At 42.3% G+C, this 129,294-nt stretch overlaps 4 protein-coding genes and 3 long non-coding RNA genes across 10 annotated transcripts; 4 read left to right on the top strand and 3 right to left on the bottom strand.

Moving 5' to 3' along the window:
- Nucleotides 1-14,851: 14,851 nt before the first annotated feature.
- Nucleotides 14,852-19,045, bottom strand: LOC133261171 (uncharacterized). The gene is made up of 2 exons (XR_009741032.1): nucleotides 18,890-19,045; nucleotides 14,852-15,069 (listed from the first exon to the last, which is right to left on the bottom strand). It is a non-coding gene; the product is annotated as an uncharacterized LOC133261171 (long non-coding RNA).
- A 13,226-nt stretch (nucleotides 19,046-32,271) lies between these two features.
- On the bottom strand, nucleotides 32,272-41,227 carry CWC15 (CWC15 spliceosome associated protein homolog). 3 transcript variants are annotated; one of them, XM_061440176.1, is made up of 7 exons: nucleotides 41,124-41,227; nucleotides 39,664-39,802; nucleotides 38,946-39,058; nucleotides 38,259-38,347; nucleotides 36,735-36,848; nucleotides 33,765-33,883; nucleotides 32,272-32,733 (listed from the first exon to the last, which is right to left on the bottom strand). In XM_061440176.1, exons 2-7 carry the CDS (start codon nucleotides 39,792-39,794, stop codon nucleotides 32,604-32,606), a joined length of 696 nt encoding a protein of 231 aa, XP_061296160.1. In that variant the 5' UTR covers nucleotides 39,795-39,802; nucleotides 41,124-41,227; the 3' UTR covers nucleotides 32,272-32,603. The 3 variants fall into 3 exon arrangements, with proteins under 3 accessions (XP_061296160.1, XP_061296162.1, XP_061296163.1); XM_061440178.1 differs by having other exon boundaries at nucleotides 40,593-41,219; XM_061440179.1 differs by having other exon boundaries at nucleotides 41,099-41,192.
- Nucleotides 41,228-43,276: 2,049 nt separating this feature from the next.
- LOC133261671 (lysine-specific demethylase 4D-like) lies at nucleotides 43,277-81,357 on the top strand. The gene is made up of 3 exons (XM_061440175.1): nucleotides 43,277-43,364; nucleotides 77,811-77,928; nucleotides 79,358-81,357. Exon 3 carries the CDS (start codon nucleotides 79,653-79,655, stop codon nucleotides 80,934-80,936), a length of 1,284 nt encoding a protein of 427 aa, XP_061296159.1. The 5' UTR covers nucleotides 43,277-43,364; nucleotides 77,811-77,928; nucleotides 79,358-79,652; the 3' UTR covers nucleotides 80,937-81,357.
- Nucleotides 43,279-72,374, top strand: LOC133261670 (lysine-specific demethylase 4D-like). Its single transcript, XM_061440174.1, has 3 exons — nucleotides 43,279-43,364; nucleotides 69,406-71,264; nucleotides 71,981-72,374. The coding sequence occupies exon 2, from the start codon at nucleotides 69,742-69,744 to the stop codon at nucleotides 71,242-71,244; it is 1,503 nt and encodes a 500-aa protein (XP_061296158.1). The 5' UTR covers nucleotides 43,279-43,364; nucleotides 69,406-69,741; the 3' UTR covers nucleotides 71,245-71,264; nucleotides 71,981-72,374.
- On the bottom strand, nucleotides 49,099-58,949 carry LOC133261674 (uncharacterized). 2 transcript variants are annotated; one of them, XR_009741074.1, is made up of 4 exons: nucleotides 57,412-58,947; nucleotides 57,154-57,329; nucleotides 53,492-53,655; nucleotides 49,099-50,723 (listed from the first exon to the last, which is right to left on the bottom strand). It is a non-coding gene; the product is annotated as an uncharacterized LOC133261674 (long non-coding RNA). The 2 variants fall into 2 exon arrangements; XR_009741075.1 differs by lacking the exon at nucleotides 49,099-50,723 and having other exon boundaries at nucleotides 52,858-53,655; nucleotides 57,412-58,949.
- Nucleotides 73,247-74,165, top strand: LOC133261673 (FUN14 domain-containing protein 1-like). Its single transcript, XM_061440180.1, has one exon. It carries the CDS (start codon nucleotides 73,316-73,318, stop codon nucleotides 73,781-73,783), a length of 468 nt encoding a protein of 155 aa, XP_061296164.1. The 5' UTR covers nucleotides 73,247-73,315; the 3' UTR covers nucleotides 73,784-74,165.
- An 8,507-nt stretch (nucleotides 81,358-89,864) lies between the features above and the next one.
- Nucleotides 89,865-95,158, top strand: LOC133261675 (uncharacterized). Its single transcript, XR_009741076.1, has 2 exons — nucleotides 89,865-90,189; nucleotides 94,814-95,158. It is a non-coding gene; the product is annotated as an uncharacterized LOC133261675 (long non-coding RNA).
- The last annotated feature ends 34,136 nt before the right edge of the window (nucleotides 95,159-129,294 follow it).

Raw genomic sequence — 129,294 nt, 5'->3', positions numbered from 1 at the left:
AGTGATGGTCCATGGGATCAGTGCAGAGGGGAGGATGTGAAGACAGGCTGACAGATGAGCAGTGAGGAGAATAAAGGAATAGTGGACAGGGAGATCTGATAAGGTCCAAGAACAGATCCCTGGGTTGTGAAGATCCTGGGGAGAAGGAAATGGCAACCCAACCCAGTATTCTTACCTGGATACTCCCGTGGACAGAGGAGTAGCAGGCTACAGTCCATGGTGTTGCAAAGAGACAGGACTGAGCAACTCACAGTTTCACTTTCAAGAGCAGGTAAGATGTATACAAGAAAGGGAAAGTTCAGGGAGGATGGAGGTTGGGATGAGAACTCACTGTGTGGTTTTAACAGCTAGGGGCTGTCATGTTTCTTTTGTAGAAGAGTTCCAGATAGTGACCAGGTCTAGGTGCAGCCATAGGAAAGGACTAAGGTAGGGTACAGCTCAATGGTGATGAGGCAGAGAAGGGAGCTAGAGGTTGGGTGGCCTGCCCACTGTGTCATGGGGCGTCTCTGGTGATGGCAGGATGAGAGCAATGAAGACCCAGGATCAGTGGTGAAGTCCTCTAGGAGTGTGTGTGTATGTGTATGTATGTGTTTCTGAAGACCATACTATGTCACTTGATGTCAACTGGTATTTCAGAAAACTGAAAAATAGGAAAAGCTCATCTTTGGAGCACTCTGCCATTTTTTATGCAGGCTTGGTTTTGACTACAGTCCTGTATCTATGACCTTTATGCAGGGGTTAGAACTCAGATGTATGTTTTGGGGGGTCAACCTTTAACCCCCTATAGGAGGCTAAGTCAGGAAATCAAGCATGTGTGGATGGGGGAGGGGTGAAAGAGCTTGATGTGAACCCCCGGAGGGGGTTCTGAGATTCTGTAAGAGATCCTTCCACATGCTGGCACTTCTAAGGCTGATGACTGTTTTGAATAGATTGTGAAATCGGGTGAGTAAGGAACTGAGTGAAAGCTGGCAAATAATTGTCTAGAAACATAGTTCAGTTCAGTCGCTCAGCCATGTCTGACTCTTTGCGACCCCATGGACTGCAGCATGCCAGGCCTCCCTGTCCATCACCAACTCCCAGAGTTTACTCAGACTCATGCCCATTGAGTCGGTGATGCCATCCAACCATCTCATCCTGTCCCCTTCTCCTCCCACCTTCAATCTTTCCCAGCATCAGGGTCTTTTCAAATAAGTCAGCTCTTCACATCAGGTGGCCAAAGTATAGGAGTTTCAGCTTCAGCATCAGTCCTTCCAGTGAATATTCAGGACTGATCTCCTTTAGGATGGACTGGTTGGATCTCCTTGCTGTCCAAGGGACTCTCAAGAGTCTTCCCCAACACCACAGTTCAAAAGCATCAATTCTTTGGGGCTTATGTCTACAAACATAAGAGGCCCAGTGTTTGCAGTGGCTAGCTTAGGGGAGGCGCCCGAATGCGGAAACTCGCTTCTAGGAAGGGTGTGAGGGACAGTCGGGTCCTGGCGGCAGCCCGTACACTCAGGTGGATTTCCTTCACTTGCCTGGCCCCAGGCAGGCTACAGGTCTCCCAGCTGTATGAGAGATGGCCGGTAAAGTGCACAGTTCTCTCCCGCTGCTCCCTGGCACCAGCAGTGGCACCTGGGGACCTGTCAGAAATACAGATCCTTAGAAATCTCAGATCCTCTCTGGACCTCCTGAGTCCGACACTTCTGATATGGGGCCCAGAATCCCATGTGTCAACCGGACTTACAGCTTAAACTGAGGCCCACTGCAGAGCGGCACATGGTTAAGAGCTTAGTCTTAGGTATCTTAGGTATACCTTCATGTGAATTTCAGCTCTTTTCCTGTGTGACTTTGGACAAGTTACTTAACCTCTCTGAGCTCCGGTTTTCTCATAGGTGAAATGACAATAGCTACTTTATAAGGGTTCAGGGAACTGAAGAAGGTAGTGTTTGTAAAGAACTTTGTATAGCAAATACCAAAAATAACAATAGCTATTGTTCTTGGGCCAGTAGTGGCCAGTGGTCTTTTCCACACCCTGTACTTTTGGAATAATCGCTCTTCTATCTGTGGCTTCACCTACCAGATGCCTGACTTTCAGCCCAGGGCTGTCAGCTGAGACTTCTTGGCCGACACAGAACCTTTCCATTCGATTCTGCCCCAAATCCAGCTCTACCGATAGTGTCCATAGTATGAAGAGCTATAGACTTGACTTGGCCCAATAAATTAGGTCCCATGAGGAGACTGATGCATATTCCCTGTGGAGCTGCAAGTCAGTGACTCCAGACCGGGGGACCAGCATGAGCAGAACAGGGCTTCCGTGATGGCCCAGCAGTAAAAAAAAAAAAAAAAAAATCTGCCTGAAATCCAGGACACTCAGGAGTTTCGGGTTACATCTCTGGGTTGGGAAGATCCCCAACCCAGAGGAGGGCATGACAACCCAGTCCAGTATTCTTGCCTGGGGAATCCCATGGACAGGGGAGCCTGGCGGGCTATAGTCCATGGGTTCACAGAGAGTCAGACATGACTGAACTGACTGAGCACAAACCCATGAACAGAACAGTGAGGCCAGACCAATGCCTGGGCGATATGACCAGTGACTGCCCGGGGAGTGGCCCTCACTTCCTGCTATGGACTTACTACTGTCTGTTTTTCACAATGTGTTTTCTTTGAGGGATTCCCAAAGTGCTTGAAAAGTCCGTTTTGTTCATGACTCATGTGCACAAAGAGCCCCTGCACAGGTTTTTTTCTCTCATTTGATCATATTCTGACTGCTGTGTGAAATAGGCAGAACAGCGCGTGTTGCTTTTTCATAGATGGGGAGGCTGTGTCCTTGGGGGTGAAGTGACTTGTCCAATCTAGGGTTGCACAGCGAGAGGTGTAATAGCAGAACCACAGCTCACTCTCCTGGGTCTTGGTCTAGTTCTTTTTTGTGTGTGTGTGTGTGTGTGTGTAATAAAGTTTTATTAAAGTATAAAGGAGATAGAGAAAGCTTCTGACATAGGCATCAGAAGGGGGCAGAAAGAGTACCTCTAGTTCTTTTTCAAACAGAACACAGGACTTCCTCAAGTGGACCCAGAAGTTCTCCAAACCAGGTGACCTGAGCTCTAGAAAGAGCATATTTGTGTCTGAATTTCCCTTTTCTCTACTGAAAATTGTCTTTCTTGCTGCTATTTGACCTAGTATCTCTGACCCAGGTCTCAGCGGGGAAGAGAAAGCCCCTTGGGACAAGAAAACAAGAAATTCCTTGCCTGCACCTCAAGTCTGGGTCACCATCTGCTCCCCTGACCCCAGGATCTTTGACTCCCTGGAGAGCTCAGCATGGATCAGTCCAGCTCCAGGAGATGGGGTAAAAATCTGCTACTTGTTTTGCAAGGAGCATCTGACACAAGGGACTGTCTCTGACAGTTTTTGCATGAACTCAATGTCTACTATGGATAAGAATTCTTATTTAATAAACTGAGCTTGTTATTGTTCAGTTGCTAAGTCATATCCAACTCTTTGTGAGCCCACGGACTGCAGCACACCAGGCTTCTCTGTCCTTCACTGTCTCCTGGAGTTTGCTCAAACTCATGTCCATTGAGTCGGTGATGCCATCCAACCATCTCATCCTCCGTTGCTCCCTTCTCCTCCCTCCCTCAAACTTTCCCAGCATCAGGGTCTTTTCCAATGAGTTGTCTCTTCTCAACAGGTGGTCAAAGTATTGGAGCTTCAGCTTCAGCATCAGTCCTTCCAGTGAATAATCAGGGTTGATCTTGCAGTCCAAGGGACTCTCAAGAGTCTTCTCCAGCATCACAGTTTGAAAGCAACAATTCTTCAGCACTCAGCCTTCTTTATGGTCTATCTCTCACATCCATACATGACTCTGAAAAAAATCATACCTTTGACTATGGTTATGGGCTTGCATAAACCTTTTCTCTTTAAAGTAAATAAGGTCATAACCTTTCTAGCCCACCCTCCTCTCTACCTTGATGTGGGGATCTGGCCAGGTGGCGGGGTTGAAGTGCAGGATATGGCCTTTTGGTGACAGAGAGGGACATTTGTCTTTCCCTTGGAACAGCTGTTGGCTTCCAGCAACATGCCAAACCCACATTCAAGGTTATCAGCCTCCCTACAAACCACTGGCCAGCCTCACTGTGGGGAGCAAAGGCAGGAGTTGAAAGTTGCCAATTTCATGTGCAATCTCTTTGACCTCCTACTTCTCCCAAACACACATGCTATTTGCTCCTTGGCTTGAAAAGCCCTGAGAGAGCATGGCTCTGGGTGGTTCCACCGTGGGGGTATGGAGTGGGTTGCTGGTGAGGGGTGGACTGTCGGGACACTTGAGGTTGGGTGTAGGCCTGAATGCCACAGTGTGCCTAGCACGTGACAATCCTGGTTAGCAGGCGGTCCTGTGGCAGAGATGAGGGAGTCTATGCCCAGGCATCACCCCAGCTACAGCCTTGTTGCCGTAGCAACCAGCTGGTACATCTGCTAAGGGAGCCTGGTTTCACACAAGCCCTGGGGGAAGATAGCGTCAGAGCTGGGACCTGGCTCCAGCCTTCTCTGTTTTCTTCCATCTTTGTCCTTTTCTCATTCAGCTTGAGCTCTGCCTGCAATGCGTGAGACATGAGTTTGATCCCTGGGTCAGGAAGGTCCCCTGTAGAAGGGAATGGCACCCCACTCCAGTATTCTTGCCCAGAGAATTCCATGGATAGAGGAACCTGGCGGACTACAATCCATGGGGTCGCAAAGAGTCAGACAGGACTGAGCAACTAACACTTTTGCTTTTTGGGGACTGCAGAACAAGTTACCGTAGTCTGGTGGCTTAAACAAAAATGTATTTCCTCATGGTTTTAGAGGCTGGGAAAAGGAAGATCAAGGTGCTGGCTGACTTAGTTCCCGGTGAGGAGCCCGCTCCCGGCTTGTAGAGGCTTCTCGCTGTGTCCTCACATGGTCTTTCCTTGGTGCTTGCCATTGGGAAGACTGAGAAATTCAGTTCAATTTGGTAGGATACAAAGAGTCAGTCCATAATAGTCCTTGACTGCCCTGCTCCTTCCTGGGTGAGGAGACTTGTCTTCTTTCATCCAAACTTTACAATTACTTGGACTGTACTGAGAACATTTTAGTTAATATTAAAAATGCCAGCTTTAAAAACAGAACCCCATTGTGGACATTAATTCATTTTTGAATGCAGAGCAAAGCCCCCATAATATATATCCAGATAAAAGAGAAAGCATTTCGTCTCAGCTCAGGCAAGCATCCATCCCACGAATGGAAACTGTCTCTCCTGGGATAGGAAGGAAAAAAGGCAAAGAGCCCACTTGGTCAAATTAATTAATAGCATCTGATTTTCACCAACCTTCCTTCTTAACAGCCTGGGCAGTAAGAAGGAGCTTCAAATTAGCCACAACAAAAAGCAACTGGGCAGAAAACTCAAGTCACCAGCAAATCTGTAGGCAAAAGGATTCGCTCTTCTGAGTCTGGGGGCCAATGAAACTGACTTCAGTCCCATGGTGTTAGCAGTGATGTTTACCACCAACGGGATGCTGAGCTTTCCTGGGCTCTGGATCTGTGCCTTCCCTGTCTCACCAGCTGCTCTCTCGGAGCAGGAAAGAGGGAAACCAGAGGCTCCCCGTGGATGTGAAGGCTACCCCCCACCCCCAGCAGGTGTGATGTCCCGCTGCCCCCCCACCCTGAGCCCAGGCCACTGTGCTGACCTCCACCGTCAGCTGGGCTTGGAGATGACTGAGGCAGTCATTCCGTGGGGATTTTACAAGTGTCTGTTATGCAGTAGGGTGGGGCTGGCTTTCACTGAATGCACAGAGCCTGTCCTCAAGGGTTCTCAGACTAAAGCAATAAGTCCACAAGCAATTTAATACAGCAGAAATACATGCAGCAGGAATGGAAGGTAGGGGAGGGCAATCAGGAGGACTTCCAGGAAGAGGAAATACCTGATCGGAATCTTCAGGGAGGGAAAGGCTTTCCAGAAAGAGCAAAGGTGGAAGGGTAAATAACATTATGGTGTGTAACTGTGATGCATCTCATAACTGCAACAAAATGCCTTGGTGAGAGGGACTGAACTCTCTGAGGATCAAGAATCATGGCTAGTTTTCTAAACTCTGTGTGTGTGTGTGTGTGTGCGCACGTGTGCGTGCGTGCTTCATTGCTCAGTCACGTCTGACTCTTTGTGACCCTGTGGACTGTAGCCCACCAGGCTCCTCTGTCCATGGGGATTCTCCAGGCAAGAATACTGGAGTGGGAGTGGGTTGTGACGCCTTCCTCCAGGGGATCTTCCCAACTCAGGGATCAAACCCAGGTCTCCTGTATTGCAGATGGATTCTTTACCATCTGAGCCACCAGGGAAGCCCAATATGATGTTCCACCGAAATACCCTCCCACTGGAAGGCTGTCTGGAGAAACTGTCCCAGCTGACCCAGCACCTATGGTTATTCTGGAGTCTGTGTCCTGGTCAGCTCCTGCCTCCTGGGGGAGACTGACCCTTGGTTTCTGTCTTCCCGCTCCCCTCACCGGCCTGGGCCTCGCAGTCAGGTGGGCTGGCCTGGTATCCGACCCCCACACGGCTTCCACGTGGGACCAGGCCTCCAGGGCCCTGTGCGCTGGCGCCCCCTGCAGGCACACAGGGGTTTAGCAGCAGTCCGCCCCTGTCAACACTCCCACGCGCTCCTGACAAGTTTAGTGGCTTCCCCTGAGCTCAGCCCTAAGGCATGACCAAGCGCCCTGTTCACAGCTTTAGAGAACCACAGCTACAAGGAAGCTGAATGTGTGGTTTCTGCAAGTAGCTCAAGGGATACCACAGGGACGGAGGCAGAGGCCCTGGGCAACCCGTCCCCTCGGCCCGAGCTGCTTGGTCTGCCCTCTTGAACACAACTCCACGTGCTGTTTCGTTGGAAAATCAGGATTACTGTGGAGTCGGAGGGACTTTACAAGTCTCCCTGAAGTGAGCCCGCAGAGTGGCCACGTCCGAGCTGAGGGCTCCTCAAAAGCTTTACAGTCCGCTCCAGCCCGGCCCCTCCAGGCCTTCCCTTCCTCCTGCAGCCCTCAGCCCCTGCACTCCTCATGGTCCCCCAGGGCTTTACTTCACCAGATAACCTCATGGCCTCACTTTCCACGCCCCTCCTCGCCGTTTCCCTGTCTCTCTTTAATACCTCGTTACGTGTGGTCTGGATCAGCCGTTCCCAAGCTTGAACAAGCATCAGAGTCACCGGAGGCCTTGCTCAAATACAGACTGCGGGGTCCACTCCTAGAGTTCGCGATTCCCAAGGTCTGAATCACAGAAGGGCATGAATCCTAAGGGACATCAGTTAAAGGACATCAAAATGGAAAAAGACTCCCTAGAGCTGATCATACTAAGTGAAGTAAGTCAGAGAGTGGAAGACCATATAATATCACTTGCATGTAGAATTTAAAATGTGGCACAAATGACTATACCTACAAAGCACTTGTAGACAGAGAAAAGACGTGGTTGCCAAGGGAGTAGGGGGTGGGCCTGGGGAGGGATGGAGTAGGAGCTTGGGATTAGCAGATGCAGACGATTATACATAGGATGGATAAACAACATGGCCCTACTGTATAGCACAGGGAACTATATTCAATATCCTGTGATAAACCATAATGGAAAAGAATATTAAAAAAGAATGTATATATATATGTACAGCTGAAGCACTTTGCTGTACAAAAATTAATACAACCTTGTAAATCAACTGTCCTTCATTTTTTTTTAATTCTAAAAAAAAAGATTCCAGAGCGAAAGCATTTTTCTAAAAGGTGTATTTCTCAGGTGGATTTGCTAAAGCACTTCCATATTTATAAATGGAAACTCAGTTACTGAGGCAGACTAAGAAATCATTCCAACTTAGTGACATAAAGCAACTGTGCTCACAGAATCTGAGGGTCAGGAATTTAAACAAGGCACAGCAGGAACGGCTGGTCGTTGCTCCTTGATGGCCTCAGCTGGGTGACTCAAGGCTCAGGGCTTAAGTCATTTGAAGGTTTGTTCTCCTACTTGTTGGGTGGTTGATGCCTGTTCGCTTCTGGAAATGAGACCTCTGCTAGGTTGGTCTGGGCTTTTACTCATAGCCTGAGGGCTTGGTTCCCAGGGTGAGCATCCTGGGAGAGAGGAGAGACCCACGTGGAAACCATATTGCTTTTCATGATTCAGTCGTGGAAGTCATACATCCAAGTGTCTGCTGTGGAGCCAGCTACAAAGACCAGCCTGGGTTCCAGGTTCACTTAATACAACTGGCAATATCCTGGAAACTGTGTGGGACTGGAAATACAACTTTGGTAATTTTTGGAAAACACAATCTGTCACAATGAACAGAAGAAGTAGACTCTACACCAAAACTCATCTATAAACATAATTTAATTCTCTCTCGGACATGCCCCAGCTTCTATAGACCATATATTCCAGTTTATTTAGACTGCATAGGAATCAAATCTACAGATTATCTTGAAAAATCAAGATATTTTCCATTATCTTGAAAAATTTCAGCAATATGAGCTGAAATTCTCGCATGTCAACATTTGCCAGAAGAGTATCATCTTTTTATTTATTTATTTTTTTGGCTGTTCTGGGTCTCAGTTTGCAGCCTGTGGGATATTTGATCTTCTTTGCGGCACATGGGATCTTTGGCATGTGGGATCTAATTCCCTGAGCAGGGATGGAACCTGGGTCCCCTGCATTGGGAGCATGGTGTCTTAACCACTGGACCACCAGGGAAGCCCTCAGCTTCTCTTTTTTAAACCTACCATGTAGACCCCACTTTCCCTGTTCACCATTGACCCTGTCACTTGGGTGTTTCCCATGCATTTCAGCTTACGTCATTATGTGCCCATTTCTCACAGATGTTGAGTTTATGATCCTTAATGTAGAGAATGTGGCTGTCCCTAGCCGAACCACCTACGGAAACTACCAGAAGAGATCAGATCTAAAGCAGAGCTAAGATGCTATGAATATAGGTGAAATCATACCATTCAATACCTGCTTGAATTGGTTACCATGTCTACTCGTGTTTGTCCTAAATTTGCCTCCCCAAGAGCTTGTAATAAAAACATTTGTTCTTAGCTCTCATTGTCTCCAATTTTAATAAAGATCTAAAGAAGGGTGTGGGCCTGGGATGGACAAATGGGTTTCAAGACCTCTGTGTGGCCAGAGCTAAAGGAAACTCATTGAAAAAAAGTGAACGTGAAGATCACTTGGTCATGTCCAACTCTTTGCAACCCTGTGGACTGTAGCCTGCCAGGCTCCTCTGTTCTTGGGATTTTCCAGGCAAGAATATTGGAGTGGGTTGCCATGCCCTTCTCCAGGGGATCTTCCTGATCCAGGGATTGAACCTAGGTCTCCCACATTGTGGGCAGATTCTTTATCATCTGAGCCACCAGGGAAGTCCCAAAGGAAACTCATCAGAGTAACCTATCTTAAGTTGTTCTTACCCTGCGATCAGGGATTAGGGAGTCTGTGAACCCCTGAAATTATAATACATGATTATATGTGTATGTGGAAGAAGATCACATATTTAAATAGGTTTTTCACTGAGTTCCTGAGCATAAAATGTGAAGAATCTCTGCGATGTCTGAAGACAGAAGATCAGGGCAGGGGCAAAGGACTTCGCAGACACTTGAGGCTGAGAGTGAGGCTCAGGGAGAGAAAGCAGAGGGAAAATGGGCCCAGAAGTCAGAGCAAACTTGCCTGAAACTGCTCTTGTCAAGGTCACCAATAACTTCTAAATCCAATGATCAGTTCTCAGTATTCCCCTAACTTGACTTATCAGCCAGCTGGCCTGACTGATCATTCCTTTCGCTTGAAATGCTTCCTTTAGTGGTTTTCAGGACAAATTCTCCTAGATGGTTCCTGCCTCATTGGACTGCTCCTTCTTAAGCCTCCGCTGCTGAGTTCTCATCTTCGCCCTGACTTCTAACCGTTGGAAGTTTCTAGAGCTCTTCTTCTATTCTCTATAAACATTTACTTCCTTGGTGACAGTATTCAGTCCCACAGATTTACATAACACCTGCATCATAAAGGTTCTCACATTTCTCTCTATATATACCTCTAAGCCCAACAGTGCTTCAGAATTCCACATTCAAATACAAACCTGCCTACCCTACAACTCCCCTTGGATGACTTAAAAGGGATCTCGGACTTTCCAAAACTGAAGTTTTCTTTCCCCTGCCCTCCCGTTTCCCCATCAACTCCTCCCCTAGGCTCCCCATCTCAATGAAAGGGACCTCCGGGCAAGAGTTGCCAGAAATCCAGAACCTTCTCTTGCCTCATGTGACACCACATGCTTCCCTGCATTTCTGCTGCTTTATTTTTTGTTTCTTTTGTTAACTTTTCATTTTATATTGAAGTATAGTTGATTTACAATGTTGTGCTCATTTCAGGGGTACCACAGAGTGATTCACTTACACATACACACGGATCTATTCTTTTTCAAATTCTTCTCCCAATTACAGAATATTGAGCAGAGTTCCCTGTGCTGTCTTTGTTGTTTATCCATTTTAAATCAGAAGACATACAGATGGCAGAGTAGCATATGAAATGATGTTCGACTAATTATCAGAGAACTGAAAATCACAACTACAGTGAGATATCGCCTCACAGCAGTCAGAATGGCCATCATCAAAAAATTCACAATGAATAAAATTCTGGGGAGAAGGGAACCTTCTGTTGGTGGGAATGTAAACTGGTACAGTCACTACAGAGACTTTATGGAGGTTCCTTAGGAAACCAAAAATAGAGCTACCATATGATCCTGCAACCCCACTCCTGGGCATATACCTGGAGGGAAACAGAGTCCGAAAGGATGCATGCACCTCAGTGTTCACTGCAACACTGTTTACAAAAGCCAAGACACAGGGGCAATCTAAAAGTCCATCTACAGAAGAATGTGGTCCATGTAGATATATATGTACATATATATGCTGGTGGTAAGTCGCTTCAGTCGTGTCTGACTCTCTGCGACCCCATAGACGGTGGCCCACCAGGCTCCCATGTCCCTGGGATTCTCCAGGCAAGAACACTGGAGTGGGTTGCCATTTCCTTCTCCAATGCATGAAAGTGAAAAGTGAAAGTGAAGTCGCTCAGTCGTGTCCGACTCTTCGAGACCCCATGGTCTGCAGCCTACCAGGCTCCTCTGTCCATGGGATTTTCCAGGCAAGAGTACTGGAGTGGGGTGCCATATGTAAATATATATGATAGAATATTACCCAACCACTAAAAAAGAATGAAATAATGCCATTTGCGGCAACATGGATGGATCTAGAGATTGTCATGCTGAGTGAAGTAAGTCAGACAGAGAAAGAGAAGTATCATATGATATTGCTTATGTGCAGAATCTTAAAAAAATGATACAAATGAACTTACTTACAAAACAGAAATAGACACACACACTTAGGGAGTTTGGGGTTTTGTGTGTTTTTTGTTTTGGTCTCCCTATGCAGCTTGCTGCATCTTGGTTCCCCGATCCGGGATCAAACCTGTGCCCTTGGCAGTGGAAGCACAGAGTCCTAACCACTGGATTGCCAAGGAATTCTTTCTCTTACTTTAGAATCAGAATGGCCACTATCAATTTGGGAGCCTAAGTGAGATCACCTGGCTAGTCCCATGTCTTTCGTGGTTATTAAAGGTGGGGTGGAGAAACCAACCTGTAGTTGCCCACCATTCCACAAAATGGACCCCAAATTGGGGCAGTTGAAATGTGACCAGCGACCAGCTCGTCTTACTGGAAATCTCAACCATGGCGGTCTCCCAGAGGAGGCCTGGAGGAACAGAAACCCAAGTGATGTGAGACGATGGGTTGCGTTTATCTTAGGAGAAGCCGAGTGGGGGACATGCGTGAGATGGAGGTTGTGATGGTAGAATGTGAACCAATCAAAAGAGTAACATGGGGGACTTCCCTGGCAGTCCAGTGGTTAAGACTCTGTGCTCCCAATGTGGGGGACGGGGGTTCATTCCCTGGTCAAGGAACTAAAATTCTGCATGCCACAAAGCACAGGCAAAATAATAATAATAATTTTTTTAGAAAAGAGTAACATGGAATTCAGGCTGAACCGGAGACAGGTGACAATTCCCCTGCAGGGTGCAGTCACCATCCTCAACAGGGTGCTGGCGCCTGAGCCAATGACTCTGCTAAGGACCTGGAACAAAAGAAAGGAAAGGGCCTGGATGTGTCTTCCCAGAATCCCAGAAAGGCACTGGGATGAGCACTCATCATAGAACACTTAAAAGGAGCAGGTGACAGGCTTGAAGCTCTCATTGCTGTTATTTCTGCTCCGCTCTATAGCTCTGCCATTTATATTTCTGATACGATTTGAGAGGCAGCTGGTCCCTGTAAAGCGATATCTCCCTGAAAACATATATGGTCTCCCTAAGGATAGGCTACAGCAGACAAAAAGTACAAAGTTCATCATTTTCCTGCTCTTCAGCACATCTCCAGGCCCTGAGGGTCTAGGTCTTGGCATTTACAAACCAGGTGAAGGATCTACTTTTCCAGAATGTTTTTTCTGTGCCCAGGTAGAAGCAGTGTCTCTCTCTTTCTGCTCTTTATCCAGCTGTCTGCTAAAATTCTTTTTAGTAGAAAATTCTTTTCTATCCTTTATTCTAGTTACTTTTGGTGCCTCTAACTTCTCTTCACTTAGAGTTTGGTTTTGTGGAGGGCAAGATCTGTCTGGCTAATCTCTGATTCCCTGGTATTTGTCACCATGCCTGACACCCACAGATACTCAATAATTGCTGGGTAAAAGAAAAGAAAACTTAAGGCAAAGACTACCTTTAATGGTGCTCATGGTAGAAATAGCTCCCATTTCCAGTGCTTATTATGTGGTGAGCTTTAAGCTAACCACTTTATGTCTGATTCCAAAGTCAGATAGATAGATAGCAGCCTACATGGAATGATGTGAAGGGTTCCTGAAAGCCTTCTGCCAGTCTGTTTGAAATGCCTGTGAGGAACTTTCAAATAGGACAAATTGAAAGACAAAACTGTTCATGAGACATAGGCCATGTTAATGTTAATATATTAATTTTGATTGAGAATGTATTCGTTTTTAATTAATGAGTGGTCTTAGTCCATTCGGATTGCTATAACAAAATACCACAGACTAAGTGGCTTATGGAGAAGGCAATGGCACCCCACTCCAGTACCCTTGCCTGGAAAATCCCATGGACGGAGGAGCCTGGTAGGCTGCAGTCCATGGGGTTGCTAAGAGTCGGGCACGACTGAGCGATTTCACTTTCACTTTTCACTTTCATGCATTGGAGAAGGAAATGGCAACCCACTCCAGTGTTCTTGCCTGGAGAATCCCAGGGACAGAGGAGCCTAGTGGGCTGCTGTCTATGGGGTCGCACAGAGTCGGACACGACTGAAGTGACTTAGCAGCAGCAGCAGCAGCAAGTGGCTTATAGATAAGAGGAATTTACTTCTCCCAGTTCTAGAGGCTAAACGCCCCAAGATCAGGGTGCCTGCATGATCAAGTGAGGGCCCTCATCATGGTTGCAGACTTCTGGTTGTGTCCTCACATAACAAAAGGAAATCAACCCTGAATATTCATCAGAAGGACTGATGCTGAAGCTGAAGCTCCAGTACTTTAGCCACCTGATACGAAGAGCCATTGGAAAAGACCCTGATGGTGGGAAAGAGAAGGGGGCAACAGAGGATGACATGGTTGGGTAGCATCACCAATTCAATGGACATGAGTTTGAGCAAACTCCAGGAGACAGTGAAGGACAGGGAAGCTTGGTGTGCTGCAGTCCATGGGGTCACAAAGAGTTGGATATGACTTAGCAACTGAACAACAACCACCTCATGAGCTAATGGCTTCCCAAAGGCCTCTCCTTCTAATACTGTCACTTTGCGGATTAGATTTCAACATAAGAATTTGGGGGGACACGTTTATATACTATTCACATTCATATGCAAATCATATTCTTGGTTGTTAATTAATATTGTTTGAGAACTTATTATTTCCAAAGCTCTGTTTTAAGTGCTTCACAGGTAGCATTTTTCGCAACCCCATGAGACAGGTATTATTCCTGTCATAATTCAGTAAATGAAATTGAGGTAAAAAGTTTAGTCGTTTGTGCTAGTTCCTACAGCTAGTGGGTGATGGGTTCCCAGACTATGGACCCAGGCAATCTGGCGCCAGAACATACACCCCTGACCACTCTCCTGTGACAGTCATTTCCTGGAGAGGACATCAAAGTCCTAAGAAAATGGGACATGATTTCTTAGAGAGGAGTATGCAAAACAGCTGTGTACTGATGTGGAAAAGGAGCTGGAAGGTGTGAAACATGACCACAGCTCTAAGAAACTTCTGAGTTAGCACACTGAGCTCCTGGTGTGAGTCAGCTGGACACTGTGGGTGAGGCGGCCACTCAGCGGTGCAGCTCAGATCTCCTTTCAAGAGAACCCCCTTGGAACAGGGAAACAGCCTCCAGCTGCTACATAATTAGATCTGCCCAAGCATTCAGGCTGAGGCCGTGCTCTCCCCAGGCTGTGGACAGCCAGTGACTAAGCACAATACCGCAGCCTGACATCCCTGGTCCATTCTGATGCCCCTGGTGGAGAACATTTCAGTGGGGCTCCCCGTAAGCCTGGACAAGACTCTCTGCTCCTGCCTTCCCGCTGTCCTTCCCCAGGTGTCAGACCAGCATCAGGGCTGACGGCCCACCCCTCTTACTCCTCCGCCTTTGCCCCTTTATCCTTCACAGGTGCTCCCCCCAATAAATCTGTCTTATTTATACCTGTCTGATTCTGTCTTGGCATTTACTTCTAAGAGGATCCAAGCAGACACAATGAGAGAAGTAAAAGAAGTTTGGGGAAAATGACTCTTTTAGTCTGCTTGGGTGGCTATAACAAAATACTCTAAATTATATGGCTTAAACAGCACAGATTTATTTCTCAAAGGCCTGGAAGCTGGGACGTCCAAGATCAAGATGCTGGCAGATTCAGTGAGAACCGTCATCCTGGTTTGCAACAACAGCTGGCAAGAACCCTGTTCCTCATTTGCCACAGCGACCTTCTTGGTACACCCTCACATGGCCCTGAGATCATCTCTCTCATTCCTCTTCCTTTTTGTAAGAGTTGAGATTTTTACCTAGAAGATACAAAGTATATACAAAATTATGATGAATATATGCTGGAGAGGGTATGGAGAGAAGGGAACGATCCTATGCTGTTGGTAGAAATGTAAATTGGTGCAGTCACTGTGGAGAACAGTACAGAGGCCCCTTAAGAAACAAAAAAATAGAGTTACCTTATGATCCTGCAATCCCACTCCTGGGCATATACCTGGAGAAAAATGCGGGGTCCGAAAGGATGCATGCACCCCCAATGTTCGCTTCAGCACTGTTTACGATAACCAAGACATGGAAGCAATCTAAATGTCCACTGATAGACGAATGGATAAAGAAGATGTGGTACATATATGCAACAGAATATTACTCAGCCGTTAAAAACAATGAAATAAGGTCATTTGCAGCAACATGGATAGACGTAGAGATTGTCACTCAGTGAAGACCGGCAAAGAAGGAGAAATAGCATATGCGATCCCTTACATATGGAACTTGAAAAGAAATGATACTAATGACCTTAATTACAAAACTCACAGACTTAGAGAATGAACTTATGGTTGCCATATGGAAAGAACAGGGGGAAGGGATAGTTATTGAGTTTGGTGTTGACATGTACACACTTCTATATTTAAAATGGATAACCCTATGGCTATTTCATGTTGATATATGACAGAAACCCACACAATATTGTAAAGCAATTATCCTCCAATTAAAAATAAATTTAGAAAATCAGTTCTGCCAAATAAATAAATAAATGTTTAAAAAAATAAAAATAAAATAGATAACCAACAAGGTCCTATTGTACAGCATAGGGAACCCTGTTCAACGTTATGTGGCAGCCTGGATGGGAGGGGAATTTTGAAGAGAATGGATACATTTATGTGTAACGGTGAGTCCCTTTGCTATAAACCTGAAATTATTAACATTGTTAACTATACTGTAATATAAAATAAAAAGTTTTAAAAAAGAATTGAGATTTTATTTAAGGGAGCCAAAGTATATACAAAATTATAATGAATATTGTAATAATCATAACAACAATACAAATAATGTTTTGAAAAACTTTTTTCATGCTTACTTTTTTTAAAAAACTTTTAAATTTAGATTGAAGGATAGACAATTAACAATGTTGTGATAGTTTCAGATGGACAGCAAAGGGACTCAACCAAACATATGTGTATTCATTCTCACTCCTCTTCTTATAAGGGTGCTAATCCCATTCACGAAGGCTCTATGCTCATGATTTAATTACCTTCCAAAGGCCCCACCCCTAATACATCACATGTCACATTAAGACATGTTGACAGTTGTTTTGAAGGACCACGAATATTCAATCCATACCACCCTTCTCTTGTTTTGACTATAATCTACTTGTGTTTAAATGGACATCCTAGAAACCATTAAGAAACAACCCAAGACATCCTATGATTTCTGAAATGTAAATATATATTTTGTTTGTTTTTATTTTTATTTTATTTTTTTAACTTTACAATATTGTATTGGTTTTGCCATATATCAACATGAATACACCACAGGTATACACGTGTTCCCCATCCTGAACCCTCCTCCCTCCTCCCTCCCCATACCATCCCTCTGGGTTGTCCCAGTATACCAGGCCCAAGCATCCAGTATCGTGCATCGAACCCGGACTGGCGACTCATTTCATATATGATATTATACATGTTTCAATGCCATTCTCCCAAATTATCCCACCCTCTCCCTCTCCCACGGAGTCCAAAAGACTGTTCTATACATCAGTGTCTCTTTTGCTGTCTCGTATACAGGGTTATTGTTACCATCTTTCTAAATTCCATATATATGGGTTAGTATACTGTATTGGTGTTTTTCTTTCTGGCTTACTTCACTCTGTATAATAGGCTCCAGTTTCATCCACCTCATTAGAACTGATACAAATGTATTCTTTTTAATGGCTGCGTAATACTCCATTGTGTATATGTACCACAGCTTTCTTATCCATTCATCTGCTGATGGACATCTAGGTGAAATGTAAATATATTTAGAATTTCCTCTTTTTCCTAGAAAAGCTGGATAGTGCTTACAAAAATACATATGACCCCCAAAGGGGGAAAAAAGGGTAGAGGAACTCAGGCAAAGGAAAATAGGGCTGGTGAGTGCCCAGCAGATGACAGGTGGAAGCAGGTGGGGCACAGATCGGCCTCGGAGCTCTCTAGTGACCCAGCAAAGAGCGGCTCCTGGCCTCTGCAGGACTCACGAAGTCTGTCAGGTAAAACCAACCCATTTCTTTCAGAAGAGGCACTGCTTCTTCAGCTGCCAAGACCTACCTATGCCAAGGACTAGACAACCAAAGTCTCATTGCTACTCCCTGGTTCTAGGGGATGGCCCAGCATCACCTGGTGCCTTGCCTGGGCTCACCCAGCCAGGAAGGGGCAGAGACAATATCTAAGCCATTAATTCAAATAAGATCAGGCGTACGGAAAGGTATGGATGTGCTGTGGGCTCAAATTTCAGGACTGGCTTAGTCATCACTAAAAATGTGGCTTGAGAAAAGCAAATTTGTGAGGGGCACCACTGTCCGAAACCACCCACCCTCACCAGGCATCGTAGTAACCATCTGTATGAGTCGTCTTACAACAGGAGGTCCTGGTAAGAAACGCAGAGCTGACTAGCTACTGCCAACTGGAAGAATTCGGAAAGGTCAAAAGGAGACACCAGACACCGCATATCCTAGCAGCCTCCCAGAACCCTTCTCTCTGGAATCCGTCTTGGATGAGGGATGCATGCTACCAGGAAGGACCCTGAGAGTGATTGGTTAGCGACAATCCTGAAACTGACACCGTCACCATAAAACCTGAGACTGCAAGTCACATGGCCGCGCAGTCCTCCTGGGCTCCCTGACCCTGCTGCCCTCTGCCCAGGCTCCCCTTCCTAACAAAGTCTCCCACTTTGTCAGTACATGTCTCCTCAGATCATTCATTTCTAAGTTTTAGACAAGAGCCCATTCTCAGGCCCTGGAAGAGATTCCCCTTCCTGCAACAAACAGTTTGATGGAGAACTCAAGGAAGGAAAGTGACAGGAATCTGGGGCCATTGAGTTATTTCTGTATCTCTCCAAGAATGCCATCGTCATATCCATTTCACTGCCTCTAAAATGCCTCTCAGGCCCCATCTCTCTGAACTGAAAGAATTAGAACGGAGGGGTATTTTTCACGGACCATTAGCTCCACATGAACTATTGTTGTTATTAATCTCCCTTCAGGCTTCCGCAGTGGGGAATGGACAGTTCCTTCTTTTTGGTAAGATCTAAAGTAGATGAAAGAGGGAGTTTAAATGATGCTTTGGCTTTGCAGGACACAAGGCTTTTCTCTCTTTTTTCAGAACAAGACATCCCAGGAGAGGAAGTGAACTTCGCAGAAATAGCAGGCATAGGGTGTGGGGAGGGGGAGCAGCCCCAACGTTCCTTTCTGAGCTCCTGTTTAGGTGTCAAGGCCCATGGGCTGGGTAGACCCCTGCCCTTTTCCAAGCATATGCTTGGCATGATGTGTTTGACACTAAAGCAAATCTGTACCCGAATTAAATCTCTGAGACAGAGTTTTGGGTGAAGTAGAAAAGAATAGCTTCATTGCTTTGCCAGGGAAAGGGGGTCACAGAGAGCTAAGGCCCTCCAAACTGTCTGTCCCCACCCCCGCCTTGGAGAAGTTTTATAGTAATGGTTCAAAGGAGGCTTGATCAGCTCAGGGACTTTCTTCTGATGGGTGGGTGGGGAGGTAAGTAGGAGTCCGAATTCATCGGTCTGTTTCCAGCTGGTCTGGGGTCTCTTGTGCTTGAGGGCAGCAAGCCCTTTTTAACCGATAAGTTCTCCCACCTGCTGGGGTTTCCCTATCTGCAGAAAAGCTGAAAGATACTGTCCTGCGTATCCCTTGATGGGAAACCAGGACTTTGCCCCAAGGCAGCACCACTGTTTCCCTTGATTGTTTGTTTCTCCCTGGTCTTGCAGCCCCTCCCTTCCCTAATTAACAACTGCCTGACTCTGCCAGTTGGAACTTGGAACCCTGGGGTGGTCAGAGAGGCTGAAAGAAGCCTGTTACCTGTAATCAAAGAAATGGGGGACACAGAAAGGCTTTTGTGCCCAGGAGCCCCAGAGGGCTCTGCTTGATATCAACACTGAAGGGATGATTGCACCAAATACTAACGACACTAGCTCCCAACACTTATAAAGCACTTGGCATTTTATTGGATTCTCACCTCATCCTGAGAGCAAGTTTGTCATCCGCTCTGTGTGACAGCGGGGGAAACCTGGGCACAGTCCCCTCGGTCTATTCTCTTACTGAAGGTCACCCTGTTAGAATGTGCTGGGGCCAGAACTTGAACCCAAATACATAAAACTGTGTTCCTCACCGCTGGAGATTTGTCAGGGTTACAGTGAACAAATGAGTAAAGGTGGTATTTGGGAACGTGAGACTAGGGAGTAATCGCGGTCTGGCAGTCAATCTAAGCAGTTAACAGTTGCATAGTGTGGGCAAAGGCTGTCACCTGCCATTTCAGAAAATAGAAGATGTCTGGCCATCAGCCATCCGCCACTGCCGTGCCTGCCACCACCCCAAGGTGCGCCCTGAGGGATGGAATGTAACAGGATACTGGCCCTAGCTAGTTACGACGAATATCAAAAGAATGATTTTTAAATGCCCAGACTCTTGCACCTTCCCATACACAGAAGAGTACTAGATTCATTACCTTGAGACGTCTGTCTTTTTGAGTATGTGTCATTAGCAGAAATCTTTTCTCGTTTTTCCTACCTGGGGTTTTGTTGTTGCTTTTTACTTTTGCAAAAGCTCCTATATATTCTTGCTCCTCCCTTACCTCTTTGGAACAGTCCCTCAGAGTGATCTGAGAGGCTGACATGCCAGGCTACAGCCATCAGTAAGGCCACTGAACAAATTTTAATTTCCAGCTTTTAGTCTGTACATTTTTTTTTTTTTTTTTTTTGGTCAGTAATAGCTCCTTCTCATCGACCCAGAATTTGAAGAGGCTATGAAGTAGACACACAGAAAGTCACGCAAGCCAGATTTTTGGTTTTGCTTTCTCATTTTCTTTTGTTTGATTGTATTTAAAGGGGAGAGGATAATGTGTAGTTACTTGCCCTGCAGGCAAGTAAAAGTCAAATATTGAGCATCCATTAACTCTGAAGGGGTCAAGAAGTGAGAGTAAGACTAGGCTTCTGAGAGAGGCCCGAAGCTCCTAATCTAGGGTGGGAGGGAGTTATCCCTGGAGAGCTCTACTGCACCTAAAAAGATGATGCTGTGGACAGAGGGTCAGGAACATGCCGATTGCCCCTGTGGGGCTCTGGAAAGCTTCCTGATAGACATAAGCTGGACCACGAGGGATGGGCATGACTTGGAAAGACAGTTTGGGAGGAGGGAAGTGGCCCTCGAGGGAGGGGGGACAGTGTGAGTGAGTGCTGGAAGCAGGGAGCCTGCTGGAACCTTTGAGCAGACCAACACGGGCCGAGTTAAACGGTGGTTATCATCATCGTGAATGACAAAGTTGCACTGGTGGCTCTAGTGGTAAAGAACCTGTCTGCCCCTGCAGGAGACACATGAGACACAGGTTTGATCCTTGGGTGGGGAAGATCCCCTGGAGGAGGGCCTGGCCACTTCTTGCCTGGAGAAGCGCATCCCAAAGTAGTTTACAGGGTCGCAAAGAATCGGACACGATTGAAGCAACTTAACACACACTAGACTCTTTTAGATTGTTTTACATTATAGGTTATTACAAGATATTGAGTAAGTGTTTCTAATAGAGTAGGATTTTCAGACTCGGAGTCTTCAGTGCTGAAAGGGGTAAAAGTTAAAGGTCGTTTCTCCTCTTTGCCAGCCTGCAGCACCTATGACCCCCCTCCTTATAACTCCACCCGCCACCCTCCAGCTCACCCCTTACCCCACTGGAGGGAGCATCGCTGCACCTTGATGGCTCTGGCACGATGCTGAAATCTGTGCCTGGGTCTGCAACCATTAAGGCTCCCTCCCCATCCACACAACAGCCATCTACACGAATGAACACAGGATTCCTGCCCTTCTAACCAAGCCCTACGCCTTCCCTTCTCTTGACTGTGGAATTCTTCCAGCAGTTCCCGTTCCCCATTTTTCTACTTTTCTCTTGTTCTCCTCTGAACATGTTCATTTATTTCTCCCAAAGTGCAGCTTTGGACAACCCACCATGCCCACCTTCTCTGAGTGCCAGTAAGTACTCCTCTGGGTACTGGGAACACAGCAGTGAGGTAAGTAGACAATTTGTTGATGGAAAGGGAAGGGGGACTTGGGGCGGGGCAGGGGAAAACTGAGGTGTGTTGGTCATTTACCAGGTAGGGCAGGATGCAAAGAGATTTACACACGTTATGTCTTATTCTTCCCCAATGGGGCCATTACTCCCACTTTGCAGATCAGCAAACTGAGACTCGGGGAAATGAAATTGCTCAACCAAAGTCAAGTAAGTAGTGAAACTCTGATTGGAGCCCGCCTCTGTCTGACTCCAGACAGACAGACAGCTGTGTCAGAAGGCCAGCCCTGGTCTTGAACACCTTTGAATCTCCAAATTTAGAAAGCGTCTTACATACAATAGGTGCTCAGTTTTAAGCAGTTTTTAGACACACTCTCTAAAAGCACTGCCTCACTATTTATTATAAGCAAAACATATTCTAGCTCTATTTCCCGCATATCTTTTTTTGTTTCTCTTCCACTTCAAAACCACAAACATCCCTCCTCCCACCTCCTCCCTCTCCCAGCCTTCCTTGAGCGATCTTCCAGCTTTCCTGCCGGGCCCTGGTGCTCTAGGGCTTCTGACAGCCTATTAAATAGTTCTGTTGTGTCCTCACATGTTTTATGAGATTTTTCCCAATGACCCAGCTCAGGAGATAATGGAAGGACAGATGTGGTTCTTCAGGGGCTGACAGATGGGCCTGCAGCCTTTGGTGATTTTCAAGTGGAAGAAAACTGAAACTCAAGAGGAGTTTGACTTTTTTTTTCTCCCCTCTGATTTCGACGGCCTCAAACAACTCCGCCTTCTGCAGCCTGACCAGCGTCCTGAGGGGCAGCATCAGTTCCAGCAGACTCTGGACTGGAGCCCCCTTGTAGCTAGTGACAGGACAGCCAGGATGAACCCAGTTCCTTCCTTCCTCACACCCAGTTCATCGCTCCTCTTCCTTGAGTCTTGGTCAATAAAAGGGCAGTAAAATGTATCAACTCTGAGTGTCACTTTCCTCTTGAGACTCTGGAGCTTGGCTTTTCTGTCTACTTTTAAGGGCAAGTACATTGTCTTTGGCAACTTTGTGAGAGTGTTCCCCCTAAAGTGAAACTTCTCTTCCTCCAAAAAGAGAGAAGAAATCAAGGAAAGGAAGGAGGGAGAGAGAACTAATATTTAGTGAACATTTAGGCTTTTTACATGTATGTCATTTAAATGCCACAGAAATTAATGAAGAAGTGGCAGCACTGCCCAAAGCCATGATGTTGGCAAAAGGCAGGGTGCTGGGTTGGATGTGTCTGTTGAATGTGAGATTCTGATTGACTGCTCAGCAGATGACTGGAAACAAACAACAGAAGCTTGGGAAATAGATGTAGATGGGGGGAAGTAGAAATACATAAGCCAGAGATGGAGTTGTGGGGATCAGCCACATAAAGCCGTACTGTGGCTTCCTAAAAGAGTGTAACCCAGTGGAGCAACTCTGTTCTTTCTGTACCCAGCTCCACACCACCATGATCCATCAGCTGCAGAACTCTCAAAACTCAGGGGACTGTGCATTTGCTATTCTGTGTGAGTCTTCCTCAGAACGTTAAGTGTGGAGGAGGCTGCTAAAGGCAATAGGCAGGAGAGGCTTAAATAGAGGTGACTATGGAATGGAAGGAAGGATGAGCGGTCAACCCTCTGGGAGGCCATACAAGAAGCATCCAAGTAGGGCATTCTCAAAAATGCAGGCAGCCAGGGGACAATAAGGCAGCTTCAGTCAGGGTCTGATGCCCATACTCCCATTATCCTGCCCTGTGTGGACTCATCATAACTTTGGAGCAACTGCCCAAATGTCTTCAGTAGAGCCCTGCTCAACTTCCCTGAATTTATTACAGCATTGTTCATAGAGGGAGCAGTTGATGCCGTCATAACAGCATGCCCCCTCCTGGATCATGGAGCAGCAATTGGGATATTATTGTTGTTGTTTAGTCTCTCAGCTGTGACTGATTCTTGTGACCCCTTGGACTGCAGCCCGCCAGGCTCTTCTGTCCATGGGATTTCCCAGGCATGAATACTGGAGTGGGTTGCCATTTCCTTCTTCAGGGGATCTTCCTGACCCAAGGATGGAACCCGAGTCTATTGCTTGGTAGGTGTGTTCTTTACCACTGAGCCACCTGCGAAGCTTGTAGAAGCATCACGCACTAAGTTTGGAATTGGTTGGGGGAAAAAGATGTGTGTGTGTGTGTGTGTGTGTGTGTGTGTCTAAGAGAAAGTGTGTCTGTGGGAGTGTGTGCTTGACTTTAAAAGCATTTTATTATAGCTACTTTGAGCACAGACTAGTTTATGAACATCCACACTGATACCTACACCAAATGTTACTGACCAGTGTTCTTTGCCTCCTTAATCAGTAGAAAGTAATCAGAGACCAGACAGGACATTCAGGCAAGGATTTACTGGGACCTCTGCTGCAGGAGGAGGGGAACAAGAACATCTGACAGGTTCCTTGTTATCTTGCTCCCTGAGGAGGGCTGAGTTGGTTCCTTATTTGGGATGAAGGTAGGGATGTGCCCACGGGTCAGACTGGAGAGGTGGCTTAAGGGGTCTGCCCGCCACTTTAGGTGGTGTGTTTGCAGGGGGCATGCACAGTACCCTGCTTTTGCTCCCTACTCTTCTGAAGTGGCAGCTGGACTTTTTGGTCTCCTTATACCTTATTGTCCAGATTCACCCCAACTGTGCATGCACACAATTAGGTTTTGTCCCTTACAGTTTCTTTATATTTTGTTGCCCGAGGAGACATTTGTCCACATTCAAGCATTGCAGCACTTCAACAGAGGGTCCCAGGTCCTAGCCTGTCACAAAGACAGTATTCAATGTAGAAAAAATGATTGTTACATGTAACATACTGGAGACTTTAAATGCATAACATGAAGTTCCTCCTTTTTAGAGGAAAAAATCCAGTCTACCGAAGGGATAAGACAAAGGCACAAATGAACTTTTAAAAAAGACAGGATATGTGTATTGATATATGTGTGTTATCTGAACCAATGACATCTGTTTCTTAGCATAAAGAAGGCTGAGAGGAAAGGCAAAATTTGCTGACATCACTTCATTTTGACATCTAGTAATTTATTCAAGAGGTACCTTGGTTTAAAAAAAGTGACCAGACGCATTTCTTTCCTTTCCTTTATAAGTAACCCAAGGGAGATTCAATAGATACTACATGTCTAAACCTGGAACTGAAATAAATTTAGTTCATTCAGTTTGAGTTTCTTCAACCTGCCCAAGAGGCTGGAAATAGAAATTAAATTCAATTATGGCTATTTATATATTTGTATGCCTGAGACTATTGCCTGAGAGTTACACTTGTTAAATATAGGGCAAGGATTATCTATGAGTAGATAGTATAGAATAAATAGATAAATAGGTAATTAACTATGTAATATTTAATATTAATATGATATTGGTGAAAAAGATAGTTTAGGTCAAGACAGAAACAAGATAATGCAATGTTTCCCAAACTAAGACAAAAATCGATATCCACTGGAGAGCTTTGAAAAGTATGGCTGCCTGGGAGTTAGTCCCTAAGATTTTGATTTAACTGGATTGGGCATGGCCTCATCAGTGGTGTTCAAAGGTCCCAGGTAGTTCTAATGTGCAGCCAAGGATGAGAATCATGAGGATACAGAAGGGAAGTTCAGAGAATAAAAAGACACCTTGAAAATCTAGGACATGATTTCCAAAATTAAGCAAAAAAAATAACATTTTCAGTGAAATAATTGAAACAGAAATAGTAGAAAATGCCCTAGAAGGTATAACAATAAGATAGAGACCAAATTATGAGAAAAAATGAAGGACAGAAGTGTTAGTTTACCAAGGAGTTGGAATTCTGAACAAGATGAACAGAGGAAGTGGAGAAAACAGATTTTCAGAGGGATGAGAAATTTTACTAGAGCTGCAGGCTGTGAATCGCCAAAGGACTCACTGAGAGTCAAACATAATAAGTGGTGATGGACACACAACTAGATATATCACTGGGGGATTTTGGAACAGAAAAGAAAGACAGAATATCCCAAGAGACTGCAGAGATGCAAAACAAAACTCAAACTAGGACATATATAAAAGAACACAAAAATAATTGGCATTAGCATTTTCAAGAAGGCTGAAATTTAGAAGAAAATGGAACAAAGCATTTAAATTCTAAGAGAAGTTTGTTTCAAACCACACTTCTCAATACTTTGGCTACCTGATGAGAAGAACCTACTCATTGGAAAAGACCCAGATGCTGGGAAAGATTGAAGGCAGGAGAAGGGAGCAACAGAGGATAAGATGGTTGGATGGCATCACCAACTCAGTGGACATGAGTTTAAGCAAACTCTGGGAGATAGTGAAGGACAGGGAGGCCTGACGTGCTGTAGTCCATGGGGTTGCAAAGAACTGGATATAATTTAGTGACTGAACAGCAACAGGAAAACTATCAATTGAGGGTTTGTGTGTGTGTGTGGCGGTGGGAGAGGGTGAGGTGGATAGAATAAAGCTAGCTGTCTACATAAGGGACTCAGATATGTTACCCCTCACTCATCCTTTCCTAGGAAGTTATTTCAGGATGTACTCCATGAAAAAAAAAGGGGGCACAAATTAAGAAGGAAGTAGACATGGGACACTGAAAATAGGGGACTCTATCTGGGAAAGAATGAAAAGCTGACCTATAATTACACTCACGGTGGAACTAGTACTCCATCTGGAAGACTCTGGGAAAGAGAGAGAGAATTTGACCGCTTATCTTATACAATGAAATATTTTTTTTAAATGAAGACAATAGAGAAGAAAAGAAAGTCACTATGAAACTCTAAGAACACAAAAACGCTAAGTAAGAAAATTCAATAATGGCATTTTAAGTTCTTTGAGCTATCAAATCTTTTAAAGTAATTAATTCAGCTTTTTTACAAAATATTTCCTGCTTTCCATGTCATTCATAGAAAGTCCATCTCAACTCAAACACATATTTTAGCCATATTTTTCACCCGTACATTTATTTAGTTTTTTCCTTTAAATCTTTAAACTGCATGAAATTTATCCTGGAGGACTGTGAAGCAGCTATTAGGGGAAAAGCTCTGTGCTGGCCCCCAGGACAGCACATGTCTTCCCTCCATTAAGATGCCTGCTACTGCTAAGTCACTTCAGTCGTGTCCGACTCTGTGCGACCCCATAGACGGCAGCCCACCAGGCTCCACCATCCCTGGGATTCTCCAGGCAAGAACACTGGAGTGGGTTGCCATTTCCTTCTCCAATGCATGAAAGTGAAAAGTGAAAGTGAAGACGCTCAGTCGTGTCCAACTCTTAGCGACCCCATGGACTGCAGCCTTCTAGGCTCTTCCGTCCATGGGATTTTCCAGGCAAGAGTACTGGAGTGGGGTGCCATTGCCTTCTCCGGCCTGAGTTGCTACAGGGTTATTTATCACCTGATTCTCTGTCTTTTAAGGGGTGCTTCCCATGGCCAGTTCTGATGAGGCCAGAGGCTTTCTGCCTCCCCTCCCTAGAGCACAGCTGGAAGCTCTGGAACAAAATGTGACTGACACTGGCTTCTCTGCACCAGGCTGTCTGGCTTTAGTGCTGCCGTCACCTGGTCCCTTTTGTTTCAGGGTTTCCCTGCACAAGGGGCCCAGAGGGCTTGCACCCTTGGCTACTTCCTTCCCCTGTGAAAGTACTAAACTCTCAATCTAAAAAGGGCTTCTTTCTCTACTGGCTGAATGTATCTGTCTTCCTCTGGCCTTGTGTTTGACACTAGTGTGTATTTTCTACCTAATTTATTCATTAACTCTACTGACACCGTTTACTGAATAGTTCATTCTTTCTTCATTGATTTTTTTTTGAAATATAGTTGGTTTACAATGTTGTGTTAGTTTCAGGTATATAGCAAAGTGATTCAGTTATATTAATACATATACATATATCTGTTATTTTTCAAATTCTTATCTATTACAGGATATTGAATATGGCTCCCTGTGCTATACAGTAGGTCTTTGTTGGTTATCTATTTTATATATTGTAGTGTGTATATGTTAATCCCAAACTCCTAATTTATCCCTCCCCTACTCTTTCCCCTTTAGTAATCCTAAACTTTTCTATGTCTGTGAGTCTGTTTTGTAAATAAGTTCATTTGTATGTTTTTTTTAGATTCCACATATGTGATATCATGTTATATGATATTTTATTTCTCTGAATTATTTCACTTAGTACTGATGATCTCTAGGTCCGTCCATATTGCTGCAAATGACTCCATTGATTTTCTTGTTAAAATTTTTTTTATCTACAAAATTATTTTAGGTACCTCATTTGTGTTTGGACTTTTTATTATGTTCAATTTTTTTCCATCTCTCTATTCTGTTGCCAGCACCACACTAATTTTCGTAAATTTCCAATACATTAAAAAAAAATTTATCTATTTTTAATTAATTGATGATTGCTTTACAATATTGGTTTGATTTCTGTCGTACATCAACATGAATTAGCCGTAAGTGTACATATGTCCCCTCCCTCTTGAATCTTCCTCCCAACTCCCACCCATCCCCACCCCTCTAGGTTATCACAGGGCCCCAGTTTGAGTTCCCCGAGTCATACAGCAAATCCCCATTGGCTGTGTGTTTACATATGTTAGTGTATGTGCCTCCATGCTGCTCTCTCCGTTCATCTCTCCCTCTCCCTTTTCTCCCCCACCCGTGTCTATAAGTCTCTTCTCTGTCTACACCTCCGTTGCTGCTCTGCAAACATGTTCATCAGTACCATCCTTCTAGATCCCACATCTATGCATTAACATATGGTATTTGTTTTTCTCTTTCTGACTTACTTCACTCTGTATTATAGGCTCTAGCTTCATCCACCTCATTAGAACTGACTCAAATGTGTTCCTTTTTATGACTGAGTAGTATTTCATTGTGTGTATGTACCACAGCTTCTTTATCCATTCCTCTGTTGATGGACCTCTAGGTTGCTTCCATGTCCTAGTTATTGTAAATAGTGCTGCAATGAACATTGGGGTACATGTGTCTTTTTCTGTTTTGGTTTCTTTGTACATTTTTTTTTTCTTATTGGTGGGGAAAATCCCTCTCACTATATTTCTTTGCCAGGTTTTTTCCTGGCTATTCTTACAAACTTATTTTAACAGAAAAATGTTAAAAATTTAGTCAAAATATAAATTAAAAATATCCCAACCTCCTGAAATTTCATAAAATTTTTAAGGGTTGGAGAACTTGTATCTTCCATTATTGAATCATCCCATCCAGGAATATATATTTTGCTACATTTATTGTATTTTATTAATGCCCTGCAGTGGAATATACCCACATTTCCTATTAGGTTTATGACTATATGTTTTACATTTTCTGTAGCTATCTTGACAGAGATAATTCTCCATCATTTTCCTCATTGTTTGTCGAAGGCTTTAAACAGTAAAGTGGCAAGGGAGCAGCTCTTCCGGGGCTGGAGGGAGGCAGGGAGCCTGGTATGTAGGGCCCACCACCCAGGGCTCGCACTTCGATGCTCTGTGAGCTTTGCCACTTCTGTTATCTCAGTTTTTCCCTCATCCACAGCTTTTTCTTCCACTGGGGCTTGTTTGAAGTCAAGGCTTCCAGAGAGTGACTCAACGCCCAGTGCTGATTTAACCTACACTCTGGAAATAGGCCTCTGAGGCCAAGAGTTAGACTTTCAAGGAGGTGTGAGCCTTGAGGAAATTTCAGGAAGACATGAGAACCCTTCCCTGTGACAAAGTCAGAAGGTTGTAACTGATTCACTTTGCTATACACCTGAAACTAACACAACTTTGTAAATCATATATATTTCAATTCCAAAAAATAAAAAAGATAAACCTTTATTTCACTTGAGTTTCTATTACTTTATAAAAAAAAATTTATTTATTTGGCTATCCTGGGTCTTAGTTGCAGCATGTAGGCTCTAGTTCCTTGACCAGGGATTGAACCTGGACCCCTTGCTTTGGGAGCACATAGTGTTACAACTGGACCACCAGGGAAGTCCCTGGTGGGTTTTTAATCCTAGTAACCAAGCAAAACCAATCAATCCCTGTTGAGGCCATACTTATAACCCAAGGTAAACTCTGAAGGGTTGAGAGGGTGCTCAGTCACATCTGACATTTTGTGACCCCATGAACTGTAGCCTGACAGGCTCCTCTGTCCATGGGATTATTCCTGCAGGAATACCAGAGTAGGTTGCCATTTCCTTCTCTGGAGGATCTTGTTGACCCAGAGATCAAACCCACATCTTCTGAGTCTCCTGCACTAGCAGGTGGATTCTTTACCACTGCTGCTGCTGCTGCTGCTAAGTCGCTTCAGTCGTGTCCAACTATGTGCCACCCCATAGACGGCAGCCCACCAGGCTCCTCCATCCCTGGGATTCTCCAGGCAAGAACACTGGAGTGGGTTGCCATTTCCTTCTCCAGTGCATGAAAGGAAAAGTGAAAGTGAAGTCGTGCAGTTGTGTCCGACTCTTCACGACCCCATGGACTGCAGCCTACCAGGCTCCTCCGTCCATGGGATTTTCCAGGCGAGAGCATTGGAGTGGGTTGCCATTGCTTTCTCCACTGAAGGAATTGGGAACCTCTTAATTCAAAACTGTAGGAGAAGGAAATGGCAACCCATTCCAGTATTCTTGCCTGGAGAATCCCATGGACAAAGGAGCCTGGTGGGCTACAGTACATGGGGTCGCATCGGACACAAATGAGTGACTAACACATACACACACACACACACACACACACATTTTTATGATAGAACAAACAACAGGCATTCAAACTTTTCGGCAGCCCATGCTACATGCTAGAAGAGGCAGGTAGAAAGAAAACATGGGTGAAATCCCTACTATATATCTGCCAGGTACTCAACCTTAAATTGATTCCCATCAAACCGCCTTATCACCCTGGTTACTGCTGTTTCATAGGTGAGAAATGTCAGAAGGGCTATTTCACACGAAGAGGAAGTCAAGTGTAGCAGTTAAGAGGTGGTGGTGGTAGTTTAGTTGCTAAGTTGTGTCCAACTCTTGCATCCCCATGGACTGTAGCCTGCCAGGCTCCTCTGTCCATGGGATTCTCCAGGCAAGAACACAAGAGTGGGTTGCCATTTCCTTCTCCAAGCAGTTAAGAGGATGGGCTGCAAATAGACACTGCAAGGTTTGAATCTTGGCTTTATTCTCTTAAAGATTTATGACTTGGTTTGTTTTTAAATTTCTCTTATAAACTTCAATTTCCTTGTTTATAAAACCCAGAAAATAATGACACCTGCCTTACAGGGAGCAGTGTTGATTACATGCATGTAGCACATTTGCAAATATTAGCTAGTTCACTTTAGTGGAACCCGAGGTGACAGAGCTGGGCTTCACATTCAGGTCCATCTTGCTTCCAAGTCCCGGCTCTTGGCAGGATTAGACGGTTTCCTCAGCCACACCTATGCAAGATGTGTTGCAAGAACGTTAGGCATTTTTGCTAGGAAGGCTGATACTGCCTTTATAAATCTGAGAGCTGAAACTACCATTTATGTGTGCCCTTGATCTATGACCAGTTACATAATGTCTCACATTGGAAAATATTAGGAAAATGGATAAAGAAATCATTGAAATTAGTTTTACTTTGATTCTTCCTGAATCTATTGGGCTCCAATAGGTTATCTGAAGTAACTGGATCTCAGAATAAGGGTGTATGCACCTAGATCGGGCCCTTGGGTATGAGTTATAAGCCCTTTATATATTAAAAAGTTTTATTATGATTAATTGCTACTTCTTTTCCTCAAGACTTTACCCATTACCCCAAGAACTAGTTTTGGAAATCTAAATAATGCTTCTCACCTCTGTAAGCACATTTTCACGTAGTTTTAGCACTCAAATGTGTCCCACCACGTATTATTACTGATCCAATCACTCACAGCCTGAATTTCCTTAGCTTTGAATAACCCAGTATTTCCTTCCTATATCAACATTGCTATGAAGAAAATTGAAAATCAATGTGAAGGCACTTTAGAAATTCAAAGCTGGAGATAAAAACATTTCAGTATTATGAGAGGCTTTTAAAAAACACTAGTCAAGGGGCTTCCCTGGTGGTTCAGTGGTTAAGACGCCATGTTCCCAATGCAGGGGGCCCAGGTTTGATCTCCAGTCAGGGAACTAGATCCCACAACTAGGACCCAGCACAGCCAAATTAAAAACAAAAAACAAAAAACACTTGTCAAAGTATTCAAACATCAATGTAAATTGCTCAGTTGGGAAAAACCCAAAAACACAGGGCATAAACTTGGTCAAGACCTGGGCTGTAATTCCAGTTCTCCTCTGGACTCAGGTTAACCTGTGTCCAAGCTTCCACTGAGGATCCTAGAGAAGGGAGTTTAAATAAATGCCAGTGATAAATAAGTTATTTTTGCTTTAAAGGTTTTACCTCTAACCCTACCAAGCTCAACATCATTTACAATAGAGGAATCCTATGAATGGGTCTCTATCTGTAAAAGATTCAATTCCCAGTCTTACATTTTCTATCAAAATGATAACCTTAAAAATCCTAGCCAAGGTTTAGGAAAACTTCATTTCCCAGCTGTGTAAACACTCCCACTTCCTGTATCCATATCCTCGTATTTCTAAAAGTTTTATTCCATATATTGTTTGATGTTAAACTCTCCCAGGCTTTGCATCTAGTGAGTATCAGTGTGCAAACTCGCTCTCCCTCAAGAGAAACATGGCAGCTGCGAATCCACAACACAGGTGAATGCCACATGCTTCCTGGGCACACTTAAGAAGCTCTTTCTTACCTGGGGCTGAGAGAAAAGAAGGGGCAATCCCAAAGTGAGAGGGGCCCCATGCTCCCTCACACACGCACTCAGGGTGCTTTCCGCTTGACAACACTCCTCTGTACCAACACAGTGGTCCAAAATGGAATCCCTTTAATCTTTCATCACACTTTTCAAAAGATAGGAGACATCATGAATTAACTGACTTGAGATATGAGGAGAAAAAGTTTACAAAGAAATACAACACACAGAAGAAAATATGCAATGTTTTACTAGCTGCATACATTTCAACAAACAAGTTGGGGACACAGATTTGGCTATTTGGATTATTAAAAATATTTATTACAAGGTTTCTTTTCCTATATTTAAGAGAAAACACATGACTGGAAATATTGAGATGGAAACTGGGTTAAACCAATTCCCAAGTCCTTATCAAGTAATTAATCAATAAAGGAAAAGATACTTTGGAACTAAAAATTAGGGAAGCCTATACACAATTTAGATAGGGGTGGGAGAGAAAAATAAATCAAAATGAAGTCAGATCATTTACATTTTATAGCCTTCAATTCAGCACATAAAACTGTACTATTTAATGTATTTCTCCATGAACTTTTTGTGAAATTCAGATCGAAGCGTATCATTTACAAATCTTTTGTCTTTCTTCTGATCATCTACACCTTTTGCACAGTTCTTGAAAACAACGTCATCATCCCACCTGAAAGAAAAAAATAGAACAATACCTGTATCAAGAGCTAAAAACATTATGTGAACTGCAAAGCTTCCTCATGCTCAACATGCACATCATTTGATGCTGCAATTATACCCAAAAGAATAAGTAATTTTTAAGAGGCGGTTGGCTTGCTTTTTTAACAGGAAGAGTAATCCCTATTTTAGAATACACACAACATTCTTATTCTTCCAGTATAAGAAACTTTGAGTTAAAAAAGCAGAAGTTGCATAAATATTTAATGTTTTCAGGTCTAAAACAAAGACGCAGCAACCTGGCATTACCCTGATTAGTATGAACAGGTCTCAAGGATAACTGGGCAAGTCACTATAGTTAGATTATGTGGTTTTAAGGATTTTATATATACTCTGTAACCATTTAACAATGTAGGGACAAAAGAAGAAATTATTAGGGTATAATAATTAAGGCTCATATGTTGGCCCACATCTACATTAACCACAAGGAAAGAGCAGCTGAAGAGCTTAGGGCAGAACTCTAGTTAAGCTTCTCTTGGTTGGCTTTCATAATGTATAAACTTAAAGAAAAAAAAAACAAACAGGCAGCCCGGGATGGGCTTAAACACATATTTTAGAGAAAATAAAGACTATTATTTCAAAATATCATCTAGCATATACAACACAAACTCATACATGCAATATATGAGTTCTCATAAGTATATATCAAATGAAAGGCTACACAATGTGTGTGAGTGTGGATGTACGCACGTCAGAGGAAACTGCACATGGAAAATCAGCAAAGAACATGGGCATCTTTGAAAAGTGTTTTAAATCATCACTGGCGCAGTGCAGAGAAATGTGAAAAGCTGAGCAGAGATAGGTCAAACATGATCTGCAAATTAAGAGATGTTTCAACCTCCAAACATTTCTATCTGTACCAAACAAGGTAGAACCACCATATAGTTTAATACAACCAAAAAACTACACATACAACTTGTATTTATATATAATCTGTACTGTATACATATATATAAAATCCCAAACTTATTTACTGTACAATACCTTCTTTTAACTTTGAAGTTGGCCTGAGGCTGGGATGGGCCAGTGAGATTAAGAAGAGGGTTTCCACTCAGAATGTTTTCCATACGAATCCTTTCTTCTTCAGCCTTTTGTTCTTGTTCCTATCAATAATATGGGAAGATTTATAAGGAAAAGATTCATTTACTTATATTAACTCTGGCGTCAATCTTATTATCATAACTCATATTTTAAAAGACTGTTAGGATTTTTAGAGGGAGATGGGATACGCATCAAGATAGCATTGCTTTTGTTTTTAAAGATATACCAAAAAAGTCCTACTGAAATAATTTGGGACTTTCATTATAAATATTTCATGTTTGTTATCACTCATTAGTCTCTTTCTGACTCTGAAATTCTTGGGTTGCATATTTATTTAAACATATTTTCTTTCTTGAATTACATACAAAATTACGTAATTGCTTAAGAGAGTATATCACTAAACATTCTAATCATTTAAGAACATGTTTAAACATCAAAAAGACACATTAGGCAAAGCAATTTATCTCAATTTCTAAAGAAGGGTTAATACAGCAGATTATAAATAATCTTTTGACTCAATAACAATGTAAACTAGCATCTCTAGGACTGGTGACAAGTTATTATTAACCAAGAGCAGTTTCCTATTATTTCCTTTAGAGTTACTGGTTGACTGCCACACATAGCACTGGGGAAAAAAGGTGCCGACTCTTTCCAGACTCAAGTACCAGGTGCATGGTTTCATGACCACAGGTATACAGGATGGACAGCGTGTGGTTTACTCAAATCCAACCGTCTTGTTTTGTAAATAAATTTTACTGGAACAGTCTCATTCATTTATTTATGTTTCCTATGGCTGCTTATCCTACAATCAGCTGAGTTGAAAAGTTGCAACAGAGGCTATGTGGTCTGCAAGCCTAATATAGTTATTATCTAGTCTCTTGCCTGGAAAATCCCATGGACGGAGGAGCCTGGTAGGCTGCAGTCCATGGGGTCACTAAGGGTCGGATACGACTGAGCGACTTCACCTTCACTTTTCACTTTCATGCATCGGAGGAGGAAATGGCAACCCACTCCAGTGTTCTTGCCTGGAGAATCTCAGGGACGGGGGAGCCTGGTGGGCTGCCATCTATGGGGTCACACAGAGTCGGACATGTAAGCAGTAGCAGCAGCAGTCCTTTATAGGAAGTTTCCCAGCCCCTAACATAGGCTGACTGGTTTGAAAATGTTTTCAAACACCTCAGCCACTAGAGGTGCCACTAGAAAGCGAGACAAGGAAATAGGTACAAAACTGTCATTCTGACTCCAAAAAACACCAACACATGTTTGTACAAAGAAATCAGATGGATCTTGCAAAATTGCCAAGAATTTCTGTCTGATACGTTTATGCTCCAAATGCATTTAATTGTCTCTTTCTATATCCACAGCTGTTAGGAAGGCCAAAAGAATTTGGAATAGAATAACTGCCCTCTTGTGGTGTGCAGATGTAAGAATGGTCTGATAGTTCTACTGGAGTTTTGCTATCCTATACCAAATTTTGACACGAATTGTATCTTTAATGTTTTTATTCTTCCAATCTGAATTCTAGCTGTCTTCAAAGCCTATCCCCAATTCTACCTCTTTCCTCAATTCTTCCCTGGCCCTTCTGACCCACATGAATTCTACCTCCCTAGGTTCCAAGCATTAACCTACATCAGTCTTTTTCCTTTTTTTAAACAGAACAATTCTTGGTTCAAATAAAATCTTACACAGAAGCCCACTTAATAAAAAAAAAAAAAAAAGTGCTCTATTCTGGTTGAAAGTGGAGGCACAATAGATCTACTTGAGTGTGCGAAATTCAACATGTTCAAAATATAACTCATCATTTCTTTTCTCTCCACTGAAACATGCCCATCCTTCTGTGTTCCCTGAATTAGTGCATGGCACTCACACAGACCCAGGAACTGTCATAGCTAATTGGTCCCTCTTCTTTGGTCAATTTTATCTCCCTGATAGCATGCAAGAATCTCGGAACAGGATATGAGGATTATTGATACAGCCCTCTAATGAGTTCTTTCTTGCATTCTCCACACTTTGGCCAGAGTAATCTTTCTAAAGATTTGTTACTACTATGGGTAATACTACTATTGTTACTACTATGGGTAATTATGCAATAAAGGTACATACCATGGATCCTATTTAATTATCTGTTTTTGAGTTAGACATTCTTTCCTTCCAAATGGAGTGGGGACTCAGAAAAGCTAGGTTACATAAAATTTATTGACAGATAGCCTCAGCAAGTACCTGGAAAGAAGGCTGGGGCAGAAGACAAGGACAGAGGTAAAGATGGCTTCATTATATCTGTGGGTTCTTCCTAGGTAATGACTATATCTAGTCATCTTTGATTCTTCTGACACTTAACAGACATTGACTAAATAAATAACTCATTTATTTTTCACAAATAAATGAGTGAAGAATAATTTAATGATTAGGCCTAAAGCATGTGTGAACCATCTCAAAAGAATTTTTAACAGAACTAGGAGACTTAGGGGAGAAAGTGATGGCACCCCACTCCAGTACTCTTGCCTGGAAAATCCCATGGACGGAGGAGCCTGGTAGGCTGCAGTCCATGGGGTTCTCGAGGAGTCGTACATGACTGAGCAACTTCACTTTCACTTTTCACCTTCATGCATTGGAGAAGGAAATGGCAACCCATTCCAGTGTTCTTGCCTGGAGAATCCCAGGGACGGGGAGCCTGGTGGGCTGCTGTCTCTGGGGTCGCACAGAGTCGGACACGAATGAAGTGACTTAGCAGCAGCAGCAGGAGACTTAGGATGTCACTGAATTTACCAGATTTATAGACCTACAGGTGCTGTAATATCTAGACCTGGCAAGGATGATTTCTAATATAAGGTGCTACTACTTAAATTAAAAAACATTTCTGCTATAGTTTATGTAGTAAAGAAGATGCAAAAACATTTAATATGTTGGTTTTACCTTCCTGGCCTGCTCTTCAGCTCTTTCTTTTTTAATTTTTTCCAGCTCGGCAAGAAGAGCTGCAGTATCGTCATCATCACTCTCCTCTTCAAAATCTTCATCTTCATCTTCCTCCTAAAAAAGAATGGTGATGGCCCAGGAGGTTAGACATAAGGCATAAGTCATATGTTTTCCATAAAAATGGCATTTATCGAATCTTTGGAGCAGGAATTTTCCCTGGGAAAGATAAATGTAGCTAAATACAATTAGAATCAGCAACCAAACAAAAAGTAAAATAAAACCTCACAAGTAGCTTATGATTACTTACTAAAATGTATTTTTAAATATATTTTAAACATTATAGCAGCAAATAGTATCTTTCAAATTTACATGAACAAGAATTTACATACGAAAATATCTGTAAAACTAGAAAAAGAACACTTTATACTGACACACACTAACTACATACTTTGAGGATCAAAATAGTTTTATATTGCTCAAAACAACTAGGAAATCAGGATAATTTAAAGTACAAAAAAGGGTGTTAAATTCTCAGAGTAAAATAATTTCAAATGAATAACCATTAAATCTCACTTAAAACTGAGTTCCTTATATGAATTACTATGTTAATTTTTAATTTAGTCAATCAATTATAGAATTACTAACATATAGTTCATTCTGAAGGAGATCAGCCCTGGGATTTCTTTGGAAGGAATGATGCTAAAGCTGCAAATCCAGTACTTTGGCCACCTCATGCGAAGAGTTGACTCATTGGAAAAGACTCTGATGCTGGGAGGGATTGGGGGCAGGAAGAGAAGGGGACGACAGAGGATGAGATGGCTGGATGGCATCACTGACTCGATGGACGTGAGTCTGAGTGATCTCTGGGAGTTGGTGATGGACAGGGAGGCCTGGCGTGCTTCGATTCATGGGGTCGAAAAGAGTTGGACACGACTGAACGACTGATCTGATCTGATCAGTCACTTGCTAGCTTGCTATGCTGTGCTATGCTATGCTTAATTAGATGCTACCCTTGAAGACTTTTCCCTGTACATAGAAAACTGCAAACTTAGTGGGACCTAAATTTGAATGTTAATGAAAGTGCCAATCCTTAAAAGCCTTCCACTTAGATCACATGTCTCCCTAAACACAGAGGGAGCCATTATGCTCACTGAACATGTGGAAGGGGCATCACTGGTTGAGAATACGGAAAGGTCCCTATGTTCACTGGAGGGGATGCTATTGATGAAGAGCCCAGTCTGAAGAGGTAGAGCTAGCCAATTTCCATGGTTTAATACCAGGAATTATTTTTTAGGGAAGCACACCTTTTTGGCTCTCCAGAGATCAAACTTGAAATGTGATTAACAAGATAATGCCTTCTTTGTTTTAAAATAGACTACAAAGTTTAGCACTGAAGTCAGAGTTGTAACTGAATAACAGTACGTAAATACAAATTGCTTCTTAAAGCTAAAAGAATAAAAAAAGTATTTCAGAAAAATGGTAAGTAAATTACTACATGGAGATAAGAGGAAGAAATAAACATACATCTGTTAGTGGATCATCTGCATCAAGGTTGGCAGCAGGAATCTGGTCCAGTCGAGGCTTCTTTGACACTGAAGAGGAGGTTGTATGTTCTGGGAGAAAACAAACATTAGTTAACTCACTGAATCAAATCCTGCATTTCCTGTAACATTTTAGGGACTTGGGGGCACAAAGAGCTTTTAGGTCTTAAACATGACAGTAAGGATTATAACAACAGTGGCAGGCAAATAAGTCCTTGACAAATATTTGCTGAATGAGTTAACAAAAGTATTGATTTTAGTATGGGAACTGTAGCCTCAGGAAATTTAGGATATAGTTTACACATGCTAGAAATAAAAATGGAAGAATTTCAAAGACAGAAACCATGGGGCCTTAAAAAGTCTGGCTGCTGTAAATAGTCAAAACCTCCTTAATCTGAATTGAAATAACAGTTGCTAAATATCCCCTAGCTCTTTCTAAAACAGAAACATAAAAAGATGAAATTGGTATCAATTTCATTATCATCTCTAATCCAATCCAATGTAATCTAATCCAATCAATCCAATCCAATCTTTAAAGAAACTGCTATAGCTTTCACCGCACATTTAAAAGCAAACAAACAAAAATGATAATCCATTCCTATTACCACATGAAAGAAAAACTACTGTCAACACAATGTTACGAGAGAGATGTCTAAGATAGAATTGGTACCTCGGGTTGGCCGATCTCTGTTTTTTTCTCTTGCAGCAGCTCTCTCTCTCTCCTCCAACTCTCTCCTGAAGTCACGGTTTCGAACCTCTTCAGGGGCATCCTGAGTGGTCTGTCTAAAGTAGAAACAAGACAAGGCAAAGTCACTTCTAAAAAACACACAGCTGTAGTAATGGAAGACAATTCAAGAAACGCAACTTCATCCTGAGTCCCTAAAGCAGAAAACTCCACTAGGGGAATCAACAAAATCATTATCCGAAGGTTACTAACAGGCATCCTGTGATGTCAAAAACCTCAAACTAAATCAACAACCTTTAAGAACCTCAAACTAAATCAACATACTTTCCCATAGTAAGGCAGCAGGTTGATCAAAACGCCTTTACTTTTTGTTAGTATGCTAACTCAGGGCTTGTTACAGCAACACTTTTAATCTCATACTGATCAGTATTGATAGTGCTTGTTCCTCCTGAGAGAATATATTATTAGTCATTGTTCAATCAACATATAGAAATTCCTGGTTAACTGGAATTTCTGCTTAAGGAATATCTGGTAGCATCTTAAAATCATGGAGCATAATTTTGGGTGTCAGAAACACTACTACATTCTACTCCTATGAAAATAGATAACTTGAGTGATAATAACCCAAACACGCTATCTCATGACCACATCATTTAACAGATTTGGTCTTGCTTGTGAAACAAAAAATAAAAGGTTTCATTACCTATATTTTATCTTTGTATGAGAGGGTAGGTCTCTGCTTGAATACTGCTTTGAGAGCTGGCTCAAATCACCCTCACCTTTTCCTCTTCCACCTCTTGCAGGTTCAAAAGTTGGCCGAGCTGCTGTTGTCATCTTTTATGCTTTGAAGAAAAACAGTGCCAAGTTATTTTCAATATGACAAACTCTCATTTTGAAAAGCATTAATCTATATCCATCCTTGTGAAATAATGTCCCTAGCTCATTCCCTCAAACATCAGTGACCCCTGGCAATCCACCAAGTTTAAGTTTCTGTCATCTGTGAAATGGGGATATTCCTCAAAAGGTTATTAAATCAGGAGACTTGACACATCAAAACCCTTGTAAAATACAGTACAGCCATGTCTGAGTTTTAAACATCTCCACTCAACCTCATGCCACCAGACTCCTTACTCTCATTTCATCTAAACCTCACACAGCAGAACAGGCTAACAACTACAAAAGCAGAGACATCTTAAAAAAAAAAAAATCACCGACAAAGTTACTGAGTGTTCTAGGAAAAAAGTGTGTTAAACTTCAGTGACAGTTACATAGGCCTATATCTCCAACAATCTTTTGTTGATCAAATTTCCTCCAGCAGCAGCCAACATAATATAAATCAGATCTTTTCCAAGTTACAATTTAAGAAATGCTGGAAACACAAGAGCCCACCCTCAAAGAACGCTAATAACCAAAAATTAGGGACCCGTTTGTGGTTACTGAAACATCCTCAAGCGTCAGAAAAGCAACTGTCGGGGAAACTGGGGGAAATGATATACTTCTCTAGATTTTCCGGGAAAAAAAAAAAAAAGGGAGAGCGATGTATCCAGAGAGACACAGAAACAGCGTTGCAGGCCGCTGGGGAGCACCGCCGCCTCCCTCCAAAGATAGTCATCCCTGGGGCGGGGCGTTCACCTCCGGGCTGTCACAAGGAACTCGCTGACTCTTTACCCCTATCCCAGGGGGCGAGGGGTGGCCCTCTGCAAAGATGCCTTGGCGCTGCGCTCTCGGCGGCCGGCCGGAGACCACGGACACGGTCTTTAGGCGCGGAGCCCCACCACTAGTGCGCAGCTCCGCCGCCTCCTCCGCCTTTACGGGCTCTCTGACTCCGCCCCCAGCTGCCCCTTCCGGCCCCACTGACAGCCGGCTCTCCCCACCGGCAGACCCGGGCCTCCGCGGCCTAAACCGGGTTAGCTGACTCCGCCCCTAAATGCCCTTTCCGGCACCACCCACAGGCCGCTTTCCCCGTCCGGCCCCTCTGGGGCCCGCTTGGTCCGCACTGGATTCTCTGCCTCCGCCCCCAACTGCCCCTTTCCGGTCCCACCCACACTCGACTTTCCTCGTCTGGAACTCTGGCGCCTCCAGGGCCCACACCGGGTTCTCTGCCTCCGCCGCCAACTGCCCCTTACGGTCCAACCCACACTGTGCTTTCCTCTTGCCGCTCACTTTGGCCGAACTCCGACGCCGCTACCTCCGGAGATCATACAGACGCCATCATGACTCTCCGCTCCCAGAAACCTCTGCACCCGCGGCCAAAAAAAGAGCCCAAGACCCGGAAGCAAACCCCAAGCTCTTCAGCCGCCCGCGGACACAAGGACCAATCAGCGGAGACCAAGATGGAAGTCGAAGTGACGACACAAGGGGCGGGGCTGAAACAGCCCAGGGGGCGGGCGTTTGAAATCAGTGCTTTAGAGTAGACCTTGAATGTCGTTTTGTAGCTTCGGGAGCCAATTAATGTCTCTTCCGTCTTTTCCTTTTCCGACCCCCTCCCAGATTCCTTCATTCCGGTACTGCGTGAACGGAGAGCCCCGGGTAGCCGACACCAAGTCCCCGGCTAGCGAGAGAGCATAGAAAAGGATTACACCAAACTGTTTAAATCCAACGGCTCCTGCTTCCTTTCTCCTGAGCTAGACCCAACAAGCCTAGAGAGTTGGGCTACGGAAAGTAGTATTTGCATTTAATTGGATATGAAGAAAGAACAAATATGTACGGGGGCAACCACGATCTTTATAAAGGTACCATTCCTGCAAAAATATTAGTCTTCACAACGAAGGTTGTATTCTTAATGTTCGTTAAAATTTTTACTTTTTAAAAAAGCCTAAGTTCTAGTGGGAGGGGAGGTGTCACTATTTATCGAGATTCATTTATATACTAACCGACACTGAACGTTTAGAACGGTGGCCCAACTGCCAGGAGCCCTAGACGCAGTTACTATTGTAAGATGGCTACTCATGAGTTAGGTGAAGTTTTCATAAGGTAACGAACAGGAAAATTAAAAAATCACCAATCGTCCTAACTCCTTCCCCCACCAAAAGCCCTCTGGGAGCATGGATTTTGTTTGCCTTTTTAGTTCAACTTGGTATCTAATCACATAATCCTTGGCCACAGTAGGTGCTCAGTAAATATTTGTTAAACAAATGAAAATTCAACTCCCCCGACCTTAGTTTCAAATGTAAAGAGCTCATAACATCGAACAGAAAAAAGCTTCCCCCACTCACGCCCCCAGAACTCTTTCTTTGAACTTTAAATGAAACAAAGCATTAGAAAAAGTCCCTTCCCTCATAAAATTCAAGTTGCTAATCTTGATTTTTCTTACCAAAGGTATTAATTACTCTCCTAACCTGCCACATCTCGGTAAAGGACACTACTACCATCAGGCTAGTTACTCAAACCGGAATCCCAGGGCTCCTGCTTAAATTCCTTTTCCTTCACTTTTCTCATCTCATTTACTTTCAAGTCTTCCCAATTCTACTTTCAGCATATACCCCCAATTTCATTCCACTGCCTTAGTCCAAGCCACCATCATTTTCTACCTGGAGTGTAATTGTCCCCTAATGATCTTCCTGCTCCCACTTTTCTCCTACAGTTAACTTTGCATATAAAAGTGAGAGTGATCTTTTAAAATCGTGAACCAGGTAATGTTACTGTTCTGCATAAAAATTCACTGCACTTAGAATGAAAATCAAATTTCTTAATGTGACCTGACCTGAGAGTTCTTAGGGTTTGGTTCCTACCTACCTCCCTGGCTTCACTTCTGATCATCGTCCTACAGCTCTAGCCGCAGGCAACACTGCGTGTCTGTTTCACAAACTAGATTTCTTTGCACTAGCTTTTCTCTGTCGTATGTGCCTCAGTATTACCGTTCTTCAAGTTTCAACTCAAAGACGACCTCCTCAGGTTTCCCCTGACATCTACACCCCCATCCTGCCAGTACACAAATAGCATCACATCACCCTATGTTAACTAAACACTTCTGAATTTATTGTTTCATTGTTTATTTCCTTGTTTCTTGTCTGAGAGGCAGCATAGCAAAGTCATTAAGAGAAAGGAACCTAATAGCCAGCCTGTTTTGGTTCTGAAATCTAGATCTGCCCTTTCCTAACTAACTTCAGGCAAGATATTTACCCTTTCTGTGCCCTCAGTTTCCTCATGTATTAAATGGGAATAATTCTAGTTTCCACCTCATAATGTTATAAGAATTAAGTGAATTAATACTAGTGCTTAAAATTCTCAGCAAACAATATTTGCTAAACAAATGTTAATTATTATTATTAATAATATTTTTATTATTATTGTCTATCTTCCTGTATTAGAACATAAGTTCCAGGAAAGCAGAAACCTTGTCTCTCTTGTTCACTGGTGTATCCTCTGCATATAGAACAGTGCTTGGCATGTAATAGGTTCTGAGTAAGTATCTGTTGAATGAATGAATGAAGTGGAGGAATGACATAAATGGCAAGGTGGTGACACAAATATAGAAAACACTCCTGGTTTTTTATTAATATATTCCAACTTATCAGCCCCAAGTCAGTCACCTGGATTCGTTTGTCTCCCATTCAACCACATAATCTTTTGATCGCCAACCATGATTGTATAACCACCCCTGTAGTTTCATTAACACCAACTTAAATATAATTAGCCCACAAAATTAAAAGCTTTAGCCTAAATGGTCTGAAAGTATTAATAAGGAAAAGAAACTAAAAAGTTTGCTTAAATAATTTTAAAATATTAATGAAAAGCCAAAACTCTAAAATTTTTTTATTTAAATGACTTGAAAATATTAGATAAAGTAAGATTAATTTAAAAACTTAATTCGCCCATTCAGCTGGCAAAAAGCATACATAACCAAGAATCCTCATTTTAAACCCATTTACACAAAAATTTAGGTGAGCCCTTTATTCTACCCAGCAATCCTCTTACACTCTCCTAATTGCTTGTTTTCCCACTCTGCATTATTATAATTTGCAACATTCCCCTTTCTTCAAATCTACACACCTATTCCATCCTTCTTTCCTTCATTTTGTTTCCCAGGAATGGATAATCATCTGACTTCCCTGAGAAAATAGAAGCTCTTTTTCTCAGAGGACTCCTCATCTCTCCCCAGCAGATGTACTGAGCTGCTTTTGACTGTGTCCTTACATTGAGCTTTCCGTGTATTGGAAGAGGTGAACACGCTGTTGAAAGTGAAAGTGAAGTTGCTCAGTCGTGTCCGACTCTTTGCGACCCCATGGACTGTAGCCTGCCAGGCTCCTCTGTCCATGGGATTTTCCAGGCAATAGTCCTGGAGTGGATTGCCATTTCCTTCTCCAGGGGATCTTCCCAACCCAGGGTCTCCCACACTGTAGACAGATGCTTTTACTGTCTGAGCCACCAGGGAATTCACTGTTCGGGAACCCTAATCCTCTCCCTTGTGCTCTGGGTCCAGATCCCTGCAGCCTTCCCTAAAACAGTGCCTGGCACCAATAGGTGCACATAAATGTTTTCCAAATGAATGAATGAGTGAATCCATGAGAGAGTGAGTGAACGAGTTTTAACAGGAAAAAAAAATCACATTTGCTGCAAAAAGTTATTATCTTAATCTTTATATGTCCTTATACTTTAAAGGAGAAAAAAGTAATTTTTATTCTGCTAGTCTGAAATCCAGATTTAAAGTGAAGATACACCAAGACCCAGAAAGACGTTGTTTTTAGGAAAGAATCTCTAAATGAAAAATCAAGTGATTAACAGGCTCTATAAGTACTATCAGAATTTTAATTCAATCAGCCCACCCCTAATTGGATCACAGATCTAATTCAATCAAACTTCCCTTCTCTTCCTCACTTCTAGTAAACCCTCTCATTTACAAAGTTACCAGCCCACAAACTGTGAAACTTTTGCTTGAAAATGAAGGAAAAAACCTAGTGGTCAGAAGTTAGAAATCACATTTCAAAAATAAAAATATCAATGTAATAATATCAAAAATGTAAAAAATCACATTTAAAAAATAAAGTAATATAAAAAATCTGAAAATGACTGATTTTTATAAAAAGTTATTGCTCTAACCTGTTTTGAAAAGTGAAAGGAATAGAAAAATAAGCTTACTTTCTATCAACAAAATCCTGTTTTTAAATGCAGATGCTTTGGATACCAGAGAGATGCTTTCCCAGCAGTAACCTCAAGATGAAATTTGCTGAGGATCCAGACTAGATTACTGGACCATATTATAGTTGAATCACCTCTTACTTAATCTGAGCACTTTGCTGCTTCACTAGCTAGCCAGTCTGTTATTAATTAAACAATTAAAAACAAACATTAAGAAACAGTCAAACAACTAAAATATAGAAAATAAAGGCTAGAAAAAGATATGCTAGGCAAATTCTAAGCAACAACAATAAAGAACTTTATGTAGCAATATTAATTATAAAAAGTATTCTTTAGTGTAGCATTAACAAGGACACTTACATGGACATCATATTGCATCACAGATATCTAAGATATTAACAAATTAACATTGATACACAGAAGATTGTGTGTAGAATATATGCTTATTGCATTTATATATGCATATGTATTTATATATTGCATTTATATTTATCTAAGATATTAACAACAAATTAACATTGATACACAGAAGATTGTGTGTAGAATATATGCTTATTGCATTTATATATGCATATATATTTATATGTTGCATTTATATTTATATGTAAAATCATTTAACCAAAAAAGAGAATACACATTCTTTTTGATAAACAATGAATATGTACAAAATTTAATCAAGTATAAAGTCCCTGAATAAATTTCAATAAATGCCTATGTATTATCTTTAAATGATAGTATTTAATCTTGCCAGTTTTTTAACTTTATATAAATGAATCATATATGTTCTTTGGTGTTTTGTTCCTTAATGTCTATTATGTGTAGCTGTGATATATAGAATTTCACTGCATAAAAATGCATCCTATAACTTATTTTAATGGTTATGTTTTCAGTGTATTATAAATAATGCCACCTTGAACATTCTTGGAAATGTGCAGAGCTGTATGTGTATACTTTTCATATATATATAATCCCGTCATCAAGATAAGAATTCTCCTTGTCCCATAATCCCACTTGATACTGTACACTTGATATTGTCCAACTTTTCAATTTTAGCTCATCTGGTGAGTGCATAGTGATATCTTAATGGGGTCTTAATGTGCATTTCCTTGAGTACTAATTACCTTTCATGTGTTTATTGTTCATTTGGATTTCTTTTATGAGGTGTCTGTTCAGTCTGTTGAAATGTTTTTTTCTTATTGATTTCTGTGAGTTCTTAATACTTTGGGCAACAGTTCTCTGTCACTTATTTTACATAAATTGTAAAATAAGCAATGTAAAAATTTATGTAAAATTTATGTAAAAATTTACATAAATTTTTTCATTCTTCTTCACAAGGAGCTTTATGTAGCAATATTATCAAAAGCATTCTTTAAGTAGTATAGCATTAACAAGGACACAAAGATAGGCATCTTACTGCATCACAGAAATCCACTAGGAAATTAACTCCAAATTAACAACATTGAAACACAGAAACAATATGTGTATAGACATTTATGCTTATTGCATTTGGCTTTTTGGTATATTTTAACATATAAAAATTAATACCAGGGAATTTCAATTTATTAATTTTTTTTTCCTTTTTGCTTAGTGCATGGTATTTCTTGGTTAAAAAATTCTTCCCTACTTTGAGATTACATTGATATTCTCGGATATTATCTTCTGAAAATTTTATACTTGGGCCTTTCACAGTTCTACCAGGAGTTCATTTTTGTATATGGTATAATAGAAGAGTCTTAGAATCTGATAAAGCAAGTCTTCTCACCTTGTCCTTCTTTTATGAGTGCTTTGCTATTCTCTGCCTTTTGCACTTTAAAATTTAAGTTGTCTTATTCTATGAAAATACTTCTGGGATTTTGACTGGGATAATGTTGAATCTGTAGATAAGTTTAAAACCCGATGTTTACAAAATTGAGTCTTCAAATCTATTATCAGGTTATGTCTTTTCCATTTATTTAAGTCTTCTTTAAGTTCCCTTAAGTAAAATTTATATTATCTTCATAGAAGTCTTGCAAATTTTTGTTAGCTTTAGCCTTAGATACTGTTTAATTTTTAATGCTATTGTAAATGCCATCTTTCTTAAATTTTAGTTGTCTAATTGTTAGTTGCTGGTATATATAAAGATAATTGTTTTTATATATTGCTGTTTAAGTTGAGACTGTTCTAAGCTCTTTTATTAACTAAGATAGTTCATTCATAGATCTTTTGGATTTTTTACATAAGTCATTTCTAGGAATAACAACAGCTTTGGTTCTCCTCCTCCTCCCTTCCCTTTTTTTCCTGCTTTCTTACATTGCATAAGACATCCAGGATATACTGAATAAAAGGTCACAGGCATCCTTGTCTTTTTTCCTGCTTTGAAAGAGAAAACTTTGAACTTTTAATTACTAAGTGTGATGTTTACTGAAGGTTTGGGGTAGATGCACTTTATTCAATTAGAAATTTACCTACAATTTATAGTTTGCTAAATGAATGGCAGATTTTATCAAATACTTCTTTGCATCTAATAAGATTATTTTTTAATCTTAGTGTGTGTTATTATATTTATTTATTTAAGTATCAACTAACCTTTCATTCCTGGAATCAACCCGTCTTGGTCATGATGAATATACTGTAGGGATCAGTTTACTCAGTTTGTATTTAGGACTTTTGCATCTATGCTCATCAGTGAGATTAGCCTTTTATTTTCCTTTCTCATAATGTCCTTGTTGGAGACATGTACGTACAGTTTGTATCATAAGATTTGTTGGGAAATAGTCTTTCTTTTTCTGTTCTTCAGGAAAATTTGTCTAAGATTGGAATTACTTCTTTGAATATTTGGTAAAAGTTGCTGGTGTAGCCATTTAAGAGTATAGAGTTTTCTTTGGGAAAAGAGTTTTGATTACTGCTTCAGTTTCCTTGCTGGTTATGGATATACTCACCATTCTGTTGCTTTTTGTGTCAATTTTGCTATTTATATTTTTCTAGGAATTTTTTCATCTGAATTTTAAAATATGTTGTCTTAAAGTTGTTTTTACTGTCTTTATTTTCTTTTTTATGTCTGCAGCATCTATAGCGATGACTTCTTTGTCTTTCCTAATATTGATTATTTGTGCCTTCTGTTTCTGGTCTTTACCGTTTTCACCAGGGGTTTGTTGTTTTTATTAGACTTTTCACAAAAAAACTAGCATTGGTTTTGTTCATCTTCTTTATATTGGTTTTCTCTTTCATCAGTTTCTGGTCTTATTTTTACTATTTCCTTTATTCTACTTTCTTTGCTATACTTCTGACTTTCTGCAGTGGATGCTGAGTTCATTTAATTTTCCAGTCTTTTTTCTTTTCTTATAGTGAAGTTGCTCAGTCGTGTCCGACTCTTTGTGACCCCATGGACTGTAGCCTACCAGGCTCCTCTGTCCATGGGATTTTCCAGGCAATAATCCTGGAATGGATTGCCATTTCCTTCTGCAGGGGATCTTCCCAACCCAGGGATCGAACCCTGGTCTCCCGCATTGTAGACAGACGCTTTACCGTCTGAGCCACCAAGCCTATACATCTTCCTTTTAATACTGATCACTAGTATCCCCCTAGATTTGAAATGTAGGATATTCATTTCTTTAGGATTTCATTTACTTTAAAGTATTTTATTTCTTTATGATTACAAATTTTATTTAGAAATATATTTTTAATTTTACAAAATATAGAGCTTTCGCTATCATTTTAATATTAATTTTTAACTTTATTGTTTTGTGGTTAGAGGACATGTTCTGCCTACTTTGACATTTGTTAAAACTTGTTTTATGGCCAGAGTTTTATAGTCAATTTTGCAAAATTTCCATAGTACTCAAAAAAATCATATTCTGCAATTTGGGAGACAATATAGATCCCTACCTCCAACAAAAATGTTCTAAATGGTTGAAACAAATAAATATGAAAAAGAGAAACTAAAATAAAATCTTTGTTACTCCAAAATAGTGAATACTTTAACAAGATATAAGGGAACAAACCATAATGGAAAATAGGAATAAATTAGGCTACATTTAAATTTTGAAAACACCTGAAAAATAAACAATAAACAGATTGAAACGGAGGTGGTGCCTAGGATAAGATATTTCAAATCATACAATAGACATAGAATTAGTATCTCAAACATTTAAAACATTTAAAGAACTTTTACAAAGGAAAACACTGAAAAAATGGGCAAAGGATATAATGTAATTGTCAAAACCCACAAAAAGCCAATAAATCAATGAAAAAGCATGAGTCACACAACATTAATATTAACAAAAATATAAAGGTGATAAATTACTTTGTCAATCCAATCACCAACAACTAAAAATTTGACATTATCAAATATATCTGGGGATACAGAGAAATAAACTCGCCTACTCTGCTAGTGACTGTGTTAATTAGGATAATCCACAGGTAAGCAACTTGACATTGTCTAATAAACTACAAAGTACAGTTTCTATATCATTAATAAATAAGACCAAAATATCTAAACAATAAATTCTCACATATATTCTCACAAATAAGATTTTTAATGCAGCATTGTTTATAATAAACAGTAATCTGAATACTCATCAATAGAGAAATGCATTAAAAAATTTTTTATGGCAGACTATATATGTACATAGATGAATGCATCTTGAAGCTGTTAATGTTGAATTTAAAAATTACAAAAATTAGTATATTTGGTATAAAATCATTTATCCAAAATAAAAATAGCAAACACACAAAACAATACTGTATATGGATACACAGCAGACACACACATGTGCATGTGTGCTCAGTTGCTCAGTCACGTCCAACTCTTTGTGATCCCACGGACTGTAGCCTGTCAGTCCATGGATTGTCCATGGACAATCTCCCTTGTCCGTGGGATTATTCCAGCAGGAATACTGAAGTGGGTAGCCATTTCCTACTTCAGGGAATCTTCTTGACCGAGGGATCATTACTGCATCTCCTGCATTGGCAGGTGGATTCTTTACCACTGAACCACCTGGACACACACACACAAAAGACATCCACAGATAGAAAATGCACCAAATTCATGATAGCTGTTGTTTTGGGGTTGGGTAGGAGAAGGAGATTAGGATTTTGGATTTAAATCTGAAAGGGATTTCCTTCATCTGAAATATTTATTCTATTTAAAAATACTTGAACCAGGAAGAAGACCCTTTAGGATGTCTGTTCAACCTTACACTGGAGATTCTAGTCAAGGCAGTTAGGTAAGAAAAATAAATAAAAAGGTATCCAAGTTGAAAAGAAAACTATTGACAGATAGCTTGATTTTATATAGAGAAAATCTTAGGGAATGACTAAACTACTACAACAAATAAATTCAACAAGATTGCACAATACACAAGATGCTCTGGTACTGCTGCTGCTGCTGCTAAGTCACTCCAGTCATGTCCGACTCTGTGCGACCCCATAGACGGCAGCCCACCAGGCTCCGCCATTGCTGGGATTCTCCAGGCAAGAACACTGGAGTGGGTTGCATTTCCTTCTCCAATGCATGAAGGTGAAAAGTGAAAGTGAAGTCGCTCAGTTGTGTCCATGACTCTTAGCGACCCCAAGGACTGCAGCCCACCAGGCTGCTCCGTCCATGGGATTTTCCAGGCAAGAGTACTGGAGTGGGGTGCCATTGCCTTCTCTGGATACACAAGATAAGTATACATAAATCAGTTGATTTCTGTACACCAGCAAGATCTGAAAATTTAAGAAAACATTCCATTAACAATATCATCAAAAAGAATAAAATGTTTAAGAATAAATTCAACGAAAAAGATATGAGACTTTTACACTGGAAACTATAAAACATTGTTAAAGAAGATCTAAATAAATGGAAAAACATTCCATATTCATTGATCAGAAAATGCTGTTGTTAAGATGTCAATACTCCCCCAATTGTTCTATGGGTCCAGTGCATTCCCTATTGAAATTCCTGCTGGCTTTTTTCCCCAGGAAAAAAAGTTTATCCTGAAAAAGGTATATAAATACTAAAGACCCAAAATAGCCAAAACAGTCTTGAAAAATAATAAAAAATTTGGAGAACTCATACTTCCCCATTTCAAAACTTCACTGCAAAGTTTCAATTATCAAGGCATTGGTATAGGGACAGCTATATATAGTTTAATGACTAACTGTAAACTTTAATAGAATCAACAAAACTTTCAAGACATTTTCAACAGTGAAAGAATAATCTTTTCAATGCATTTTGCTGGAATAATGGATATCCTTAAAAGTCTGAATCTGGATCCCTATCTCACACCATATTTGGAGAAGGAAATGGCGATCCTCTCCAGTATTCTTGGCTGGAAAATCCCATGGATGGAGGAACCTGGTAGGCTGCAGTCCATGGGGTCGCAAAGAGTCAGAAACGACTAAGCAAGTTCACTTTCACTTTTTTCACCTCACACCATACACAAACACTAAGTCAAAGTTAATCATAGACCTAAATGTAAGCTAAAACTGTAAAACTCTTAAAACAGAAATGTATCTCCATGATCTTGAGCTAGGCAATAATTTCTTGGCTTAACCACCAGCGGCACAAGTGATAAAGAAAACTGATGACTTGGATTCATCAAAATTAAAAACTTATGCACTTCAAAAGATGCAGTTAAGAAAGTGAAAAGATAACCCCAGACTGGGAGAAAATATTTGCAAATCGTATATTTAAAAAAGAACTTATAATTAGGACATATAAAGATCTCTTGCAACTCAATTAATTATGCAAATATGAGCAAGGGATTTGAATAGAAATTTCTTCAAAAAAGATATGAGTGGCCAATAAGCATAGTGACAAATGCTCAGCATCATACATTGTTAAGGAAATGCAAATCAAAATGAGATACAATGTCATACTAAAGTACTATAAAAAAAAGAGGACAATTAGAGATGTTGGTGAGGATTCTGAAGAATTGGAACTGTCACATATGGTTGATGGAAACTGAAAATGTTGCAGGCACTTTGGGAAAATGGTATAGCAGTTTCTCAAAATGTTAAACATAGGGTTAGTATTGTTCAGTTGCTCAGTCGTGTCTCACTCTTTGTGACCCCATGGACTGCAGCACACCAGGCTTCCCTGTCCTTCATCATCCCCCAGAGCTTGCTCAAACTCATGTTCATTGAGTTGGTGATGCCATCCAACCATCTCATCTTCTGTCATCCCCTTCTCTTCCTGCCTTCAATCTTTCCCAGCATTAGAGTCTTTTCCAATGAGTTGGCTCTTTGCATCAGGTGGCCAAAGTATTGGAGATTCAGCATCAGTCCTTCCAATGAATATTCAGGATTGATGTCCTTTAGGATTGACTGGTTTGATCTCCTTGCTGTCCAAGGGAACTCAAGAGGGAGGGGAGGGGAGGGAGGAGGGTGGAGGGTTGAGGATGGGGAACGCGGGTATACCTGTGGCGGATTCATTTCGATATTTGGCAGAACTAATACAATATTGTAAAGTTTAAAAATAAAATTAAAAAAAAAAAAAAGAGTCTTCTCCAATACCACAGTTCAAAAGCATCAATTCTTCGGTGCTCAGCTTTATGGTGCAACTCTCACATCCATATATGACTACTGGAAAAACAATAGCTTTGACTATACAGACCTTTGTTGGCAAAGTAATGTCTCTGCATTTTAATATGCTGTCTGTGTTTTGTCATAGCTTTCCATCCAAGGGGCAAATGTCTTTTAATTTCATGGCTGTATTCACTATCTGCTGTGATTTTGGAGCCCAAGAAAATTAAGTCTGTCACTGTTTCTATTGTTTCCCCATCTGTTTGCCATGAAGTGATGGGACCAGATGCCATGATCTTCATTTTTTCAGTGTGAGTTTTAAGCCAGCTTTTTTACTCTCTTTCACTTTCATCAAGAGGCTCTTTAGTTCCTCTTCACTTTCCGCCATGAGGGTGGTATTGTCTGCATATCTAAGATTATTGATATTTCTTCTGGCAATCTTGATTCCAGCTTGTGCTCCATCCAGCCTGGAATTTTGTGTGATGGACTCTGCGTATAAGTTCAATAAGCTGGGTGACAATATACAGTGTTGACATACTCTTTTCCCAATTTGTAACCAGTCCGTTGTTCCATGTCCGGTTCTAACTGCTGCTTCTTGACCTGCATACAGGTTTCTCAGGAGACAGGTAAAGTGATCTGGTATTCCCATCTCTTGAAGAATTTTCCACAGTTTGTTGTGATTCACACCATCAAAGGCTTTAGTATAATCAATGAAGCAAAAGTAGATGTTTTTCTGGAATTCTCTTACTTTTTCTATGATTCAGTGGATGTTGGCAATTTGATCTCTGGATCCTCTGCTTTTTCTAAACCCAGCTTGAACATCCAAATTCAGCTTGAATTGGAAGTTCTCAGTTCACGTACTTTTGAAGCCTAGCTTGGAGAATTTTGAGCATTACTTTGCTAGCGTGTGCAATGAGTGCAATTTTATGGTAGTTTGAACATTCTTTGGAGTTGGAATGAGAACTGACCTTTTCCAGTCCTGTGGCCACTGCTGAGTTTTCCAAATTTGCTGACATATTGAGTGCAGCACTTTGACAGCATCATGTTTTAGGATTTGAAAGAGCTCATCTGGAATTCCACCACCTCCACTAGCTTTGTTACTGTATGACCCAGCAATTCCACTTCTAGGTATCTATACAAAGAAAAAATAAAAACATGTCTACTCAATATGAATGTTCATAATTGCATTATTCATAAGAGCCAAAAGAGTACAACCCAAATGTTATCAACTGATGGATGGATAAACAAAATATGGTATATTCATAACAATGGAATATTCAACCATAAAAAGAAGAAACATGCCTACAACATGAATGAACCTCAAAAACATGCTGAATGAAACAAGCCAGACAAAATATCACATGTTCCATTTATGTGAAATGTCCAGAATAGGTTAATCTACAAAGACAGAACGTCGATTAGTGGTTGCCTGGAGCTGAGAGTGGAAATAGGCTGTGACTGCAAATGGGCATGAGGTTTATATGCGGAATGGTGGGAATGTTCTAAAAGTACATTGTGATGATGGCTGCACAGCTCTGTAAATATCCCCCCAAAATCATTCAATTGTACACTTAAAATGGGTGAAATATTTGTTATGTAAATTACATCACAATAAAGCTGTTTAAAAAAACCACTTGAAGCAAATATGGTAAAATATTAAGATGTCAATTCTGGCTGGTTGGAATGCAGGGTTTTGCTATATATTCTATTTTATCTATTTTTACTGTTTCTCAGAAGCAAAAAATCAAGACACCATAAATTCCTAGGCCCCAATTTCAAATGAGATAGATGCATTAATTTACAGTCTTTTGATTATACTCTCACCTTCAGACACTGTCAGTTGCCCCCATTCCCAGAGGAAATTACTTAGAACATTCTCAGCAAATCTTACCAGTCATATATAGCAAACCCAACTCTCTAGTGCCTAACTCTTATTTAAATATAAGCCAAGGGTAATTAGATTTATGAGGAAAGCATTTAACCTGAAAAAATAGAAACCAAGGAAAGCATCCTGGAAGGGTGAATTCAGAGGGAAGCTGACATAATGTAGAGAATAAATGAAACTTAAAAAAAAAAGACCCTATTAATATTTCAAAAGAGACAGAAAAATCTGCAGCCATTAAAAATGTTGGATATATAAAAGGAATTCAGAGAACCAAAAGAATTTCTGAAAATTAAAAATAATTGCTAGAAGGCTTGGAAAATAAAAAAACAAAGATGGAAAACAAGAGAAAAATAAGAAAATTAGAGGATCATCCCAGGAGGTCTCATATCCAACAAATTATATTTCCAGAAAGATAAAACTGAAAATATAGTGGAAAGAAATAAAGATGGAATAAGAAAATTCTCAGCAATGAAGAATTTACATCAGAAGATCTAACACAATAACTGGCAAAAAAAAGAACCATATTTTGATGAAATCTCAGAAAACAAGGAGCAAAGAAATAATCATCAAAGTGTTCAAGGAAGATAGGTTACACAAAAAGCATCAGAAAGTAGATCGGTTTTGGATTTCTAGAAGCTGCAATTCAATGGAACATTGTCTCCAGAATCTTGAAAGAAAAAGGTAGAGCACAGACATTTTCAGACATGCAGATTCTGGTAGACAGTTGTTATATTTGTGGCCAGTAACGTTAGAATTCTGTTTTGTATCTGAGGAAATTCGTACATTATAACCCCCGCCTTGCCAAGTGGTAAGTCACATATCCAGTATCTGTTATAGCAAAGACATAAGCACATGACCTTAGCTCTTCCAATCAGACATTTCCGTGGAAGCGCTCAATTTGAAGAAATGTGTGGAAGTCAGTTTTGCACAAGATGTGTCCCTGGAGGAGGATGGTGAAGACTGAGCTTTCAGAGGCAGCAGTGGCATAGGTTTTAGCCGGTGATGTCCCTTGCTCAGGGTCTTTGACCAGAGAAGGTATAGAATATATAGATGGTTGGATAATTTGGGTGTTGTTCCTGGGTACACAGTCACCAAACCCTATTCTCTGGTCCTCCTGGAGATTCTGTGAGCTACTTCATAATGTCTAATGATGCTTCCAAGGACACTCCTGATGGATACTCCACCAACCCAAGAAAATAAACCAGGAAAGAAGATTGAGATGTGTGTTGGGGCGGGGGGGGGGGGGGGCTGGCTAGATTAGAGGATCTAACATAATAGAGAAAAAGAACACCCAGAATTTCAGTGACTAGAAACCCCAGGATATAGTCTGTGTAACAGCCTAAAGACTAACCAGTCCAGATTCAAGTAAGCATATGGAGGGCTCCAGGAAGAATATTTCTGAAAAGAGAAATTAGATTTGGTACCTGAAGTGTTTTATGTATTTAGAAGAGATTTACACTACTGGGAATTAATTTGGGGATGATTTAATATGTATAAAACTAGGCAAATGAAATAAAGCATTAATTAACTATAGGATAACGTTTCGTACATGAAAGGCAGTGCAATCATGGTACACTACATGATTCGGCTGTATCTAAGATTGTGTGGCAAAACTTCAGACTAGACTTAACCAAAATATTGGTTAATAGTTATAACCAATTATATATGGGAGGATGGAGTAGGGGAAGTCTGTATGTGGTGGGATGGAGCAAAAGAGAACTAGATCCATGTTTTTTATAGTTTATGTCTACAGTATCTAAAATTGCAAAGTCTAGAGATACTGGATATACAAAATACCAGAAGCAGCTAAAATATGTAAGAGTAAGCCTTTGAGGAGTGGGAATGAGGGATAGGAAGTGCATTTGTCAGGGTTCTTTATTGCCTAGAGAATTTACCTTTAGGCAAAAGAGGTTGGTTCTGTTTTGGGTTTAGTTTGTTTTTCAGTGTTTTTATGGAATCTCTGGGAGAATTGCAAGAATTAGGATTATATACTACTCAAGAAATATATTAAAAATGTATTGACAATTCAAAGAGGCCTGTGTTAGAATTAAAATTTGAGTGGCTGTGTCATGAAGATACGAGTTCAAGAAGACTTCTGCCTGACTGCCAGATACTGCTGTGATTGCCACAGCATCCATGTAAGAGCAAAGTAAAGAGAGAAGTTTCTGAGGTTAGTATTCCCATGCTCAATTTATCACATGTCACAATGAAATCATTACAAGACATTTAAGTTGCTGATTTAAAGGCCAAGTCATTGTCTTTGTCATGATTTAATTTCTGCTGTTTGACTGGATCAGTATTTGAGCCACGCTGTTCATGCCTGACTTCCCATCATGTGTCATTCTCCTTTATGTCCACACTCCTGGATGTTCCTTACTAGGGAGCCCACATCAAATATTGGCATTTGAGATTAAAAGGGTCCAGTAAAAGGTACCTTTTCATCTTTTCTTTTCCACACAACTTCTCAAGAACAGAATGTTGAAGCTTGTGGAGCAGAAACATGCAGGTATCTCAGAGAAAGAAGCAAGCACATCTCATAGAAGGGATTTATTACTTACGTGCCCATTGAAGGTACAAGCTAGCTTCAAGTAAAACAGTCTGGAGAGTTCCCACGACAACAGTTTAAGCACCAAATAAATGGTGCAGGCAAACAGTGCTCATGGAGTGTAGAGGACAGCCTTTACCAACACCTAGGGTTTGCAGGTTTGGGGCATCCCAGGTGGCACTAGTGGTTAAAGAACCCACCTGCCAATGCAGGAGACAAAAGACACCGGTTCAATCCCTGGGTTAGGAAGATCCCCTGGAGAAGGACAAGGCAACCCACTCCAGTATTCTTGTTTGGAGAATCCCATGGACAGAGGAGCCTGGCAGTTGAAGTTATGAGCACACACTCAGAAGGATCCTTCAAGGAGGAGACTTGTCTGGAAGGCAGAGATCATAATTTAGATAACAGTGAGAGAAGAAAGTGGGGCTCCCCTGGTGGCTCAGACAGAATCCACTTACAATGTGGGAGACTTGCGTTTGATCCCTGGGTTGGGAAGATCCGCTGAAGGAAGGAATGGCAACCCCCTCCAGTATTCTTGCCTGGAGAATCCCATGGACAGAGGAGTCTGATGGGCCACAGTCCATAGGTTGGCAAAGAGTAAGACACGACTGAGTGACTTAAGCATTGCATTGAGAGAAGAAAGGCGAGAGCCAAAGTGCGTATATTTGAAGCTGGGAGTTAGTTTTAGGAACTATTGGGAGAGACAGTTGGGAAAACGAGATAAAGATGGTGCTTTAAAAACATTTACTTTGTTCCCTCCAAAACTCCACTGGAGTGACAATAACATGATCTTTGTTTTAAGAAGTAATAAACAGGGCTTACCTGGTGGCTCAGTGGTAAGGAATCTGCCTGCCGATGCAGGAGACATGGGTTTATCCCTGGTCTGGGAAGATCCCGTATGGCCTCGGAGCAACTATAAGGCCTTACGCCACAATTACTGATACCTGCTTACCCGAGAACCCACAACAAGAGAAGCCGCTGCAATGAGAAGCCTGCACACCGCAACCAGGAAGCAAGCCCTGCTTTCCACAGTGAACGAGCCCATGCAGCACGGAAGGCCTGGCACAGCCGAAACTAGAAACTAAAATTGTATATATGTTTGTATACATATATAAATAATATACAAAGAAAATGGTAAAGGAGATAATACAGAAGCAAAATTTGAAAACAGAAGGACAGGTAGAAACTGATTTGTCAAACCCTGGAAAGCTGAATCCTAAATTGGCAGTGAAAGTCCAGAAGCAGCTCAGTTGCCTCTAAGAACCTCAAAGGCACCAGGTACCTCTGGATGTGACAGTTAAAACGGGGCTAAGGAGGATCTGTTGGAAGTCTGTCTCAGAAGCAGTTAAGATTTTGCAATTAACATTCCGCCCCTCCCACTCTGGGCAGCAGAGTAAACTGCCATCTCACCCTGACAGAACACTAAGCTTCATTGTCTAGAGTGGCTGAAAAGGATGTTCTCTGGACTGGGGATTTGGGGGAAGCACTGGGAGTATGGCTGTCAAAGGGGAAACAGGTTGATTGACTGAACCTCTGCAGTTGAATATTAGAAAATTCAGGACCCATTTTCTGTGTGGTGGGGAAACCAGGCCTGTCCCCTCAGGAGGAAGATTAGAAGATTCTTTACTGTTGAGTATCACCAGTTGTAGAGATACCAGCATCAGAGCTTCAGTCAGGAAACAGCCCAGCCAGATCACCATAAGGGGAAGTATAAGTCACCAAAACCATCCACACACCCAGAGCTTCTAATAAGTTCCCTGTGCCATACATACCCTTATATTTGAGCCTATTACTAAGGATCACTAGACATTTGAGGAAAGCCTTGAACCTGAAAGAAGCCAAAACAAACAGAAAAAGAAGTTTCAAAGAACCAGACTATGCAGGAGGGGAAAGTACCTCCAAAAGCCAATGACATTTTAGTATTTTCTGAGAGACGAAGTAATGCTCAAAATTCTCCAAGTCAGGCTTCAACAGTACATGAACTGAAAACTTCCAGATGTTCAAGCTGGATTTAGAAAGGGAGAGGAAGCAGAGATCAAATTGCCAACATCCACTGGATCATAGAAAAAACAACAGAATTACAGAAAAACATGTACTTCTGCTTCATTCACTATGCTATAAAGCCTTTGATGGTATGGATCACAATGGGAATATCAAACCACCTTACCTGCCTCCTGAGAAACCTGTATGCAGGTCAAGAAGCAACAGAATGGGAGATGGAACAACAGACTGGTTCAAAATTGGGAAAGCAGTATGTCAAGACTGTTATTGTCACCCTGCTTATTAAGCTTATATGCAGAGTACATGATGCGAAATGCCAGGCTGGATGAAGCACAAGCCAGAATCAAGATTACCAGGAGAAATATCAATCACTTCAGATATGCAGATGATACCACCATTATGGCAGAAAGAGAGGAGGAAATAAAGATCCTCTTGATGAAAGTGAAAGAGTAGAGTGAAAAAGCTGGCTTAAACTCAACATTCAAAAAATGAAGATCATGGCATCTGGTCCCATCACTTCATGGCAAATAGTTGGGGTAAAAATGGAAACAGTGACAGATTTAATTTTCTTGGGCTCAAAAATCACAGCAGATGGTGAATGCAGTCATGAAATTAAAAGATGCTTGTTCCTTGGAAGAAAAGCTATGATAAACCTAGACAGCATATTAAAAAGTAGAGACATTGCTTTGCCAGCAAAGGTCTGTCAAGTCAAAGCTATGGTTTTTTCCAATAGTCTTGTATGAATATGAGAGCTGGACCATAAAGAAAGCTGAGTGCTGAAGAATTGATACTTTTGAACTGTGGTATTAGAGAAGAATCTCGAGAGTCCCTTGGAAAGCAAGGAGATCAAACCAGTCAATCCTAAAGAAAATCAATCCTGAATATTCATTGGAAAGACTAGTACTGAAGCTGAAACTCCAATATTTTGGCCAACTGATGCAAATAACTGACTCATTTGAAATGACCCTGATGCTGGGAAAGATTGAGGGCAGGAGGAGAAGGGGATGACAGAGGATGAAATGGTTGGATGGCATCACCGACACAATGGATATGAGTCTGGGCAAACTCCAAGAGATGGTGAAGTACAGGGAAGCCTGGCATGCTGTGGTCCATGGGGTCACAAAGAGTTGTTCATGATTGAGAGACTGAACTGAACTGAGAGATTAAATAAGTGTACCCATGAAACAAGAACAGGATCATGGGGACAGTGGGGGTAAGGAAGCTATATACACAGAAAAGAGCTAAGGGAGCAGAGACGAACTGTTGAAAATTAAAAAATTGATAAAAGATATGAAAAAGACAGTAGAAGTAGGTTTGGAAGATAAAGATGAGAAAAAATTTCAGAATATAGTGATAAAGAGAAAATTGAAAGAAGAAAAGACATAAGAATTAGAGGTTGAATCCATGAGGTCTGGTATCCAAATACAGGTGTTAATGTACAGAGGGAATAACTACAGGAAATTGTCAAAGAGGCAACTAAAAAGTTTTTCTAAAACTAAAGAACCTGAATTTTGAGATGGAAAAGATTTTAGAACACTGGAACAAATAAAAGCTTCTGTAAACTAAGAGGGAAAAAGGAAAATACAGTGAACTAAGACAAGGAATCATATTTGCACTCCCTTACTCCTCATGTCATACTCACAAAACGATAAAAAGTTAAAAAGAAAGAAACAAAAGCCGTTAGTATTAAAGGCATAGTTAAAATCAGAAATGGAGTAGCCCTCATAGTCAACGAAAGAGTCCTAAATGCAGTATTTAGATGCAATCTCAAAAATGACAGAATGATCTCTGTTGGTTTCCAAGGCAAACCAATCAATATCACAGTAATCCAAGTCTATGCCCTGACCAGTTATGCTGAAGAAGCTGAAGTTGAATCATTCTATGAAGACCTACAAGACCTTCTAGAACTAACACCCAAAAAAGATGTCCTTTTCATTATAGGGGACTGGAATGCAAAAGTAGGAACTCAAGAGATACCTGGAGCAACAGGCAAATTTGGCCTTGGAGTACAGAATGAAGCAGGGCAAAGACTAATGGAGATGTGCCAAGAGAACATACTGGTCATAGCAAACACCCTCTTCCAACAACACAAGAGAAGACTCTATACATGGACATTACCAGATGGTCAATACCAAAATCAGACTAATTATATTCTTTGCAGCCAAAGATGGAGAAGTTCTATACAATCAGCAAAAACAAGACTGGGAGCTGACTGTGGCACAGACTGGACTATTTATTGCCAAATTCAGACTTAAACTGAAGAAAGTAGGGAAAACCATTAGACCATGCAAATATGACCTAAATCAAATCCCTTATGATTATACAGTGGAAGTGGGAAATAGATTTAAGGGATGAGATCTGATAGAGTGCCTGAAGAACTATGGATAGGGGTTCGTGACATTTTACAGGAGACAGGGATCAAGACTACCCCCAAGGAAAAGAAGTGCAAAAAGGCAAAATGGTTGTCTGAAGGGGCCTTGCAAATAGCTGTAAATAGAAGAGAAGTGAAAGGCAAAGGAGAAAAGGAAAGATATACCCATTTGAATGCAGAGTTCCAAAGAATAGCAAGAAGAGATGAGAAAGCCTTCCTCAGTGATCAGTGCAAAGAAATAGAGGAAAACAACAGAATGAGAAAGTCTAGAGATCTCTTCAAGAAAATTAGAGATACTAAGGGAACATTTCTTGCAAAGATGAACACAATAAAGAACAGAAATGGTATGGAACCGAAGCAGAAGATATTAAGAAGAGGTGGCAAGAATACACAGAAGAACTATACAAAAAAGATCTTCATGACCCAGATAATCATGATGGTGTGATCACCAGCCTAGAACAATCCTGGAATGTGAAGTCAAGTGGGCCTTAGAAAGCATCACTACGAACAAAGCTAGTGGAGGTGATGGCATTCAAGTTGAGCTATTTCAAATCCTAAAAGATGATGCTGTGAAAGTGCTGCACTCAATATGCCAGCAAATCTGAAAAACTCAGCAGTGGCCACAGGACTGGAAAAGGTCAGTTTTAATTCCAAGCCCAAAGAAAGGCAATGCCAAAGAATGTTCAAACTATTGCACTCATCTCACACAATAGTAAAGAAATGCTCAAAATTCTCCAAGCGAGGCTTCAACAGTACGTGAATCATGAACTTCCAGATGTTTCAAGCTGGTTTTAGAAAAGGCAGAGCAACCAAAGATCAAATTGCCAACATCTGCTGGATTATCAAAAAAGCAAGAGAGTCCCAGAAAAACATCTACTTCAGCTTTATTGACTATGCCAAAGCCTTTGACTGTGTGGATCACAATAAACTCTAGAAAATTCTTTGAGATAGGAATACCATACCACCTGACCTGCCTCTTGAGAAACCTGTATGCAGGTCAGAAAGCAAAAGTTAGAACTGGACATGGAACAACAGACTGGTTCCAAATAGGAAAAGGAGTATATTGTCACCCTGCTTATTTAACTTATATGCAGAGTACATCATGAGAAACGCTGGGCTGGAGGAAGCACAAGCTAGAATCAAGATTGCCGGGAGAAATAGCAATAACATGATGACACCACCCTTATGGCAGAAAGTGAAGAGGAACTAAAAAGCCTCTTGATGAAAGTGAAAGAGGAGAGTGAAAAAGTTGGTTTAGAGCTCAACATTCAGAAAACGAAGATCATGGCATCTGGTCCCATCACTTCATGGGAAATAGATGGGGAAACAGTGGAAACAGTGTCAGACTTTATTTTTGGGGAGCTCCAAAATCACTGCAGATGGTGACTGCAGCCATGAAATTCAAAGACGTTTGCTTTTTGGAAAAGTTATGACCAACCTAGACAGTATATTAAAAAGCAGAGACATTACTTTGCCAACAAAGGTCCATCTAGTCAAAGCTATGGTTTTTCCTGTAGTCAGGTATGGATCTGACAGTTGGACTATAAAGAAAGCTGAGCACTGAAGAATTGATGCTTTTGAACTGAGGTGTTGGAGAAGACTCTTGAGAGTCCCTTGGATTGCAAGGAAATCCAACCAGTCTATCCTAAAGGAAATCAGTCCTGAAAATTCATTGGAAGGACTAATGCTGAAGCTGAAACTCCAATAGTTTGGCCACCTGATGTGAAGAACTGACTCATTGGAAAAGACCTGATGCTGGGAAAGATTGAAGGTGAGAGTAGGGGTCGACAGAGGATGAGATAGTTGGATGGCATCACCGACTCAATGGACCTGAGTTTGAGCAAGTACCAGGAGTTGATGTTGGACAGGGAGGCCTGGCATGCTGCAGTCCATGGGATTGCAAAGCGTTGGACGTGACCGAGTGACTGAACTGAACTGAACTAACATACAAAAGGGAAAAAACTCATAAGGCAATATTTATCTGCCTCTGAATGGGGAAATAACTTTTTAAACTTAAAAGCCATGAAAGGCATTACATAGGAAAAACAGACTCAACTTTTTAATAAGACTGAAATGAATGTCAAAAATCATTTAAAACAATATAAATTTAAGAAATGGCAAACTGGGAAAAAACTATAACTAGATTCAACAAGAGGTTTAATATGTAAAATATTCATATGAGCAGTTTGTAAAATATTCATATGAGCAGTTTGTAAAATATTCATATACTATGTAAAATATGTGAAATGTTCACATAATATGTAAAATGTTCACATAAGTAGATGAGACAAAACACTAGAAGCATATTAGAGAAAAATGGGCAAAGGATATGAACCAGTGCATATGATAAAATCCAAATGGCTAACATTCATTGAAGAAAAAAAAAATCAATCTTAGTAGTAATCCAAGAAGTATAATTTACAACTTGAGCTACTCTTTTTCACTTACAAATTATTAAAAGATTTTTTTCAGAACAAAGTTAATAGTAAGGATGTAAAGTGATATCTTTCTGGAAAATTTTGGCAATATGAGTTAAGGATCTTAAAATATTTAAACTTTGCAATGTGGTAATTCCATTTCTAAATATCTAATCCAAGGAATATTGTTTAACTGATATTTTACTTTATATATTGATCTAAGTACTTAAATATAGGATATTTATAAATGAGTAATAATTATGGAAAAGTAAAAAAATTACTGTACAACAATAGGAGGAAAGTTGAGTCACTTATCTCCATCAAATAGAATTTACTGAGCTGTCAAATATTATGGTTATAATTATTTTCAATAAATGGTTAGCAGACATTATAACTTGAGAAGAAATTTATTAAATACATCATTTAGATATTGACTGTCAGCAGAAACAGTGGCTAATGCCTGAGGCATTTTGTCAACAGTCCCCATCTGGAATAATAACTTTGAAAATATGCATGCAACATGAAAGACAAGAAGGCTTTCCTGCTGTCCTTAAATTATTGTGAGCAATCTAGACAGTGGCCACAGTGAGAGGGATTTTTAAATTTCATTTCTCACCTTCTCGGTTTAAAACACACACACCCCCCGCCCCGCCCCCCGCCCCTCCCCTGGAAATCTTGGAGAAATTATTTTTTAAAGACTTCCTAATTTCCAGAAATCCATTAAGTCTAATTATTCTGATAAAAATATTCTTCTTCAATTGTCAGAATTGACAAGTTTCCTTAGATGAAGAATTTCTGTGTTACTTGGGAATACCATGAATAAGGGTAAAATGGAAGAGTATCTGAAATGAAAAGGTCTATATTCACCTAGTACTTATGACTCCAACTCAAAGAAACATGGAGGCAGTCTCACAGTAAAAGCAGCCATCTGAGACCCATAGAGAAAGCATATGTCTGGAGCACGGAAGGATCACTGTCATTGTACCTGCAAATTCTGAGTTTTGATTTGAGCACAGAGTTACACTTACAAAATCAGAGTGTTTCCTTTGGATACTCAATATCTGAAGACTAATGCTTACATCAGTTCAGTTCAGTTCATTTCAGTTCAGTCGCTCAGTCGTGTCTGACTCTTTGTGACCCCATGAATCGCAGCACGCCAGGCCTCCCTGTCCATCACCAACTCCCATAGTTCACTCAGACTCACATCCATCAAGTCAGTGATGCCATCCAGCCATCTCATCCTCTGTCGTCCCCTTCTCCTCTTGCCCCCAATCCCTCCCAGCATCAGAGTCTTTTCCAATGAGTCAACTCTTCGCATGAGGTGGCCAAAGTACTGGAGTTGCAGCTTTAGCATCATTCCTTCCAAAGAAATCCCAGGGCTGATCTCCTGGGAGAAAGGGGTAAGGTCAGGAGGTGATGATGGGCCAGATCATGTAGGGACTTTTAGGACATTCCAAGGATTCTAAGTGGAGTGGAGTAGGTATGCCTGAAGTTTGAGGACAGGGAAGGTGACATAGAATATTTAGAGGGTGGAAATTAGGGGAGTATAAGAGGATTAGGCATATTAAAAAGCAGAGACATTACTTTGCCAACAAAGGTCCATCTAGTCAAGGCTATGGTTTTTCCAGTAGTCATGTATGGATGTGAGAGTTGGACTATAATGAAAGCTGAGCACCGAAAAATTGATGCTTTTGAACTGTGGCGTTGGAGAAGACTCTTGATAGTCCCTTAGACTACAAGGAGATCCAACCAGTCCATCCTAAAGGAGATCAGTCCTGAGTGTTCATTGGAAGGACTGATGTTGAAGCTGAAAGTCCAAGACTTTGGCCACCTTATGTGAAGAACTGATTCATTTGAAAAGACCCTGATGCTGGGAGATATTGAGGGCAGGAGGAGAAGGGGACAACAGAAGATGAGATAGTTGGATGGCATCACCAACTCAATGGAGATGAGTTTGGGTAAACTCCAGGAGTTGGCAATGGACAGGGAGGCCTGGTGTGCTGCAGTCCATGGGGTCACAAACAGTTGGATACCACTGAGCGACTGAACTGAACTGAAGAGAATTAGGAAACAGAGAGAGCACTTGAAATTGAGTTAATGAATAGTTTGCTGATTCTTTTTATTTTCTTCTAAATTTAATGAGACTGTTACTTTTGTTTCACTGTGAAGAATGGTCCTTGCTATTTTTTTACATTAAAATTCTTTATCTTACAAAAGAAGTTTCCCTTGATGCTTTGCAAGTAAGAATTTTAAAATCATGAATGGATGTTGCATTTCATCAAATGCCTTTTTTTGGATACCTACAATATGATGATATGTTTAATTCCCTTTGTTAATATTCTGAATTATACCGTTAGATTTTCCAATGCTGAATCATTCTTGCATTCTATTTAGTCATGATGTATTATTATTTTACTGTATTGCTACAGCATTTCATTGAATAATATTCCATTTTATGCTTTTATCAGTGCTTAAACAAAGATAGCCCATAGCTTTATTTTCTATTGTCCTTTATTTAATTTTGCTCTCAGAGATAAGAATAGTCTCATCTGAATAGCTTTCCACCTTTTTCTATACTCTGAAACAACTTGAATAATAAGAGTTAACTGTTTCTTGAAAATTTTCTAGATTCACATATAAAATGATGTGTCTCCTGGACTTTGAAGGGTCATACTTTGAACCAGATCTTTATACTGGGATATTGAAGCTTTCTTGTTTTCCTTGGATCCATTTTGGATATGTTTCCTCCCTAGAAAATTATTTTTCTCTCTTATCTTTGGAAAGTTTTGCTGTCATGTTGCTCCTAATATTCTCTTTTGAGATTTAAAAAATTCTTTGCTGTTACTAGCTTTGGCCCCTATTTCATTCCTAGTAACTTATTTTTCCCTTCTTACTTTTTAAAAAAATTATTTATTTTCTTTTTGGTGGCTCTGGGTCTTCGTTGCTGCGTGCAGGCTTTCTCTAGGCTCGGAGAGCTGGGGCTCCACTCCAGCTGCGGCGCGCCGGCTTCTCCTTGCAGTGGCTGCTCCTGTCGTGGAGAGCCAGCTCTAGGCACGTGGGCTTCGCTTGTTGAAGTGGGCAGGCTCACTAGCTGTGGGGCATGGGCTTAGTCGTTCTGAGGCATGTGCAGTCTTCCCAGACCAGGGATTGAACCTGTGTCCCCTGCATTTACAGGTGGATTCTTATCCATTGTACCACCAGGGAAGTCCCCTTCTTCCTTTTCTCGTGCTCAGTTATTCCCATGGTTTTTTGCTCTTATTAATTTCTTCAAAGAATATTTTTGGTCATCAGTTTTCTGTTTTGTATGTGTTATCGCTGATTAATGTCATCTTTATTCTTTATTTTTTCATTCTTCTTTCCCTTTTTTAAAATTTTTAAATATACTTTTTTAGTTTTTTCTCTTTTTTAGCTTCTTAAATTGAATGTTTAGTTTATTTACTTTCAATCACTCTTCCTTTTCCTTTTGTTATAATAATATATCTCTGACTCCTTTAATGCTTTTCACCCTAAACTCTATTTTTAAATATATGTATTTAACTAACTTAAGTAAATTTTTGAAAATTTAGTTCACAGAAATCTGTGAAAATTATGACAATGAACCATTCTGATGGCTGTGTTTACCTATGTTCCAAACAGAATATTTATATTACTCTAGAAACTTCCTTATAACTCCACTCATAACCTCTCTCTTTCACAAAGGTAGCCACTATTATGACTTCTAACATAGATTACTTTGCCTCCTTTTTATCTTCGTATAAATGGAAGCATAGAATAGATATTCTTTTAAGCCTAGATAATTAGTTTTATGTTTATAGAATTATCCCTATATTTTCAAGTAATTCTTGTCTTATCTTCATTGCTGTATTGTATCACACTGTATGGATATACTACCACGTGTTTATCCATTCTACTGTTGATTGACATTTGGGATGTTTCCAGTGTTTCAGTTCAGTTCAGTTCAGTCGCTCAGTCGTGTCCGATTTTTTGTGACCCCATGAATTGCAGCACACCAGGCCTCCCTGTCCATCACCAACTCCTGGAGTTCACTCAAACTCATGTCCATCGAGTTGGTGATGCTGTCCAGCCATCTCATCCTCTGTCATCCCCTTCTCCTCCTGCCCCCAATCCCTCCCAGCATCAGAGTCTTTTCCAATGAGTCAACTCTTCCCATGAGGTGGCCAAAGTACTGGAGTTTCAGCTTTAGCATCAGTCCTTCCAATGAACACCCAGGACTGATCTCCTTTAGAATGGACTGGTTGGACCTCCTTGCAGTCCAAGGGACTCTCAAGAGTCTTCTCAAGCACCACAGCTCAAAAGCATCAATTCTTCAGCGCTCAGCTTTCTTCAGTCCAACTCTCACATCCATACATGACCACTGGAAAAACCATAGCCTTGACTAGATGGACCTTTGTTGGCAAAGTAATGTCTCTGCTTTTGAATATGCTGTCTAGGTTGGTCATAACTCTCCTTCCAAGGAGTAAGCGTATTTTAATTTCATGGCTGCAGTCACCATCTGCAGTGATTTTGGAGCCCCCCAAAATAAAGTCTGACACTGTTTCCACTGTTTCCCCATCTATTTCCCATGAAGTGATGGGACCAGATGCCATGATCTTCGTTTTCTGAATGTTGAGTTTTAAGCCAACTTTTGCACTCTCCACTTTTACTTTCATCAAGAGGCTTTTTAGTTCCTCTTCACTTTCTGCCATAAGGGTGGTGTCATCTGCATATCTGAGCTTATTGATATTTCTCCTGGCAATCTTGATTCCAGCTTGTGCTTCTTCCAGCCCAGCATTTCTCATGATGTACTCTGCATATAAGTTAAATAAGCAGGGTGACAATATACAGCCTTGATGTACTCCTTTTCCTATTTAGAACCAGTCTGTTGTTCCATGTCCAGTTCTAACTGTTGCTTCCTGACCTGCATATAGGTTTCTCAAGAGGCAGGTCAGGTGGTCTGGTATCCCCATCTCTTTCAGAATTTTCCACAGTTTACTGTGATCCACACAGTCAAAGGCTTTGGCATAGTCAATAAAGCAGAAATAGATGTTTTTCTGGAACTCTCTTGCTTTTTCGATGATCCAGCTGATGTTGGCAATTTGGTTTCTGGTTCCTCTGCCGTTTCTAAAACCAGCTTGAACATCTAGAAGTTCATGGTTCACATATTGCTGAAGCCTGGCTTGGAGAATTTTGAGCATTACTTTACTAGCGTGTGAGATGAGTGCAATTGTGTAGTAGTTTGAGCATTCTTTGGCATTGCCTTTCTTTGGGATTGGAATGAAAACTGACCTTTTCCAGTGTTTAGTTACTAGAAATAATGTTGTTTTGAACATTCTTGGACTTGACTTTCAGTGCATAGGCATACACATATTCTAGGCACGTGGTAACAGTTGAATCATAGCAAAAGGGTAAACTCAGTAATATAGTACTGTCCAAATTGTTTTTCAAAGTGAGTGTAATGATTTACATTCTCCTTACTAGAATATAAGAATTTCCATTGTTCCACATCAATACCATTTCTTGTATTGCCAGTTTTGTGAAATTTTAGCCTTTATTTGAGCATGCAATTATATTCCATGATACAGTTTATTTGTAGTTCTCTATTAACATTTTCCAAACATTAGTTTTCAACCTTTCTGTATTATATATATATATATATATTTTAGGTTTTGTTTTCAATACCACCCTGAAGACACTACATTTGAGATATCTGTCCAAGACTGGGTAATTCAATATACCTCAAGAGGACAGAGCCAAAGGTCAACTGAGGAACATCATAGACTTGCAGGCTCAGCCATTAGTCCTGATCAAAGCTTCTGTCCAGACTGGATTCCCCTGGAGAAGCAGCAGGCCTGAGCAGTACCATCAGCTCGTTGTATTAAAGTCCACTGGGCATTCCTTCTGACTCACAGATCTTCAAACCGTTTTTGAAAAAGTAACATTTTCCAGCATCCTCACATATCCAGAATATACAGAAAAACTTGGCAGTTTGTTTCTTATTGATGGAAGCTATGAAGCCCAGTTGTGCTCAGAACCCAAGTTGTAGCATAATGATATTTCATCCAACCAAAGAAGAGTTTACTGATTTTGATAAATACATTGCTTACATAGAATCGCAAGGGGCCCACCGAGCAGGCTTGGCTAAGATAGTTCCACCCAAGGGATGGAAAGCCAGACAGACCTACGACGATATCAATGACATCTTAATAACCGCTCCGCTCCAGCAGGTGGTCTCTGGGCGGGCAGGTGTGTTTACTCAATACCACAAAAAGAAGAAAGCCATGACCGTGGCAGAGTACCGCCACTTAGCAAATACTGAAAAATACCAGACTCCATTCTACTCCGATTTTGAGGAATTGGAGAGAAAATATTGGAAAACCCGCCTCTTTGAGTCCCCAATATACGGCGCGGACATCAGTGGCTCTCTATTTGATGAAAACACGAAGCAGTGGAACCTGGGACGCCTGGGGACCATCCAGGACCTGCTGGAGCAGGAGTGCGGGGTGGTCATCGAGGGCGTCAACACCCCCTACCTGTACTTCGGCATGTGGAAGACCGCCTTCGCCTGGCACACGGAGGACATGGACCTTTATAGCATCAACTTCCTGCACTTCGGGGAGCCCAAGACCTGGTACGCGGTGCCGCCGGAGCACGGCCGGCGCCTGGAACGCCTGGCCGGCGCGCTCTTCCCGGGCAGCTCGAGGGGCTGCGAGGCCTTCCTGCGCCACAAGGCGGCGCTCATCTCGCCCACGGTGCTCCGGGACAACGGCATCCCCTTCGGTCGGGTCACGCAGGAGGCGGGCGAGTTCATGGTGACCTTCCCCTACGGCTACCACTCGGGCTTCAACCACGGCTTCAACTGCGCCGAGGCCATCAATTTCGCCACCCCGCGCTGGATCGATTATGGCAAAGTGGCCTCGCAGTGCAGCTGCGGCGAGGCGCAGGTGGCCTTCTCCATGGACGCCTTCGTGCGCATCCTGCAGCCCGAGCGCTATGAGCTGTGGAAGCGCGGGCAGGACCGGGCGCTGGTGAACCACGCCGAGCCCGCGGCGCCGGGCGGCCAGGAGCTGAGAGCCTGGAAGGAGGTGCAGACGCTGGGCCCCAAGTACTTCCCGCCTCGCCGCACCGCCCGCCTGCGTCAGCCCGTGTCCTCAAGCGAGGGCACTGACCCCAGAGCCCCTGTGCGGGCCGTGTCCCTGCGACCCTTGCCTGCCCGGGGTTCCTACTCGGCTTCCCAGTTTGACGCTGTCGCCGGCAGCAGCTCACGGAAGCCCAGCCAGACCCCTCCGCTGTTGCCAGGTCCGTCGGTGGCGTCGTGCCTCCACCCAGTTGGCAGATGTGGTTCTCGTCGTCGCCCTCAGGAAAAAGGCACTCAAGAGCTGACTGCCCCCATCGGAGCTAAGAGGGGCCTTGCCTTAGACCGCAAGGCTCAGGACCCCAAGGCTCAACCCCTGTCTGCAGAGGGACGGATGGACAATCCTGCCCCAACGAGCCCTGGACTCTAGCCTCCTGCTAAGGCCTGCAGGTATGACTGTGGCCCTGTCCCATAACCCAGCCTTTGTACCCCACTGCTCTTGGGTGTGGAGGATCCTCGAGAGTGGTCACATTGACATTTCAGAGGCTTGGGTATTTTCAGGTCATTAATCTTGCATGGGGGCTTTCCAGGTGGCTGGTGAAGAAGGCAATGGCACCCCACTCCAGTACTCTTGCCTGGAAAATCCCATGGACAGAGGAGCCTGGTAGGCGGCAGTCCATGGGGTCACTAAGAGTAGGGCACGACTGAGAGACTTCACTTTCACTTTTCCTTTCATGCATTGGAGAAGGAAATGGCAACCCACTCCAGTGTTCTTGCCTGGAGAATCCCAGGGACGGGGAGCCTGGTGGGCTGCCATCCGTGGGATTGCACAGAGTCGGACACGACTGAAGCGACTTAGCAGCAGCAGCAACAGTGACACAGAACCCACTTACCAACATAGGAGACCCTGGAGACATGGGTTCGATTCCTAGGTAGGGAAGATGCCTGGGGGAGGGCGTAGCAATCCACTCCAGTATTCTTGCCTGAAAAATCCCATGCATGGAGGAGCCTGGTGGGCTAGGATCCATAGGGTTGCAAAGAGTTGGACATGACCAAAGCAACTGAGCACATGTGCAGTCTTGCATGAGGGTCCCTCCTGTGTTGCCCCTGGAAGTGCTGGGTCCATGGTGCTTACCCATTTCTCCAGTGTTTGTTCTTTCTCCCAGAACCTGGAATCTTCAGACACTGCTAACTCCTGTGTCACCAGCTGAAGCTTCATCCACTGGACACTCTAGTGACCCTGTGAACTAGGTCCTGCTGAGGTCACCAGAGCCGATCTACCTCAGATCCCATCCTGTGGGCCAACTCTGGATACTGCATAGCTTCTGAAGAATCCTGAGTTTTGAATACTCTCCAACTTTTCTCCTGTTCTTCTTTCTACTTCCTTTTCACCCATCCCTTGGTTCTGCCACACAAAGCTCTTTTGACCAATTAGGTCAGTAGAGGCTCAGATAATAATATATAATATTTCTGAGTCTTTAATGTATTGAAAAAGTGTTATTTTCCAGTATTTGTTTGCAACTATATTAAAGGCAACCAGAAAGTTAACATCTGACTTGATTTCTGGGATTGTTCATTCAGTCATTTGAGAGGTGGTAATGCTGGATGGCATCGCTGACTTCATGGACGTGAGTCTGAGTGAACTCCGGGAGTTGGTGATGGACAGGGAAGCCTGGCGTGCTGCGATTCATGGGGTCGCAGAGTTGGACACGACTGAGTGACTGAACTGAACTGAACTGAGCTGAATGCTTTTATGCACTTTTCTGAATAGTTATATCAAAACATTTAAAGCAAAACTTATTTTTATGAGCTTATTGCATTGTGTGGTGTTGATGAATGAGTTGGGGGTTGATTGTTGGGTTCTGGCTGACTGGCTGGGTTGGGGGATTTGGTCTGCAGCCATATGTTAAGGATGACTTGGTGGAAATCACCTGGGAGATATGAGCCAACATGGGACGAAGAGTGCCTGCTCTCCACTGTCTTCTCGATGTTGTGAGTCTATTTCACATGGTTAAGTCATGATACACCCCAACAAATGAATCCACACATAAATGAACAAGAATTTCAAATGGGCATATGTTCTATGAAGCAATGAAAGGGGGTGGGATGAGACAGCAGAATGCGTAGTCTGGTTCCAGTGGTCAGGAAATACTTCCTAGAGCAGGAGATCTTTCCCTGTCCCAAATGACAAGAAGGGATGTCCAGAGCTGATTTCTCCTTGGAAGAAACAGCAAGTGTAACAGATGTAACATAGAGCTTGGGGTTGTTGTTTTTACAGAGATAGAAAGGAAGCTCCTTTGTGTCTGGGGCATAGAAAGGGGAGAGACAGGGTGCAAGGTATATAGGACCTTGTAGCTCATGATGAGTATTTGAGTTTATTCAACTTGAAATGAGAAGGCTTTGGAAGTTTAAAACAGCACTTGAGGGCTAGAGCAGTTTTTAAAGGAGGGGCGAGAGGCAGGCGGGTTGGGACCGCCTCAGTACAGGCCACCAGCGGTATCATGGTGACCCGGAACCCCCCTCCCCAAGAATATGAAAGTGATGATGATTCTTATGAAGTGTTGGATTTAACTGAGTATGCCAGAAGACATCACTGGTGGAATCGAGTGTTTGGCCACAGTTCCGGACCTATGGTAGAAAAATACTCGGTAGCCACCCAGATTGTAATGGGTGGAGTGAGTGGCTGGTGTGTGGGATTTTTGTTCCAGAAAGTTGGAAAACTTGCAGCAACTGCAGTAGGTGGTGGCTTTCTTCTCCTTCAGATTGCCAGTCACAGTGGCTATGTGCAGATCGACTGGAAGAGAGTGGGAAAAGATGTAAACAAAGCAAAACGACAGGTTAAAAACCGAGCAAATAAGGCAGCACCTGAAGTCAATGACATAATAGAAGAAGCAACAGAATTTGTCAAGCAGAACATTGTGATATGCAGTGGATTTGTGGGAGGCTTTTTGCTAGGCCTTGCATCTTAAGAATATGAATGTTGTGTCACAGTGAAGTCACCTCTGAGAAGAGAAGTGGTGGTGACAAGATGTTCTCATCATTACACATTGACAGATTCTCCAGGATGACAAGAAACCACTAGCTGGACAATACCCAACTCACTGCTTAGCATTTTGCCATCTGAAATTTAGCAGACTAGTATCTGCTATAAAATAACCTGTATGGTATGTGGATAATAGTATCCCTGAGCAAAATACGGCTTTCCTTATTTTTTAAGAATTTGTGTTTGTTTAAAATTTGCCTATAAAACACTACTATTGGATGTAGATATGGAGGGAAAATGAATTGTTGGATGTATTCCCCAGTAAAATATTATCCTCATTTTATTTAAATAAAATGTTTTCCATTGTGCTTTTTTAGTATAGTGCCAATAATTAAAACTTTGCATTATAGCTTCAACTGTAGGGCTGACATTTTTTTAAAGATATGTTTGCAGTAAACTGAAGAACTGTAACACATTTTGTGGAAGGATTTACAGATAATAGAAAATGCTGGGTTTTTTTTGCTTAATATCTTTAATAAGAATTATTAAAGATATTTAGCAAAAAACACCAGCACTTGACATGATAACAATTTGCATATTTAAATAACCACATCCGTTGTTCTGTGCAGCACATGGGGACAAGAGAAATAGTTAAAACAGGTGAGAGTTAGTTGCTCAGTCGTGTCCAACTCTTTGCAACTGCATGGACTGGAGCCCACGAGGTTCCTCTGTCTATGGAATTCTCCAGGCAAGAATACTGGAGTGGGTTGCCATTCCCTTCTCCAGGGGATCTTCCTGACCCAGGGATCGAACTCATGTCTGCTGCATTGCAGGTGGGTTCTTTACTGTCTGAGCCACCAGAGAAGTCCCCAAACAGGTGAGAGTTGATGGTTATTGACTCAGGCCTTAGTGTTGAAAATGCACAGAAGTGGCCAAACAGAATAAATTTTGAAAACTGGATGCAGAAGGAAACATTTCAGAGATACAAAGCACATCTCTCTTCCCTCCAGCTCTGCCCCCACAGAATTTCCAGAAGACTTTGGAATCTGAAGCACCATGTAAAACAAAAGGGGACAGTCATGAACAAGTAAGCCTTCTTTGAAGTTCTGATTGAGGAATGGCAAAAGCTCACGTCTCATTCCTGTCACCATGCAGCGAGGCAAATTTGTGGTAGCGTATTCTGTGGAAAATTGAGATTGAGAAACTGAACTTGGGGATTCCAGGCACAGTGGAGGATGGCAGTGAAATGCTTGGCTGAAAAGATGATTAGGTCCTGTACTGAGATGGTGGGACCACAGGATGGAAGCTGACGGGAATTACTGGGCAGGTAGCAGCCCTAGAGGTCCCTTGGACCATAATAGTAGATCTTATTCGAGCAGGGGGTAACTTTTAGTGCCTGAGATGTTGGGGGGTTTGGTCCTGTAATATAGGTCAGTTGTGGGTATGGTAGTGCAGAGAAATAGAAGAACTCTGAAAAGTCTCTATGAAGACAGTAGCCTGGCTCATATTGCTCTTTTCCATTTTACAAACAGAAGTTCTCCTTGTTATAGTTCAGGAATATCACAGTCTCCTCTCTGGCATATAGATGTCCTGGAGAGCCTAGGATAACAAAATTGAGGGACTGGAAGAAAAAGAAACAAAAGCAGTTTTCAGCAAATATTGCTGCCATTGTACTCCTTATGTTTTCACTCGGTTACTTGCATACTTAAAATATTTCCCAGGCTTCCCTGATGACTCAGTGGTAAAGAGTCTGCCTGATAATGCAGGAGACTTGGGTTCAATTTCTGATCCCGGAAGATCCCACATGCCTTGGAGCAACCGAACCCGTGTGCCACAACTATTAAGTCTGTGCTCTAGAGCCATGGAATGTCAACGACTGAAGCCCGTGAGCCCTAGATCCTGTACTTAGCAACAAGAGAAGTCAACCCGATGAGACGCCTGGGCACCACAGCTAGAGAGTAGCCCCCATTTGCCGCAACTACCAGAAAAGCTTGTGCAGCAATGAAGACCCAGCACATGCAAAAATAAATAAGTAAAATCAATAAATCTTTTAAAAAAGTGTTATGCTTTTTTAAAGAAAATGAAAAATTTTCCTTACCCAATCAGGACAAGCAGTGTTAAGTATACAGGTTAGCGGTACCAATAAACTGGTTTCTAAATTAGTCTTCTTGTCCTAAGTAGGCATTTCTCCAAAGAAAATATACAAATAGCCAATAGGCACATGAAGATTCTCAACACTGCTAATTATTAGAGAAATGCAAATCAAAACCACAATGACATCACCTCACACCTGTCAGAATGGCCATCTCAAAAAGTATACAAATAAATGCTGCAGAGGGTATGGATAAAAGGGAACCTTTTTACACCTTGAGGGGAATGTAAATTGGTGCAGCCACTATGGAGAACAGTATGGAGGTATTTTTAAAAAAACAAAATAATAGAGCTACCATATGATCCAATATAAAATGGATGGGAATGTGCTAATTTAATTCAGATGACCATTATATCTACCACTGTGGGCAAGAATCCCTTAGAAAAAAATGGAGTAGTCCTCATAGTCAACAGAAGAGTCCAAAATGCAGTACTTGGGTGCAATCTCAGAAACGACAGAATGATCTCTGTTTGTTTCCAAGGCAAACCATTCAATATCATGGTAATCCAAGTCTATGCCCCAACCACTAATGCTAAAGAAGCTTCAGTTGACCAGATCTATGAAGACCTACAAGACCTTCTAGAACTAACACCAAAAATAGATGTCCTTTTTATCATAAGAGATTGGGATGCAGAAACGGGAAGTTAAGAGATAGCTGGAATAATAGGCAAGTTTGGCCTTGGAGTACAAAATGAAGCAGGGCATTGGCTAACAGTTTTGTCAAGAGCACATGCTGGTCATAGCAAACATCCTTTTCTAACAATCCAAGAGATGACTGTACACACGGATATCATCAGATGGTCAATACCGAAATGAGATAATATTCTTTGCAGCCAAAGATGAAGAAGCCCTATATCATTAGTAAAAACAAGACCTGGATCTGACTGTAGCTCATATCATGAGCTCCTATTGCAAAATTCAGGGTTAAATTGAAGTAGGGAAAACCACTAGGCCATACACCTAAATATGACCTAAATCAATTTCCTTATGATTATATAGTGGAGGTGACGAATAGTTTTGAGGGATTAGATCTGGTAGACAGAGTACTTGAGGAACTATGGAAGAAGGTTCATAACACTGTACAAAAGGCAATGACCAAAACCATCCCAAAGAAAAAGAAATGCAAGAAGGCATAGTGGTTGTCTGAGGAGGCTGTACATATAGCTAGGAAAGAGAAGTGAAAGGCAAGGGAGAAAGGGGAAGATATACCCATCTGAATGCAGAGTTCCAGAGAATAGCATGGAGAGAGAGAGAGGAAGGTCTTCCTAAATAAACAATGTAAAGAAACAGAGGAAAGTAATAGAATCAGAAAAACTAGAGATCCCTTTAAGAAAATTGGAGATAGAGAGGAAACATTCATTAATTTCTAGGATGGGCACAATGAAGGACAGAAACGGTAAGGACCTAATAGAAGCAGAAGAGATTAAGAAGTGGAAAGAATACACAGAAGAACATACAAGACAGGTCTTAAAGGCCTGGATAACCATGATGGTATGGTGAGCTGATATGAATTTGTCGTGTTCACTCAGTCATGTCCAGCTCTTTGCGACCCTATGGACTGTAGCCCCCCAGGCTCCTCTGTCCATGGGATTTCCCAGGTAAGAATACTGGAGTGGGTTGCCATTGCCTTCTCCAAGGGATCTTCCCAACCCAGGGATCAAACCCCAGTCTCCCACACTGCAGGCAGATTCTTTACCATCCAAGCCACCAGGGAAGTGCCACTCTTATAATTTTCAACCTCTCAGTTATCTGTTGATTGGTTTAAAAATCAAAAGGGCACAGACTACCTGGGTTGACCAATCAGAGCCCTCATCCCATGATTACTGTTGATTGGTCCTGATCAAATTATACCTTTGCCTAGGTATAAAGCCAGAGCCATCAGGACATTGGTCTGCATTTGGAGACCAGCTGCTGAGAGAACACTGTCTCTCTGAATCCTTGAATAGCTCCAATTGGAATCAGGATTTTGTTGATCAGAGGTACGTCATTTTATTTCTATTTGTGCTTGTAAGCAAAAGAGGTATTTTTTCTATTACAAGTTTTTTAAAGTCACTATATATGTATATATACTGTATACATATACATAGAGAGAGAGTGAGAGAGAGAGATACATTGGGATATCATTTCCTTGTGTTTTTATTATTAAACTTTTCTGACAAAAGGAGCTAATTTTTTTCTTAATTTTTTTTTTGTAAAAATCACAAAGATTTTCAGGAAAAAGCACCTCATTTAGTTAACTGGGATCCAATGGAAGTAAGATGGTTTCTAGAATTGGGTAAGGAGTAAGTCGATTAGAAGGAACTTGAAAAATGTGTAGGATCAAATTAAAGACTTTGATTGGATTTGAGGGTATTAGAATTAGGGTGGTGCTGACTGAGCTGAGACCAAGGTGGGACAGACAGAGCCAGACTCCGAGCACAACCTTTTTTATTTAGAGGCTGATTCTTCAAGGAAACCATTTTCTGGGCTGTAGTGTTTCCTCATTTGGAATTAAGGTTTTAGATTAGCAGAAGGCAAGCACTTTTTTTTTGATGTTTGTCCTTTAAAGTACAAAGATGAAAAAGACATTTTATATTAGAAAGCAACTTTTTCCCCTTGGTAAAATTCTCATTTTATGCATTTTAAGTACAAGTATTAAATGCATATGATTTTGACTTCTTCTTTGGAGGCATCTATTTGTTATTAAAGGAATTGAAACCTTTTTACTATTTCACTGCATAATTGATGTTAATTTGTATATGGGATCTATAGATATTGTATGCTAATCAGTGTTCAGAAACTTAGTTGATCCATATATTTCTAATAATCTGTTTGTGAATGCAATTTAATAATTGTACTTTAGTTGGAATGTTTCAGATGTATCTGTTAAGGATAATGCTTGTTATTATCCTTATTATATGTGCACATTGGTATCTGTACTTTATTTCTTTCTCTGCCTTATTTCATTTGGAATAATACCCTCCATGTCAACCAATGCTATTGCGAATGGAAAAATTTCATTCTTGTTTATCACTGAGTAGTATTCCACCAAATATCTATATCACATCTTCTGTATTCATTTAACCATGGATGGACACTATGGTTGTTTGCATATCTTGGCTATTGTGAGTAATGCCTCAAGGAACCTAGAAGGGCAGATATTATTTTGATATTCTGTTTTTATTTCATTTGGATATATACCCAGAAATGAGATTGCTGGATTATATAATAGTTCTATATAAAATTTTAAAGAACCTCTCTACAGTTTTCCATAGTATGTACCATAACTGCACCAATTTACATACCTGTTTACAAAGTATATTTTTGCCCTTAAATTCAGATTTCGAAATTAAGATTACTATAAAATTTTGCTTTAAATCAGTTCCTTTTGTCATCTACTCATCTTCAGATATTCTGTATTTTCTTTAGGTTTGGCTTTGAAACTTCCATGAAGACACTTTTTGCCACAGTGAGCTGAGAAACTGCCAGGCACTCAAGCCTGTGAATCCAGGGAGGCCTCCCAGGCACTTACATCTCCAACCAAAGAAAGTCACAGAGCTGCAGACTGAGGCAGGACTTGGTTCAGGGAGCCTTCCCCTCTGGGAAACACCCTCTTTCCTTTGGCTACAGAATAAAGCATAGGGAAGAGGTTACTCCCTAATACTCTCAGGTACCCACAGCATACCTAAGACCCCGAGAAGCCACTGCTGATTATACTGCAGCCATGCAGGCTGAGCACTTTGGTTCCCAGAACCCAAGTTGTAAGATCATGACCTTCCACCCAACCATGGAAGAATATGCGGATTTCAACAAATACATTGCTTACATAGAATCGCAAGGGGCCCACCGAGCAGGCTTGGCTAAGATAGTTCCACCCAAGGAATGGAAAGCTAGACAGACCTACGACGATATCGATGACATCTTAATAGCCGCTCCGCTCCAGCAGGTGGTCTCTGGGCGGGCAGGTGTGTTTACTCAATACCACAAAAAGAAGAAAGCCATGACCGTGGCAGAGTACCGCCACTTAGCAAATACTGAAAAATACCAGACTCCATTCTACTCCGATTTTGAGGAATTGGAGAGAAAATATTGGAAAACCCGCCTCTTTGAGTCCCCAATATACGGCGCGGACATCAGTGGCTCTCTATTTGATGAAAACACGAAGCAGTGGAACCTGGGACGCCTGGGGACCATCCAGGACCTGCTGGAGCAGGAGTGCGGGGTGGTCATCGAGGGCGTCAACACCCCCTACCTGTACTTCGGCATGTGGAAGACCGCCTTCGCCTGGCACACGGAGGACATGGACCTTTACAGCATCAACTTCCTGCACTTCGGGGAGCCTAAGACCTGGTACGCGGTGCCGCCCGAGCACGGCCGGCGCCTGGAACGCCTGGCCGGCGCTCTCTTCCCGGGCAGCTCGCGGAGCTGCGAGGCCTTCCTGCGCCACAAGGCGGCGCTCATCTCGCCCACGGTGCTCCGGGACAACGGCATCCCCTTCGGTCGGGTCACGCAGGAAGCGGGCGAGTTCATGGTGACCTTCCCCTACGGCTACCACTCGGGCTTCAACCACGGCTTCAACTGCGCCGAGGCCATCAATTTCGCCACCCCGCGCTGGATCGATTATGGCAAAGTGGCCTCGCAGTGCAGCTGCGGCGAGGCGCAGGTGGCCTTCTCCATGGACGCCTTCGTGCGCATCCTGCAGCCCGAGCGCTATGAGCTGTGGAAGCGCGGGCAGGACCGGGCGCTGGTGAACCACGCCGAGCCCGCGGCGCCGGGCGGCCAGGAGCTGAGTGCCTGGAGGGAGGTGCACTCGCCCTGGGGAATCCGGCTCGCCTGCAACTCCCAGGAGCCGCGCCAGACCCCGCCGCGGACGCCAGGTCCATCTCCTCCAGATCACCACCCAACTGGCAGATGTGTTTCTCGTCGTCGTCGTCCTCGGAAAAGGGGTACTCCAGAGCTGACTGTCCGACCCGGGCGAAGAGGAGCCTCTCCAAAGACTCAGATATGAGACGCAGCCCTGCCCTGCAGAGGAACCCTGGATGGAACAACCCAGCCGGTGGGCTCCAACGTCTTGCTAAGGCCTCCGAGTATGACTGCTCTTTGGAGAAGCCTTTGTACCCCACTGTTCTTGGGTGTGGACGATCCTCAAGACTGGTCAACACTTACATTTCAGAGCTTTGGGTATTAGCAGGTCATTAGTCTTGCAGGAGGGTCCCTCCTGTGTTGCTCCTGGAAGTATACTGGGTATTTTGAGTCTTTGATATATTGGAAAAGTGTTGTCTGCCAGTATTTGTTCGCAACTATATTAAAGGTAACTAGGATGTTAACATCTGACTTGATTTCTGGTGTTGTTCAATCATTTGGGAGGTGTTTAGGCACTTTTCTGAATTACTGTATCAAAACATTTTAAGTAAAAGTTATTTTTATGAGCTTGTTGCATTGTGTGGTGTTGATGAATGAGTTTGGGGTTGATTGTTGGGTTCAGGCTGACTGGATGGGTTGGGGGATTTGATTTGCAGCCATATATTAAGGATGAGGACTTGGTGGAAATCACCTGGTACTTGTCTGACCCAAGTTGCTAGGAGAGATGAGCCAACATAGGATAAAAAAACCATCATCTGAAAATCTTCTAACTCTCCCCTGCCTTTTCAATGCTGTGTGTCTATTTCACGTGGTTAAGTCATGGATACATCCCAGTAAATGAATCCACACGTAAATGAACAGGACAGTTTCAAGTGGGCATACATTCTGTGCAGCAATGAAAGTCTAGTTCGAGTGGTAAGGAAATACTTCCTAGAGCAGGAGACATTTCCCAGTCCCAAATGACAAGAAGGGAGATCCAGAGCTGATTTCCACTTGGAAGAAACAGCCGTGTAACAGACTTACCATAGAGCTTGGTATTGTTTTTGCAGGATAGAAAATTATCGGACACTCCTTTGTATCTGGGGCAGACAAAGCAGGAGGCAGGATCTGGGGTATGTAGGACCTTGTAGCTTATGTCAAGTATTTGAGTTTGTTTAACTTGAAATGAGAAGTCATTGGAAGTTTAAAACAGCACTTGACATGATACCATTTCTCCATTTAAATAATCACCTTCATTGTTCTGTGGACCATGTTAGGGGCAGGAAAATGTAGTTGTGGGTGTATGAATGCTCAGTCATGTCCAACTCTTTGCCACTCTGTGGGTTGGAGTCTTCCAGGATTTTCTGTCCATGGGATTTTCCAAGCAAGAATACTGGAGCAGGTCTCCTGCATTGGCGAGTGGATGCTTTACCACTGAGACACCTGGGAAGTCCAGAATGTAGTTAGAACATCTAAATAGTACAGGTGGTAGTTGATGTTTACTCAGTTAGGCCCTAATTACGAAAATGTACAGAAGTGGTCAGAATCATTCCTGGAAATTGAAAATGGTAGTTTGGATGCAGAAGGAAACATTTCAGAGATACAAACCACAGCTCTCTTCCCTCCCACTCTGCCCCAGAGAATTTCAGTAAGACTTTGGAATTTGAAGCACCATATAAAACTAAAGGGGAGTCATGAAAAAGTAAGGCTTGTTTGAAACTCTGAGGAGTAGCAAAAGCCCATAGGGCTTCCTCAGTGGCTCAGCGGTAAAGAATAAGCCTGCAATGCAGGAGACGCGGGTTTGATTCCCAGAGGAGGGCATGGTGACCCACTCCAGTATTCTTGCCTGGAGAATCCCATGGACAGAGAAGCCTGGTGGGCTATAGTCCATGGGGTTGCAAAGAGTTGGGCATGACTGAAGTGACTGAGCACGCATGCACAAAAGCCCATGTTTCATTCTTATCAACATGCAGCTAGGCAACTTTGTGGTCACGTGTTCTGTGGAAGTTGAGAGAGTGAATTCATGGACCCGGGCACAGTGAAGGATGGTAGTAAGATGCTTGGCTGACAAGATGATTAAGGCTTGTTTTGAGATGGTGGAACCACAGGATGGATGCAGACTGGGATTACTTGGAAGACAGCAGCCCTAGAAAGCAGCAGGACCAGAGTAGATCTTTATGAGCAGGGAGTAAACTTTCATGTGATAAGTAACGGCAATATTGAGGGATTTTGGTCCTTTAATGTAGGAAAGTTTTGGATACAGTACTGCAGAGTAATAAGGGATTCTGAAAAGTCTCTATGAGCCTGATTCATGTTGCTATTTTAAACTTTAGAAGCTGAAATTATCCTTGCTATATTTCAGGAATATTATGATCTCTTCCCCTGTAGATGCATATCCTGGAAAACCTAAGCTAACAAAATTGGGAGTTTTGAAGGAAAAGAAACAAAAGAGATTTTCAGAAAATTTTTGCTCCCATTGTACTCCTTATGTTTTTTACTCACTTTCATACTTAAAAGAAAATTTTCCTTGCCCAATGAAGCAAGAAATATAAAAAATACAGTTTAGCTTTACCAATATACTGGTTCCTAAATTAGTCTTCCTGACCTAAGTAGGCATTTCTCCAAAGAAGACATACAAATGGCCAACAGGCACAAGAAAAGATGCTCGACATTTCTGTTTATTAGAGAAATGCAAATCAAAACTACAATGAGATCACTTCACACCTGTCAGAATGGCCATCATCAAAATATCTACAAATAATAAAAGCTGGAGAGAGTGTAACCCTCTTACACGTTTGGTGGGAATGTAAAGTGCTTCAGCCGCTATGGAGAACAGTATGGAAGTTCCTTAAAAAAACAAGACTAGAACTACCATAGGATCCAGCAATCACACTCTTAAACATACATCCAGAAAAGAGAAAAACTAATTGGAAAAGATGCATGCCCCCCAGTGTTTATAGTAGCACTATTTACAATAGCCAAGATAGGGCTTCCCTCATGGCTCAGCTGGTAAAGAATCTGCCTGCAATGCGGGAGACCTGGGTTCGATCCCTAGGTTGGGAAGATCCCCTGGAGGAGGGCATGGCAACCCACTCCAGTATTCTGGCCTGGAAAATTTCCATGGACAGAGGAACCTTTCAGGCTGCAGTCGTGGGGTTGCAAAGAGTCTGACACAACTGAGCGACTAAGCACAGAAGACAGGGAAACAATCCAGTTCCCATCAACAGATGAAAGGTTAAAGAAGTAGTGTATGTATAGACACATATATACACACAATGGAATATTACTCAGCCACAAAAGAATGAAGTATTGTCACTTGCAATAACATGGATGGACCTCGAGAATATCATATTAAGTGAACACACAGAGAAAGACAAGTATATCACACGTGTAATATAAAAACAATACAAGTGAATCTATATACAAAACAGAAAACAAACTTGTGGCTAGTAAAGTGGAAAAGAAGCAGGAGAGGGATGGATTAGGGGTACGGGGTCAAAGATACACACAACTGTACATAAAATAGATAAGCAACAAGGATTTACTGCATAGTACCTGGAACTGTACTGCAGAATCCGCCTGCAATGCAGGACACTCAGAGCTGTGCGTTCGACCCCTGGATTGGGAAGATGCCCTGGAGAAAGGCATGGCAACCCCCTCCAGTATTCTTGCCTGGAGAATCCCATGGACAGAGGAGCCTGACAGGCTACAGTCCATAGGGTCACAAAAAGTTGGGCACGACTGAAGCAAATGAGCACTCACACACAGGGAACAATATTCAATATCTTGAAATAACATGAAGACAAATAATCTGAAAAAAACATGTATAACATTCACTTTGCTGTACATGTGAGTCTAACACAACATTGCATATCAACCATTACATTTAAATTTAAAAAATTAATCTTGAAAGGATCAGGAGCTGGGAGTGGTAATGAATGGGACTCATCAAGTGATTCTATTCAAAATTCTGTTTTACTTCATGTGGATGGACACATTCAGTTTGGACACTCTCAATCTGGACTGCTCTTCTCAGGACAAGATGCCCAGAGCCAGCTGTTTCTCCATGTCCAAGAGGTTTTTGCTAAACTTAATCTTGGAAAAACAAGACCACTGAAAATGAAATTATATACAAGCAAGAATAGAGCCACCTTTGTTCTTGATCTTTTAGGCTCCTTTCCGTTCCTGCAGAAGACAATGGCATTCCACTCCAGTACTCTTGCCTGGAAAATGCCATGGACAGAGGAGCCTGGTAGGCTGCGGTCCATGGGGTCGTGAAGAGTCGGACACAGCTGAGCGACTTCCCTTTCACTTTTCACTCTCATGCATTGGAGAAGGAAATGGCAACCCACTCCAGTGTTCTTGCCTGGAGAATCCCAGGGACCGGGGAGCCTGGTGGGCTGGCGTCTATGGGATTGCACAGAGTCGGACACGACTGAAGCGACTCAGGAGCAGCAGCAGCCACTTCGGAGAAATAACAACCATGAGTTCAGTGTATATTCATCAAAGTTTAACAGATGTCTAGGACATCAAAAGCGGTATGTTTCACATGGTTTTGTCAATGTATCCTCACCATCACCTCTTTAAACTGTCAGTGTTGCAGGGACTTCTCTGGTTGTTCAGGGGTTAAGAATCTGCCTTGTAATGCAGGGAACACGGGATCAGTCCCTGGTCTGGGAAGATCCCACATGCCACGGGGCAACTAAGCCCATGCGCCCCGACTGCTGAAACCTGCCCATTGAGAAGCCTGCACGGGGCAGTGAAGAGTAGAAACTAGAGAAAGCCCGTGCGGCAATGAAGACCCCGTGCAGCCAAAAATACTAAACAAATATTTTTAAAAGTCAATATTACAGTTACAAGGCCTAAATTATTATATATAGATCCTAGTCAGTTCAATAGAGTCAACTAGATTGGTTTAATTTTTTAAATTTTATTCACGGTGCTGCTGATAGACAGGATGATAATTTCTAAAGCTTTGTGAATTCAGACAATGCTTTTTACACAACAGCTTTGTACCTAGGATTACTGGTTTGTATTCATGCTCATTTTGAACTTTCTAGGAAAAGCCAGATTACCCTCCAGTTTCCATCACTGTTGGCAGTACAGGAGGGTTCTAGTTTCTCCATCTCTTGACCCACATTCTACACTGTCAGACCTAATCTAAATGGGCAACGGATAGCATTTCATTGCTTTCCCCTGACTACTAGAGATACTGCACACCCTGTGTTGATTGGCCATTTGGATTTCCTCTGTTGTGAACGACCTAAGGCTCTGCCCAATTTTTTCTTGGTTTGACTATATTTTGTTGTTGCTATGTAAGACATATGTGATATTTAGGATACTAATTCACTGTCAGTTTCATGTATGATTAAAAACTTTTAGAATGTAATTTCTTTTAATTTTTTTACGTCGTTTTGTCAGGGTTCTTCAGATTAGTAAAACTGATATGAGATGCATACAGCTCTTATTAGAGGAATGTGTTTACCCAGTATGAGACATCCCCTGATCTGTCAGATGGATCATCTGTAACAGGCCGTACCAGGAATATGACCTGGGTCTGGGTTCAAAAGCTTGGGGACCAGGAGTGCCCATGTCAAGTGCCCCACAGCAGGTAAATGGATGTGTCTGCTCAGCAGAGAGAGCAAACTTGCCTTTCTTCTGCTCTGTTCTATTCAGGCTCTCTGTGGTTCTATTCAGGCTCTCTGTGGTTTCAGGCTCTCATGGTCCCATCTGTTGGTGAAGGCAATCTTTACTCAGTCTACTGCTGCAAATGGTAACCTCTTCCTGGGACAGCCAGGTGGACACAGCAGAAATGATGCTTTACGAGCAATCTGGGCATCTGGGTTGACGTCCTTTAGGATTGACTGGTTTGATCTCTTTGCTGTCCAAAGGGACTCTCAGGAGTCTTCTCCAGCACCACAATTTGAAAGCATCAATTCTTTGGTGCTCAGCCTTGTTTATGGCCCAACTCTCACATCTGTACATGACTACTGGAAACGTCCTAGCTTTGACTATATGGACCTTTGTTCACAAAGTAATATCTCTGCTATTTAGTACACTGTCTAGCCCCTACCCTGGTGCTTCCCTGGTAGCTCAGACAGTAAAGAATCTGCCTGCAATATGGAAGACCCAGGTTTGATTCCTGGGTAAGGAAGATCCCCTGAAGAAGGGAATGGCTACCCACTCCAGTATTCTTGCCTGGAGAATTCCACAGACAGAGGAGCCTGACAGGCTACAGTCTATGGGGTCACAAAGAGATGGACAAGACTGAGTGACTAACACTTTCACTTTTTTCTTCTAGATTTGTCAAAGCTTTTCTTCCAAGGAGCAAGTATCTTTTAATTTCGTGGCTGCAGTCACCATCTGCAGTGATTTTGAAGCCCAAGAAAATTAAATCTGTCACTGCTTCCATTTTTCCCTCATCTATTTGCCATGAAGTGATGGGACAGGATGCCAAGATCTTAGTTTTTAGAATGTTGAGTTTCAAGTCAGCTTTTTCCCTTTCCCTTTTCATCCTTATCAAGGGGCCCTTTTATTCCTCTTTGCTTTCTTGCATTAGAGTAGTATTATCTACATATCTGAGGTTGTTGATACATCTCCCAGCAATCTGGATTCCAGCTTGTGATGAGTCATCAGGTAAGACTAACTATAAGGTACTCTTCAATTGCTGCTAGACAAATTGCTAATTTCTTTTTTGCTATTTCTTAGGATATTTGCTTGGTTTGACTTTTAACCAAGTTTCTTTGTTCCTGGCAAGATTGGTTTAAAAATCAAAAAGGGACAGAAAAAAGTGTTGACCAATCAGAGCCCTAATCACATAATTACTGTTGATTGCTGCTGATCAAATTATACTGTTTCCCAGGTATAAAGCTAGAGCCATCAGGACATGGGCCTGCATTTGGAGTCCAGTTGCCAGGAGAAGAGTCTCTCTGGGTCCCTGTATAGCTGCAGTTGGAATCAGGATTTTGTTGATAGAAGGTAGGTCCCTTTACTTGTGTTATTTGTGCTTCTGAGGGAAGGAGTTATTTTCTTACCACAAGTTTTAAAAAGCAACTTTAGTTATGCACATACACACACATAGATGGAAAGAGAAAATTATACACTGGGATATTGTTCCTTGAGTTTTATTTTTAAACAATTTTCCAACTTGTGGAGTTAATTTTCTTCTTAATATTTTCCTAGTAAATTGCAAAGATTTTCAGGAAAAAAAAAAAAACACCTGATTTGTTGATCCAATGGGAATAAGAGGGTTTCTAGAACTGGGCAAGGGGTGAGTCAATTGGAAAAGACTTGAAAAGCATGTGGCTTCCCTGGCTCAGAGGGTAAAGAACCCGCCTGCACTGAAGGAGACCTGGGTTCGATCCCTGTGTCAGGAAGATCCCCTGGAGAAGGGAATGGCAACCCACTCCAGCATCCTTGCCTGGAGAATTCCTTGGACAGAGGAGCCTGGAAGGCTACTGTCTATGGTTTTGCAAAGAGTCAGACACAACTGAACTGACTAACACTTTCTGAAAAACATGTGTGATCAAATTAGAGACTGGCTATAAGGATATTAGAATTAGGGTGGTGCTGATTGAATTGAAATTGGAGTGAGGCATATAGAATTCAGCATGTTTCATTTAAAGGTTGAATCCTTCAAGGAAAACATTTTCTGCATTGTAGTGTAACATCATTTGGAATTAAGATTTTAGACTAGACGAAAGCAAGAACTTTTTGACTATCTTTTTTTCCTTTGAAGAATAAAGATGGAAAAGATGACATTTTATATCAGAAAGCAACTTTTTCCCTGATAAAATTCGCATCTATTTATGCATTTAAAGTACAAGTATTAAATGCATGTAATTTTTAGATTTCTTCATTGGAATTATGCATTTCTATTATTAAAGGGATTGAAATCTTTTTACTGTTTCACTTTATAATTGATTATTAACTGGAGTATATGATCTATAGATTTTGAATGCTAATCAGTATCTAGAAACTTGGTTGAATTTTTATTTCTAGTAATTTGTCTAACAAAGCAAATTACTGATTAGATTTTAATTAGAATGTTTCAAATGTGTACCCATTAAGGATAATGCTAGTTAGGAATGTATAAATTTGTGTTCTGTACTGTTTTGCCTGCTTTTGTTGACATAGGCACTCTTTCTGTTCATGGTAGATTTTTGCTGCATCCCCTAGTTTACCATAATACGATTTGCGATTTGCTTGTACTTTTCTGTTTATTCTTCACCTTCATGGTTTTACACTTTTAATGGTCTATGAATTGCTTTTTGGTTTCAGTCATCTATTTCTATTGGGTGTATGTTTTCTTTTGCAAATGTTTCAGCTTATATCTTTGTTTTCTTTTCCCTCATTTCTTTCAGGTTAAACCATCCAATTTCTTGAATTGAGGGTTTAACTCATTTATTTTCAGACTTGCTTAATTTCCTTTTAGTTCAGTTAGATATTTCTCTTTTTCTGTCTTATGATTTGCCCTAATTCATTATTTTTAATTTTCAGCTTTATTACTCTATAATTGACATATAAAATTGTAAAATATCAAGATTTGATTGTGGTGATTTGATATACATTGTGAAAGGATTACCCCCGGCATCTAGTTAACACAATTACCTCATATATTTCCTTTTTGTTTTTTGGCTGAGCCACACAGCCTGTGGGATCTCAGTACTCTGACCCAGGTGTGGGTCTCATCAGTGTCCTCGGGAAGAGGGACCCAGGGAAGCGACTGTCTGGGCCCGGGTTAGGAGGAGCCTCTCATCAGACACGGCGCACGCATCTCTGGAGCTCGAAGCTCAGTTCCCGTTTGCTGACGCCCCTTCGATGGACAGCCCTGCCCTGCTGAGCCCTTGGCTCCAGCATCCTGCTAAAGCTTCCGGATGCTGCTGTGCTCCTGATCTTCAACCCTTGGGTCCCCCTTTGGATCCTGGAAATCCAATGCACCCCGGCCCGTGCCTGCAATCGCTGGAGGGTATTGCGGCCGGTGACCTTTACGGCGCCCCCTTGATTCCTCCCAACGTCAGTGAGACTCTGACCGCGTTCCCCAGAGACGCTGCTAGGACCTGCAGGGCCCCCATAAACCTGGGTGAGGTGGTAAGGTTGGACCACTCTTATGCCTCTAGGAGTCTGGCACCAGCTGCAGAGACCAGAGTCTCCAGCACCCTTGACTGTGATCCCCTGGGGCTAAAGCTGGAGGCACTTGCATCTCTTGAGTCCTGGGACGAGTTCTCCACCAATGGATGGTCTTCAATCTGTGAGCCCATGACTACTGAAGAATTTGCCAAATGTGACTCTCGGGGATTTTTTTTTAACTCTGTGTCTGTCTGCTTAGTTTCTCAGTCCTGTCCATCTCTTTGTGACCTCATGGACTGTAGCCCACCAGGCTCCTCTGTCCATGGAATTCTCCAGGCAAGGATATTGGAGTGAGTTGCTGTTCCTTTCTCCAACGGATCTTCCTGACCCAGGAATTGAACCCAGGTCTCCTGCATTACAGACAGATTCTTTACTGTCTGAACCACCAGGGAAGCCCTTTGTAACTATATTGATATTTGTTAAAGCTGTTATCCCGATGTATATCCACAAAACAAAGGTACAATCCTTAAAATATATTTTTAAATTCAGCATTATCTCCTAAAGGAAAGTGACCTTTCAATAACTAGTCCCCTCTTTTGCCTAGTATAACTTCCCTATTTACACTCCCTTCTGCCCACATTTTTTATTTTGTACAGCTTCTTGGTGCTTTCTGCTAGACTGAATGCTGCCAAGTTTGAATTGTATTTTGCATAAGTAAACTCTTCAATTTTTTAATATGCCTCAGTTTATCTTTCAACAATCTAAAGCAGAGTAATCCAGAAAAGTTAAAAGTAAACGAATGAACAAAATTATACCAAGAAAAATACAAACAGAAAGCAGAAGTCATGAATCTTAGTGTCAGAGAAAATAGAATTGAATCTCAAAGGTATATGAAAGGGCTCTAAAGGCTACATCTCACCATAAATGTATAACAGTCATGAATGCCCAGGCAACTTTGATAAAGTTTAAATTATAGAAAATCAAACAAGTTGGAAGAAACATTAAAAATAGAATTTAAATTACTTAATGTGATATTTTGATTTATAATATGAAATATATGTTTGGTCCTCATCTCAGTTTCTGATTGATAGCTCCTAAAACCCTTGGAATTTCCGAAGTAAATAAAGTTACGTTTTATGATTTTGTTACCTTACTGTGGTAGCTATTAAACTGCCCTTAAGTCACTTAAGCATGTTTCCCCTAGCTGGTTGCTAGGGGGACCAACCCTACAATTAGAGGATTGGAATTTTCAGCCCCACCCTAGACTTTCAAGGAGGAGGAGGGGCTGGAAATTGAGCCAGTCACCAATGGCCAATCATTTAATCAATCATGCATATGTAATAAAACCTCCATAACCCCCCACCCCCACCAAAAAAGGACAAAGTTTGGGGAGCTGCTGGGTCAGTAAATCCAGCAATTCTCTAAAGAGAACTGGGGACAGTATTGCACCTAGAGAGGGCCTGGAACCCCATTTCACCTTATGTTGTGCAAGAGAGGGAAAAAATGGACAGACTTAGGTGGCTTAGAGGGTAAAGCATCTGCCTGTGATGCAGGTTCCATCCCTGGGTCGGGAAGATCCCCTGGAGAAGGAAATGACAACCCACTCCAATATTCTTGCCTGGAAAATCCCATAGACAGAGCAGCCTGGTGGGCTACAGTCCATGGGGTGGCAAAGAGTCGGACACAACTGAGCGACTTCACTTCAAGGATGTAGAAAACTTCAACAGCATTAACCATAAGGTAGAATTTATGTATCTGGTAATAGAGGACTCCCTTTTGTCAATGCAAAAGGATCAATCACAAAAATTGACAATAAATACAATTAGGTGAATAGAAAACATTAATAAATTCTTAAGCAAGAAAGAAGGTCAAACTCTAATTATCACGCAATAAAACTAGAAATTAACTGTAAAAATCAGGAAATACAGAAGTCTTTCCTGGAAAGTAAAAAATTCTCAACTTAAAAACCTGTAGGTTAGAGGGATATAAACCACAATAGTTAAATTCCCTGGATACAAGGACATAGAATAAATATTTGTTAACTGTATAAACAGGCTTACCTGGTAGCTCAGCTGGTAAAGACTGGGGCTTCCCTGGTAGCCCAGCCAGTAAAGAATCTGCCTGCAACGTGGGAGACATGGGTTCAGTCTCTAGGTTGGGAAGATTCCCTGGAGGGGGCATGGCAACCCACTCCAGTATTCTTGCCTGAAGAATCCCCATGGACAGAGGAGCCTGGCGGGCTACAGTCCATGGGGTTGCAGAGTCACATGGCTGGGCAACTAAGCACAGCTCATAGCAACTATATAAACTCTGGAACCAGACTGCCTGATTTTGAATCCCGGCTTCCCTCTTACCAGTTTGTTTGACTGACCTTCCTAAATTATTTAACTTCATGCTGAATCAGTTTCCTCACTTGTGAAATGAGATAGTAATAGTACCTGATACGATTCTATGAATCAGTATTTGTAAGTTCTACGAAGGATGCCTGGGACATAATAAGCATGACTGGAATGTTTTTAGATATAAAAATGAATGAAATACATAAGAATATATGAGATTCAATTGAAATAGTAATGGGGAAAATTTACAGGATTAATTTTTTTAATCAATAAAATTAAAAGAATGCAATTCAATTGACTTTGCTCCTGTCTCAAAGTTAGGGAAAAACAAACAGAAAGTAAGTAGCAGGAAGGAATAAATAAATATATATGCAGAAATAAATGAATTAGAAAAATTGTAATATAATATAACTAAATCAACAAAAAGCTCAACTGGATACTTTTTAAGGAAAAATTAATTAACTAAAACAGATTTCAGAAGAGATAGAAAACCTAAGATATAAATTTCCAAGTAAGACATGCAGAAAGATGTCAAAAGGTATGTCTCTTCAAAAATCACTAGTATTAGGTAGTTTCATGGGGAAAGTGTGTGAAACCTTTAACCCACGGATCTTTTCAAATTGATTTAGGCATTCAAAAAGAAGAAAAAATTCAAAGTTTTAGAGTAAGCATAATATTGATAGAAAAACCTGACAAATTATGTAATAGTCAAAAGTTATTTGTGAATATTGATGTTAAAGTTTTAAATTAAAACTAGCTGTACTGTGCTTAATTGCTGCAGTCATTTCCAACTCTTTGTGGCCCCATGGACCATAGCCCGCCAGGCTCCTCTGTCCATGGGGATTCTCCAGGCAAGAATAATGGAGTGGGTCTCCATGCCGTCCTCCAGGGGATCTTCCTGACCCAGGGATCGAACCAGCCTCTCCTGTCTTGCAGGCAGATTCTTTACCACTGAGCCACCACCAAAGCTCTAAAATTAGATGAAAGTGAAAGTCACGAAGTAGTGTCTGACTCTTTGTGACCCCATAGATTGTAGCCCACCAGGCTCCTCTGTCCAGGGAATTCTCCAGGCCAGAATACTGGGGTGGGTAGCCTTTCCCTTCTCCAAGGGATCTTCCCAACCCAGCGATTGAACTCAGGTCTCCTGCATTGCAGGTGGATTCTTTACCATCTGAGCTACCAGGTTTTAAATTAAAATTAGCTCAGTTGTGTCCAGCTCTTCGCAACCCAATGGACATTAGCCTACCAAGTTCCTTTGTCCATGGGATTTTTCAGGTAGGAACACTAGAGTGGGTTGCCATTTCCTCCTCCAGGGGATCTTCCTGACCCCACGTTGAACCCACGTCTCCTGTGAGGCCTGCATTGGCAGGCTCATTCTTTACCACTTCAACACCCAAGAAGCCCCTATTTAGAGAATAACAATGATTAAATGTTTATTGCAGGGAAACAATGATGGTTTAAAATAAGGAAACCTGATAATATGACTAATAGATCCAAGAAGGAAAGTTATATGATCGCTTTCATAAATTCAAATGGACATACGACAGAATTCAACAGTTATGTTTAAGACATGGCCCCACTGAATATTTCCTTAAACTGAAAACATTTCCTCTATTTATCTAGTTAAATATTTTATCCCCAAAGCCAGCATTTTGGTTAAGCGGGAAATAATTGAGACATTTCTGCCAGTAATTAGAATTAGAGGTATTAACCAATGCAAAATACTAGAGTTATAAGTGATGGAAAGGAAGAAACAATATTTCCTTTTATTAAACTTGGTATGAAAACCTTGGTTCCTGGAAAACTCAAGAAAGCGGCTATTTACACCTATCTTTTTTTCTCCTTCTCTTGACCCTGCTGCTGCTGCTGCTAAGTCGCTTCAGTCGTGTCCGACTCTGTGCGACCCCAAAGACGGCAGCCTGCCAGGCTCCCCCATCCCCGGGATTCTCCAGGCAAGAACACTGGAGTGGGTTGCCATTTCCTTTCCCAATGTAGGAAAGTGAAAAGTGAAAGTGAAGTCGCTCAGTCGTGCCTGACTCACAGCAACCCCATGGACCACAGCCCACCAGGCTCCTCCGCCCATGGGATTTTCCAGGCAAGAGTACTGGAGTGGGGTGCCATTGCCTTCTCCACTCTTGACCCTAGCAGGGCTCATTGCTGCCTAGATTTTACTTCTTGGGACTTTTTACCAATGGTGAAGGGCACTTCTTCATGGAAGAGGCAGACATTAATCTTAAATCAGGAGGGTGGGATTGAATCAGAACTTTTTTGTCCATCTAAAATGAGTAAAAATAAAAGGAAAGAAGGGCCAGACATTCAGAAAGTCTCATCTGGGTAAATTGTTGGGCACTGCTGTGTGCAGAAGGGTAGTCAGAGTTGGTTCATGAGGAGGGTTCCTAAAATCAAGATTTCAGAAAAGGTCAGAGGACAAGGGTGACTTAGTTGGGGTGAGGAGGATAATCATTTAAGGAAGGAGAGGAGGTAAAGAAACAGAGGTCACCTTGCTGAACAATGTAAGAACTGTCTAGAGAGACCTTTCACATTTTTCTTGCTTATGTCAACCGTCACCCATACATAGTCACTACTTCTACCTTTCCTGGAACTTCCGTTTTATCACTTCTTTCTCTTTTGGCAGGTGATAATGACTCCTACTGACTGGGCAAGATTCCCTCATTGTCCCACCCTCTCTGATCTTGTGTGGTGCACTATGGATATTATATTACTCCACTGAGCACAGACAATATGCCGGGCACCACACCAAGCCTCAAGATCAGCACAATACACAAACTCACTCTATGAAGCAGAAACTACTAATATTCTCTTTAAAGAGATGAAGATATAGAATATAGAAAAATTGAATAAAATACTTAAGGTCTCCATGTAGTAAATGTTGGGCTGAATATTCAAATCCAGATTATTGATTAAGGCTAATTCTGCATTTGAATTATCATCCCTATGGAAATAAACCTCTTTTCAGGAAGGTCTAAGTCTTGATTGATTTTTATATTCCCCATTGAGCCTGTTGTGTTACCTTAAGCATAGTGGTCACTCGATTCATATTTATTTGAATAAATGATTAAGTTAAATCATCTAGCTAACATTTCTTATCTTTTTCTCTCCTTACTAAACATTTTTCTGAGTCCTCACCTTTCAATCTTTCTGTGGCTTTCAATTTTAGGATTAATTCTATTTTGAATTTTAGTGAGAAGTCATGGAAATGGATTAGGATATGTCTGATTGAATTAAAATATTTTGGCCTGTCAGATCATTCTCTTTTATTTTGAGAATAGCTCCAATGTGGCTCAGTGGTAAAGAACCTGCCTGCCAAGCAGGAGACTCAGGTCCAATCCCTGGGTCGGGAAGATCCCCTGGAGAAGGAAATGGCATCCCACTCTAGTATTCTTGCCTGGGGAATTCCTTGGACTGGTAGGCTACAGTCCACAGGGTCACCAAGAGTTGGACACGACTTAGTTACTGAGCATGAACGAAACACTACCGAGAAAGCATTTTACGGGACTGGGAGAAAACATTTTCTGGAGCTGGGAGTGTCTCATTTGAAATTAGGATTTGAGCTTCGTGGAAGATTTGCTGCCTAATTATATTCTTATTTTCTTGCTAAATGTGTGAAATTGATAGGGAGAAGCTTTTCTGTTAAAAGTTTAAAGCATTTGTTTTTCAGTTGTGGGAATATCTTTTATGATTTCTACATCAGAAGCTGTGATAAATGGAATTCTTATTTCTCCTAGATTGAAAAAAAGTATATATGTATAAATATACATGAAAACCCCAAATACACATTATTTACACATGAATATACACAAATATGTATGTAATATACAGTGGTCTCATGAGTGATAGATAGTTTTGCTATGTTGTCAAGTTAAATGTTTTAAAAACAGATTTGTATCAGGCAAAAATATTTTCTTCTTACGGGAAACTGAAGGAGTGGACCAGAGCTAGAGTTGAATGATTTTGGAAGATGCTGAGGAATTGGAAAGGAACGGTGCTGAGAGAATCCAATTTTTGGTGGGACACAGATGCAGACCATCAGTCCATGCTTCTTCATTTTGAGGTGGAGTCCAAAGGGGAAAGCATATTTCTGGCTCTTGAAAAATGTTCGTGTGAAGTTAGGATTTCACATTTATTGAACAATTGCCTGTTTAGTCCTCCACTCTTGTTTCTTATTTAAATAAAAAATATGTAAAAGAAATTAAGGCAAGAACTATTTACTTTTGAGATGGAGTTGTTGTTGTTGGGCTTCCCTGGTGTTTCAGACTGTAAAGAATCTACCTGCAAAGCAGGAGACCCAGCAGACATGGGCTCAATCCCTGGGTCGGGAAGATCCCCTGGAGAAGGAAATGGCAACCAACTCCAGTATTCTTGCCTGGAGAATTCCAGGGACAGAGAAGCCTGGTGGGCTACAGTCCATGGGGTCACAAAGAGTTAGACACGACTAACACTTTCACTGTTGTTGTTATTCAGTCACTAAGTCAAGTCCGACTCTTTGCAACCCTCTGGAGTTTGCTTAAACTCATGTCTATTGAGTCCATGGTGCCATTAAATTTTTTTAAAATCTTTACTTTTTATTTTGGTGATTAAATTTTTAAAAGTTTTATTAAGAGATCTTTTCATGTTCCAGTTTCAAAGAAATATTTTCAATCAAAATATTTTCTTTTAGTGAAATGATAACAAACTGAGGTTTGCTAGCAGTGGAAAGTGTTGCATTCAATATGTCAGCAAATTTGGAAAACTCAGCAGTGGCCACAGGACTGGAAAAGGTCAGTTTTCATTTCAATCCCAAAGAAAGGCAATGCCAGAGAAAGCTCAAACTACCACAAAATTGCACTCATCTCACACACTAGTAAAGTAATGCTCAAAATTCTCCAAGCCAGACTTCAATGGTATGTGAATTGTGAACTTCCAGATGTTCAAGCTGGCAGAGGAACCAGAGATCAAATTGTCAATATCCGTTGGATCATAGAAAAAGCACAAGAATTACAAAATTCTGCTTGATCAACTATGCCAAAGCCTTTCACTGTGTGGACCACAACAAACTCTGGAAAATTCTTCGAGAGATGGGCATACCAGACCACCTTAGCTGCCTCTTGAGAAATCTGTATGCAGGTCAAGAAGCAACAGTTAGAACTGGACATGGGACAACAGACTGGTTCCAAATAGGAAAAGGAGTAGGTCAAGGCTGTATATATTGTCACCCTGCTTATTTAACTTATATGCAGAGTACATCATGAGAAATGCTGGGCTGGATGAAGCACAAGCTGGAATCAAAATTTCTGGGAGAAATATCAACAACCTCAGATATGCAGATGACACCATCCTCATGGCAGAAAGTGAAGAAGAACTAAAGAGCCTCTTGATGAGAGTGAAAGAGGAGAGTGAAAAAGTTGGCTTAAAACTCAACATTCAGAAACCTAAGATCATGGCATCTGGTCCCATCACTTCATGGCAAATAGATGGGGAAACAGTGACAGACTTTATTTTTTTTGGCTTCCAAATCACTGCAGATGGTGACTGAAGCCATGAAATTAAAAGATGTTTGCTCTTTGAAAGAAAAGTTATGACCAACCTAGACAGCATATTAAAAAGCAGAGACATTACTTTGCCAACAAATGTCCATCTAGTCAAAGCTATGGTTTTTCCAATGGTTATGTATGGATGTGAGAGTTGGACTATAAAGAAAGCTGAGCGCCAAAGAACTGATGCTTTTGAAGTGTGCTGTTGGAGAAGACTCTTGGGAGTCCCTTGGACTGCAAGGAGATCCAACCAGTCCATTCTAAAGGAAATCAATTCTGAAGGACTGATGCTGAAGCTGAAACTCCAGTATTTGGCTGCTGCTGCAGCTGCTAAGTCGCTTCAGTCATGTCTGACTCTGTGGGACCCCATGGACTACAGCCTACCAGGCTTCTCCATCCATGGGATTCTCCAGGCAAGAACACTGGAGTGGGTTGCCATTTCCTTCTCCAATATTTGGCTCCCTGATGCAAAGAGCTGACTCATTTGAAAAGACCCTGATGCTGGGAAAGATTGAAGGCAGGAGGAGAAGGGGATGACAGGATGAGATGGGGGGATGGCATCAATGCCATCAAACTCAATGGACATGAGTTTGAGTAAACTCCAGGTGTTGGTGATGGACAGGGAGGCCTGGTGTGCTGCAGTCCACGGGGTCTCAAAGAGTTGGACAAAAGTGAGCGACTGAACTGACTAAACTGAAAAGAACAGTTTTGAGTCTGTGATTGCTCTGCTGACAATGGAATTATATCAGAGCTGACTAAATGAAAATTTTCCCTCAGTCATATCCATAATATAAAATCTTCACTAATTTTTTTTTTTAGTTGAAATCCTGTTTCCTTTGTGGGAGAAATTGCTGACTCTAGGATTCAGTTCCTGAATGAACTGTAAAGTTGGGAGATATTTTTATAATTTTAGTTCCTTGGAGTTCAAGTGAGAACTGTTGGTGGTGAGTGACATATTGGGAGGTTTTGCTGTTATTGTAGGGTTTCCCTGGTGGCTCAGCGATAAAGAATCTGCCTGCCAATACAGAAGACAAGAGTTCCATCTCTGGGTTGGGAAGATGCGCTAGAGAAGGAAACGGCAATCCACTCCAGTAATCTCGCCTGGGAAATCCCATGGACGCAGGAGCCTGCTGGGCTACAGTCCTTGGAGCCCCCAAAGAGATAGACACGGCTTAGCAACTAAGCAAAACAACAACTGTTGTAGTACTTAATGCTTATGTTTTCTATGATGATTCACAAGGATCTCTAGCAACTTCAGCTATGTGCAGAATCAGTTCAGTTCAGTCGCTCAGTTGGGTCTGACTCTTTGCAACCCCATGGACTGCAGCACACCAGGCCTCCCTATCCATCACCAACTCCCAGAGTTTACTCAAACTCACATCGATCAAGTCTGTGATGACATCCAACCATCTCATCCTCTGTTGTCCCCTTCTCCTCCCACCTTCAATCTTCCCCAGCATCAGGGTCTTTTCAAATGAGTCAGAATATATGCAGAATACAATTTAGGATTTGGGAGTTTATGAGGCTTATTAATTTAAATTCATAGCATGTGAGGAACATGACATCTAGAATCTAAATTTTCAAATAACGACATATCGTCCAGTCTTGGGCGGTGGGGGAAAGTATTTCACAAATATATTGCTTACAAGGAATCCTAAGACAGGCACAGGACAGGCCCGGGGAAGAAAGGGAAAAATCAGTGTCTGATACGAATTGTAATTGCCGGTCAGTCCAGCAGAGGGTGAGAGGGAGGCAGGTGTGTCTACTAAAAGGGAGAAAAGCAGAGCCCTGGCAGTGAGCGAGCATCGCCAGGTTTAGGGAAGAGCTGAAAGTATCCGACTCGGGCAGACGTGGATTTTGAAATTTTGGATGGAAAACATTCGAAGAAACACACGCATATGCCTCTGTTATCGTGTTAAAACCGATGAGTCCGTCTATGAGAACAAGCGCTGTGGAGCTGCTGGAGCAGGATTGCGGGGTGGTCATCGAGGGCGTCAACACCCCCTACCTGTACTTCGGCATGTGGAAGATCGCTTTCGCCTGGCACACGGAGGACATGGACCTTTACAGCATCAATTTCCTGCACTTCGGGGAGCCCAAGACCTGACCTGGTACGCGGTGCCACCCGAGCACGGCCGGCGCCTGGAACGCCTGGCCGGCGCGCTCTTCCCGGGCAGCTCGAGGGGCTGCGAGGCCTTCCTGCGCCACAAGGTGGCGCTCATCTCGCCCACGGTGCTCCGGGACAATGGCATCCCCTTCGGTCGAGTCACGCAGGAGGCGGGCGAGTTCATGATGACCTTCCCCTATGGCTACCACTCGGGCTTCAACCACGGCTTCAACTGCGCCGAGGCCATCAATTTTGCCATCCCGCGCTGGATCGATTATGGCAAAGCGGCCTGGGAATGGGACTCTGCATGACTTTTGGGGGAAATCTGGGTCAGAATAAGGGCGATTTCAGGCCAGCACCTTTAAGAGATTAAAAATCGGGGAAAGTTAGATGGAGACCTGCAATTACCAGCTGGGAAGGGAGTCCGACGTTATGCTAGTGACGTTAACAGCAGAATTTTGTAAGGTACTGAAAGCCCCTGATGGGGAAACAGTGGAAACAGTGGCAGCCTTTATTTTGGGGGCTCCAAAATCACTGCAGATGGTGACTGCGTCCATGAAATTAAAAGACGCTTACAAGGTAAGTTATGACCAACCTAGACAGCATATTAAAAAGCAGAGACATAACTTTGCCAACAAAGGTCCATCTAGTCAAGGCTATGGTTTTTCCAGTGGTCATGTATGGATGTGAGAGTTGGACTATAAAGAAAGTTGAGCGCTGAAGAATTGCTGCCTTTGAACTGTGATGTTGGAGAAGACTCTTGAGAGTCCCTTGGACTGCAAGGAGATCCAACCAGTCCATCCTAAAGGGGATCAATCCTAAGTGTTCCTTGGAAGGACTGATGTTGAAGCTGAAACTCCAATACTTTGGCCACCTGATGTGAAGAGCTGACTCATTTGAAAAGACCCTGATACTGGGAAAGATTGAAGATGGGAGGAGAAGGGGACAACAGAAGATGAGATGGGGGGCTAGCATCACCAACTTGATGGACATGAGTTTGAGTAAACTCCGGGAGTTGGTGATGGACAGGGAGGCCTGGTGTGCTGCAGTCCATGGGGTCACAAAGAGTCAGACACAACTGAGAGACTGAACTGAACTGAAAATGCCTGGCCAGGATGGAGGGGGGCTAGGGGGTGTGGTGGGGGGAAGAGTGCCTTCTGTTTTCCAGCAGCAATAAGGGATAAAGACTTTATTTTCTTGGAGCAGCAAAGAAGTAGGGAGATGGGAGAGTTTGTCTTCCTTTCCAGCCAGACCTGGCGGTACAGCATAAGATGAGCGTGTCCATGAAGAGGTGAGAGAGGTGGATGGGGCGTCAGGGATGCAGTGTAGAGAGCAAGGAGACTTGGGGAGGCCTGCCTTGTCACCAGGCTGCGTGGCCACCTCCCCTAGCTCTGTACCAGAGCTGCTGAAGCTTTTCTTCCTTCCTCACCAAGGCAGAGAGGGTGACTCCCGAGAGAGCCTGACTCTGTACTTTAGGAATTTTTGTCCTTGGTGTGGGAAATTCCAGAAAAGCTGTTACTCTGGAGAGTAAAAATGGTTCTCTATTCATTATTCCTTCCCTATCTCCTCCCCCACAGCCTCTTCTTTCCTTTTAATGGTGAAGTCAATAAACGTGATGCTGTTGGTGTTGTGTGTTCCCTGTATCTTCAGACTCAGTCTGTCGACGACTTGCTCTGTATGCATATGTGCAAAGTTGATTCTGAAACATAACATGTTTAGTAAAGAAAACCTTTCTGTAGTCACTGCTTTGACCTTTCCAGCAGTTTCTTAGAGGGGAGAGCTGGACTAGAGCCAGCAGAAGGGCATTCAGACTGGCACTTTGCTGCTTTGTAGTTGTGGGATCTTCAGCAAGAAATCATTGATTTTCTCTGAGGCCAAATTACAGTGCAAGAGTTTGTGAATATACTGGGCCATGTGAATGTGACGGGCGTGGAGGCTTGTGTATCCTCATGCACTCTCCCGACCTCAAGCAAGCCCGAGGCCAAGGACATATGCTCATATTCTTTCTCTGATGCTCAGTTCTACTGTTGTTTTCCTCACCATCCACACAGGCTGACCTATTGCTTTTCTTTTCATTAATAGACTTCTTTTTTCAGAGTCGTTCACAGCAAAATTAGTGGAAACTACAGAGAATTTCCATGTGCTCCTCCCCAGGCTCCTCTACCTGCAGCCACATTTGTTACAACCGAGAAAGCCGTGCTGACACCTCATTATCACCCAGAGTCGTAGGTTAATTTATGGTTCAACTCTTGGTGGTGTCCATTCTGTGGATCTGACAATTGTACAATGACATGTTTAGTATCTAGACTTAGAGTACCGTACAGAATAGTTTCATTACCTGAAAATCCTCTGTGTTCTATCTGTTCATCTCGCCCTCCTCTCAAGCCCCTGACCATCTCTGATCTTTTTTTACATCACCATAGTTTGGTTTTTTCCAGAATGTCATTAGCTGGACTCCTGCAGTCTGTGGCCTTTTCTGAATGACTTCTTTCAGTTAGTCATACGCCTTTAAGTTTCCTCCATGTCTTTGTGGTTTTCTTTTTATTGCTGAATAATATTCCACTGCATGATGTACCACAGTTTGCTCTCCTAGTTGCTTCCAAGCTTTTTTTTTTTTTTTTTCCAGTTATGAATAAAACTGCTACAAACATTTGTGTACAGGTTTTGGTGTGAATATAAGTTTCAACTCATCTGAGTAAATACCACAGAGGACAATTGCTGGATTTTGTGGTAAGACTATCAGAGAAGGCAATGGCACCCCACTCCAGTAGTCTTGCCTGGAAAATCCCATGGATGGAGGAGCCAGGAAGGCTGGAGTCCTTGGGGTCGCTGAGGGTCGGACACGACTGAGTGACTTCACTTTCACTTTTCACTTTCATGCATTGGAGAAGGAAATGGTAACCCACTCCAGTGTTCTTGCCTGGAGAATCCCAGGTACGGGGGAGCCTGGTAGGCTGCCATCTATGGGGTCGCACAGAGTCAGACACGACTGACGCGACTTAGCAGCAGCAGCAGCATGGTAAGACTATATTTAGTTTTGTGAAAGTGAAAGTCACCCAGCTGTGTCTGACTCTTTGCAACCCCATGGACTATACAGTCCATGGAATTCACCAGGCCAGAATACTGGAGTGGGTAGCCTTTCCTTTCTCTGCAGGATCTTCCAAACCCAGGGATCAAACCCAGGTCTCCCGCATTGCAAGTGGATTCTTAACCAGCTGAGCCACAATTGCAATGATTGTTACCAGTAGAAAACTGTTTTTTTTTTTCTTTCATGATCTACCACATATTTGGACAAAAGGTCACACATTCGTATTTGCAATTTCCACTCCTTGTCATGTTTGTCTTTGTTGTGGTCCCAAGGCAAGGTCAAGGTTTCACAGTCAGTCAACAGCCAGAGGAGCCAGCCTTTTCTCAGACTCCTACACTGATTTGTTGGGTAGTCTTTCAACAAATCAGGTCTTTTTGCTGGCTCTCCACTTCTCAGTTTAGGCAAAAAGAGCCCTTAACCACACTGCACCTGTGCTAAAGTTTGCATGTAACAGGTTCAGACCAGGGCAAACATAATTTGTGGTAAATAAATATTAGCTAGTATCATTGTTACTTAGAAGCTGAAACTTGTAAGACAGACATTAGAACCTGTACTTAAATGTAACTTACAGAGGCTGGTGTCAGTTCTTGGGACTCTAAGATTTATAAAAAGCTTTAGTCATGGATTTGTCTGACTATCTGGCTATGCTGAATTGTTCATAGAGATTGACTGTTATACCAATTCAGTTTCTGTGGGTGTAAGGAATCCTTTCCAGATATTTAGAAATAACTTCACCTTGATATTTGTGTCATGCGACTGTGGCCGTATGTGGGTTTTGAAGTTGCCATTCCCCCCAGGGTGCTACCTTTTGCCACTTTAAATAGGAAACTGCAAAGCGTTGCTAGGAATTGGCTTCAGAGATAAGTGGAAAGGATACTAATCTGAACTGAACAAACTCTGGTGAGGACAGCCCTTTCCCATCGCTCTCTTTTCACCAGCCTCTCAAAGTGAAGTGTCTCACAAGCTCCTTGTCACCGACATGCAGGGACTACAGGGTGATAGACCCTTCTCACTGATCCTCAGTGAGTGGTGGGTGTTATGGGGAGGACAGAGGATGGCAGAGCTGAGCTCTGCTAGGCATGGGGAGCATGTTGGAGGTGCCACCCTACTAAAAAGGAGTATTTGTGTGGCTTGGTTTCTGGATTTGGTCCCTGGCATTCAGCATCCTTGAGCCCCCTCTGCCTATTAGAGGGCTTCCCTGATAACTCAGTTGGTAAAGAATCCACCTGCAATGCAGGAGACCCCAGTTTGATGCCTGGGTCAGGAAGATCTTCTGGAGAAGGGATAGGCTACCCACTCCAGTATTCTTGGGCTTCCCTGTTGGTTCAGCTGGTAAAGAATCTGCCTGCAATTCGGGAGACCTGGGTTCGATTCCTGGCTTGGGAAGATCCCCTGGAGAAGGGAAAGGCTACCCACTCCGGTATTCTGGCCTGGAGAATTCTGTGGACTGTATAGTCCATGGGGTTGCAAAGAGTTGGACACGACTGAGCAATTTTCACTGTCTGCCTATTCAGTTCAGTAGCTCAGTCGTGTCCGACTCTTTGCAACCCCATGAATCCCAGCACGCCAGGCCTCCCTGTCCATCACCAACTCCCGGAGTTCACTCAGACTCACGTCCATCAAGTCAGTGATGCCATCCAGCCATCTCATCCTGTGTCGTCCCCTTCTCCTCCTGCCCCCAATCTCTCCCAGCATCAGAGTCTTTTCCAATGAGTCAACTCTTCGCATGAGGTGGCCAAAGTACTGGAGTTTCAGCTTTAGCATCATTCCTTCCGAAGAAATCCCAGGGCTGATCTCCTTCAGAATGGACTGGTTGGATCTCCTTGCAGTCCAAGGGACTCTCAAGAGTCTTCTCCAACACCACAGTTCAAAAGCATCAATTCTTCGGCGCTCAGCTTTCTTCACAGTCCAACTCTCACATCCATACATGACCACAGGAAAAACCATAGCCTTGACTAGATGGACCTTTGTGGGCAAAGTAATATCTCTGCTTTTCAATATGCTATCTAGGTTGGTCATAACTTTCCTTTCAAGGAGTAAGCATCTTTTAATTTCATGGCTGCAGTCACCATCTGCAATGATTTTGGAGCCCAGAAAAATAAAGTCTGACACTGCTTCCACTGTTTACCCATCTATTTCCCATGAAGTGATGGGACCAGATGCCATGATCTTCGTTTTCTGAACGTTGAGCTTTAAGCCAACTTTTGCACTCTTCACTTTCACTTTCATCAAGAGGCTTTTGAGTTCTTCTTCACTTTCTGCCATAAGGGTGGTATCATCTGCGTATCTGAGGTTATTGATATTTCTCCCGGCAGTCTTGATTCCAGCTTGTGTTTCTTCCAGTCCAGTGTTTCTCATGATGTACTCTGCATATAAGTTAAATAAACAGGGTGACAATATACAGCCTTGACGTACTCCTTTTCCTATTTGGAACCAGTCTGCTATTCCATGTCCTGTTCTAACTGTTGCTTCCTGACCTGCATACAAATTTCTCAAGAGGCAGGTCAGGTGGTCTGGTATTCCCATCTCTTTCAGAATTTTCCACAGTTTATTGTGATCCACACAGTCAAAGGCTTTGGCATAGTCAATAAAGAAGAAATAGATGTTTTTCTGGAACTCTCTTGCTTTTTCCATGATCCAGCGGATGTTGTCAATTTGGTCTCTGGTTCCTCTGCCTTTTCTAAAACCAGCTTGAACATCTGGAAGTTCACGGTTCACATATTGCTGAAGCCTGGCTTGGAGAATTTTGAGCATTACTTTACTAGCATGTGAGATGAGTGCAATTGTGCGGTAGTTTGAGCATTCTTTGGCATTGCTTTTCTTTGGGATTGGAATGAAAACTGATCTCTTCCAGTCCTGTGGCCACTGCTGAGTTTTCCAAATTTGCTGGCATATTGAGTGCAGCACTTTCACAGCATCATCTTTCAGGATTTGGAATAGCTCAACTGGAATTCCATCACCTTCACTAGCTTTGTTCATAGTGATGCTTTCTAAGGCCCACTTGACTTCACATGCCAGGATGTCTGGCTCTAGGTCAGTGATCACACCATCGTGTTTATCTTGGTCGTGAAGGTCTTTTTTGTACAGTTCTTCTGTGTATTCTTGCCATCTCTTCTTAATATCTTCTGCTTCTGTTAGGTCCATACCATTTCTGTCCTTTATCAAGCCCATCTTTGCATGAAATGTGCCCTTGGTATCTCTAATTTTCTTGAAGAGATCTCTAGTCTTTCCCATTCTGTTGTTTTCCTCTATTTCTTTGCATTGATTGCTGAGGAAGACTTTCTTATCTCTTCTTGCTATTCTTTGGAACTCTGCATTCAGATGTTTATATCTTTCCTTTTCTCCTTTGCTTTTCGCTTCTCTTCCTTTCACAGCTATTTGTAAGGCCTCCCCAGACAGCCATTTGGTATTTTTGCATTTCTTTCCCATGGGGATGGTCTTGATCCCTGTCTCCTGTACAGTGTCACGAACCTCAGTCCATAGTTCATCAGGCACTCTATCAGATCTAGGCCCTTAAATCTATTTCTCACTTCCACTGTATAATCATAAGGGATTTGATTTAGGTCATACATGAATAGTCTAGTGGTTTTCCCTACTTTCTTCAGTTTAAGTCTGAATTTGGCAATAAGGAGTTCATTTTCTGAGCCACAGTCAGCTCCTCGTCTTGTTTTTGTTGACTGTATAGAGCTTCTCCATCTTCGGCTGAAAAGAATATAATCAGTCTGATTTTGATGTTGACCATCTGGTGATGTCCATGTGTAGAGTCTTCTCCTGTGTTGTTGGAAGAGGGTGTTTGTTATGACCAGTGCATTTTCTTGGCAAAACTCTATTAGTCTTTGCCCTGCTTCATTCCGTATTCCAAGGCCAAATTTGCCTGTTACTCCAGGTGTTTCTTGACTTCCTACTTTTGCATTTCAGTCCCCTATAATGAAAAGGACACCTTTTTTGGGTGTCAGTTCTAAAAGGTCTTGTAGGTCTTCATAGAACCGTTCAACTTCAGCTTCTTCAGCATTACTGATTTAGGGAGAGCTAAAAAGAGCTACATCCAGGCTTGTAGACCTCAGGGAACATCTTTTCTGTAGCCAATCTCTCAGTGCCTCTTCTCAAGGATTCATGTGGAGTCTTTGTATCTCAGGGCCCGTTCACTCATTCATTCATTCAGCATGTGCTTTACCGAGCACTAACCGTGTACCAGGCACTGTTCTTGGAGTTGGAGACACACTGTGAAAAGGGCAACATTCCAATTCTCCCAGAGCTTCTATTCTCATTATAGAGAGAGACATAGCAAGTCAAGTAGTCATAAGAACTATGAGAAAAAAGTAAAACAGAGTTCAAGAGTGACAGGGCGGCTGTCCTGGGGACAGTGGGCTCTTGAAGGTGTGGTTTTCAAGTTTGGCCTGTGGACATGGGAGTGGGGGCATCATTCCAGTCCAAGGGGTGACACATGCAAACACCCTTGGCGGGGGCACCCTCAGGTGCCCCCAGGTTAGCAGAGAGGCTGTGGGAGAGGCAGTGGGAGCTGAGACAGGGGTCTGATTGGTGGGGAAACCAAACGTCTTAACTCAGTTCATGAAAACTCCTGCCACTGAGTGACTGGGGCCATTGGTGTTTTAGGTGAGCTGGGGCAGGAGGAGCTTGGGGCCCAGAGCCTTTGAAAGCACTCATCATTTACACCCATCTCTGAACACTGCTCTGTTTTTTCTCCCAGATGTGAATCCCAGAAGCAGGAGGTCTGGATACCCTGGTTTCCTGCTCTATCAGATGGCCTGGCACATGTCTGACTCATATAGAATGGGATGGGAACTCAAACAGACCCAGCAGGTCTCTGACGTTCACTAAGTTGACAGCAGCCATTTGGGTTGTTTATGAAAGACCCCAAAGCAATGGCATGTGGTCAATATTTTAGAACTGTGCTGAGGCCCATACATGGATTATATGAAGATTAGGGCTATGAAAGAAGCTCCTCAGGAGACCTCAGAAGAAATTCTCTGGAAAAACAGCTGTCAGGTGAGAGATCAGGGGTGAGAGTTGAACAGGAAGTGGTAGATTTAGAGTTTGTGGATATGCATGGGAAATCCTGGTTTCAGGAAAGGATCATTTTTAGGAAAGCGCTAGGATTGAGAATGGAGAAGGCAATGGCACCCCACTCCAGTACTCTTGCCTGGAAAATCCCATGCACGGAGGAGCCTGGTAGGCTGCAGTCCAAGGGGTCGTGAAGAGTCAGACACGACTGAGCGAGTTCACTTTCACTTTTCACTTTCATGCATTGGAGAAGGAAATGGTAACCCATTCCAGTGTTCTTGCCTGGAGAATCCCAGGGATGGCGGAGCCCAGTGGTCTGCCGTCTATGGGGTTGCACAGAGTTGGACACGACTGAAGGGACTTAGCAGCAAGATTGAAAATGTGCAAGGAAAGAGCTCAGAGTCCACTCCCTGTGGATGTCAAGGGTTTACTGCTTAAGTGTCTTTTTCCTGAGAAACTCCTTAGTAACCAGGTGTCCTAATTTCACCTTTCTTGTGGTTTATCACCTTGACTACACTTATTACCATGACCTTCTGGGACCCTGAGTACTTTGTTGACTTGTGGTTAGCTCATGGATTGAACCAGGTTAGTACACTTGGTAATTATCTCTCTTTGCTTTCTCTGTATAGTGAGAATGCAATGAATATTGTCGATTGAGTGAATGACCTGGAACCAATAATAGAAACAAATAAAAGAATTTTCATCGTAAGAAACAGCTAAAATAAATGAATAGTTCCTGTTATAGCATTATTGCCTATATGTTAATTATCTTTTAAAATAAGACATCCAGTTCTAAGCTGTGGGTTGACATAACTTACAGACCCAAAGAATAACCTCTATTTCTCATATTCCATACAAGACTTTCATTCATTGACTCAACAAATGTTGCTAAGCTCCCTCACTGTGCCAGACTAGTACAACATACTAAAGAAACATAATACAAAGTTTATGATCCGCTTGGAGACAGACTAGCAATTAGGCAGCTTCACCATGCCACAATTTCTTCCCAGCAACCATAATCATAGCCAGGTTCTTCCCCAAACTGCAGGTTTTAGAAGCCCTGAAGAAATGTATCTTTTATTGGAAACAGTCAGCCTCAAATTCAGGGCCAAAGCCCAAAGAGGCTCTCAGAGCTGTTTCAGTCTGTTCTCGGGCTCATGGCAGGTCTTTAGATCACTTTTCTCAATCACATCTGACAAATGGACACAGGTCACCTTTTTGGGAGTATGATGGCTGCTCAGGCATTCCTTTCCTGCCAAGTCTGCAGGAGGTTGGGGCTGGCTTTGAATGTCCTCACTGCCTGCTTCACTCTAGGAAATGCGTGTGGCTTTTGTCAAATTCCTCCCTTCCTCCACCCATGACATTGACATTCGTTGGCTCATTTAGGGAGTTGGGTCATTTAAATTCCATTTCCCGAGTTCTATTCTATCTTCCCACTCTCTCTCCCCATTGCTGTGCTGTGCTGTGCTTAGTCACTCAGTTGTGACCCTGTGGACTGTAGCCTGCCAGGCTCCTATGTCCATGGGATTCTCCAGGCAAGAATACTGGAGTGGGTTGCCATTTTCTTATCCAACGGACTGAATATGTCCTCCTAAAATTCATATGTTGACACCATAATCTACAATTATGGAATTGCAGGTGGGGCCTTTGGGAAGTAATTAGATCACGAGGGTGGAGCCTTCATGAATGAGATTAATGCCCTTCACCTCTTCACCACACGAGAATGCGACAAGAAGGTGGCTGTTTATAAACCAGGAAAAGATCCCTAACCAAGGACTTGATAGTGCTGATACCCTAGTCTTGAACTTCCTGCCTCCACAGCTATGAAAAAAAGTACTGTTTAAGCCCCCCAGTTTTTAGTACTTTGTGATAGCAGCCCAAATGCACAAAGACACTGCCCTAACAGCTTGTCTAGAGTTCACATTGGTTATTCTCGGAGTAAGGAGGAAACAAGGAGGCTAGAGACAGGAAACATGATTACCATGTCATGAGAGTCTACAACGTGCCAACAATCCTGACTTCAGTTTACATACATTTTCATTCCAACGGCTCAGTCTGCGGAGTCAGCCAGATGGAGATTGGAAGGCCAGCAATGCCTTTTGCTAGGGTGACTGCAAGTAACTCAGCACACAGAGGCCCCAGCTCCAGGGACAGCCAGCAGGGGCCAGCACACACCCTGAGTCACACACTAGCGTTGCGCTCATAAACCACGTGACCTCGTGAGCTTCTGGGCTTGATAACAACAGTACTCACAACAGCAGGGTGGTTGTGGAAGCTCAGCTCAATATAAATAAGAAACTCGGAGTAGTAACCAGTGTGAAGTGAAAATAAGCTCTTATTTCACATCTGGTTGAATATTTTTTAAAAAGGGTGATTTTAGCACAGTGGTGAGAAGCACATAACGAAATCTAGCTATTATTGGTACTATTATTATTACTTACTTTGCATTACTTTAATTACATTATTCATTACAGTTACTACTTTTGGACTTAGAGGTAATAGACCTGGGGTTGTCCCTGCTGAAGTACTTGAAAGGAGAATGATGAATGAAAAGCCTATACTGCCACTTCTTCTTTTAAAGTATTGGTTTATTTATTTGGCTGCACTGGATCCTAGTTGCGGCATGCAGGATCTTTGATCTTAGTTGCAACATGTGAGATCTAGTTTCTTAACCAGGGATTGAACCCGGATCCTCTGCACTGGGAGTGCAGTCTTAGCCATTGGACCACCAGGGAGGTCCCTTTAAAATTTTTTTTTTAATTTATATTAGACTACAGGTGCTTTACAGCATTGTGTTAGTTTCAGGTGTACAGCAACGCGATTCAGTTATATATATATAAACACATACTCAGGTATACGATGGTGTGATCACTGACCTAGAGCCAGACATCCTGGAATGTGAAGTCAAGTGGGCCTTAGAAAGCATCACTATGAACAAAGCTAGTGGAGGTGATGGAATTCCAGTTGAGTTAGTCCAAATCCTGAAAGATGATGCTGTGAAAGTGCTGCACTCAATATGCCAGCAAATTTGGAAAACTCAGCAGTGGCCACAGGACTGGAAAAGGTCAGTTTTCATTCCAATCCCAAAGAAAGGCAATGCCAAAGAATGCTCAAACTACCACACAATTGCACTCATCTCACACGCTAGTAAAGTAATGCGCAAAATTCTCTAATCCAGGCTTCAGCAATATGTGAACCGTGAACTTCCTGATGTTCAAGCTGGTTTTAGACAAGGCAGAGGAGCCAGAGATCAAATTGCCAACATCTGCTGGATCATTGAAAAAGCAAGAGAGTTCCAGAAAAACATCTATTTCTGCTTTATTGACTATGCTAAAGCCTTTGACTGTGTGGATCACAATAAACTGTGGAAAATTCTTCGAGAGATGGGCATACCAGACCACCTGATCTGCTTCTTGAGAAATTTGTATGCAGGTCAGGAAGCAACAGTTAGAACTGGACATGGAACAACAGACTGGTTCCAAATAGGAAAAGGAGTCCATCAAGGCTGTATATTGTCACCCTGCTTATTTAACTTATATGCTGAGAACGCTGGACTGGAAGAAACACAAGCTGGAATCAAGATTGCCGGGAGAAATATCAATAAGCTCAGATATGCAGATGACACCACTCTTATGGCAGAAAGTGAAGAGGAACTCAAAAGCCTCTTGATGAAAGTGAAAGTGGAGAGTGAAAAAGTTGGCTTAAAGCTCAACATTCAGAAAATGAAGCTCATGCCATCTGGTCCCACCACTTCATGGGAAATAGATGGGGAAACAGTGGAAACAGTGTCAGACTTTATTTTTCTGGGCTCCAAAATCACTGCAGATGGTGACTGCAGCCATGAAATTAAAAGACACTTACTCCTTGGAAAGAAAGTTATGACCAACCTAGATAGCATATTCAAAAGCAGAGACATTACTTTGCCAACACAGGTCCATCTAGTCAAGGCTATGGTTTTTCCTGTGGTCATGTATGGATGTGAGAGTTGGACTGTGAAGAAGGCTGAGCACCGAAGAATTGCTGCTTTTGAACTGTGGTGTTGGAGAAGACTCTTGAGAGTCCCTTGGACTGCAAGGAAATCCAACCAGTCCATTCTGAAGGAGATCAGCCCTGGGATTTCTTTGGAAGGAATGATGCTAAAGCTGAAACTCTAGTACTTTGGCCACCTCATGCGAAGAGTTGACTCATTGGAAAAGACTCTGATGCTGGGAGGGATTGGGGGCAGGAGGAGAAGGGGCCGACAGAGGATGAGATGGCTGGATGGCATCACTGACTCAATGGATGTGAGTCTGGGTGAACTCTGGGAGTTGGTGATGGACAGAGAGGCCTGGCGTGCTGCGATTTATGGGGTCACAAAGAGTCGGACACGACTGAGTGACTGAACTGACCTGATCTATTCTTTTTCAAATTCTTTTCCTATTTAGGTTGTTACATAATATTGAGCAGAGTTCTCTGTGATATAAAGTAGGTCTTTGATGGCTATGTATTTTTGATTTTTCTTTAAAAAAATTTTAAATACAGCAGTATGTATGTGTCAATCCCAAACCCTCTCCCCCTCCTTCTCCCTTGGTAACCATAGGTTCATTCTCAAATCTGTGAGTCTATTTCTGTTTTGTAAATAAGTTCATTTATATCATGTCTTTTTTGATTCCACATATAAGGCTGTAATAAGATGTTTCTTTTTCTCTTTCTGACTTACTTTACTCAGTATGATAATCTCTAGGTTCATCCATGTTGCTGCTAATGGCATGATTTCATTCTTTTTGACTGCTGAGTAATATTCCATTGTGTATATGTATCACATCTTTATGCATTCCTCTGCTGATGGATATTTAGGTTGCTTCCATGTCTTGGCTGTTGTAAATGGCACTGCAATGAACATTGGAGTGAGTGTGTCCTTTCAGACCATGTTTTTTTTCTGGATATATGCCCAGGAGGGGGACTGCAGGATCATATGGTAGCCCTATTTTTAGTTTTTTCAGGAACCTCCATACTGTTCTCCACAGTGGTGGTACCAATTTACATTCCTACCAACGGTGTAGGAGGGTTGCCTTTTCCCTACACCCTCTCCAGCATTTACTGTTTGTGGACTTTTTGATGATAGCTATTCAGACTGGTGTAAGGTGATATCTTGTTATAGTTTTGACTTGCCTTTCTCTAGTAATTAATGATGTTGAACATCTTTTCAAGTGCCTCTTGGGAAAGGCTGTAGCTTCTTGGGACTCAAAGAGTGACCAGGATGCTCAGCACAGACATCTCTTTGGACATTGGTGAAGTGCAAGAGCTCAGACTTCAGCACAGAACTGCAACTCAGAATCTTCATTTTTAACTAGATCCAGGTGAGATGGGGGCACACACAGTATGGAGGGGCACGGCTCCCTGGTCCTCCACCCCCGGCATCACATCTGGAACGTATGGATGCCTAGATCCTTCTCCCCTCTCCCACCACCCCCAAATTCCAGTTCTCTTGGCTGGAGTACAAATGTTAAAGCTGATGAGCAGTCATGATTGACACCCACCCATCTAGCTTTGGTCCATGCGGAGTTAGGCTGCAAGGGTGGATGGGACTGTAGTTTCTTCAGCAAGTGCCTGTGAGAGTTCAGCTTTCCTTTCTTTCTTGTCAAGCCCAGTGGAAGGACCGAGGGACATGGGGGACACATTCTTCTCCCCCGCCTCCGCCATTCCCTGTCTTCATTCCAGCTAAGGCCACGTGACGAAGCTCTGAGCAGGCTTCTTGGCCCGTGTTTCTGTTCCTCTGGTTGTGGGTCACAGCCTGTCCGGCAGGGCTGGTAGGCAGTCTCTCCCTCTCTCAGCCCTGTGTGCCTGGGGCTTGCCTTTTTGGTGGTGGGAATTTGCATTTCCTTGAAACAGGGTTCATCTCCTTCCTTTGGCCACTCCTGCCTAGCGCCCAGAGGATGATGACCTTTCCTCTGAACCCCTTGATGCCTGGTGGAAAAGCCGCATTCCCACCAGGCTCAGGCTGGTTACCTAGGTGACTCTTGCTGTCAGGAGGGTGGCTCATGCCCCACAGTAAGGCCAAGAACTCCTGGGGGCCAGTCTACTATTGTTTTGTGGAAATGAGGGGCACGGGGTTGTCATTTTCGGAATTTTCCAGAGGAGCTAAAAACTTGCAATTTTACGAAAAAAAATTTACATGTTGACTTGAAAGTCCTGATGGTCACATAAAACATTTCCAGAGCTCAGAGTTGCCTCCTGTTCCAAGCAGTTCATTTGGGTCATGAAGATTCCACAAGCCCTGGTGACTAATCCAAATGATCTTGCTGTGCCTTTGAAGCTGATAGAAAAGGGGAGGTGCTTGGGAGTGGCCTAGACCATGTGGCCAAAGGTTTTTAATTTGATGACTTATTAGTTTGGTGGCCCCTCTGCTGAAGCCTGGCTTCCCAAGTGGCTTTGTGGGTAAAGAATCCACCTGCATTGCAGGAGATGTGGGTTGGATCCCTGGGTGGGAAAGCTCTTCTGGAGGAGGGCATGGCAACGCACTCCAGTACTCTTGCCCGGAGAATCGCACGGACAGAGGCACCTTGGCGGGCTACAGTCCACGGAGTAGCAAAGTGTCAGACGCGACTGAGCGACTGGGCACGCACGCTGCTGAAGTCACACCTTCCATAGGCCCGAGCGTGGCGGTCTGACACTCACCCTCTGAGACCTCCGTGTGTCCTCGAGGGGCACAAGGGACCTCTCTGCCTGACCTGGGGCCAGATAGGGGAGGAGTTGCGCATGGTCGTTGTATTCCCCTCGGACAGCCGAACAGAAGGAAAGAAGGTTTACGCCCTTCGATCTTTTCTCTCGCTGCCCCGCCCTCCCTGAGTGAGAGCCAGCCCCAGCGGGTGACAGGGCCCCTTGTTTGATGCTGCCCTTCCTCTGCCAGTAACCGTTTCTCCCTCAATATTCTCTTTATACAAGATGATGTGACTTGTGTTGGCTGCTAATATTAGATCTGCAACAGACGCCCTCATTGTTGGCCCTGGGTCCGTGTGGAGCACATTAATAAGGCAAAGACAAAGCCTTGAGTGCTCAGTGACTTTAAGAGCAGGATTTACTACCAGGATGAGGGGCTCCTACTGTGTGAGGGGGCAGGTCTGTGAGAGTCCCAGGAATTAGGACCACAGTCCAGATACCACAAGAACTGCAGGCAGAGCTCTAGGGGCAAACGGGTAGGGAGCATAAAGCACCCAGAGGTGGCATCTTCATGTGGAGACAGAGAGTAAGGTGGTTGAAATGACATGTCATCTAGTCACCATTGATGGACAGAATGAAGAGCCAGGGGACGCAAACATTAATAGCAACTCCAGGGAGACAGTAGATAATTCATTTGAACATGGCGGATGTTTTTCTTCTTGCTTCTTTCCATTGTTCTCAATAACACCTTTCAGGACAGATCAGAGGAGGATAGTTACCTACCATGCACCTCTTGGGCTTTCTTTTCTCCTCCCTCATCTTTTTATTGAAAGATAATTTGTGTTGTGGGTTTTTCTTTTTAATTTATTTTATTGAAGTATAGTTGGCTTACAATGTTGTGCTAATTTCTGTTGTTCAGCAAAGGGATCCAGTTATATACACATTCCTTTTCGTGTTCTTTTCTATCATGGTCTGTTTATCCCAGGATAAACCATGGACGAATAAACCATGGATAAACCCAGGATGTTGAATATAGTTCCCTGTGCTATACAGTAGGACCTTGCTGTTGATCCATTCTATATATAAAGTTGCTGCTGCTGCTGCTGCTAAGTCGCTTCAGTCGTGTCCGACTCTGTGCGACCCCATAGACAGCAGCCCACCAGGCTCCCCTGTCCCTGGGATTCTCCAGGCAAGAATACTGGAGTGGGTTGCCATTGCCTTCTCCAATATATAAAGTTAGCATCTGCTAATCCCAAACTCCCAATCCATCTCTCCTTTATCTTGTGTTGTATTTTTTTAATATTTACTGAATGTGCTTTTTGCCCCCCGAAGATTTTTAGTTAGTTGCCTGAACGCTTAGGGAATCACTGTTGCACAGTGAGGTGGAGATTGCGTGTGACTCTCTTGCCTGCCACATGGACTCACACACTCGCAGGCATTGTCCTAATGAGCCTTTTCTGCCCACACTGATCCCAGTGCTAGTGCTGGGGAAGGTGAAACATGGTCAAAGCCAGTTGATCGAGCATTTTTTGATCTCAGAAGAGTTGTGCTAGAGAGCTCTGTGCTCTAAGGGTGCTATCTTGATTTGGAAAATTGGATTATCAAGTTGAATCCTGCAGTTAAACTGTTTATAATCTGAGTTTAATCTTTCTGAAAAGAAAACCAGCACCCTAAAAATAACTTGTCTTGTAAATTTCAGATTTTTGTAATTGCATTTTTTTCCCCCTAAACGAAGGACTGGCTACCTACCTATAGTGAAACAATATGGAAGAAACGAACTAGTGTTTGTTTCGTTTTGCTCTAGGTTAAGTGCTTCCCATTGTTTAGTTCCTTTCAATCTCAAGTCAAAAATATGAGGTAGGTATCACTATTCCCATTTTACAGATGAGGGATTTAAGGCTCAAAGAGCTCAAGCAGCTTATAAATGGCAGAGCTTAGATTTAAATCAGTCTCCTCATACCCAAACCTCTGCTTTCTCCATTTATCTGCACTTCTGGAGTTCTTTTGCAATTGCTAGATGCTGTTACATTCAGACTAAGACAGACACATATAGACAGAGATAGGACTGAATATTTTTCGTAGTATTTTCTGCAGCGAAAAAAATAAACAGCAATTATTTTAGATATATAAGTAGTTACAATGGAATAGATATTTAGACACATAGATTTCTGAAATAAATACTTAAAGTTCCATGTTAAAAATTGAGACGCCCTGGTAGAAAGCTGAGATTGTGAGCTCCAGGACAGCTGAGATGATGTTTTATACACTCTGTGCCCAGTCGTTCAGTTGTGTCTGACTCTTTGTGACCTCATGGACTGTGGCCCATCAGGCTCCTCTCCATGGACTTTTCCAGGCAAGAATACTGGAGTGGGTTGTTATTTCCTACTCCAGGGGATCGTCCCAAGCCAGGGATCGAGCCCTCATCTCCTGCACTGGCAGGCGAATTCTTTACCACTAGCGTCACCTGGGAAGCCCCTTATACATCGTGTCCCCAGCAATGAGCACTGAGCCTTGCCTAGAGTGGGGAGAAACGCACTCGGTGTTTGCTGAATGAATAAGTAAGTGTTTGCTCTATCACATCAGTATTTGGGAAAAAAGAGACCATCTACTTAATTTAAATGGACCTCCTTCACACACTGAGCAGACTGTTGCCTTCAGCCATACTGCCATAGACTGAATGTCTGTGTCTCTCCAAAGTTCATTCATTGAAACTTAAGTGATGGTATCTGGACAAGGTGGAACCTTTGGGAGGTGATTAGGTCATGAGAGTTGAGTCCTCATGAAACGGATTAGTGCCCTTATCAAAAGACCACATGAGCTTTCTTTTTTTTTTTTTTTTTGTGATATACCAATTCCATATGACTCTCAGTTTGGCGAGAGGATACTTTACTGAGAATATTTGTAAATTTTTTAATGTTCTGTATATTCATTTGTATAAGGAAATCTTAATTACTGATTTATAATAACATATATCAGAATTTCGTTTACACATGAGCTTTCTTGTTCCTCCTGCCGTGTGAGTACACAGCAAAAATACAACCATGTGAACCAGGAGGTTGGTTCTCACCAGACTCTGCTGAACCCTTGATCTCAGACTTCCTAGCCTCTAGAATAGTGAAAAACAAATGTTTGTTTCTAAACCACAATTATATTTTGTATATCATCCTGAAAAGACTATGACAAATACTAAATGACATTACAGGGTAGGCAAGAAAGCCAAGCCAAGCAGTTTATCCATATCTGAAAAAGGTGGATTTTGGTCATCTTATTTCATCAGAACCTCCTTTTCCTGTTTGTATTTTGAGGAAGTTCATGGTTCACGTACTGCTGAAGCCTGGCTTGGACAATTTTGAGCATTACTTTGCTAGCATGTGAGGTTAAGTACAATTGTGTGGTAATTTGAGCATTCTTTGGCATTGCCTTTCTTTGGGGAAAAAACTGACCTTTTCCAGTCCTGTGGCCACTGCTGAGTTTTCCAAATTTGCTGACATATTGAGTGCAGGACTTTCACAGCATCACCTTTTAGGATTTGAAATAGCTCAATTGGAAAAGATTGAAGGTGAGAGGAGAAGGGGATGGCAGAGGATGAGATGGCTGGATGGCATCACTGACTCAATGGACATGAGTTTGAATAAACTCCAGGAGTTGGTGATAGACAGGGAGGCCTGGTGTGCTGCAGTCCACGGGGTCACAAAGAGTTGAACACAACTGAGCTACTGAACTGACTGATTATGAGGAAGAATGACTCTGTGCCTCGGTGATCTATGAACAACTAATGAAAATGAAATACTCTTCTGAGCTTTTCTAAAATGTACACAGAATAAATCTACAGTGGTTTCCAAATTTCAACTGAATTTAACACCATTTGCTTTAAAGAAGAATTTCAGTTTTTCTCTTGTAAGATAGTTTCTCTGTTTAAAATTTTAAATACACAAAAATAAAATAATTTTATTTGCCTCTAACACAAAGGCAATTATTGACCTTTTCTCAGTCTTTTATGAGCCTTTGCATATGTTCACACAATATGATCATACCATGCATAATATTTTCATTCTACTTTTCTAATTATTCTTTATATTATAAATATATTAGTAGAACTTAATCTTTCATTTTTCCTGGAAATTAAAAAAGCCTTTCATAATATAAAGGCAATATACATATTTGTTCTAGTTAAATAAAACAGTACACGTGAAAAATTCTCCATTTTTCCTGGAAATTAAAAAAGGTTTTCATAATACAAAGGCAATATACATATTTGTTCTAGTTAAATAAAACAGTACAGGTAAAAATACACGGATTATTCAAAATGACGAAAATTTAAAATGTGGAAGTTTAAACCAGAATGTTCTGCTTTCTCCCATTTACAGTTGAATACATTTTAAAAAGGAATATGTACTCAGCAAGAAACGAAAATCCAGGGAAGCTCCTTTTGATCCCCTGTTTAAATATATAAAATTCACTCATGTCTGTGTGTCTGTCATCTGAATAAACTCCTTTTGTAGCCCATACATTGAACTGAATTAAGGTTCTGTAATCAATTTAGGGGACTTCCCTGGTGGCTCAGTGATGAAGGATCTGCCTGCCAATGGAAGAGACGTGGGTTCAATCCCTGGGTTGGGAAATCCCCTGGCAACCCATTACAGTGGCCATTCTTACCTGGGGAATTTCAGGGACAGAGAAACCTGTCAGGTTATAGTCCATGGGGTCACCAAAGAGTCGGACATGGCTTAGTGACTAAACAACAAAAGCAATTTAGGAGACTGGTTGCTTATAGAACCAGTCTCCAGGGTTCATTAGAGCATCACTGGAAATTTGATGATATTTTTAAAAAAATGTGTAGTGAATCTTCTCTTTGATATAGTGTAGTCTGTGATTGGAAAGCAAGACTCCTGGGGAACTGTAGCCCAATAGTCACTGTCCTCCTAAGAAGGGTGGCTGGTTAACCTAGGGTGTTAGATTTGTTCCCTGGTGTATGCAGGCTCGGGATGAGAACTGGATTTCTGAGCTTCATCATCAGAGATCCTATTTCTCTGCTATGTCCAGGGCAGCACTCTCTCTAATAAAGGAGTAGGAGAAGAATATCCATCTAAAGAGGCATCAAATTTTTAGCCTGCCCAAGGTACCCACATCTCAGTGGGTCTCAGTAATATCACCTTTCTGATCTTGGATAAGATAAAGGGAAGGGTACCAGATGTCTCTTCCAACTCCAAGTCTGGTGTTAAGAGCAGCTTCTGTCTTTTCTTGGAAATGGGTCAGTCATGTTACTATTTGCCATTGCTATTTGGACATTTGTTTAAAAATGAGCTTAATGTTGGCATTGATGAGGTCAGAAGAGCTATATATGTATTTTATCTCTATATCATCTAGTAAATATTAATTTAGTACTGTCTATGTGTATGTATTGGAGAAGGCAATGGCACCCCACTCCAGTACTTTTGCCTGGAAAATCCCATGGACGGAGAAGCCTGTTAGGCTGCAGTCCATGGGGTCGCTAGAGTTGGACACGACTGAGCGATTTCACTTTAACTTTTCATTTTCATGCATTGGAGAAGGAAATGGCAACCCACTCCAGTGTTCTTACCTGGAGAATCCCAGGGACGGGGAGCCTGATGGGCTGCCATCTATGGGGTTGCACAGAATCGGACACGACTGAAGCGACTTAGCAGCAGCAGCAGCACGTGTATGTATATTCCTAGGTTGTTTGTATCCTTCATGTTCATCACATTTAACATGTCACTGACTATAAGATGCACCATTATTTTTCACACCATTGCAGTAATGATACTATGCCACACTATCAACAGTAAATTGCACCTCAATTTCAGAGATGTTAAAATGTGAAAAATGCATGTCTTAGGATCAATGAAACATAGTATATAAACACATTTCATACTTAAACAACTCTAGGAGGTAGGTTCTATCATTATCCTCATTTTGTAGATGAGGAAACTGAAGCATAGAGAGTTTCCACAATTTGTTCAAGATCACTCTGCCTTGGCCGGCAGACAGTCCAACCCCAGGGTCGAAGTTCATAACCATTACACTTTTCTCCCTGCAGATATAAAAAGTCAAAAAAGAAGAGGAGGTTTCATAAATGTTATTTAAATATTTCTCTGCATGAGGTGCTCAAAGTTATTTCTGTCTGGAGTTGTCCCCTAACAATCTATTAGTTCAATTCAGTCTCTCAGTTGTGTCTGACTCTTTGTGACCCCATGGACTGTAGCACCCCAGGCCTCCTTGTCCATCACCAACTCCTGGAGCTTACTCAAACTCACCTCCATAGAGTTGGTGATGCCATCCAACCATCTCATGCTCTTTTGTCCCCTTCTCCTCCCACCTTCAATCTTTCCCAGCATCAGGGTCTTTTCAATTGAGTCAGTTCTTCACATCAGGTGGCCAAACTGTTGGACTTTCAGCTTCAGTATCGGTCCTTCCAATGAATATTCAGGACTGATTTCCTTTAGGATGGACTGGTTGGATCTCCTTGCTGTTCAAGGGACTCTCAAGAGTCTTCTCCAATACCACAGTTCAAAAGCATCAATACTTCAGCGCTCAGCTTTCTTTACAGTCCAACTCTTATATCCATACATGACTACTGGAAAATCATAGCTTTGACTAGATGGACCTTTTTTGGTAAAGTAATGTCTCTGCTTTTTAATATGCTGTCTAGGTTGGTCATAACTTTTCTTCCAAGGAGCATGTGTCTTTTAATTTCATGGTTGCAATCACCATCTGCAGTGATTTGGGAGCCCCCAAAAATAAAGTCTCTCACTGTTTCCATTGTTTCCCCATCTATTTGCCATGAAGTGATGGGACCAGATGCCATGACCATAGTTTTTTGAATGTTGAGTTTTAAGCCAACTTTTTCACTCTCCTCTTTCACTTTCATCAAGAAGCTCTTTAGTTCTTTCAGTTCAGTTCAGTTCAGTTCAGTCACTCAGTCATGTCCGACTTTTTGCGACCCCATGAATGGCAGCACACCAGGCCTCCCTGTCCATCACCAACTCCCAGAGTTTACTCAAACTCATGTCCATCGAGTCAGTGAAGCCATCCAGCCATCTCATCCTCTGTCGGCCCCTTCTCCTCCTGCCCCCAATCCCTCCCAGCATCAGAGTTTTTCCAATGAGTCAATTCTTCACATGAGGTGGCCAAAGTACTGGAGTTTCAGCTTCAGCATCAGTCCTTCCAATGAACACCCAGGACTGATCTCCTTTAGAATGGACTGGTTGGATCTCCTTGCTTCCAAGGGACTCTCAAGAGTCTTCTCCAACACCACAGTTCAAAAGCAGCAATTCTTTAGCACTGAGCTTTCTTCACAGTCCAACTCTCACATCCATACATGACCACAGGAAAAACCATAGCCTTGACTAGACGGACCTGTGTTGGCAAAGTAATGTCTCTGCTTTTGAATATGCTGTCTAGGTTGGTCATAACTTTCCTTCCAAGGAGTAAGCGTCTTTTAATTTCATGGCTGCAGTCACCATCTGCAGTGATTTTGGAGCTCCAAAAATAAAGTCTGACACTGTTTCCACTGTTTCCCCATCTATTTGCCATGAAATGATGGGACCAGATGCCATGATCTTCATTTTCTGAAGGTTGAGCTTTAAGCCAACTTTTTCACTCTCCTCTTTCACTTTCATCAAGAGGCTTTTGAGTTCCTCTTCACTTTCTGCCATAAGGGTGGTGTCATCTGCATATCTGAGCTTATTGATATTTCTCCCAGCAGTCTTGATTCCAGCTTGTGCTTCTTCCAGCCCAGCATTTTGCATGATGTACTCTGCATACAAGTTAAATAAGCAGGGTGACAGTATATAGCTTTGATGTACTCCTTTCCCAATTTGGAAACAATCTGTTGTTCCATGTCCAGTTCTAACTGTTGCTTCTTGACCTGCATACAGATTTCTCAAGAGGCAGGTCAGGTGGTCTGGTATTTCCGTCTCTTTAAGAATTTTCCACAGTTTATTGTGATCCACACAGTCCAAGCCTTTGGCATAGTCAATAAAGCAAAAGTAGGTATTTTTCTGAAACTCTCTTGCTTTTTCCATGATCCATCAGATGTTGGCAATTTGATCTCTGGTTCCTCTGCCTTTTCTAAATCCAGCTTGAACATCTGGAAGTTCATGGTTCACATACTGTTGAAACCTCGCTTGGAGAATTTTGAGCATTACTTTGCTGGCATGTGAGATGCGTTCAATTGTGTGGTAGTTTGAGCATTCTTTGGCATTGCCTTTCTTTGGGATTGGAATGAAAACTGACCTTTTTCAGTCTTGTGGCCACTGCTGAGTTTTCCAAATTTGCTGGCATATTGAGTGCAGCATTTTCACAGCACCATCTTTTAGGATTTGAAGTAGCTCAACTGGAATTCCATCCCCTCCACGAGCTTTGTTTGTAGTGAAGCTTCCTAAGGCCCACTTGACTTCGCACTCCAAGATATCTGGCTCTAGGTGAGTGATCACACTATCATGATTATCTGGGTCGTGAAGATCTTTTTTGTATAGTTCTTCTATGTATTTTTTCCACCTCTTCTTAATATCTTCCATACCATCTCTGCTATAGGTCCATAAATGGTCCATACCATTTCTGTCCTTTATTGTGCTCATCTTTGCATGAAGTGTTCCCTTGGTATCTCTAATTTTCTATTCCAGTATCCAAAAGACGGCTAAGCAATCTGGAAGTGCTCAGAGTTCTATGGACCATGTGTCTTTTTTTTACTGCAGGCTCATGGGGTGAGAGCATGCATGAGGACACATGGCTTCTTCCTTAAGGTTGTCTAGTGTTATTTCAAACCTCATCCAAGGTTTAACTTTGCTAGAAAGAAGACTGTCGGCCCACAGTTTCAGGAGAGCATGACTCAGCCTCTGACTGGCTTGGGTGTTAACCGCTTTTGACTCTGAGTCCTTTTAACTCTCAACTTGAGGGTTGAGCGGGGAATGCTTTCTTACATTTAGTGATGATTAGGAAAATAACTCATGCATTCTCACCCAAATAGGAGCTACACCTCAGCCTCCTCACTTCTCTTTGCAATCCAAATGGGATTAAATTTCTTATTACTTGTCAATTTCATACATGTGTTGGACAATCAGCAGAGACGAGAGTTGAAGAAGTAGCTTCAGGGAACCAGAAATTTAGTTATTATTCTAATTTATGAGCCATGGCTTCAACACTTCTCCTCAAGTAAGATTTTATACCGTTGCTACTGTCTTTATGGAGGTGCTTCTCCCAGATTAGCTTCAGTGACCCTTCTCTGCCCTCATAGCACACAGCTCTCTTAAAGAGCACCTCTCACACTGTATTGTAATTGCTTGTCTGTCTTTCTGTCTTCCCTACCTACTTTGAGTTCTGTGGTGCAAAGATCTGTGTCAGTCTTGCCCTGGACTTGAGCTGACCCAGCGTGGAGTCTACATTACAGAACTCATTAGTGGCATGAAAGGTCCCCAGCACTGCCTTCCCTGTCTAAAGCACAGCATCACTTACCTTCTGCCTTCTGCTCTGGTTACCCATGGAGCCCTGTGTGGTGCTGGTGTGAGAGGAGGGACCAAGGTTAAGTTTGTTCCTCCATGAATTCTCGTCATCTAGCCAGTTCTCATAGCAGATTTTTTAATAATTAATTATTTTACTTGGAGGATAATTACTTTACAGTATTGTGATGGCTTTTGCCATACATCAATATGAACTGGATATAGGTAGACATGTGTCCCCTCCTCCTGACCCCTCCTCCCAGCTCCCTCCCCACCTTACCCCTCCAGGCTGTCACAGAGCACCAGCTTTGCGTGCCCCGCCTCATAGATCATGCTCACACTGCTCATCTATTTTACATATGGCAGTATATACGTTTCAGTGCTATTCTCTCAAATCATCCCACCCTCTCCTTCTCCCACTGAGTCCAGAAGCCTGTGTCTTCTTTACATCTGTGTTTCCTTTGCTGCCTTGCACTTAGGATAGTCAGCACCATCTTCCTAGATTCCATTTGTATGTGTTAATATACGGTGTTTGTCTTCTCTTTCTGACTTACTTCATTCTGTATAATAGTCTCTAATAGGTTCATCCACCTCATTAGAACTGACTCAAATGTGTTCCTTTTTACAGCTGAGTAATATTCCATTGTGTGTATGTACCACAACTTCCTTATCCATTCATCTTAATGACAGATATTTTAAAAACCGTTTGAAAATGAATGAATGAATTAGAGCCACGAGACTTCAAATGGAATTTCATGGAGGGATTTTTCCTCTTTCATTTACTCACTTATTGTATTGAATACCTACTGTATAGCAGGCACTGTATTTATGGCTGAGTGGGGAGGTAGCAATTAGAGACAGGGGGAAAAACTAGATTTAAGAGGCACAATCAGGGAATTTCCTGGTGGTCCAGTCGTTAGGATTCTGAGCTTCCACTGCAGGGTTCAGTCCCTGGTTGGGAACTAAGATTCTGCAAGCTGTGTGGTGTGGCCAAAAAAGAAAAGGCATGATCAGAAAACGCCTGTAACTGGGCATAGTGCAGGAGGAGGGCAAGGGGTGAGGACACGCATGTTAGAAAGACGGATGACTTGAGGAACTAATGTTTAGCTGGGCTGTGTTAAAAAAAAAAAAAAAAAAGCTGAATGAAAGAGATGAAGGGATGGGAATATAAGGTGAGAATTCCAGACCAAGGGAAGTATTTTATGATGCAAAGTCTCAGGGAGAAGAGAGAGGAACTCTGCTGTAGGAACTGCAAGAAGCTGAATTGTACTGCTCCCAGCACAGAGGGCCAGGTGGCTACTGTCAGAGGTGAGACCTAAGGGGGGCAGATCTCAGTGGTCTAAGTTGTCAGGTAGGGAGTCAGGCTTTACCCCAAGGCAGATGGAGAGTGATTGATGGGCTGTGAGAGTGGGATAACATCATCAGGTTTATTTTTAGGAAGCCACTCCAGCTGCAGAATGAATTAGGGGAGGTGAAGAGATTAAAGACTGGGTATGAGAGGTAAGGTGGTAGGGGCTGCAAAGTTGGAGAAGGGTCTAGTGTGGCTTATGGTTTCAGACAATCTGGAACAGAATCGACCGAGCCACTGAAGTCCAAGTAGCATGTCGTTTTATTTCACATCAATCATTATTCTTCCTCTTTAGGCATTTCTGGAGGATATTGACAGGGCTTCCCTCGTGACTCACATGGTAAAGAACCTGCCTGCAATGCAGGAGACCCAGGTTCAATCCCTGGATTGGGAAGATCCCCTGGAGAAGGGCATGGCAACCCACTCCAGTACTCTTGCCTGGAGAATTCCATGGACAAAAGAGCCTGATGGGCTACAGTCCATGGAGTTGTAAAAAGTCGGACATGACTGAGCAACTAACACGCATTGACAGATGCTGGATTGGCACGGGTGTGAGTGCTGAGGTCTAAGACGGTCTGCTGTGAAACCTCATGCCAGTGAGAAGAGTCAGTGGCAAAGAAAAGGGACCTCCGGCGGAGAGAATGAATTATCACTCATAAAGATGCTGTGAAAGACAGTCTTCCCTTGGAATGTGCTGTCAGCAAAACCTTTGATTAGACCAAGGTACTCCCACGATGTAGTATGTTCCAGAATCTTGGCATGTGGACATTTGTAATTTGCAAAAGTAAATTTAATATCATAGTATACTTTATCTTTGGAAAGCAGGCAAACAAAAAGAAGCTCTCTTGTTTATACTATAAAAGTAAAAGATACTAAAGTAGACAGAATTACCCCAGCTGTGGGATATGCAAATTTCTGTGTATATGTGTGTTGGTTCCTGACCGGGGCCTGGAGGAAAACTAGAATCTGCTGTAGGGTGTGGAGGAGTAGTGGCAGAGACAGTTATGCTTGGAGGGGTAGGGGGAAGGATCAAGAAAGTTTGAGAAACAGTGAATTAAGGTCATATATATGCCTTAGTCATAAAACTGAGAATTTATTTTTATATTCTGCATTTATTCAAATACAACAAAATCACATATAACATCTATTATTCCAGACTCTCTGGTAGCCAGTGAGACCCAAAGACTAAGAAGGGACAAGCCTGTCCCCAGGAGTACCTGACTAGTAGAGAAGACAGACTCAGGAATGATTAATACCCTAACATCTGGGGTCCCCAACCTCTGGGATCTAATCCCTGATGATCAGAGGTGGAGCTGATGTAATGATAATAGAACCCGTCTGCCAATGCAGGAGATGTAAGAGATGCGGGTTTGATCCCTGGGTCAGGAAGATCCCATGGAGAGGGCATGGCAACCCACTCCAGTATTCTCGCCTGGAGAATCCCATGAACAGAGGGGCCTAATGGACTACAGTCCATAGGGTCACAAAGAGTCGCACGTGGCTGAAGTGACTTCGGAGGCATGCATGCATGCACAATAAAAGTAATGCACTTGAATCATCCTGAAACTAATGCCCCAACCCCATGGAAAAATTGTCTTCCGCAAAACCGGTCCCTGGTGCCAAAAGTTGGGGACAGCTGGTCTAATGTGATAAGTAGCATAGTGAGCAGGTACAGAGGACAGAGAGAGGAGAGGGACTGATTTCTAGTTGTTTAATTGTGTTTAGAGTTGACAACACGAATCGCCATTGGAGAACATGTATAATCCTATATACTAATATAAATATTAAAAAATCCCACGAAGCCTATTATCCTCACAGCCTCCCGTGGAGGGCATGGTAGAGGTGTACAAGGACAAGACGACCTGGCTGAGGGACAAGCCCCATTTGACCAGAGTCATCAACTCCGTATCAAAGGGGATTTTGAGTCTAGCCATTTCTGTGACATCACATTATAGGCGTTTGTCTTTTTTTTTTTTTTTTTTAAAGTAAGAAACAAGTTTAGGTTTCATTTCAGGGACCACCCCTAGTTAACATTTTGAGATATTGAAGCCCATAAGGAATTTGTTAAGAACAACAGCTTAAGAAGCTTCAAAATGTGTTCTCCTGACAATCTGTCTCCTATTTTACAGGCTCACTTTACCAATGTGCTGAGGAAAGGCCAGGCTTAGGAAGCAAACAGGCCTGGATCAAACCTGTCTCCACACTCACTGAGTCATAGGCAAGCATTAGAACACTCTGGTCCAGTTCCCCATGTGTCACACTTAGGAACTAAGATTAAACAGTAAGATGTGACTGAAGGCGCCCTAGTAGGCATTCTGACTCTGTCTCTAGAAGCACCCCAGTCCCAGCTACCGTCTCTCATCTGTGTGCTTAGTCACTCAGTCATGTCCGACTCTTTGCTACCCCATGGACTGCAGCACGCCAGCCTCTGCTGTCCATGGGGATTCTCCAGCCAAGGATACTGGAGCAGGTTACCATGCCTTCCTCCAGGAGATCTTCTTGACCCAGAGATCGAACCCAGGTCTCCTGCACTGGAAGCACATTCTTTACCATCTGAGCCACTAGGGAAGTCCCAGCTTTTTTTTTCTCAATATGAGTCCTGTCGGAAAACAGTTGACAGCCTCCAGCCTATGACACTCTGAATGCTATGTCCCCTGCCTCCTTTAACCCTATTTCTCATAATCTAGTTCACTGTTCTCTACGCACACCTGCCGTCCTTAAATCCCTCCAACATATCCCTTCTGCTGGGAGACTCCCTTAGCACGTGGTACTTTCATCTTTGCCTAGTTCCTAACATCCTCTTTGCCAACAAAGGTCCGGCTAGTCAAGGCTATGGTTTTTCCAGTGGTCATGTATGGATGTGAGAGTTGGACTGTGAAGAAGGCTGAGCGCTGAAGAATTGATGCTTTTGAACTGTGGAGAAGACTCTTGAGAGTCCCTTGGACTGCAAGGAGATCCAACCAGTCCATTCTGAAGGAGATCAGCCCTGGGATTTCTTTGGAAGGAATGATGCTAAAGCTGAAACTCCAGTAATTTGGCCACCTCATGTGAAGAGTTGACTCATTGGAAAAGACTCTGATGCTGGGAGGGATTGGGGGCAGGAGGAGAAGGGGACGACAGAGGATGAGATGGCTAGATGGCATCACTGACTCGATGGACGTTGAGTCTCAGTGAACTCCGGGAGTTGGTGATGGACAGGGAGGCCTGGCGTGCTGGGATTCATGGGGTCGCAAAGAGTCGGACACGACTGAGCGACTGAACTGAACTGAACTGAACATCCTCTTGATCTCACCTCAGACAACACTCTTCAGGCAAACACACCCTCACTCCCAGAGGGGCAGTTTCTCACAGCTCCACGCTCTGTGTTTCATTATTCCTTTAATAGACTGCTTCTTTGATTAACGACAAGCTTTCCCACTAGGTTTCGTCATCCGGACCGCAGGGATCCTATTCTTGTTTACCATTGTACGCTGTCACCGAACCCAGCTTGGCACATAGACACTCAAAAGAGAATAATGAACCAACCGACCTACCAACCGGTGAAATCAGCCGGTCTTGTTCCTTTCTTGGTTTTGGTTTTGATTCCAAGTAAACCACAGAGCTGAACTGTCTACCTAGGTTAGGAATTTCCTACAACAGGATTCCTTAACTTGGGTATCCCCGCTTCTGACCTGCTAAAACTTCATCTCTGAGTTATGTCCATGTGCGGGCGGATGGGAAGACTTCCACTGGGAAGGCGGGAGACTGATTTGCATCGGATTTCACCGGGGGGCTCTCTGCCCATTCGCCCCAAAGAGCCACAGTTGCTGTGGGCATCTCACGCCGCCTCTTGGCATCCTTGAGGATCCCTGGGGCGCGCTGTCTCCGGAGGCTTCTAGGCTCGCGCCCCGGGGACGGTCCCCGCTTCCCCGGATGAAGCCGAC

The sequence above is a fragment of the Bos javanicus genome, chromosome 15 (genome assembly GCF_032452875.1).
Source record: "Bos javanicus breed banteng chromosome 15, ARS-OSU_banteng_1.0, whole genome shotgun sequence".
Classification (NCBI taxonomy): domain Eukaryota; kingdom Metazoa; phylum Chordata; class Mammalia; order Artiodactyla; family Bovidae; genus Bos; species Bos javanicus.
The sequence above is the reverse complement of the archived record's forward strand: the minus strand, read 5'-3'. Positions and strand labels throughout refer to the sequence as shown.

Excerpts from the sequence above, each read along its gene's own strand:
- LOC133261673 (XM_061440180.1), top strand. The coding sequence starts at position 73,316 with ATGGTGACCCGGAACCCCCCTCCCCAAGAATATGAAAGTGATGATGAT.
- LOC133261671 (XM_061440175.1), top strand. The coding sequence starts at position 79,653 with ATGCAGGCTGAGCACTTTGGTTCCCAGAACCCAAGTTGTAAGATCATG.
- CWC15 (XM_061440176.1), bottom strand. The coding sequence starts at position 39,794 with ATGACAACAGCAGCTCGGCCAACTTTTGAACCTGCAAGAGGTGGAAGA. Across the intron at positions 39,059-39,663 it reads CATACAAAGATAAAATATAG|ACAGACCACTCAGGATGCCC; the intron begins GTAATGAAACCT and ends TTTCTACTTTAG. Across the intron at positions 36,849-38,258 it reads CAGATGATCCACTAACAGAT|GAGGAAGATGAAGATGAAGA; the intron begins GTATGTTTATTT and ends ATTCTTTTTTAG.
- LOC133261670 (XM_061440174.1), top strand. The coding sequence starts at position 69,742 with ATGGAAGCTATGAAGCCCAGTTGTGCTCAGAACCCAAGTTGTAGCATA.